Source organism: Saccopteryx leptura, chromosome 7 (assembly GCF_036850995.1).
Source record: "Saccopteryx leptura isolate mSacLep1 chromosome 7, mSacLep1_pri_phased_curated, whole genome shotgun sequence".
Classification (NCBI taxonomy): domain Eukaryota; kingdom Metazoa; phylum Chordata; class Mammalia; order Chiroptera; family Emballonuridae; genus Saccopteryx; species Saccopteryx leptura.
In genome coordinates this window covers 69498079-69642257 of record NC_089509.1, presented here as the reverse complement: position 1 = coordinate 69642257, position 144179 = coordinate 69498079, and the positions used below count along the sequence as shown (strand labels likewise).

Below are 144179 nucleotides of genomic sequence, written 5' to 3'. Positions count from 1 at the left end.
CCCTGCAACCTTGCTGAATTTATTTATCAGGTCCAGTAGTTTTTTGATTGAGACTTTAGGGTTTTCTATATACAGTATCATATCATCTAAAAATAATGATAGTTTTACTTCTTCTTTTCCAATTTGGATGCCTTTTATTTCTTCTTCTTGTCTGATTGCTGTGGCTTGGACTTCCAGAACTATGTTGAATAAGAGTGGTGAGAGGGGGCACCCTGGCCTTGTTCCTGATCTTAAGGAGATTGCTTTTAATTGTTGCCCATTGATTATGATATTGGCTGTGTGTTTGTCATAGATGGCCTTTATCATGTTGAGGTATGTTCCCTGTATTCCCATTTTCCTGAGAGTTTTGATCATAAATGGGTGCTGGATTTTATCAAATTTTTTCTGCATCTATTGAAAATATCATGTGGTTTTTCTCCTTCCTTTTGTTTATGTAATGAATCACATTGATTGATTTACAAATATTGTACCAGCCTTGTCTTCCCAGAATAAATCCCACTTGAACATGATGTATGATTTTTTTCATGTATTGCTGGATCCAGTTTGCTAATATTTTGTTGAATATTTTAGCATCTAAATTTATCAGGGATATTGGCCTATAATTTTCTTTCTTTGTGATGTCTTTGCCTGGTTTTGGAGTCAGAATTATGCTTGCCTCATGAAAGAAGCTTGGAAGTCTTCCTTGCTCTTGAATTTTTTGAAATAGCTTGAGAAGGATAGGAGTTAGTTCTTTGAATATTTGGTAGAATTCACCTGTGAAGCCATTTGGCCCAGGGCTTTTGTTTTTTGGGAGATTTTTGATAATTGTTTCAATCTCCTTTGTTGTAATCAGTCTGTTTATGTTTTTGATTCATCTAGATTGTTTTTTGAAATATTATATGTTTCAAGGAATTTGTTCGTTTCACCTAGGTTGTCTAATTTTTTGGCAAAGAGTTCATAGTATTTTCTTACAATATTTTGTATTTCTGTTGTCAGTTGTTATTTCTTCATTCTTATTTCTAATTTTATTTATTTGAGTTCTCTCTTTTTTTCTTGGTGAGTCTCATTAAACGTTCGTCGATCTTCTTTACCCTTTCAAAGAACCAGCTCTTGGTTTCAATAATCCTCTGTAATGTTTTTTTAGTCTCTATGTCATTTATTTCCACTCTGATCTTTATTATATCCTTCCTTCTACTACCTCTGGGCTTTACTTGCTATTCTTTTTCTAGTTCTCTTAGTTGCAGGGTTAAGTTGTTTATTTGAGCTTTCTCTAGCTTCTTAATGTATGCCTGTAGTGCTATGAACTTCTCTCTCAGAACTGCTTTTGCTGTGTCCCATCAATTTTGAGTTGTTGTATGCTCATTATCATTCATTTCTAGGAATTTTTTCATTTCTTCTTTTATCTCATTGTTAACTCATTTGTTATTTAATATCATGCTATTATTTAGTTTCCATGTGTTTGAGTATTTTTCAGTTTCTCTGTTGTGGTTGATTTCTAGTTTCATGCCATTGTGATCAGAGAAGATGCTTGATATGATTTCAATCCTCTTAAATTTGTTGAGACCCCATTTGTGCCCTAATATGTGGTCTATCCTAGAGAATGTACCATGAGCACTTGAAAAGAATGTATATTCTGCTGCTTTAGGGTGAGAGGTTCTGAAGATATCTATTAAATCCAGTTGATCTAATGTGTCCTTTAAGTCTCCTATTTCTTTGTTATTTTTTTTCTTTTTTTTTTTTTTTACGGAGACAGAAAGAGAGTCATAGAGAGGGATAGATAGAAACAGACAGACAGGAATGGAGAGAGATGAGAAGCATCAATCATCAGTTTTTCATTGCAATACCTTAGTTGTTCACTGATTGCTTTCTCATACGTGCCTTGACCGTGGACCTTCAGCAGACCGAATAACCCCTTGCTCAAGCCAGCGACCTTGAGTACAAGTTGGTGAGCTTTGCTCAAGTCAGATGAGCCCATGCTCAAGCTGGAGACCTCAAGGTATCGAACCTGGGTCTTCCCCATCCCAGTGCGATGCTCTATCCACTGCACTACCGCCTGGTCAGGCTATTAATTTTCTTTCTTGAGGATCTGTCTCAGGCATGGCCAACATACGGCCCGTGGGCCGGACCCTGACTGCATAATAAGTTTATGTGGCCCACAATTAAATTTTTAATATTATCTGCTACATTAAAATCTCAGCTACTCAGGACCTGTGGTGGTAGTGGATAAGGCATCAGCCTGGAACGCTGAGGTTGCCGGTTTGAAACCCTGGGCTTGCCTGGTCAAGGCACGTATGAGAGTTGATGCTTCCTGCTCCTCCCTTCTTCTCTCTAAAAAATGAATAAATAAAATCTCAGCTACTCAGAAGCAGGAAGCATCTTTGATCACTGGAAATGGAGATATTTAAGAAGATAGTGATACACAGAAAAGAATTTCGCATGTGACTAATCTAGGGTTAACTTCCAATAATTGGTTGAATGGATTCGTAATACTTCTTTATTTTTAAAAAAAAATTTCATTTTAAAAATTTACAACATTTGTACTTGTCTGTACTCGATATTAACTGTTTGACATTTAGCGGTGATGTGAAACCCACATTTTTTAAAATTAATTTTAATGGGGTGACAATAAATCAGGGTACATATGTTCAGAGAAAAGATCTTCAGATTATTTTGACATTTCATTATGTTACATACCCCTGAAACACACATTCTTTTAGGTGGAGTTTGCCAGTGCGCACCCAAGGTCAAACAATTTGTTATTTTTGTGGTCAAGTGTTCCAAATCAAGTGGCATGTTGCATAGATAATAGCTGCAGTTGATAACTGAAAACATGTCCAGGATGTTTGTAAAATAATTGTTTTCTTTGTGATATAACCCCTTCAAGCTCATTCTATTAATTAAATATTGTTTCAACTGAGTGCGATACAGTTTGGATAATTATATAGTATGTAATTATATTTTTATTTAAAAATATTTTTATTAAAATAATATTGTATGTTAAATTTTTTTCACTCACATTTATTCATAAAGAAATTACATAATAAAATTTTGTTTACTTAAATCATTTTTGTATTTAACATTTTTTTATTCTAATATTTCATCCAGCCCATGGAAAAGTTTCCTTCTAATCTGGCCCAGGGGCAAAAACTGTTAGCCATGCTTGGTCTATCTTGTGATGTTAGTAGGGTATTGAAATCCCCTACTATTATAGTATTGCTGTTGATCTAGCCCTTTATATCCATCAGAGTCTGCTTTATATATTTAGGTACTCTTATATTACGTACATAGATATTTATAATGGTTATATCTTCCTGTTAGATTGCTCCCTTTATCATTATGTAGTGACCTTCTTTATCTCTTAACATATCCTTTGTTTTCAAGTCTATTTTGTCTGATACAAGTATTACTACCCCAGCTTTTTTTTCATTTCCATTTGCATAAAATATTTTTTTCCAACCTTTTACTTTCAGTCTATGTGTATCTTTTGTTTTGAGGTGTCTCTCATAGACAGCATATGTATGGGTCCTGCTTTCTTATCCATGCAGCTACCCTATGTCTTTTGACTGAAGCACTTAAACCATTTATATTTAAGGTTATTATTGATATGTAGTTGTTTCTTGCCATTTTATTCTTTAAAGCTACATTCCTCTTTTACTATATTCTTTTCTCCTTTTGTTCTGTTTACAACAGGTCTCTTAACATTGCTTGTAGCATTGGTCTGGTTGTAATGAGTTTCTTGAGTTTTTCTTTTTTTGTCTGGGAAGCTTTTTATTTCTCCTTCAATTTTAAATGATAGCCTTGCTGAATAAAGTAGTCTTGGTTGTAGGCTCTTGTTCTGCATTACTTTGAATATTTCTTGCCATCCCTTTGTGGCCTCGGTGTTTCTATTGAGAAGTTGGATGCCATCCATATGGGGGCTCCTTTGTATGCGATTGACTTTCTTTCTCTAGCAGCTTTTAATATTTTCTCTTTATCACTTAGCTTTGGTATTTTAATTATGATGTGTCTTGGGTTTAATTATGATTTCTTTGGGTTTCTCTTTAATGGAGTTCTCTGTGCTTCTTAAACTTGTATTACTTTTTCCTGCTTCAATTTAGGGAAGGTTTCAGCTATGATTTCTTCAAACAAGGTCTCTATCCCTGTTCTTTTTCTTCTTCTAAAGGAACCCCTATGGTGCGGATGTTGTTTCTCTTTAGGTTGTCACAGAGCTCTCTTAGTTTCCTCAAACTTTTTCAGCCTCTTTTCATTTTGCTGCTCCACTTCCGTGTTTTCATTTATCTTGTCTTCTAAATCACTGATTTGATCCTCTGTTTTGTCCAGCCTGCTTTTAATCACTTCTTGTGTAGTCTTCATTTCTGATATTGTATTTGTCATTTCTGACTAGTTCTTCTTTATTATTTCAGTGTCTTTTTTGATGCTTGTTGACTCTTTATTTATGTGCTCATTGTATTCATCCATTGTTGTTGTAAGATCTTTCAGCATTCTTTTTTTTTTTCTTTTTTTTTTTCTGAAGCTGGAAATGGGGAGGCAGTCAGACAGACTCCCGCATGCGCCCGACCATGATCCACCCGGCATGCCCACCAGGGGGCAATGTTCTGCCCCTTGGGGCGTTGCTCTGCTGCATTCAGAGCCATTCTAGTGCCTGAGGCAGAGGCCACAGAGCCATCCCCAGCGCCCGGGCCAACTTTGCTCCAATGGAGCCTCGGCTGCAGGAGGGGAAGAGAGAGACAGAGAGGAAGGAGAGGTGGAGGGGTGGAGAAGCCAATGGGCGTTTCTCCTGTGTGTCCTGGCTGGGAATCAAACCCGGGACTCCTGCACGCCAGGCCGACGCTCTACTGCTGAGCCAACCGGCCAGGGCCTCTTTCAGCATTCTAATAATCATTATTTTAAACTCTGCATCCAGTGTTCACTTATTTTCATCTCACTCAGTTCATTTTCTGAGGGTTTCTCTTGTTGATTCATTTGAATTGCACTTCTCTGTTTTCCCATTGTCTGTGTATACCCTTCTCATTTAGGTGTGTTGTTTGTAAAGCTAGCTATGTCTAGGGTTAGTGTTGTCTGCCTCCAATTTTCAGTTATTTCTAGGTCTTCTTGGGTTGGCATCAGCTGTTGTTTGTAATCCGCTGTGGGCTACTTATCTGCTATTACTGTTCTTTTTGCTGTTTGTGTCAGAGTTTTCTATGTCTTAGCTGGGTCAAGTGTGAGGTGCCCTTCATTAAGCTTCCACTTTAACAAGGCTTGTTAGTTCCTGAACTGGTGCTTTCCATATCTGGCCACTGAATGTGCCTGCCCTAGACCTCCCTGGCCGGGGCCTGGTGCAGATCAGTGAGGGGTCACTGCCTATGACTGGCCCTTACCCACCTTTTGGGAGCTACCAGCTCTCCAGATCTTGTGGCTGCCTTTGCTGGGTCCAGGTGCCATTGTAAATATCAGCTATACTCCTAGACTTGCTTTTATCTACTCTTGGCCTGGGGAAAGTTCCTTTAAAAGTTCAAGTTTCCCTGAAATCCACTTTCTGTTGCCTCTTATTGCTGGCTACTTGTTGGGCTCAATACTGTAATTCAGTTATTAGGTATGGTATTGCATGTGTCCTACTCCTTAGCCTCAGGTGTCATTCTATCCAGACATTTTATTTTATTTTGTTTATTTCTTCTTTTTCAGCACTCAGTAGGGTATAGTCACAGGGATTCAGTGGGTGTGGCCCCTGTGCTCCTTTAGTGTGGTCTGTCTACAGGGCTACCACCACTGTTACTGCCTGGGGTGTTTGGGCTCAGGTGCTGCTGGTGCCAGCCTGCCTCCGCAGCCACCGCTGCCCAGGCAGGCTCACACGTGCCTGTGCATGCCCATTTGGACTGCTTCCATGGCTGCCCAGCTTCCCCTGACTCTGAGGGCCAGCCTGTGCCACAGGCACTCTTCCGCAGCATCTGTCCCAGCTTTCGCCCCCATGGGTAGGGCTGCGCCCACCAGCTTGTACCACTTCCCAGGCTGCCTCGACCTCTGGTGCTGCAGAGGGCTTGTCTGCATCGCTGGAGGTCTGCGCCTCAGATCAGACCTCAGCAGCCACCACACAGGGGCCACAAGTGCCACTCAGACCACTGCCAAGGTCACCTGGCTTCCGCTGCTGCTGAGGGCATACCCACACCACGGGTAGGTTTGCGCACTGGCCAGGACACCCCGCAGCGGCCACCACAACTTCTGCCCTCTCTGGCTGGCGGGTTCACATATGCCCATGCATACCCCCTCCCCTGATGCTCGGGCCTCCGCCCCTGCCATGCACGGGCCCACTCAGGGAGCAGAACTGTGTGTGTGCCTGGACCTCTGCAGTGGCGACAGCAATTCCCGCCTCCACGGGCTGGCTTGCACGTGCTCGCTCAATCTGCCCTGGCTTCTGCAGCCCACCCTGCTGCCTCCCATCTGTTTGCCCTGGGCGAGCACTCAGCAGTGAGGGGGGTGATGTAGCTTAGACCTCTACACTCCCTATTTGTGTCCCTAATGTGCTCCCTGAAGTTAGAGTTGAATGTCAGCTGGGGCTATAGTCATCACAAGGCCCTCCTGGAGCCAAAGAACTCATTTCCAAAATGGCTGAACCACACAGTTGCTGACAGGAGGTCTCAGTTCCCTGTTGGCAAGAGGCTTCAGTTCTTTGCCATGGGGTCTCTTCATAGGGTTGCTTGAGTATCACAAAGCATGGTAGCTGGATTCCCCCAGAACAAGAGGTCCAAGAGAAAGAGGCCAAAGCTGCAATGTCTTCTATGACTCTGTCCTCAGGTGATATACACTCTCACTTTTGCCTTATTCTGTTCATTAGAAGCAAATCTCTAAGTCCAACCCACACTCAAGGAAAAGAGAATTAGGCTCTATCTCTTCAAGAGTCAGAGTTTGAGAAGATATTTTAAACCACCATAGAGGGCAAGGGTAGAAGCAGGAGACTAGTTAGGAGGCTGCTGCCATGAAAGATGATAATAGGGTAGAATGGGGTGGTAGCAATGGAAATGTTAAGAACTGGATGACTTCTTGATATATTATGAAAACAGAGTTAGCAGGATTTACTGAGGGATGAACAAGATGAGGGTAATAAGAAAATGAGAGAAGTAAAGAATTAACTACAAATTGCTTGGCCTGAGTAACCAGAGGGGTCAAGTTATCATTAACTGAGATAGAATTACAAAGCAACTTTGGGGGTTAGTATCAGCAGTTCAATTTTGGACGTTTTAGGTATGATATATATACCTATTAGACACTAAAGGAGAGGTGTCTGTAAAGCAGTTGAATATATGAATATGAAGTTTAGGAATGAAGCTGGGGAGGAAATAGAAACTTGTCTAAAATCATGAGAATAGATGATATCACCCAGGGAATGAGTATAGGTCTGAGAGGAGATGGCTTTGGACTGAGCCCTGGGAAGCTCCAACATTGAGAAGACAGAGTATAAAGAAACTAGCAAAAGAGAGTTAGATGGAGCAACAATAAGATAAAATGAAAAATATGTCCTAGGAGAGTGTAAAAATATGTATCAAAGGGAGGGAGTGATTGATCAATCATGTAAAATGAGGACTGAAAATAGACCATGGAGTTAGGAAAATGCATTAGTAACTTGGTCTATGTAGTTTCAGTGGGGTTCTGGAGACCAAAGCCTGAAAAGTGTGAGCTTAGAGAAAATGGAAGGGGAAGAAAGATCCATCCTTAACCTTTGAGGAACCAGGGCACAAGACCAAATGGAGGCTAACAGACATTCTCATGTTTAACAAATAATCAAACCTTTATTCAGTATAGAAAATGAAGGGTTGGTTAGTTACAGTGTTATCCCGATATGCCAATGTTGTGGGTTTGACCCTGCTCAAGGCACATAAAAGAATCACCAATAAACACATAAATAAGTGGAACAACAAATTGATGTTTCTCTCTTTCCACCTCTTTTCCTTCCTCTCTCTCTACAAATTAGTACACTAAAAAATTTTTTTTTCGCTTATTTGGTTTTGTTTCTTTGACAGAGATAGAGAGTCAAAGAGAAGAACAGACAGGGACAGACAGACAGGAAGAGAGAGGGACAAGAAACATCGATTCTTTGTTGCAGGACCTTAGTTGTTTATTGACTGCTTTTTCATATATGCCTTGACCAGGGGCTACAGCAGAGAGAGTGACTCCTTACTCAAGCCAGCGACCTTGGGGTTTTGTCCAAGATCCCACACTCAAGCCAGTGACCCCGCACTCAGTCTGGTGAGCCCGTGCTCAAGTTGGATGATCCCACACTCAAGCTGGTGACCTCAGAGTTTCAAACCTAGCTCCTCTGCGTTCCAGTCCCATGCTCTGTCCACTGTGCCACCACCTGGTTAGGCACTTAGTTTTGATCAATAATTAAATCATCATTAAATAAAAACTTATAATGTCTTATTTATGGTCTTTATGTGGGTCACGCTCAAAAGAAACTTTTGCTTTCCTTTTAGCTTTTAAAAATTTCAGCAAAGTGCCTCATGTTAATTTTCTATTTCTTTTTTTCCCTCAATTTTTCACAAGCTTCCCTTTTGAGGGAAGTACTTAAAAAGACTTCATTTTTTTTCTATTTTTATTTTATCTAATTTTTATTAGTTTTGACATACTCATCCCAAATAATTTAAAGAATTAAGGATGTAATTGTTTTCAAAATGTTCAAATGTGTATATATTTTTATCAAAAATATGAGTTCATGTAAAAATTTGAAAAATTATTCCTCATATGCTGTCAAATAGTTTATATTTCTCTTAAAATATCCAAAATTATTTTTTAAAATTAAAAGGCACAATTATTCACAGAATTAATTTTAAATTGAAATTATTTAAGTCAATAATTTTAATTTTTGAAAATTTAATATTATTACTTGGCCTGTGGTGGTGCAGTGAATAAAGTGTCAATCTGGAATGCTGAGGTCACTGGTTTGAAACCCTGGGCTTGCCTCATCAAGCCACATATGGGAGTTGATGCATCCTGCTCCTCCCCACTTTTCTCTCTTTTTCTCTCTTCTAAAATGAATAAATTAAAAAACAATTAAAAATTAAAAATTAAGCCTGACCTGTGGTGGTGCAGTGGATAAAGCATCGACCCTGGAAATGCTGAGGTCGCCAGTTCGAAACCCTGGGCTTGCCTGGTCGGGACACATATGGGAGTTGATGCTTCCAGCTCCTCCCTCCCTTCTCTCTCTCTGTCTCTCCTCTCTGTCTCTCCCTCTCCTCTCTAAAAAATGAATAAATAAATAAATAATAAAATACCCCAGGAATTCTTTAAAAAAAAAAAAATTTAAAAATTAATATTATTAAATATTTTAGAAAAATAAAACCATTTTCAATTTTACCTTTAAGCCATCTGGTTGCTGATGTGATATCATACTTAATGCATATTATATTTAAATATAAATATGTACAAATATAATAATTAAATGAATGTTCACCACTGCAGACTATTTCTCTGCAGCCATGTGTAACATTGAGAAGACCTCCAAAATCACACATGGGAACACAAACTGAAACAAGAAAATAGCAGGAGGCACTGTGGGCATCCCCTGCATTCATTCTGATAGGAAAGATTTGATATGTTAATTTGTCCTCTCGTATGGCCAGTAATCACGGTCAACACAGCCAGGCACGTGCAGGTTCCCACTGAATTCGGACAGACGGTAAAGAAACTGCAGAGCCAAAAATGGCGGGCCATTCCTTTATTCTAACCTCACAACCAGCTGGTGAGTAAAAACAAACATACAGAGCGCTCCAAAACCCACTCACACATTCTCTGGTTCCACAACTAGGAGAATCTTTTCTGGTTTTCCCTAGAATCAAAGACCATACCAGTCTCAGCAGAGCTCACAAAGTCCCTTGCCCCTCTGCCAATATGGTTTCTTTCTCTCCAGCACTCTTCCTCCCTGCTCTCACTCTGCAAAGAATGGCCTCCTTCTTCTCCTCTTCTAAAAAACTTCCTGGGCCCACAAAGACCCCTCCTCCAGCAACATTAGCATAACAATGGCCTTTCCCAAGCAGGAAGGTAATTAGCAGTTTCACCTGGCAGCACCATTCATGTGGGCAGCAGTCATTTTTAATAAAAGTGAGCAAACGTAAAAATCACATTTTACAAACTTATTTGCCCAACACCTCTCAAGTGTTTCCTCTGCTCACATTCTTCCCATTCCGTGAAGCTGCTTCCTTTCCAATGTAAACAACACGACACACAGCCTTCACAGCACTTTGTTTCAAGCACTCTGGGCCTGAGAAGTAGGGAAGTTTTCCCTGTGGCCTGGACAGGGCCCTAAGCGTGACTTTTGTAAATAAATTCCACCGGACACTTTATTGCTCCCCTCTCCCACCAAAGGAAAGCAATAAAAAGAGTCAGAAATACCCTCCACTCTGTTTCAACAATAACTTCTGTTACCTGCACACAATAATCAATTAAGAGCATTGGGACCCAGAATTTTGGGGACAGTTAAAGACTCTCACCTCAGGTAGAGGGCTGAAAGCACGGTGATTAGTATCTGAATAATATTGGGAGCACTGCATTTGATAGAGAATAAAGGCCATACAAAAGTCTTTGCTTAGCTTCCTAAAATTCCATCTCATTGTTGTTTTACAAAATATATCAAAGAAAAGTCTAACCTAAGATGGAAAATCATCTCTAGTTTTCGCAGATAATTTTCTACTTAAATATCTTTTTTATTATTAAATCCTCTGTCATATTTTCTTCCATCTTAATTTCTTTTAGTTCCTATAAAAGGCTTAATTTATGTATTAGCAGCATATCTTCCATTAGTTTTTACAGAAGAAAGTTCTATAGTTTTGCATATATTCTGATTTGTGGATATAATGTAAATTTTTTAAACAGTTAATATCTAAAATTTAGCTTTGGGTGGGGGGAATCTCTCCCATGAAGTCAGTACACTTTCTTTTCTTAGTCACAGTATTCCATTCTTAATTCTATGAAAAGCTCAGTCCTCCATTGAGCACGTGGTAAAACTGATCGCAGATGCAGCTTTTATTTCACTACACGCAACCTGAAAATGAACATGCTCTTTCATTTGGGAACAAAATTCAATTATAAAGAAACAGAAAAGTGCAATCTGAGATCAATAGGCTATTACAGTGCCAGCATGAAGGATAATTTCAGCTCAGTTAATTCTACTGAAATATGTGGCTATATACTGTTTATTTGCTTGTGCATTCCGACATGAGAAGTGACATACATTTAGTTTAATTTTATTGGAATATGAAGGGTATATGTAGAATTGAGTAGTATTCAAAAGCATAATAGAAAATTCAAAATCAACAAGCTAACAAGCTGAGGCAAAAGGAAAAAATATTAGCTCAGTACAATATATAGATTCTGTTAAAAATACAGTTGGAATTTTAATATCCAATAGTCTCATTTTAATAAACATTATATTTTTTAAAAAGTTTATTGGCAATAAAACAAAAACACACTATATCTCTGAGCTGGAAATGAATTCTAAAGATGCATACTTCAGTTTCATGGATTTGTTTTTAAGGAAGGAGTCTTGTATAGATTATGTAATTACTTCTGATTTCATGGATGAACAGATACAGGTCCTGAGAGATCGAGAGACTTATTAAGGTTAATCAGCTAGTTAGTTGGGATAAGACGTGTCCTCTCCTTCCTGGTTAGATGGAATTAGAAGCTTCCAGATTTGAAATGTCTCTGACAGGGCTTTGGGCATGCTATCCCAAAATATGGCACATTGACATATTTCCATATTTTAAGCTGAAGAACTTGAGAAATTGCAAGTTGCAATAAATATCTAGAACCAAAGCCAAGCTTCTCCTGCCTGGGATGCAAACCAAACCTTAAATTACATTCACATCCCTGTAAAGGATTTGCTTGACCAGAAATGCAGCCTGTGCTCATTTTCTTAGTTATCAGTGCATTTGTTTAGATATTTCACTTATAGAATGTGTTGCATGCTTGTAAATAATTCAAACAAAGGAAAACCTTACTGTGTTATTTCAAAAATACTTTTCATTATGCAGCTTCATGTTCCCTTAAACTGCATAAAAATCCAGTTTTACAGCTTTCTCAGGAAATTTTTCTCTCCATCTCAAATATTGACTTGATCAGGTGCTAGTTTTTAGTCAAACACATTATTTTGGTGATTGTAAAATGAACGTAGTCCCTTGCTAGGACTCCATTATTCTGACTTGATAAGCAGTGATATCAAGTGAAACCCAGGTTTCTGGCATCACCAATATCTCCAGCTATTCAATTTCTTCATTTTTTTCTTGCAAAAAAAAATCATGTTTTAGGGATCCATATGGATCCCTAAACTTTTCACTATTCTGCAAAACATAAAATTCTCTAGAAATTTCTTTCAGATTTCTTCTATGCATTCAATCCTACAATAATAATCTCTGGGATTGTGTTTCTCAAAGGAAGGCAGATGGGCCACCTGCATCAGAATCACCACAGCAGGACGTTAAAACTGTAGATTACCAACCTGGCCCCCCAACCTTCCAGTTCAGAGTGCCTACTGCCAGAGCCAGGACATGTGCCTTTTTAACAAGCTTCTCCACCCCTCCCCTTCCCCCAGCCTGTGCCAGGTGATTCCTACCCACTGATTTTCAAGAACCATTGTGGTTTGTTACGTCTTAGCTGCAAGCTGCAGTCCTCACTATCTCCTATGGTCTGATCTAGACAGAGTATGGTATCACTAATAAAATAAGGCTTCTCTGGGACTCTCTCCTCTCGCTCTCAGAAAAGAACAAGAAATTTAAATGTGCAGTAAATATAAATTTAATTTAGCTAGGAAGAATGAGGCTAGCGCAGGTTTCTTCATTAGATCTCTCACTTTTTGTTTTACATCTGTATAAACCAGTTATATTTCATAGATTCCCTGTAAATTTCTCTCTGTAAATTGCCCAAGACACAAATTTTCTTCCCCTTTTCCCAGATAACAGAGTGCCCTTTAAATGTACTTAGCCCAGCCCTCATCTGAAAGTGAACTGAATTCACAAAACATTAAAGTAGAACTCTATTAAAGATAAAATAAGTTGCACAGTATATTAGAAAAGTTGTAAAAGCTATCTATGGAGAAAAACAAAATCAGAAAAACGATCAGAAATGCCAGACTAGGGGGTATTGATTGCAATTTTAAATATGGTACACAGGGAAGGCTCCACTGAGGATGTGACATTTGAAAAATAAAAATAAACATGGTGAGGGTTTGAGTCATACAGATATTAAGGTTAGAGCTTTCCAGACAAAAGAAAACAGCAAATGCAAAATCCCTGAGATCCAAATGTGCCTAGTGTGTTTGAAAAACAAGAGACCTGTGGGGAGGAGCAGGATAAACAAGGGAGAAAGCAGCAAAAGAGGTGGGAAGGGTGCAGGAAGACTGTGTGGGAGCTTATGGACTAGGGCAAGAATTTTAGCTTTTCCTCTCAGGGAAGTGGAGCTACTGAAGGGTTTTGAGCAGAGGAACAACATGAGCTCACACTCAAAAGTATCACTCTGGTTATGTAGGAAATGCTTGAAACAAAGGTAAAAGTAGTAAAAAGTGGTGGCGATGGTGGTGGTGAAAAAGAGCTGGATTCTGGATTTGCTGGTGAGTTTTGTATAGATTATAAGAGAAAAGGAAGAGTCAAGGAGAACTCTAAAGCTCTTTGGCCTGAACAATCATAGGATGAGTTATCATCAACTGAGAAGGTTTCATTTGGACGTGTTAAGTTTGAGATGTGTGTTAGATATCTCAGTGGAGTTGATGAATAGACAATTTACTGTTGAAGTTACATTCAAAAAAGTTTCATTCTAGATTTTAAAATTCAGAGATGACAGCATAGGAATGAGATTAAAAATCATGAAGTTGATATGATCCCAAACAAAATAAGTATAGACAGAAAAGAGAAGACATTCAAGGGCTTCTCTTAGACCTTCAATAGTGAGGTTTTGGAAGAATGAGGTGCCTGCCATCCCTTTGTTGGTCTCCACTGTGGGTTGGCTGGTGTGATCCTTAGTGTGCCAAATTGTAAGGCTAAACAATACAGTGGTCACTCTCTTTGCTCAGACGTGGTCTAGAGAGACTCAATCACCCACCCCACACAACCTTCAGTGACTGAACCATCAATCAGACCTTTCTTGTTCTGAAGATGTCCTCGTGGAATCTGCAGGCAACTCCCACTGGTGTTGGCTGGCCCACCACTACAGCAAAACCACTCTGAGCAAGTTTCCAGAAAGGTCCCTTTCAGACACAGCCATTCTAAGAGACCCAAGATTGCTCCCTCAAGCCCACCTTTCGATCACCTTCATCAACCACGCCTTCACAGCTGATAGAGCCACCCTAAGTGGCAGCCTCATGCCAATATTCTGAAAGAGAATGGAACAAAAGCTACTCTATATTTTGCTTTCTTACAAATTCATTAGCCTAGAGAAAGGAATCCAGACATCCATACTTGATTACCTCTTTCCCACATATTCCGGAACCAGAAGAAATAGGCTTTGCATTTTCCTCTGTCAGAGTCTTTCAGAGAATGATATCCTCTTTCTTTTAGGTACTAAATCTAACTGCTCAGTCTGAAGAGTCAAAAGGATATCTTTGCTATATTATAGAATAAAATATTATCTGAGTACTCTTGGCACAATTCTAAATAACAAAAGACTTGGATCAACTTGGATTTACGAATTACTAAAGTTGAAAAGATATTGATTTCATTGCCCTAAATTATTATTCTTTCCACACCAATGACTACCTTCTACTTGCTCTGTGCAATTTGGAGCTGAGCTTAAAAAAAAACAAAAAAACTTGGCTTTCTACTATAGCATAAAAGAGTGAATTTTTCACCCTGGCCAGTAGGCTCAGTGGTAGAACATCCACCTGGCCTGTGGATGTCCCAGTTTGATTCCTTGTCAGGGCACACAGGAGAAGTGACCATCTGCTTCTCCAGCCCTCTCCCTCCTTCTCTCTCTTTCTCTCTCTTCTCCTCCCACAGCCATGGCTCAATTGGTTTGAGTACATTGGTCCTGGGTGCTGAGGATGGCTTCGTGGAGCCTCTACCTGACGTGCTAAATATAGCTCGGTTGAGAGCATAGCCCCAGATGGGCAGAGCATTAGCCTCAGATAGGGATCGCCACGTGGATCCTGGTCCGGCACATGCGGAGTCTGTCTATCTCCCCTCCTCTCACTTGGAAAAGAAGAGGAAAAAAAGGGTAACTTTTTCAAATCAGTATTTCATTCTATCGTTGTTTGTTGTTCATGTTTTTTTTTGTCATCACTATCTTTTTGCTTTAATCACTGAGGTGATTTCCCAAAAGGCACAACTTTTTAAAATCAATCAATCAACATGCTTTACTTATACATAAACTGTAAACCCAAAATATTATACTATGTGATTGAGATTATTGATGCACTCCTTTACTCTCCTCTACACTGAAGGCCTTCTATCAAACTGACGTTGCCTGTGTTTTACTCATCATTGTTTAACTTCTAATGACCTATTTTACTCTTTGGAGAAGAAAACCTCATTTACTCACATCCATACACACAGGTTTGATAGCCAATGCTGTTAGGACTTCAATGCTTATTAATAGGTACGTACAACAACCTTTACCGAGACCTTTTCTTCTTGTGAAATAACACACTAAAAACATTTTATGAATATATAGCTTCACCAAAGAGGCTTTCTTTAAGTTAACATTGTACCTAATGAATCAAAAATGTCTGCTTCATTGATTGTTCCTCTTCAATTCAAGGTTTAATAGACTAATTCATTAATCACATAGAGTTGTTTTATGAAGGAGAAAGTCAATTCCTTTGAGCTAAATGTGTTTTTGTGATGTGAGAATACAGACTTTTGGGAGCCAAACTACAAATATATTGGAGGTTAAATAGTAATATTCATGTTTAATGATAAACAAGTTTTAAATTATAAGCAGAAGAAATGTAATGATATGGCATATACAACATCTAAAAATTTTATATTTCATAGTTATTTCTTATTAGTGGAATTTTTCTATTAATAACTTGTGCTTTACTGAAAGAACTTTTGCAGAAGAGACCGTCAGCCCCACCCAACCTGAACCCACTGTTCACCTCTCTGGGGAGAAATAGAATTGGAGTGTCCAGCAGTGGCTGAGGGATTAGGCTCTGGAATAGGAGCCACTTTCCCTGAACTGAGCTCCTGACCAAGAGCACCCCCAAATTGGAGGGCCCACTAACACTGTCTTCCTGACCTCAGTTGCACTACCGGCTAACCCACCAAGCTTGCAACTTGCGGAGGGCTTGGTGTGGTAAGGCCATTCTGAGCCCACTCTACAATCTTGCTACAGAAGACTGCGGGAAGACCAGGTAGCTGCAAGAGGTGGAACAGCTGAAAAGTGGAGGCAAATCCTAAGGAACTTGGGCCCTTATACAACGCTGCTGTCAGCTCTAAACAGGAAGAAGTCAATCCTTACACAGAGGTAGGCACCTCCCACACACACTCAGGCACATAAAACACAAACAGTGAACAGAATGGTAGCTCCACACAGGTAGCCCACAGCAGGTTACAAGAAACTTATGACATCGACCCATATCCAAACCCTGCCCAAGAGAATCCAGAACTAGTGCTGGGATTCAAATAATTAACAATCAGTTTTCCACCCTAATGACCATTTTAAATACAGTTTGTCCGTAAAGTCATGGTGCACTTTTGACTGGTCACAAAAAAGCAACAAAAGACAATAGAAATGTGAAATCTGCACCAAATAAAAGGAAAACTCTCCCAGTTTCATACCTATTCAGTGCAGTTCCATGTGGGCTCACGCACAAATTTTTTAGGGCTCCTTAGGTAGCTATCCCGTATAGCGTCTACAGACTCGTCACTGACTGATGGCCCACCAGAACGGGGTTTCTCCACCAAACTGCCGGTTTTCTTCAACTGCCTATCCCACCGAGTAATGTTATTCCTATGTGGTGGCACTTCATTATAAACGCGCCGATATTCACGTTATAAACATGCACTTTGGTCATGAATTCGAATTTAGCAAGCCACAGAACACACTGAACTTTCCTCTGTACCGTCCACATCTCAACTGGCATGGCCGTGGGCTGCTCTGCTGTATACACGGTGTCACATCATCATCTGCGCATGCGCACATGCTGCCACATCATCCTACAGAAACTGGGAGGGTTTTCCTTTTATTTGGTGCAGATTTCACATTTCTATCGTCTTTTGTTGCTTTCCTGTGACCGGTCAAAAGTGCACCATGACTTAAAAAAATAAATAAATAAATAATAAAAAAATTAAAATTAAAATTAAAAAAAAAGTGCACCATGACTTTATGGACACACTGTATTAAAAAAATGATACACCAAAAGGTAGTTTATTATTTCATACACTTAATATCATACTTAAAGAAATACAATAAAAGAGGTACACAAAAGTCGGTAAGAGTTTTAAAATATTAATAAAAAAATTAAATAATACCTGAAAAAATAAAAAACTTATTTAAAATATTTCCATATTGCTTCTTGATTGGTGTCCTCACTTGTAATTTTCTTTGCTTTTATCTGAGCATCATCAGCTGAGTGATTTAGCCTTAACCATCTTCTCACTGTAGTAATAGGATCCCATTCGGCCAATTAGACTAATAATCATTTTGTTTGATATATAAGAAACAGGCGACGTCTCTTTTCTGAACGTATTAAGTTCATCTTTGAAAAACGCTTTTCTGCTTCTGCTGAACTTACAGCAATTGTTCTGACAATATTTTTAGCTCTTTGAACACTTTCAGAAATTGCATAGTTCTGGGAATATTTAAAAATATTTTCCATGAAATCTCAATAATTATTATCAATTTGGTAATTAAAGAGTCATTAAATACAAGCAATTGTTCTTCAGCTGCTTTCCATGAAACTAGTACTTCTTCAATATTCCAGCAATTTGGCTCCAAAAATTTGAGAAATTGTCATTTATTTCTAACTTGAAATTGGCTATAACTTGCTTTTAAATGTTCATAATCCATCAGTCTTTTTTTCAAATTTGTTACAATGTTTTCTAAAACTCATTCCTGAAAAAGCCCAACAAATTGATGATTTTCTACAAATTTATATTTTTTAGGATTTCTGAATTAATTCAACTTGTTTTTCATATGTATCCTTTTCCTTTCCAAGCAATTGAAATGCTTTAATAGATCTTATCATGAGTTTTTCAGCCTTTATTATGTCCCTATTTCTTGCATGCAGTGCATTTGAAAGAAATTTCATTTAAAATATCAATCAGGCCCTGGCCAGTTGGCTCAGTGGTAGAGTGTCAGCCTGGCGTGCAGGAGTCCTGGGTTCGATTCCCGGCCAGGGCACACAGAAGCACCCATCTGCTTCTCCACCCCTCCCCCACTCCTTCCTCTCTGTCTCTCTCTCTTCCCCTCCCCCAGCCAAGGCTCCATTTGAGCAAAGTTGGCCCGGGTGCTGAGGATGGCTCTGTGGCCTCTGCCTCAGGCACTAGAATGGCTCTGGTTGCCACAGAGCAACACCCCAGATGGGCAGAGCATCGCCCCCTGGTGGGCATGCCGGGTGGATCCCAGTCGGGCACATGTGGGAGTCTGTCTGACTGCCTCCCCGTTTCCAGCTTCAGAAATACAAAAAAATAAAAATAAAATAAAATATCAATCATCAATGTCAAATCAGTTATAAAACATATAGTTTCAAGATGGGCCGTCATACCTGAGTATTTCTTATTTGAATAAAAATAGTGATTTAGCACTGGATAAGCACACCACACAGCTAGGGTTGACCGCAAACTATAGGCAGTCCATCTTGGTCCCAAAGCTCTACCAATCTTTATAATTTCAATTTCAAGTTGTTCAGATATTTTGATAAGTTCAATTTGATTCTTATTGGATTGATGAAAAATAGTATATATCATCAATAAATATTTTTAAATTACTTACTTGCTTTATTTCCTTTATCAAATCATCTAAAACAAGATGGAGGTGATGGTTTAAACAGTACCATATTATTATGTTTAGAAATTCTTGCCATCTTAGTGCTCACCCAGATTTTCTTCCAAGGATAATACTGGCACCATTGAAGCAAAATCCTATTAAATGTTTTTGTAGGTAGTTCTTACTAAGCCCAACAATATTTAAACTTTTCCCAACTGAAGAACATATTATCCCTGCATCTTGTTTTTTCAATTCAACTAGCTCAACAAAGATTATTGGCTATGAAACTGAATTCTCAACTTTTAAGAAAGCATAACTGGTTTGCAAGATATTGTTGATGCTTCATCAATTATCAAACATATTTTCAGATTATTTTCAATAATTTCGGTAAATATCTTTTTAAATCTTTATGCGATGAAATCAACTACTTTAACAGCAGCTTTACGTGAATGTAATCCTATTCCCATATTTAATACATTTTTACTTTGCACTTCTATCTCATCTTCTATGTCTAAAAACAGTTTACATCTTTTGCCAGGCTATAAACTGTAATAAATACTCTACAAGTGGTACTTAAATATGTCTCATTCATCATATCTATTACTTTTGTTATTGAATCCAGCTCACATTTTTTAAAGTTCTCTTTACAAATGTTATGAGCTTTTGATGAAAAGTATTCTTTCATTTTTTTTCTTAGAGAAGCTTGTTGTACCTCTTTTTCCCTGATGCCTCAATCGAAAAACATTTTCATTCTTTTGACACATGAACACTTTTCTTTTTTATGAAGTCATAATGTGCACAATACTTGCCACCTTCTTGTTGGAAATTTCCAGTTTGTAATATTTTCCTTTAAAATTGTTATATTGTTAAACTGTCCAGCATTCAGGAAGACTATATTCAATTTTGAAGTTATTTTTAATTACAGTGGTTGAGGTGCTGCTTTCTTCAAGTTGGAGTGGTTGTGTTTGTGACTGTTTTGTACCATCCTAGGCCAATTCTGATATAACAAATTCCAATTTTGACTTCTTATTGAAAAAAATCTGTCAAACTCTGTTGCCTTTTCATCCTTTTAAAGACTACTGCAAAAAAACTTTTTAATGTTTTGTTTTATATATAATAATATTTATTTACAGACATTAATACCCTTTATCAAAAATTACAACATATTGCACAAAAACTTACTGAAAAGTGTATGCATCAATAACCAAGGGAGGACATGTAATAAAGAATGTAAAGTTGTCCTGGCCGGATGGCTCGGTTGGTTGGAGCATCATCCCGAAGCACAGAGGTTGCCAGTTCAATTCCTGGTCAGGGCACAAGCAGGAACAGCTTGATGTTCCTGTCTCCATTACTCTCCCTTCCTTCCTCTCCCTCTCAAATTAATAATTAAAAAAAAGAATGTAAAGTTTTATAACATATTACTACAATCACCAGAGGAAATTATAGAATAAATAGTAGGCAATAATTAGAATTGAAAATAAAAGGAAAAATAGTCAAAGATAAGCCAACAGCTGAGCCAAGACAATAATACTGTATCACAAAAATAAGCTGGGATTGCTCAAACAGAAAAAAATATCATGATGTAAACACTATGTATAAACTACATCAGTATCAGTCTTTAGAAATAAGGTATTTCAAGAATAAAGGACACATATATAAGAGAACAAAAGAATATATCATCACAGAGCATGGAAAAAAAAGAAAATAATAGAAAGTACCAACAATGGAAGTTGCATGGCAACACATACATAGATTCACAATAAGAATTTAAATATAGGCAATAAAAGAGTACAAATTATTAAGGCATTACACAGATGATGGCAAAGAAATAAATTATAAAAGTTGCATAATGATAAATTATTTATATTGATATTAAGAGGCAATTTGTTAAATTCCCTCATCATTCTCTTTATGGCACTAAAATAAGCATAGTTTCTTCTACAGAAACTCACATTAAAAAACTTGCTTTCTCTTGTTATGACTTTAGGAACATTGAAACAGGGTCTCAAGGAGAGCAGGACACTCAACAAGATTATTACAGTTTGTACCTGAAATTTAAGTCAGTGACCCTCCTCCTACGCAGTAATGTTGTTAGGTTAAGTACTTTCATAACATCATAAGGTACATCATAAGTAACATGGCCACGTTTATAGGATATCAATTTTAAGAACTTGCTATACTCTTTCAATGCTATTTTGATGATTTTTGTAATATGGGTTCCTAACTGTTGCGTTACATTCCAACGTAGATTGAGTCAGGGTACAGTACAGTACTTTTAGCATATTAATGTTACAAAAATCCTTCATGAAGTAATAAACAAAACCTAACATTTTGATGTTTTTAAGAATGCCTTGAATGTGCAGTGTGTCGTTAGGGGCATTTCAGCTCAACCTTTATGGGATGCATTTTGTTTGCAACTGGTTTACTCAGTCTATGACCTATAATCTCAAAAATATCGATGGAATTAATCTGAGAAAGCAAAAATTTTACTTGTTCAGCATCCTTCATTTGATGTGATGGCCCCTGAAAATTCACAATTATTACGTTAGTTGCTCTAAGACTTCTGTCTTCAAACTCTCAGGAGAACTTTTTGTCTACTTGTGATCATATCATTAACTTTTATAAACAAAGCATTGTGCTTATGCTATTGATAAACATCAGTCAGAACATACATTTTCTTCATTTTATCAATACTAAATGAAAATTTCTAGGCTGTATTAATAAGTGGCATAGACTATGCAGATTAAATACGATCGAATAATGTGTACAACAAACCTGTTTGTCACGAGAAAGTTGTCAGCGTTCTTCCATGGCTTCCGAAATTGGCAATAAGATAACCTTTGAAATCTATATTTCTATTGGTTCATTGTGTCCTAGCTTCCTATTGGCTTCAGTGTTGGGGGAATACCAGCATACCCATAATATCTCGGGGGAATTGTGGGTGTAACAAAAACCTGAAACAAATGACAGCTTATCACCCACTGGTTGTTTGGCACTTTCTCTCTCTCTCTCTCTCTCTCTCTCTTTCTCTCTCTTTTAGTTGAGAATCAGGGAGGCAAGGAGGAAGAAAGGCAGACTCCCACATGCGCCTGGACTGGGATTCACCCAGCAAGCCCACTGGAGGGTGATGTTCTGCTCATCTCGGGCCACTCTGTTACTCCAAAGGAAGTTATTTCAGTGCTTGAGGTGAGGCCATGAAGCCATACTCTGTGCCTGGGGCAGAACTTCTTGAACCAGTTGAGCCATGGGTGTGGGAGGGGAAGAGAGATAGAGAAAAGAGAGAAGGTGGAGAAGCGGGTGGTCACTTCTCCTGTGTGCCCTGACCAGGAATTTAACCTGGAACTTTCACACACCAGGCCAACGCTCTACCACTGAGCCAACCGGCCAGGGCGGCACTTTTTCTCTTTATGTTGTATGTTTGTTTACCGAAGAAACAAACACAAGGGAATTAAAATGTAGTATTTCATCAAAAGTATGAGTTTTATGAAATGAATAAATATTATAAGCATTGTTCCATCAAATTTTTTTCACCTATGGATGAATGAACATTACTACAGGTGCTTTAGAACACACTGTTGGGCAGATGAACATATAGAGAAAGGGGCCCTGGCCAGTGGCTCAGTGGTAAAGTGTTGGCTCCATGTATAGAAGTTCTAGGTTTGATTCCTGGTCAGGGCACACAGGGGAGGCGCCCATCTGCTTCTCCACCCTTCCCCCTCTCCTTCCTCTCTATCTCTCTCTTCTCCTCCCACAGCCATGGTTCTACTGGAATATGGTTGGCCTGGGTGCTGAGGATGGCTCTGTGGCCTCTACCTCAGGCGCTGGAATGGCTCCGGTTGCAACAGAGCAATGCCCCATAGTAGGCTTTCCGGGTGGGTCCCAGTCAGGCGCATGCGGGAGTCTGTATCTCTGCCTCCTCGCTTCTCACTTCAGAAAAATACAAAAAATAAATAAATAAATAAAAAGAAATGTAAATTTGTGATTTCCACATTGGCCAGCTGCCCAGGCACCCACCTTACAGAGAACCCTGATTACAAGTGTCATTTTAACAACTAGTTCACAGAACTCAACAAAAAAATTAGGTGCTGAACTGGCTGAATTCCACCACTGCCCAGAACCAACACAAGCAGTAGTAGGGTATAGACCACACCATGGCTAGCCTCAGCTAGCCACACAAGTGGCACACCCAAAAGGGGAGTACAGCAGGTGCCAGAACCTGCTGGGAATAACTATGCTGCAGAGGGCAGACACTGCACAGTGTCTACTACATGTGATCAAGATTGACCCTAAGAGCCAGCCAGCCTGACGAGTTAATCCCACCCATGAAAGGGCCAATAGCATTCAATACTCACATACATCATGAGGGTAAATATAACCATCAAGAAACATTTCTAGAGCAAGGAGCTCAGGTGGCCTGGAGGTTAGTACCACTGAGCTCACCTTCCTCATAATGACATCACAACAAATTTGGGAACCAGAGAAGAGCTACCTAATACACAAAATAGGCTGACAAACAAATATTCCCCAAATAAAACAAGAGAAATCACCAGAAAAAAGAATTAAATAAAATGAAAGCAACCAAACTACCAGGCACAGAGCTTAAAATAATGGTCATTAAGGCCTGATCAGGTGGTGGGACAATGGATAGGCCATTGACCTGGCACGCTGAGGATGCAGCTATCCCACTTCTAGGAATATATCCTAAGAATCCCAAAAGACTAATTCAAAAGAAGATGTGCACCCCCAGGTTTATTGCAGCATTGTTCACAATAGCCAAGATTTGGAAACTGCCCAAGTGTCCATCAGTGGACAAGTGGATAAAAAAGCTGTAGTACATTTACACAAAGAAATACACAGCTGTAAAAAAAGAAGGAAATTTTACCTTTTGTGACAGCATGGAGAGATCTGGAAGTTATTATGCTAAGTGAAATAATCCAGGCTGAGAAAGACAAATGCCATATGATCTCACTTACATGTGGAATCTAATGAACACAATAAACTGAAGAACAAATTAGAAACAGAAGCATGGTCACAAGGAACAGATGGACAGCTGTCAGAGGGAAGGGAGAAGAAGAAACTGGATCAAAGATCCGGTGAAGAGATTAACCAAAACCATATATACATAACAGATATACAGACAACAGAGTAGCAACAGACAGAGAGAAAGAGAGGTATGTGGAGACCCTGAAGAGGAACAAAGAACAAGGACAGAGTTCCGTGCCCTGAGGCAAAAGCCACAGAGGCGGCACTTACAGAAAGTACTGAACTCAGTACTGTGCTGAATGCAGCACAATAGGGATAGAATGAGCAATTCTGGTTAATCAGTAGGCAGGGCAGCTAAAAAATGAGCTACTTTTCCAACCCTTTTGCCTGCTCTAAAGAATTCCCCCTTCTTGACTTCTTGATTCTCATTCTGTTTCTATTTGTGTGTATCAACAGATACCCATAGGAAGTGGGGGTCGGGGCCATCTTATGAAACCTGTATAGGGGGTTGTGAGGCCGTCTTCCCTAGGTCCCTCGGTGCACCCCATCTGGTCTCTGAGTAGTTATTGTCACTGCAACAGAGGTCGGGGGAGGGTTGCAAAGGGGAAGAAAAGATGGAAAGAGACTTTGCATGAAGCGTGGGGGCAGGTTTAGAGGTTGTTATATTGAGTGAGACACTTGAAAACACGCAACACAATAAATTAAAAATTAAAATTACATAAAAATAACTTGTGCTTTATTTCACACTGAACACAGATTTTGAAAAACATTTTCCAATATAGACAATTGATGATAAACATGTAATCATAATTAAAACTGTTTTACATATATTAAGTTCTCATCTTCTTCTAAATGTCCTAAGGAACATTAATAACTGATGGTCCTTGCCTTCAGATAATCCCAATTTCTAGTTTTCTGGGACCAATGGTACCTACTCAATAAAAGCACATCTTTCACTCTCCTGGATTCTATTTAATCAGAGCAAATATTTAGTGAATACTTGCTAAACTAGTTAATAAAAGAAATAGTTGGGTTTTTCTCCCAATTTGCTTTCAGTTCTCAAGGATTTTAAGACCTAGCATTTAACAGTTAAATAAAAATCAAGTGTATTTCAATTAGAGTATTTAAAAAACATATAGCTGTATTCAAAAGTGATCTTGTGTGAAAGTAGTACCATATAACACATAAAACCAGATAATGCTCTGCTTAAGCAGCTGCCTCAGAGGGTCCTGCAGAGCTGACTTGAAAACCACTACTGGGAGGAGCATAAACTTCACCATGGGAGGAGTCAGAGAGATCTTGCATTTGAATTAAACTTGACTCCTTACCACTTTTATGGGGTAGGGCAAGCTGCTTAACTGTACTATATTAAAGTCCTTGCTTGTAAAATGGGAACAATTATACCAAGGTTGCTGTATGAATAGTGACAGTTTTTTATGATGTGTCTGCTATGTGCTAGATGCTCAATAAAACATAACTCGAAAGATTCCATTAAAAAAGAAAGAATAGCCAGGCCTGTGGTAGTACAGTGGGTAGAGCATTGATCTGGAATGCTGAGGTTGCTGGTTCAAAGCCACAGACTTGCCCAGTCAAGGCACATACGACAAGCAATCAATAAACTAAACTGAAGCAACTATGAGTTGATACTTCTTACTACCCAACCCCCTACTCTTTCTATAAAATCAATAAGTAAAAATATCTTTTAAAAAAAGAAATAGACAAAGGAATAATCAATTTCCTATTTGTGTTATTCCACTGATGTTCCTATAAATACTTTTAACCTTTCATATTGTATGGATTTTTATTTATGTTTGTTTATCTTTTCTTTTTGTATTTTTCCAAAGTTAGAAGTGGGGAGGTAGTCAGACTCCTGCATGTGCCCAACTGGGATCCACCCGGCATGCCCACCAGGGGGCAATGCTCTGCCCATCTGGGCGTTGCTCTGTTGTGGCCAGAGCCAATCTAGCGCCTGAGGTGGAGGCCATGGAGCCAACCTTGGCACCCAGGCCAACTTTGCTCCAATGAAGCCTTGGCTGCGGGAGGGGAAGAGAGAGACAGAGGAAGCAGAGGGGGAGGGGTGGAGAAGCAGATGGGTGTTTCTCCTGTGTGCCCTGACTGGGAATCGAACCCGGGACTTCCACATGCCAGGCCGGTGCTCTACCGCTGAACCAACGGGCCAGGGCTATTTGTTTACCTTTAATTTTTATTTTTATTTTAAAAAGAGAGGAAGGGAGAGAGGAAAAGTGAGAAACATCGATCTGTTCCTGTATGTGCCCTGAGCACGGACTGAACCAGAAACCTCTGCACTTTAGGATGAAGCTCTAACCAACCATGCCTGTTATGTGTTTTTAAAAGTTACTTCAAATGCTTTTGGAAAGGACCACAGTACAAATACAGACATAATACTTGCTTAATAAAGGTATAAATAACTTAATATTACCTCTAGCAGGGTGCAAAAGGCCTTATAGCTGAATGGTATTAATAATTGGCATCTATGCCATAAAGAACCAAAGCTAAAACTTTTAAGATTTTATAGCTGTACAGTTTCATATTTTTTCATACTATCACAAAATGCTAACCTCAAATTTCTATCACTCTAAGATAGAAATATTTAGTGGGAAGGTTGCACCTGTCAGTCAGGTAGGCACCTCTGCTGATCCCACAAGGCTTGGGTTGATTCAAATTACTTGGGATGAGTCTCTCAGCCTCTATTAGGCTAACCCAGGCTTGCTCTTCTACTGATGACAGTTTCAAGAGAGAGAAAAGAGTGCATGGCTTCTTGAGCCTCAGATTTGGGACTGTTATACTATTTTTTCCCTTAATTCTATTGGCCAAAGCAAGATCATCCTAGATTCAAGGGATAGGGACATTGCAAGGGGAAATATACATGGTGAATAACTGGGCTTTTTCGTGATTTATCTATCATTTCATACACTATTTCATTTGTAAATTCCAAATTATTTCCAAGTATATATGAAACATGCAACAAGAGAGACTATATTCAAAGCCATAAAACAAATATTATCCAATTTAAAACAATAGAAATCACAAAAGTATATTCTCAGACCATAACAGAACTAGAAATATGTAAGAGTAAGGTATCTGGGAAATCTTCAAACACATGGAAAGTAAACAACACATTTCTAAATCACCCATAGGTCAAAGAGGTCTAAACGGAAATTTTAAAATATTTTGAACTAAATGAAAATTAAAATACAGTAGTAGTCTCCCTCTTATCCATGAAGGCTGTGTTCCAAGACCCAAACTGGGTGCCTGAAACAGGACAGTACTGAACCCAAAAGTACACTATGTTTTCTCCTAGCATAATACAGATGATACATTTCATTTAGAAATTAGGAGCCCTGGCCGTTGGTTCAGTGGTAGAGCATTGCCCTGACACGCAGATGTCCTGAGTTTGATTCCTGGTCAGGGCACATAGGAGAAGCGACATTTGCTTTTCCACCCCTTTCTCTCTCACTTCTCTTTCTCTCACCCCCCCCCCAACCCCACAGCCATGGCTCAATTGGTTCAAGCAGGTTGGCCTCGGTCATTGAGGATGGCTCCATGGCCTCCACCTCAGATGCTTAAAAAAAAAAAAAAGAAAAAAAAAAAAAGGCTTGGTTGCTAAGCAACAGAGCAAGGGTCCCAGGTGGGCAAAGTATTGCCCCCTGGTGAGCTTGCTGGGTGGATCTCAATCAGGGCGCATGTTGTAGTCTGTCTCTCTGCCTCTCCTCCTCTCACTGAAGAGAGAGGGAGGGAGGGAAGGAGGGAGGGAGGGAGGGAAACCTAAACCTGAAGCAAACAGAAGGAATAAAATATTAGAGCAGAGACCAGTGAAATTAAAAATATAAAAACAATTGAGAAAATCTATGAAATCAGAAGTACTCACACTAAATGAAGTTGAAATGACAGAATTTCCTTGAAATATTATAAAGCATTTTTTTCCTCACACTTTTTAGTCTCAGGACCCCTTTACAATCTAGAAATTGAAAAGACACCCCCCTGCCACCATTTTAAAGACAGATACATAAGCACATATTCATTAGCTATCAAAGATATCATCACGTCATGTCGCCTCTAAAAAACTCCACTGTGCACTCATGTAAGAATGGAAAAGGAAAGAATGTGTTTTTTTATTATTATTTTTAGCCAGAGACAGAGAGGTACAGATAGGGACAGACAGAAAAGGAGATGAGAAGCATCAATTCTTCATTGCAGCACCTTAGATGTTCATTGATTGCTTTCTCATATGTGCCTTGACAAGGGGGGTCCAGCCAAGCCAGTGACCCCTTGCTCAAGCCAGCAACCTTTCAAGCTCAAGACAGCGACCATGGGGCCATGTCTATGATCCCATGTTCAAGCCAGTGAGCCTGTGCTCAAGATGGCGAGCCCACACTCAAGCTGGCAACCTCAGGGTTTCAAACCTAGGTTGTCTGTGTCCCAGGCTGATGCTCTAGCCATTGCATCACTCCCAGGGCAGGCTAAATAATGTCTTTTGAAAAAAGGTTAATCACAAGGACACCCAGAAAGGTTCTCGGTAAACCCCTGGAGAACCCAAACAGTACTTTTGAGAATCTGAAGAAAAAGATATCCAGACTTAGGCACATTGAAATGCTAGAGTGAATTTGCTTATCTACCCTGTATCTCCTGCAGAGAACCAGAGAATACTACTTTCTTTAAGGCTGTGCAATACACATTATTGAGGCGAGTCCCAGCATTCTTAAAACTCTGTGGTGCCTGCTCTCTGAAGGCCAAGAATAACAGAGATAACTGCTACTATTGAACTTGTCTCCTTGAATTCGGTAGGGATAATGGCAAAGGGATAGGGACCAAGTTATAATACTTCATTGCCAAAAACAAGGTTGATATGGCTGTCAAGATTGACAGTAGAACCAATGTATTAATAGCATGACATACACACAGATACCTTTGTTATAAGTAATTGATCACGTGTCCCTAGAACTGAACTAGATTAGCAGCCTACTACAGTCTTGATTTGTAGAAGTGTAGAATGTTCTAGTTCTGACTTGAATCACCACGATAGTCTGGGTCCCCCAACAAATTTCCAAGTGAAGACTCTTAATTCATTTTTCTTAAGTTTACATTAAATTTTACAAGTCCTCCATCTCCTTTATTTTTAGTACTTCATGGTAGTAACTTTTCTAATCATAATATTAATCATAAATATTTCAAAAATTATACTAACTTTTCTTTCCTAAATTAATCATTATATTATTTCAAAAGTTTTAACTTAAATCTGACAATGTCATGTTTGGGTTGGGGCTGCAACGGGAATGAAACTTGCTGCTATGAGAACCAGCAATATGCTAAAGATTTAATATGAACAGGTTTTACTGACCCCTAGAGAACCAATTGCCTTAACATTTGGTACAATTTGCAGTACATAAGTGAATTTCATCTTAGGTAACATAATATCTTTTTTTTTTTTAATCAAGTGAGAGGCAGGGAGGCAGAGACACACTCCCTCCCGCATGCGCCCTGACCAGGATCCACTCGGCAAGCCCCATCTGGGGCTCATGTTCTGCCCATCTCAGGCTGCTGCTTCATTGCTTAGCAACTGAACTATTTTATCGCCTGAACCAGGCCATAAAGCCATCTTCGGTACCTGAGGCCAACTTGCTTATTTGAGCCATGGCTGTGGAAGAAGAGAGAATTGGGGGAGGGGTAGAGAAGCAGATGGTCACTTATCTTGTGCCCTGACTGGGAATTCCACAGGTCTGGGCCAATGCTCTACTGAGCCAACCGGCCAGGGACAACATCATCTTTTTAAATTTAGCAAGGAGTTTGGATGCAGTGAAGCTACTGTGCCCAGCATTTTACCACAAATAGGATTAAATTCTTTCCTCTCTAGCCTGACCAGGCAGTGGCGCAGCAGATAAAGCGTTGGACTGGGATGCCGAGGACCCAGGTTCGAGACACCGAGGTCGCCAGCTTGAGCGCGAGCTCATCTGGTTTGAGCAAGGCTCACCAGCTTGGACCCAAGGTCACTCGCTTGAGCAAGGGGTTACTCAGTCTGCTGAAGGCCCAGGGTCAAGGCACATATGAGAAAGCAATCAATGAACAACTAAGGTGTTGCAACGAAAAACTGATGATCGATGCTTCTCATCTCTCTCCATTCCTGTCTGTCTGTCCCTCTCTCTGTCTCTGTAAAAAAAAAAAAAAAAAAAAAATTAACTAATCTTGCAAACTACTTAATAATGTTAATATTTAATGGATGCTTAGTACATGCCAGGCACTACTTTAAATGGTTTACATGCACTCATTCATTCAAGCCTAGCAGTCCTATGAAGAAAATACTATCATTAGCACCATTTTATAGAAGGTAAAGCTGAGGCTCAAAAAGATTAAGGAACTTGCCCATGGTTGGAAAGCTAGTAAACAGAGATAGGACTTAAAAAGTCTCACTCCAAAATCCAGCTCTTAATCATTATAAAGAGCAAATTCTAAGAGTACAGCAACTTTGACCACTACTTTTAAATTAACCATAGTATTACAGTAATCTGAACTACACAAGTTATCAGAATGTTTACTGAAATTAATGAAAAAACATCAGATCAAAACAATTATTAGTCAGATAAATATATAACCACTTTGGAAAGTATCTAAAATTATGTCAAAGGAATAATTTTCACTTTAAACCATTACCTTTAATGACCTATTTTAAAAATTGTAAGTTAAAATAATTTTGACTCAACTTATTTTCTAACCTGTGGGTAATTTCCAAAACTGGATCAGACTTATGATATTCACACCTCTGCTTCAACATTCAAAAGTCTTACAAATTCATTAAGAACTATAACTTCAATCCATTTTCTACACTAAATAGAAATCCCAACCATTCTAAAGCCTGTGTAGACCTACAATGTCTGAAAAACATATATACTAGTCTACTTCTAGTCTATCCCTACTTGTTATAGGGATGAAAAAAATTCATTGGAAAGCACTTGAGGTTTAAGAAGATCCATATTTAAGGCTAATTTTGTAATTAGCAGGAGTTTTTCATGCCCTGAATCACAGAGCCATTGCTAATCAATTCACAGGAGGAAGTGAAACAGAGACTCACCACTCCCTACTCTCAGAACATGAAAGTATGTGATACTATGAATGGAAGAAACAAAGTACACAGAGTGCTTGCCATTTAAAAGTAACACTGGAAATCTGAGGTACAGATAAGTTAGAAAACACAAAGCTAAACACACACACACACATAATCAAAATACAATGTTATCTACCTCAAGATTTGTTTATGACCATAAACTTTCCTTTAGTTGCCAATTCAAAGTTAAATTTTGTTTTAAAAATCACAATGCAATAGAAGCTTGTCGGTTCTTTATTTTTTTCCCCTATTATTCTTTCTTCATAGTATGGGAAAAGATGGGAGTTTCATAATGTAAAATAGTGAGACTCAAGGAGAATACAGTGATCTTTGGGTAAACAAGGGTAAAAAGAGTGAAAGTGCAGGAGAGACTGAGTAAATTAATCATTTTGAGTGCCAGAAAAAAAAAAGATCAAGTCCCATGTCTTATTTCTGCTCAATGTCCAGTAGCTAGCATTATAAGACACAATAAATATCCCACAAACATCTGACAAATTAATAATCAAAAACTCTCAGTCAAGATCAGGTAGCAAGAGGAAGCACGGAGAGAAGGGGCTCTTTAGATTTACACACTTTATGAGGACCTGGTAATACATTTTGGAAAAAAGGCAAAACATTTCCAAAAGGAATGAGGAATTTCACTGGCTCGGCTGGGGGCTCCTGGGCAAGGCACATATGAGAAAGCAATCAATGAACAACTAAGGTGCTGCAACTATGAGTTGATGCCTCTCATCTCTCTCCTTTCCTGTCTGTCCCTGTCTTTCCCTCCCTATCCCTTTCTCACCAAAAAAATAAATAAATAAATACACTTGAGAATTGTCTTTATAAAACAGAATTTATTGCTTCACATATAATTTTGTAGTAACTATTGAATAATCTACAATGTGTATTTGGGAAAGTAAAAAATTTCTGTAGGAGCTTTGACGTTTTATGTATCAATTAACCATAAACTGTTTGCAAAGTTATCAAGAAAATAATTATGAAAGATGGAGATGCAAAAATAAAATCTCAGATAATATATCAACTCTATGCCTTAAAAACAGATATATGAGAAACAAAGAATGAACAGCAAGAAAATGCAGTAGTATTGTGGCCATAGCTTCCAGGCAACCCATTAAAATGACAACCAAAGACCCCTGGCTGGTTGGCTCCATAGTGGAGCATCAGCCCAGCCTGTGGATGTCCCAGGTTTGATTCCTGGTCAGGGCACACAGGAAAGGCGCCCATCTGCTTCTCCACCCCTCCCCTTCTCGCTTCTTTCTCTTTCTCTTCCCTTCCCGCAGCCATGGCTTGATTGGAGCAAGTTGGCCGTGGGTGCTGAGTATGGCTCCATGGCCTCCGCCTCCAGTGCTAAGAGCTTGGTTGCTGAGCAGCAGAGTGACACTTCAGATGGGCAAAGCATCGCCCCTTAGTGGACTTGCCTGGTGGGATCCTGGTCGGGGTGCATGCACGAATCTGTCTATCTCCTCTCCTCTCACTGAATAAAAAAGACAACCAAACATCGGTAGCAACAGATACATGTACAATAAAAAAAGAAAAAAAAGGTTAAATTAAATCAAGTGAAAAACTTCAAGTGAGATAACTTAAATGAAAAGGAAAAAGAATAAAAATCACAAACATTGCTTACACATTGATGAAAATAAATTCTGCTAAAAGTTTATGTTGAAAATATCCTTTCTTTTTTTTATTGATTTTTAGAGAAGAGAGAAAGAGGGGGGCGTGAAGCAGAAAGCATCAACTCATAGTAGTTGCTTCTTGTCTAGTGCTTTGTCCAGACAAGCCCAGGGTTTCAAACCCGATTCCAGGTCAACGCTTTACCCACTGCACTACCACAGGTCAGGCCTTATGTTGAAAATAAAGGTATAGGGCCTGACCAGGAAGTGGTAGAGTGAACAGAGCATTGGCCTGGGACGCAGAGGACCCAGGTTCGAAATCCCGAGATCGCTGGCTTGAGTGTGGGATCATGGACATGACCCCATGGTCACTGGCTTGAGCCCAAAGGTATTGACTGGAGCCCAAGGTGGCTGGCTTGAGCAAGGGGTCACTCGTTCTGCTGGTCAAGGCACATACGATAAAGCAACCAATGAACAACTGAGGTGCCACAAAGAACTGATGCTTCTTATCTCTCCCTTCCTGGCTGTCTGTCCCTATCTGTCCTTCTCTCCATCTGTCGCCAAAAAAAAAAAAAAAATCAAGGGTACATATGGAGAAAAATGATGTCAGCAGCCACAGAGCCGTTTCCAGATAGAATTCTTAGTCCCAGACTAAATGAAAGGCCAGTTCTAATTGAAAAATTTTCAAGGACACAGTAGGTATACACACTAGTGATTCTCCCAGGTCATCTCATTTTTCTAAGTAACTGTACACTGAAGAGGAGGAATACTCATATATTTTAAGGGCTGTTTTAGATTTAGGACTTTAGTTGACACTGATGAGCCATAATGTTCCTCAGACTTTTGTTAAAGCAGGGCCATAAGGAAGTCAGGTGATACATGAAATCTTGGCCCGTGTCCGTCTCACAGTGGGCAAATCACAATTTCGCCAGAGAACTGCTGGTCAGCTGAGCTCCTCTCACTACCGAAAAAAAAAATACAGTACTTGGTAGGCTTCTGAATTTTGGAGACAACAAAAAATATATTCGGAAAAATGCTTCAAATCATTTCTCAGATACTTGCAAGATTTTAGTGGCACCCAAAGTGACAGAAGGCACTAAAACAAGTAATTTTGCTTCCAACCATCAATATTAGTATCATAACTGTGTGACCAGAGCTGTCAGATCCATCAAACCGTAAGACTAAACTAGAATAGTAAGAACTCATGATCCATTTATGATCATGAGTCTCTTACTATTGGAGCCAAAGTAGGTCCAGAGGCTCCAAATTTAATGAAAAGTAGCCCAGAACATTACATCACTTACCTCCAAGAAACTAAACTCTCTCTCTCCACTCACAATCTATGACTTCGCTGGAGATCAAAGGAGAAAAATATTCAGTCTTGGATCACAAGTGCATCAGACTGATATGCTGCAATAAGCCAAAACTTGACTGCTGCCAAGACAGTGATGAGGGAAATCCACCCCATGGGCTGAGCTTTAAGCAATAAACCTGGTCAGCACTTTGGTCTAGTGATGTGATGTCAAATTTAATGATCACCATAGACTTTATGTTAACATATCTCTAGTTATTTATCTTGTCCGAGTATCTTTTTTCATCCACTCCTCAGGAAGTGCACAAGGGAAATATGCTTCCTGGATTCTTCCATGTTGAGAACGTCTAAGCAATGATTTTTATACTAATAAAAAAGGTTAGATATAAAATCTTTTGCTCACTTATTTTTCCCTCAAATATTGGATTGGGGAATAAGTTCGTAGCGTTTTTATATTTTCTTTTATTTTACAACGATTTGTTTGCTGTTTGGCAAAGGGTAAGTATTCATTCAATAACTCTTTCTGCTCTACAAAACTATGTTAATTGTATTTTTGAGTTATTTAATTTTTTATTAGTTTTGACCTTGCACCGACCGATTACCATCTTTTCCGCTCCCTGTCAAACCATATGAAGGGCGTTACCTTCGATAACAAAGAGGTCCTTAAAAACTGGCTCAACAACTTCTTTGACACCAGACCAGGCGATTTTTGGCGGAACGGCATCAACAAATTGGTCGAGAGGTGGGAAGAGGTTGTAAACAGCAAAGGTGAATATATAATTGATTAACTTATTGATATAATTATTGTTTTTTGTTTAAATAAAAGTCTTCGGTAAAAACACTACGAACTTATTCCCCAACCCAAGACTAAACGTGCTATTTTCCCTGGCACAGTGCTCTTTAGTCTTGCTCTTCCTAAGTCATTTGCTGCTTTTGTCTATAGCTGAACCCAAAGTTCTTATCTGGGATAATATTCTCAGGTTAAGTAGACTATTCTTTCATCATGCAGTTCCAATTAAATTTTTTTGGCAAAGTATTTTTCATATAATTTTGTTCTATATATATATTCAGATATTTTTATATCTCTAAAATGGACATTTTCCCCACTAATCCTTTATATATTGTTTGAGTTCTAAAGCTGTCCTCATTTTTAAGTTCTATTTCCCTAAGGCATTACCTGTTGTTTATCTGCCTTTATGTTTATTCTAGTTTAGTCTTCATTCGTGAATTATTTTTTCCTTTTATTTCTAGTATGTTCTCAAGTGTTTTTAATTCTGATTTTTGGTATTCACATTTTGTATCATTTTTTGAAACATCTTAGACCCGATTTGTAAATAACAGGTTAGTTTTGATTTTATGGGGATGCCATTCTGATATACTTGCATGTATAGAAGCTGTAAAACCTTGCAGGACTCTAGTTTTACGTTACCAATTTTTGTGTAAAATAAGCTATTCTGAACTTTTAGAAAAAGGCCTGTTTCAGGGTAACCTCTTTAGCTCCAGAGTTCCAGTGTTATTTTTATATAGCACTGGAAAACGTGGCAGCTTACTTTCTGAAATTTTCCTGGTTTTTTATTTTTGTTATTGCTAGTTTTTTAATTATAGTACTTTTTATTGAGACATAATTGAAATATATTGTGTAAGTTTGAGTTGTTCAACACGTTGGTTTGATGCATTTATATATTTCCTGGCTCTTTTTAAACAAATGCTGTGATGGATTACACAGATACCTAAGATACAATATTAGGTAAAAAATACAAACCCAAAATAGCAAATAATTTTTTTTTTTAAGGGAGAGGCAGGGAGGCAGACAGACGCCTGAACCAGGATCCATCCAGCAAGTCCCCTACCAAGCAATGCTCTGCCCACTTGGGGCTGCTGCTCCGTTGCTCAGCACTCAAGCTATTTTAGCACCTGAGGCAAGACCATGGAGCCATCCTCAGCACCCAGGAACACCTTGCTGGAACCATTCGAGCCATGGCTGCAGGTAGAAAAGAAAGAGAGAGAGAGAAGGGGGAGGGATGGAGAAGCAGATGGTCACTTCTCCTGTGTGCTCTGATCGGGAATAGAACCCAGGATTTCCACACATCAGGTCAATGCTCTACTGCTGAGCCAACCGACCAGGGCTGCAAACAAATATTTTTAGTCAGAAAGCAAACATCATGCTCCACAGAGGTCTATAGAAATAAAATGTCCCCTCAAAATAAAATAGTAAATAAATAATACAGTCTTTTTACAAAAATGTGTACAACTCAAATAACAAATGTAAGAGTTTAATGAGATTAAGTATCCAGTTCTATCTTAAATACTTAAAATATTAATTCTACTTTAAGTTGAGAAAAAATAGAAAAGTTTCAGATGAAAATATAAATGTAATGATCAATCAATTTTCACTTGTGCCAGTACATTCCTTAGTGTCACTTCATCTCAGAGAACTAAACAGGTCTGCAATGGTAGTTTGCTGTGATATGCTTTTCAAAGAATATCGGAACCTTCCATACAATGTGTTATTTTAGTTATTCTTTATAAAGATAAGGGAAGCAGATAACTTAGATATACCTGGGTACATGTACTATGGTGAAATGTCATTTCAATTAAAAATTTCCCTTACATGTAAGAGCAACGTTGATGAGGTTCCCACCAGCCAAGGGGGATAATTTGAACAAAAGAATAATGACTACACAGGAAACAGTAAATTAAGTGTGGGGGGAGTCCTAAGTTCATAGTGATAGTGAAGGGGAAATTTTTTTTTTTTTAATTCATAAGACATCAATGGAGGTTGCTAGGGCACCAAAAGTTACTCTGAAGACTAGTAAAGGAAAAGGATTAAATAGTTATCCTGCCATTCTGGCATATATGTATTCCGTGATAACCAAGTAGCACTCATGGATAGATCAAGGTTCTTCTACACAAAAGAATTCCAGCTAGTAAATGCAACCAGAATGATAAATTTGGAAAATCATCATTTTGCAAAACTCAATAAAATCACTGATTCAGGCAAGTGTCATTAATACATGCTTTAAAAAAAATTATAAATTTAAATCAATAAAAATATTATGTAAGAAAGGGTAACAGGGAATTTTCAGATGAAGGTGTAAGATTCTGCCCATGTGGCCAATGACCAGTCTGAGCATCATTAAAAGGGGGACAATCAGAATTAAGTACCTCTTGTTTTCATGATACCAAGTAAAACATTAATATAAAATATTCTTACTCAAAGAAAAAAAAATCAGAATCTAATTAATCCTCTCCAGATCTAACATCTAGGATATGGGTTAGACAATCAAGTTATACAAGAAAACAACCAACTTCAGTCCATGGGACATTACAGGAAACTCACATGGTTCCTTCAATAAGTCATAACGTGTTAGGATGAAGAGAGGGGAAACTTAATTTAGATTTCAAGACATGCCAAAGACTAAGCAACCAAATACATGTATATATTCGACCATAAATACATTTAAGGCAGTTGGGAAATTTTTAAACAGTCTGGATATTAAGAAATCATTATTAATTCTGTTAGGTGTGATAATGACACTAATTACATATGGAAATATCCTTTTTTGACAGAAAGAGGGAGAAAAGAAAAATGTATGACAGCATATTGACAGCTACTAAAGCTAGATTAGAGGTATATGGAGGTTCATGACACATTTTCTCTATTTCAGCAATCATTTAGAACATTTGGTAATAATAAAAGAAACCATTCTTTCAAAAATCATTCAATACATATAATTGGCAAAGTTTATTATCAAGAACTTTACTAGTTCTTAAAAGATGGTTTTTAAAAGACCGTTTTGGTTTAAGAATACTGAAAAGATGACAATCCACAATAAGACATATACAAACAAGGATAATCAAAGTATTAAATACTATCGAAATTAAAAGGTCATAATTCAAATTATTCAGGATAATCTTTCTGTCTTGTTACAAGTAGCTGTAGTTATCCTTCATGAAATTCACCCACCAACTCATGAAGACTATAAAACACATTCAATGACATAATTTAGTTATCAATGCTGTGTTTTTGTGCTTAAGCATGCATTACCACAGAAAGCACAAAATCCTATTTACAGGAATTTTTTGTTTCTTTAAAACATATCTCAAGCAGCTTTTAAAGTGCAAGCTACAAATATGTTGTCTCCTTCAAGAAAAAGGCTTCCAAAAGAAGTACGAGATAGCTACCCAGTACTGCCAAGAGTGGTTATACAACTAACCGAAGGAAACCCGGCAGCCTCTGCTGCTTCAGTGTAGCAGCATCCTCCTCTGTAGTTGGTTGAGTTCTTAGCACTTTATACTACCAGCCAAACATGTACTCCATTGCTTTGGATACAAGACTTTCATCTTTTTTTGGCGTCTGTCTGTCAGAAACGACCTATTAAAAAAACACAATTGTTAGGTTATGGTTTCTTCAGTTTCATAGTCAATTCTGGAGTTAGTGGCTAATTTAAAAGAGCCAAACACTAAAATGCATTTATAGATGTGAACTGTATATTTAAAGATTAAAATATGGGGCCCTGGCCAGCTGGCTCAATGGTAGAGCGTCGGCCTGGTGTGTGGAAATCCCGGGTTTAATTCCCGGCCAGGCCACACGGGAGAAGTGACCATCTGCTTCTCAATCCTTCCCCCTCTCCATTCTATCTCTCTCTTCCCCTCCCGCAGCCAAGGATCCACTGGAGCAAAGTTGGCCTGGGCACTGAGGATGGCTCCATGGCCTCTACTTCAGGCGCTGGAATGGCTCCAATGCAACGGAGCAACGCCCCAGATGGGCAGAACATCCCCCCCTCGTGGGCATGTCAGGTGGATCCTGGTTGGGCACATACATGGCTTTGGTTAGAATGTCCTTATGTTTTAAAAATAGTAAAGTCTTATTCCTTTGACAACACAAATTACATCTAGTCCTTAAACTAGAAAACTGAACAAACACAAAAGCTATGAAAGATGAGGGCTTTAAAATATTGGTTTAAAAAAAGAAGAAACTAAAAGAAAAACCCCCACAATTCAAGAATGATCTCTAAATTTTAGGAGGAAATCAAAAGACTAAATTGACAACTCTTTTATTTGCTATTTTAGAACCCATGTCTGTTGCTAGGCAAGATCAGAACTCCTGCCTGATTAATTAGGGGACAATAACATACTGAATGAGAGTCATAATACTCCTACCATTCTCTAATGAATATAATGAACTTGTCCATCAAACTTCCTTAAAATTTGAAATGGGAACTGGTCAACAACCAAAGGCTACTTTAAAGAAACTTAGGCTCTTCATTTGTGATTACCATAGATTTAGTTATCAATTTAATAGTTTTTAATATACCTTCATGCCAGAGATGTTTACAAAAAAAATTTTACATATGCAAATATAACTCAGAAAAAACTAAATTAAACTCTCAAAATGTTTTTAAGTGGTACAATTCAACTAAGTTTCCAATTGGCCAGAATTTTAATTTTGAAAATAGTAAACTTAGAATAGAAAGTTTATAGGTTTCATCAAGGCAATCACTTCAGGAGAAAATATTTAATGCCTTACAAACCAATCCAACGAAAAAGTTAAACATACGATGCACTATATAGCCTTTACAGTACATCCTTTTTACCCAGTCTTTAAAATACCTGATAGTCACTAGTAGAAGCTTTGTATGCTGTAGCAAGAGGTCTCATGGTAGAAATCCTAGGAGTACTTCCAGGCTGGGTTGGTGTACCTAAAGTTTTGATTGGTGGAGTAAAGGCCAGAGATGAAGATGATAAAGCACTCCTGTCACTGTTTTCCATAACACTCTAGAGAAATAAAGATAAACATAATACATTAGTACAGCCTATTTACAAAGAAAACTTTATTAAAAGATGCATAGCTCATTTGACCTAATTAATGTTTTAAATAAATTTGGGCTTGATAAAACAACATATGCTTCTTGGATAGCTCAACTGATATCTAATGTTCAGCCAGAATTCTATGAACGACCTCAAATATCCACAAGACAACTACAGACTCACAAGAGTAAGTATATACATTCTAACACACACTATGGAAAATCAGCAAGAAAGAAAAAGACAGTCCTTAAAGAAATCTGTGGGAGGAAAAAATTAAAGTCCAGTGTTATTTAGTACCCAGGAACCCCAAATTCTCATCTAGTCTCTGCAAACATCTGGTACAACACAGTATAATAATGACAGTAATCCTAGACTCTGAGCAGCAGGAGCCATGTCTGCTTTGTGCACTAATGTGTATACACAATCTCCAAACACAGTCCCTAGTAGGTAGTATATTTCACATATATTTATTTAAAGAATGATCATAACTTTAAAGCCATAAAGAAAAGTTTAACTTGTGTTCAGTAGTTTTAGAACTATATATATAGTCATTTTAAATTATCTTAAAATAGAAATAATAAAAAGCTCCCACCATTTAAGTTAATCCTCATATAAATTTTTATTTTATTTTATTGATTTTAGAGAGAGAGGAAGGGGGGGGAGAGAGAGAGAGAGAGAGAGACAGAGAGAGAGAGGACCATCGATCTGCTCCTGTATGTGCCCTGACCGGGAATCGAACCAGCAACCTCTGTGCTTCGGGAGGACACTCCCATGTGAAATATTTCATTCTGAAATAGCACCATTCTTTTATAGTACTAAAAGAATGTGATGTTGCTTTGCATAAGAGAACGGGTTAGAAGTTAAGAAACCTAGAATTGAATCTAGGCCTCATCTTTAACAACTCTGGATAAATTACTTAAGTTCTCTTGGACTCTTGTCTTTACCTGTAAGATGAAAGAGTTGGGATGGATTACCTATAAATTTTAAAGTCTGTGACAACGTATCTTTGGCTTACCAAGAGAAGCCTACTATAACATAGTCACAGTTTACAAAGAGAAAGTGAAGCAAAGTGACATAATCACTAATGTCAATATTTAGACTTGTGATCTTCCTATGAGGACGTTTCCCTTACATAAGCAATAACTTACTTTATCTATACATGGTTTAACACCAATCATGATGGACTCTCCAAAAATCCTCCCATCTTTGCTTAAGGCTTTCCGGGCCTGCAGTTTAGATTGATAACGAATATGCATCCAATTTCCTGTGTTAGACATCTGCAAAAAATGAAGTCTCTTAAAATATATAAAATCTAAACAATGAATTACATTAGAAAATAGAAATAGATGAAGACATATCATCTTCTACTTTTTATTTGATGCTATATAAAAAGTTATATAGAAGGATTCAATATAAATCCCATTAAACAATTCAATAATCTCTATCTGGCTCTCAATTCTCTAATATAAAGATAACTGTTTCTAATAAAAAAAAGTCTTACCAATACTTGATATAAAAATTTTTAAACTATTCAACATCTAATTTTGTATAAAGTTAAATAAGTAAACCTCTGGTAATAGGAAAGATAATGTTACTTATAACTTGTGCAAAGTTAAGATAATATTTTTTAAAAGCTCTCTATAAGCCCAAAACCCCTAAGAACTCTGAGCAACTTCTCCTTTTTCATCCCCAAACAACCTCAAATTAGAAAATGGTAATATAATACTTGACATAATTTATCTTTTTAAGAGGCTGTAGACTAATTAAGAAATCAGGTGGGAGGAAACCTGAAATTATAGTTCTCCTGCTTATTCTTTGTCCTTTTACGACAAATACTATGCAACTTCCAGCCTTCCAGACTGTAACAGACATACTCTATAAAAACATTTTTAAGTGCAAGGAGGGGAGATAAGACTTCTGCATGCACCCCAACCAGGATCCAGGCAGCAAGCCCCTACACTCGGACCAACCAAGCTATCCTCAGTGCCCAGGACAATGCTCAAACCAACCCAGCCACTGGCTGCAGGAAGAAAAGAGGAAGAGAAGGGGGAGAGGGAGGGAAGAGAAACAGATGGTCACTTCTCATATGTGCCTTGACCAGAAATTGAGCCGGGCCAATGCTCTATCTATTGAGCTAACCAGTTGGGGCCTGAAAACTTTTTAAAAAGAGAAAAAGCAGACAGATTCAGCAGCAAAGTTTCCTTCTGTTCATAGCTTATCTGTCCTCAGCCTAAATCTTAAACTAAAAAGAATTAAGCCTTACCACATGTTTTAAGATATTCCCATACTGTGCAAACTGTAATAATATATAAGATGCAGATGCTTGAGGAAACCTGAAAAAAAAAGTTGTCCAAACAGTCATCTTGCACAATAAATATGAAGACAAATTACCATACTTACAAATACTTCAAAATAAATTCCTCCCAGCTGTCTAGAACAACAATTTTCAACCTTTTTCACCTTATAGCATATTTAAACTAATTATTAAAATTCTGCAGCACACCAAATAATATATTTTTCTGCCAATCTGACAATGGAAAAAAAGGTATAAAATTGATTCACACCAGATAGTTACTGTATTGACTGTCATCATTTTCTTTATCCGACAATCTCAGGAAAAAGAGGTCAATGCCTCTGACTGTTGAACAGTCAGGTACTGAAAGTTTCTGAAGTTCTTGTGGCACACCAGTGTGCGTGCCATGGCACACCATGTGAAAACTGCTGACCTAGAACCACAAGAAATCCTTGATCCTCCTATTTTCCCCTATCACTAAATCTATCACTGCCCAAACGCAAATACATTAAAATTAGTTTTGACTCAACTTCTCTACTCTATCCGATTCATTCCCTGAAATCTCTAACATTCCACACTCACTGCCATTATCACAGCCCTTAGAAAAAAATTATAAAGCTGCAGTTCTTTATTTTATATATAATTTATTTTACAAGTGTATGATGTGTGTGAATGTGTGTGTTTGTGTGTGTGTGAGAGAGAAAGAGAGAGGAGAGAAATAATTGAAAATTGTACAGTCATATCATTATACAACAAGCACCACCTGAAAACTCATAAATTTAGTCCTGCTACAAAAATAGAAGTCAGTAATGGGCCTGACCAGGCGGTGGCGCAGTGGATAGAGCATCCACCTGAGACACTGAGGATCCAGGTTTGAAACCGCAAGGGATCTGGCTTGAGGGTGAGCTCACCAGCTTGAGTGTGGGGTCACTGGCTTGAGCATGGCATAACAGACAGGACCCTATGGTTATTGGCTTGAAATCAAAGGTTGCTGGCTTGAAGCCCAAAGTCGCTGGCTCAGCTGGAGTCCCCTAGTCAAGGCACATATGAGAAAGCAATCAATAACCAACTAAGGTACTGCAACTATAAGTTGAGGCTTCTCATCTCTTCTTCCTGTCTTTTCCTCTCTCTCACTCTCTCACTCTCTCTCTTAAAAAAAAATGTCAGTAATGGTATAGAAATACTTAAAAAGGATGGTTACCAAGCTTAACAGCCATATACTCTGGGAAATTCTAAGTGACTTTTACTTTCTTCTTTATAAAATTCTCTATGGTTTGAATATTTTATGACATTAATACGTGTACAGTACAAATAATAAAACTATTTCAATTTGAAAATCTGGAGTTTCCTTAGCCAGTAACTACAGTTATGTGGAACTTGGACTAGGAAATAAAAATCTGAGTCACTCACTGGATTCAGGTCTAGAATTCTACTTTATGTTACGTAAGCTTGAGCATCATTTCTAATCCCAAGAAAAATAACAAATGAGGCAAGGTGCCTAACAAAGCAGAGTTAAAGAAAATATAAATGAAGGGGAAAAATAATGGTTGCAAGTGAGGATGATACTGGAGAAATAAAACAAAATTCTAAGAGTCTAAGAGCACTTGAGTAGAATCATTCCAGTATTCTGTAAAAGATCAGGATTCTGCTGACTCAGGGAGTCAGTTAAATTATCAAAGAAAAGACATATACTATGTATTTTAGATGTATTTCTCTACAAATGATCAAAATATGTTACCCCTTAGAAGAAAATATTTCAGTTCCTACAACTAAAGTCATATAGAGGGTTACTGAAAAATAAAACCAACAGAAAATAAATAGCTGAAAAAGTATATGTCTTTTTTTTTAAGGGTAGGTCTTAAAAATGAAGACAAGAACTAGCAGACGCAGTTCAAGTAATTTACTCAATTACTGAGGAGTCTTACAACTGACATTACTATTGAGCCTAAAAAGCAGAATTAGGAGTAAACATCTGAATTCAAAAACAGAAAGCCATTTCAAAAGAGAATATAAAAATTAAACAAACACACAAAAAAATCAAGTAGCCAACTGCTATGGATAAAGGTCTGAGTGTGAGCTTTCTGCAGAACACAAAGCAATGGTCCGGCTTCTTACCTAAACGAAATCAGTAAGTAACACATAGGATCTCTCTGGAAGATTACATAAAATATACGTGGCAATTATTGCTTTATTTAAAGGGGGAAAATATTATAGCTGGGGACCAAAGTGGAAAGGGAAACTTTTCACTATATATTCTTTTGAATTTTTATCTTTTAGATAAACTGAATATATAAAGTCAACTAGCATTTACTGTGCATTGTTCCTTCTTAAAAAAGCTCATGTGTTATTTTTATACATTTTACCCCAAAATTAAATATAATTAGGTTCAGCATGAGAGAGAACACTTTCAGAAACAAACCTATGTGATGCAGTATAAACAAAAACAGTTTAAAAAACCAGACCACTTGGATTTTTGCTGAAGCTTTATTAATAACTAGATGTAAACCTCTGAATAAATCAATCCATCCATACTTTACTTTTCTCACCTATAAATGATGCAATTTCTCTAAGTTGTTTACAGTACTTTTTTGATCTAAAAATCTAATCAAAATACTTCTAGATCTGTCAGGAACAACTTCTATTAATATTCAAAATTCTGCGACTAGAAAGTATATACCGGTATATACTTGTGACACAGTACACACAAATGAAATACAATTTGTTAGTTCCAAACTGGTTAAGTCCATTATAACAGAGAAACAGTCACTAACTAGAGGGAGAAAAAGGAGCTTCCTAAGCATAATGGGGTAAGCCTGTTCCAATATCCAGCCCACATGCTGAAGAGAAAATAATCTGAGGAAAGAGAAAGATGATGAAAAAACTATGAATATCAAACACTAGTTAATAATATGCATGCTGAAGGGTCAGGATGATCTATACTGATGTCTGCAACTTACTCTGCAATGTACCAACAACAACAAAAAGGTGAATTAATAAAAGATAAAATAAACGTAGCAACCTGCTGTAGGAAGATGGCCGGGTATTAGAATGCTGCCCTGAAACAAGTCTTACGTGCAGACTTGGAAACGCCAAGACCTGCGGGGTAGATGCTACCCCAGCAAGCACTGATAAGATTGTTTACTGGGAGCTTCTGAACCTTATAGCCATTTCCTGCATACCTGCAATGTTTTAGTAGTTAATCATCCTTCTCTGAGTTGCTTGCTGATTAAGGGTTAAAGAAACAAATAAATATGATGAGGCTGAAGAGACCTGGGCTCTCAGTCCTAGAGGCTGGGGGTCCCCTGTACCTATCTTTTCTTTATGTTGTGTCTTGTGTGTTTTTTCCTAAGTCCTGCAGCACCTTCCTCTTGTGCACACCCATTGCCAAGCTGCTCTCTGCATCTGTTAAGTGTAGAATCTAGGTGGTGGGTATATGGATGTTGGCTGTGCAATTCTTTATTTCTATGTCTGGTAAAATTCAGTACAAAATGTTGAGGATAGGGTATTGTTTAATGGTAAACAATCCAGAAACCTTACCCAAACACAGTTACCCATGTGTCATCGAGGTGATCTTCAGAAGTCAGAGAATCTCCTTGAGTATAAAATGGATCCAACTGGGCAGGAGATAACGTTGTCTTCCGTGGCTGACCAATGTTTGCTGGACTAAACATACTTTGCCCTGTATTAGTATATTTAGTAAGTTAGTTATCAATATAAACATTTTGGTTAATGTTAAATTAAAGATTTTAGTTTTAAATGAAAAAGTGTATTAAAAGTCGGTGATAGCATAAATAGTTTAAAATACACAACTGTACTCCAATGATGATTTTGTACCTGAAGATGGGGGGGCAAATCATGCCAATATCTGAAGACTTAAGTATTAGATGGGGAAAAAATGTGAGTACAAAGGCCCTGATAAAAGACGAGACTCGTGTTTGATGAAGAGCAAGAACAACTCTTGTATGCTTCTTGTAACAAGGTAACAGATGGTGTAGAAAAACTTTGTAAGCTACTGTAAAGACTTAGGCTTTGACCTGAAATGAGCTGGGAAGTCAATGGTACACTGAGAGCAAGGCTCAACTTTTGAAATGATGATGAATGGGAGCATTTTATTGAGTACTTATAACACCATTCTACATACATAATTTAATTCTAAAAACTTATATGATAGATTTTATTGGTAGTTCTATTTAACAAATTAGAAAACAGGGTGATGTGAATTAATATCCAGAAAGGAAACCAAAATTCCAATCTAGGTAATTCAAATTCAAAGCATGAGCTTTCAGTAATCTAGTTAACAGTCATAATTACTACAGTGGCAGTTGTTCAAGTGTGGTCCTTGGGTCCTGGGCTCCCAAAGACCCTCTCATGGGATCAGCCAAGTCAAAATTATTTTCATAATTTAAGGTTTTATTAGCCTTTGTTACTCTCACTCACTCATGAGAGTACAATGGGCTTTTCCCAGAGCCTACTTAATGTGGATCAATCAATTCAGATTGAATACTGAAGCAGATATGAGAATTTGGCTGTATTTTAAGCAAGATATGATTTGATAAACAAGTATCACTACTCTCATGAAATCTTTTCTTGTAGAAAAGTTATTTTTTACTTTAAAAATGTTCTTTATGTTTACACGACACAGATTACTTTTAAATGAATTAATACTTTAAAATGTTCTCAGTTTTAATTTAATGCTAAGTATAAATAGCTTAAATCTAAAAGCATTTTGGTCTTCAATTTTTAATAAAACAACTATTCTACAGGACCTTGCACATGATTCCATGATTCCAACTCCATGTTCGCTTTCTGAAGGTTCTCTGCTTGGCAAATTCTAACTACTATATTCCTGCTGCCTTGTCATTTTTTCTGAATTCCCAACTGAGTTGAAAATCACCCTGTCGCCTGAACAGCAGGTGGCACAGTGGATAGAACATCGGACTGGGATGCAGAGGACCCAGATTTGAAAACCCGAAGTCAATGGCACTCCAGGCTCATCTGGTTTGAGTGTGAGGTCGCTGGTTTGAGCAAGGGGTCACTCACTCTGCTGTAGCCTCCCCTCCCTGCTGTCAAGGCACATATAAGAAAGCAATCAATAAACAACTAAGGAAACTAAGGAGCCACAACAACAAACTGATGCTTCTCATCTCTCTCTCTTCCTGTCTGTCTGTCCCTATCTGTCCCTCTCTGTCACACAAAAAATTTTTTTTATTTTATTTACTGATTTTTTAGAGGAATGGAGAGACAGAAACATTGCTCTGTTTCTTTTATGTGCCCTCACCAGGAATCACACTGGCAACCTTTGCACATTAGAACGATGTTAACCAACTGAGCTACCTGGCCAGGGCTAAATTTTTCAAAAAGAGAATAGCCTGACCAGGCGGTGGCGCAGTGGATAGAGCGTCAGACTGGGATGCAGAGGACCCAGGTTCGAGACCCCGAGGTTGCCAGCTTGAGCGTGGGCTCATCTGGTTTGAGCTAAAGCCCACCAGCTTGAACCCAAGGTCGCTGGCTCCAGCAAGGGGTTACTCGGTCTGCTGAAGGCCCGCAGTCAAGGCACATATGAGAAAGCAATCAATGAACAACTAAGGTGACACAACGCGCAATGAAGAACTGATGATTGATGCTTCTCATCTCTCCGTTCCTGTCTGTCTGTCCCTGTCTATCCCTCTCTCTGACTCACTGTCTCTGTAAACAAAAAGAGAATACAAAGTAAATCTTTGAAGCGAACCTCAAACTGCATCCATGCTATAATACATTTAACAATTATTGTTTTCTGATCATCACAGATGCATTTAATAGGTATAACACATTTCTAAAATGAGGTTGATTTAAAATGAAACACCCCCTTTTGACAAATGTATGCATATCAACAAATTTACATATTACTTACATAATGCGTAAATTATCCCAAAAGGGATAATTACAAATTATCCCTTTCGAAATAAGAAGTTCTCAAAAAAATCTTTTCTTTTTTAATTAAATTTATTGGGGTAACACTGATTAACAAAATATATAGGTTTCAAGCATACAATTCTAGAACACATCATCTGTACACTGTATTGTGTTCACTACCTCAGGTCTCCATCCATCACCACTTAGCCCCGCCTTAACTCTCTTTTACCTCTGCCCACCCCTTTCCCTCTTGAAATCACCTGTTGTTTATCTGGGTCTATGGGGTTTTTTAGTCAAAGTTACTCAAAAAAATTCAGTTATTACAAAGACATGCCTTTTAACACAAAGAAGATGATAAAAGGTATTTTGGTATAAAATCTGAATTCAATGCAATTTTCTATGTTCTGTATTAACATTAAGAAGGTACAATTTAGTTAAGCTACATCATTTAATAACCTTTAAGCAAGAAATTAAATGAAGGCTCAAACGAGACAACCATTATGACCTTTAAAAATAAAACAAATCAAAATTAAATCTCAAATGAATAAGCAATCTAATCTTTCCCTGTCAACTACTCTGAAAAACGTTAAGTACTTATATATAATCTAAAACTATTTACATAAATTTAGCATAATTGCCCCACCACCACCTTGTTAATGTTTAATTGCTACATTTATTTTACTTCCTTTCAATCAGAGTTCTGGTATCCACATGCTATGCTTTAAAAAATAAAAATAAAGTGTACCTATCAAACCACATCAATGTCTCCCAATTCAAACATTCTTCTAAGATCAGATTAAAATGAAGGGAGAAAGACCTTATTACTTATTACCCTTTATAAAAATGTCTTAAAAAGCACATTCAATTGTTTCAAAACAGACCACTAGTCTAAATAAAAACAAAAAAAACATAAAAAGAGTCCTAAATTTTAAACAAATAAGTGGCATATGAAACTTCAGGAAAACAGGTTCCTGTTGTTACCTTCTTACCATGAAACAAAGCAGCAAAATCTATAATACAGAATTTGGGCTCAGCCCAAAGAGAGGTCAGGCCTTTGTCAGGTTCCTAAGAGGTTACCTCTAAACAGGAGGAATTTCCCTAGCAACAGAAATGTTTTTGTTATCATGAAGGAGGTCCATGTGGTTCATGGTGGGGAGGACTTTGTGATAAAGAATGGAGCTTTGAACTACATGATATGATCTCACCTCTAGGCAGGGGAGGGGACTAGAGAGGAGTTTAGCTACTTGATCAATGATTCAATCATCAAGTTTACCTAGTAAAACCCTAATAAAAACTCAACACAGAAGCTCCAGTAAGCTTCCCTAGTTGCTATGCCCTGTGTATAGCACCATATATCAGTGCTGGAAGGGTGACATAGAATGGAAGCTTTGGGTTTGGAATTCTCCCATATTTTGCCCTATGCATCTCTTTCTTTGGCTCTAATTTATAACCTTTTGTTTAACTGTAACCATACATACTGCACTTTCAGTGGGCTCTAAATCTTTCTAGCAGATTATCAAATCTTAGCATGTGTCTGGGAGTCCATGAATTTGTAGCCAATGGGTCTGATGTAAAGGTAGTCTGGGGTACTCCCAAACTTGTAGCTGGCACCTGAGGTAAGTAAGTAAGGGCAATCTTGTGGAGGCTGTTTCTAGTCTGACAAACTCATTGTACCCCAAAGCATATTACTGAACAATGGATACAACAACATCTAATCAAATATGGTGAGCTAAACACTTGTATTCATCTCTAATCCTTTTTTTTTTCAGATTTATTCATTTTTAGTGAGAGGAGAGAGAAAGAGAGAAGGGGGGAGGAGCAGGAAGCATCAACTCCCTTATATGCCTTGACCAGGCAATCCCAGGGTTTCGAACTGGCGCCCTCAGCATTCCAGATCGACACTTTATCCACTGCGCCACCACAGGCCAGGCTTCTCGAATCCTTTCAAACACCCAATGACAGTCATTTTAGAAAGTTTCAGGTTTTGAAGATGTTGGGCAGATAAAATATATTATGCTCACTTTGTTAAAGATGGTGCTGCCCACATGGAGGCCGTTGCCCAGGTGATATTAATGTGTGTCTCTGTGGACTGTGGGCAGGCAGGATCATTGTAGCCTGGGGTTTGGTTTTAGGACTAAGCCTTTCCCACCCTTTTTGATGTGGGGTGGTACAATCCAATCATGCCTCAGAGAAGTGACTTTGTATTAAAGACTTCCCTATTTTATATATTGGATTAAAAGTTTGGATTTCTACACTATAAAATAGGGGCAGAACGGGAGCTCTCTCTTGGTTCCTGAGATTAGCATTAGAGAGCAGAGAAAGGCCACGTGGAAGAGGCCAGGAGAAGCAGCCAAGATGGCGGAGTGCTGAGTGAGAAGAGAGTTTGTGCAGAATTTGTGCAGGGAGAAGGAAGGAGATGGGGAACATAGGTGAATAAGTCTGGTGAGCTAGAAACCTTTGATTCTAGGAAACTCGGATAAGTCAGTAGCTTTGTGAGCACTGAATGTGAGTGGGTTTTGGAGCCCAGTGTGTGTTTTTTGCTTGCCCGCCGGGTACAAGCTAGGATTAAAGACTATGGCCCACCAGTTTTTGGCTCCGTTGTTTCTTTACCGACTGTCCGAATCCAGTGCGAACCTGCATGGGCCAGGCTGCTGTGATAGGAGCCCTGGATACTGGCCATACAGAAGACCACAGGAACCATGAAAAGTGTAAAAGAGGGGATGCTGGCTAAAATCAAGGCTAGTTTAAAGTATGCATAATAAAAAATCAGATGACAGTCCCCTCCTCATCTTTTTTTTTAATAATTTTATTTTAATAATTTTTTTTTTACAGAGACAGAGTCAGAGAGAGGGATAGACAGGGACAGACAGACAGGAACAGAGATCAGAAGCATCAATCATTAGTTTTTCATTGCGCATTGCGACACCTTAGTTGTTCATTGATTGCTTTCTCATATGTGCCTTGACCGCAGGTCTTCAGCAGACCGAGTAACCCCTTGCTCGAGCCAGCAACCTTGGGTCCAAGCTGGGGAGCTTTTGCTCAAACCAGATGAGCCCGCACTGAAGCTGGCGACCTCGTGGTCTCGAACCTGGGTCCTCCGCATCCCAGTCCGATGCTCTATCCACTGCGCCACCGCCTGGTCAGGCCCCCCCTCATCTTAAACAGCCAGATGACTCTTACTAGCCACTCCACCCCAAGAGACCAAGAACTCAGCCTCTCAGAAAAAGGAATCTAAATGGCTCAAAACTCAAGAAGTCCAGTCACAGTGAAGAACAACTGTAAGGAAACTAAGTTTTTTGGGAAAATTTAAAAGAGAAAAGACCTACATATGCTGAAATCAGATTTTTCCCTACAAAATCTAGTTAACTGTCTAATCCCCTTACAATGAAGCCCAATAAGGAACAAAACAGCCTCTCTCCACGAATTTCCCCCTTCCTGTCAATGTAGATGCAAACATATGCACTAATTCCAAGTAGCTCTTTAGTGACTCATTCAATGAATATGCCTTCACCAGGAAAGTCAGAAGAGGAGGATTAAAGGGAAAGAAATAAGAACTAGAAGAAAACAGACATTATGAGCAGGAATAAAAAAATCCAACATTAATCTCACTGGTAAGATATTATCTACAAAACAAGAGTAGGATGTACATTTTTAAATATATTCAAATATCAACAAAAAAGTTCTTGAGAATTAAATGACAAAAAATTATTACAAGAACTGGAAGCCAAGACTGAGGATAACTCAGAAAGTAAAATGAATACATATATAAAAGTGAAAGGAAGAAAAAGTAAAAAAATTAGAAAATCTACAATGCTCATATGTAAAGCCAGTAGCCATGGCCAACATCACAGCCACCTGGCCAATTCAGGTTCACATTTGATTCAGACAGACAGTAATGAAACAACGGAGCCAAGAACTGGTGCGCCATTAGCTTTATCCTAGCTTGCACCTGGCAGGCAAGAAATACACACAGTGGGAAAACACTTCCCTTTCCATTCAGGGCTCCCAAAGCCACTGACTTATCCGAGTTTCCTAGAATCAAAATTTTCTACCTCACCAGCCTTATTCAACTCTGTTCCCCATCTCCCTCTCCTTGCACAAACTGGCTTCTCCATCATTCTGCCATCTTGGCTGCTTCTCCTCTCCTCCACATGGCCTTTCTCTGCTCTCCTCCAGCATGGGCTCCTCTGCCCCATTTTATAGTATAGAAATCAAAACCTTTAATCCAATATACAAACAAGGAAGTCTCTGATACAAAGTCACTTATCTGAGGCATAATAGGATTCCTTATGAGAGTGCACCACCCCACATCATGTAACAGTCAAGGGTGTGGGGAAAAGCTTAGTTTTAAAACTAAGCCTTAAACTATAATGACCTTGCCTGCTTACAGCCTGTCCCCCACACCCAATGCAAACTGTAAGCGAGCAAACATATATCATATTTAAAAACTTATTTGACCATCATCATAATTAGAAGGAATTCCCGGAAGAACAAACAGAAAACAGAGAGCAATTATCAAACAAATACAGGGAAGTTTCCCCAGAAATAAAGATAGGTCCATCAATTAAAGGATCCATCAAATAAAGGATCCATCAATTAATTTTCCAGCAAAACAAATGAAAATGAAAAAGTCTCACACTATGGTACATTTGGAGAATTGAGAACACTAATCAAAGAAAGACCTCAAATTTTTTAAAAACCAGGCCACACTTGGCCTTGTTCGGTTGGCTCAGTGGTAGAGCATTGGCTTGGTGTGTGGATGTCCCGGGTCCAATTCCCAGTCAGGGCACACAGGAGAAGCAACCATCTGCTTCTCCACCCCTTCCTTCCTCTTCTCTCTCTCTCTCACTCTTTCTCTCTCTCTCTCTCTCTCTCTTCCCCTTCCACAGCCATGGCTCAATGGATTCGAGGGCATCAGCCCTGGGCACTGAGGATGGCTCCATGGATCCTCCACCTCAGTTGCTAAAAATAGCTCAGTTGTGAGCATGGCCCCAGATGGGCATAGCACTGGCCCCAGACAGAGGTTGCTGAGTGGATTCAGTCAGGGCATATGTAGGAGTCTCTATCACCCCTCCTGTCACCTGGAAAAAGAAGAAGGAAAAAGAAAAAAACAGGCCATATTCAGGAATCAACACCACAAATAACCCACAAAACACTGGAAGCTAGAAGACAATGAAATGAAACCTCCAAAAGTGAAAGCATACTACACCTCACCAAGCTAGCAGTCCATTGTAAAGATAGGAAAGAAAGCATTTCAGAAATGAGGTCTTCAATTTCACTTCCCATTGCAAGTTTCCTAGAAAGCTACTCAAATATATTCTTTAGCAAAATGAGGAAATAAGCTAAGAAGAGAACATGTTATCTAGGAAAAATAGTTCAATTCTAGAAACTGCTAAGGAAAGTCCTAGGATGATAACTGTCTACCATGCTGAAACAGAAAACTGCCAAAAGACCTGGCCCAGTAGCTCAGCTGGTTAGAGCGTTGTCCCGATACGCCAAGGGTGCAGTTTCCATCCCCAGTCAGGACACATACAAGAATCAACCAACAAATGCATAAATGAGTGAAACACAAAACGATGTCTCTCTCTAACATCAAAAAAGAAACAAATAAAAACAGCCAAGAGGACCCGGGTTCGATTCCCGGCCAGGGCACACAGGAGAAGCGCCCATTTGCTTCTCCACCCCTCCGTCGCGCTTTCCTCTCTGTCTCTCTCTTCCACTCCCGCAGCCAAGGCTCCATTGGAGCAAAGATGGCCCGGGCGCTGGGGATGGCTCGGGCGCTGGGGATGGCTCTGTGGCCTCTGCCTCAGGCGCTAGAGTGGCTCTGGTCGCAACATGGCGACGCCCAGGATGGGCAGAGCATCGCCCCCTGGTGGGCAGAGCATCGCCCCTGGTGGGCGTGCCGGGTGGATCCCGGTCGGGCGCATGCGGGAGTCTGTCTGACTGTCTCTCCCTGTTTCCAAGCTTCAGAAAAATGAAAAAAGAAAAAAAAAAAAAAGAAAAAAAAAAAACAGCCAAGAAAGACATTCTCAGTTTAAAACAAACAAAAAACTGTGTTTGACACTATCTGAACATTTTTTAAAAGATAAAAATGTATCATAGCAACACAACATTTGCTTAAAATAAAGGGAGCAAATGGCACATAAAAAATTAGAAAAATGGGGAAAATGACAAAAAGACAATTTTTATTTTTTCTTAAGTAAGCAGCAGAGAGGCAGAGAGCCAGACTCCCTCATGTGCCCCAACCAGGATCCACCCGGCAAGCTCCCTATGGGATGGTGCTCTGCCCATCTAGGGCCACCGCTCTACTGCTCAGCAACTGAGCTACACTGCTCACAAAAATCAGGGGATCAGGGAACGTGCAGATACTGTAGCACTTTCAGACTTTTGTACAGTGCACTTTCACCAATAAAATAAAAGTTGGTTTTACATCTCATTCGCAAAATCAAATGCTTTTTTAATCACTTCATATTCATTTTGAAATATCCTCTAATTTTTGTGAGCAGTATATTTTAGCATCTGAGGAGAGGCCATGGAGCCATCCTCAGTGCCAAGGGCCAGGGGCCAACTTGCTCCAACCGAGCCATGGCTGTTGGAGGGGAAGAGAGAGGCAGAGAGAATGGCGAGGGGGTTGGGCAAAAAGCAAATGGTCACCTCTCCTGTGTGCTCTGAACAGGAACTAAACCCAGGACATTCAAACACCAAGCCAATGCTCTACAACTGAGCCATTCATCCAGGGCCGAAAAAGACAATTAACTAAAGAAAAATTAAACTTACAAAAAGGATAAATTATAATATAATGCTTGATTCAACAGACTATGTTTTAGATAGTCATAATAATATAAACACTAACAAAGGAATAAAGCTTGATATAACTATACTGTTAATGCAGGGGGAATAAGACGTAGTATCTTCAATACCCTTAAATATAGCAACATTGAAAACTGAAATCAAGAATTACCAATATAATCACATAAGGCTGACTGAATAATGGCCCTCCAAGATGACTACATCCTAACCCCCGGAATCTTACCTTATATGGCAACAGGGATTTAGCAGATGTGATTAACCCTTTGAGTAGTAAGAACATTCATGTACATCCTTATGCCTCCTGACCACCCAGAGTACAATTGTAACATGTATAAGGCAACATTAAAAAAAAGCAAATGTATGTTCTTCTTGTTTTCATAAATTGGTTATCAAACAAACATGATTTTAAGTTAATAAAACTGTAACTGGGACTAATTTCATTTTTTGAAAAAATACTCCTAGGGATCAGCGAGCATGAAAAGAACTCACTACTCACAAAGGGTTCAGGATCTTGAGATGAGAAGATTACCCAGGACTATTCAGGTGGGATCACACAATATATCCACTAGTATCCTCACAGAGGGAAAGAGAGGGAGATTTTGCTCCAGAGAGGTGATGTGATGATGGAAACAGAGACTGGACTGATACACTTGGAAGATCAAAGAAGGGGCCCCAAACCAAAGAATACAGGTAGTTGCTAGAAGCTGAAGGGAAATAATAATTCTTCCTAGAGCCTCCAGAAGGAGCCAGTCCCACCAACACCTTGATTAGTGTACAGCCAGAAGCCAAGGCCAGGGCCACTATCACAGCCGCCCGGCCCATGCAGGTTCGCATTGGATTCGGACAGTCGGTAAAGAAACCATGGAGCCAAAAACTGGTGGGCCATAGTCTTTAATCTAGCTTGCACCCAGCGGGCAAGTAAAAATACACACTGGGCTCCAAAACCCAGTCACATTCAGTGCTCACAAAGCTACTGACTTATCCGAGTTTCCTAGAATCAAAGGTTTCTAGCTCACCAACCTTATTCTCCTCAGTTCCCCATCTCCTTTCCTTATCCCAGATACAAACTCTACACAGACTGGCATCTCACTCAGCACTCCACCATCTTGGCTGCTTTTCCTGGCCTCCTCCACGTGGCCTCCTTTAGCTGCTGGCTCTACTCTCTCCGCTCTCTCATGCTAATCTCAGGAACCCAGAGCCAAGTCCCGTTCTGCCCCCATTTTATAGTGTAGCTTCACAACCTTTAATCCAATATACAAAATAGGGTAGTCTCTAATACAAAGTCACTTCTCTGAGGCATGATTGGATTGTACCGCCCTACAGCAAAAAGGGTAGGAAAGGCTTAATCCCAAAACCAAGCCCCAGGCTACAAGAATTCTGCCTGCCTTTAGCCCACCCCAACACACATTAATACCACCTGGGCAACGGCCTCTTTAACAAAGTGAGCATAATACATTTTATCTGCCCAACAATTAGCCCAATGAAATTGACTCTGAACTTCTGATTCCTGGAACTGTAAGAATAAATCTGAGTTGTTTTAAGCCACTACATTTGTGAAAATTTGTTACAGTGGCATTAAGAAGCTCATCTCATGTAGGTAAATGGAAGTAAATTGCAAAAGAAAACAGTTTTAAGGTCTGACCTGGCCAGTTCTGGAGAAATAAAGCTCAAGACTGCTGCATTTCACTGTAAGTATTTAAGTACTATTTGGTTTTTAAAACTACCTTCGTTTATTATTTTGACTAAAATGTAAAATACCCCCACTGAAACTATAGACCACTCAACAGTACCATGGCTAACATGGCATGACACTAAAGTAAATTTTGGTGACAAATTTATATGACCCTGTAGAGCCAGCGGCCAAGGCCAGGGCCGCTATCACAGCAGCCTTCTGGCCTATGCAGGTTCCCATTGGATTCGGACAGTCGGTAAAGAAACAGCGGAGCCAAAAGCTGATGGGCCATAGTCTTTAATTCTAGCTTGCACCCGGCGGGCAAGTAAAAATACACACTGGGCTCCAAAACCCAATCACATTCAGTGCTCACAAAGCTACTGATTTATCCGAGTTTCCTAGAATCAAAGGTTTCTAGCTCACCAGCCTTATTCTCCTCAGTTCCCCATCTCCTTCCTTCTCCAGCGTCAAACTGCACAAACTGGCATCTCACTCAGCACTCCGCCATCTTGGCTGCTTCTCCTGGCCACATGGCCTCTTTCTGCTGCTCTCTGCTCTGCTCCCTCCGCTCTCTCATGCTAATCATCCCAGGAACCAAGAGAGCAAGCTCCCACTCCGACCCCATTTTATAGTGTAGAAATCCAAACCCTTAATCCAATATACAAAATAGGGAAGTCTAATACAAAGTCACTTCTCTGAGGCATGATTGGATTGTACCACCCCACATCAAAAAGGGTGGGAAAGGCTTAATCCCAAAACCAAGCCTCAGGCTACAATGATCCTGCCTGCCCCCAACACACATTAATATCACCTGGGCGACGGCCTCACGTGGGCAGCGTCATCTTTAACAAAGTGAGCATAATATATTTTATCTGCCCAACAGACCCCATGGTTGCTGGCTTGAAGGGGTCACTGGCCCAGTGGGAGCCCACAGAGTCAAGGCACATATGAGAAGCAATCAATGAACAACCACAGTGACACAACTACAAGTTGATGCTTCTCATCTCTCTTCCTTCCTCTCTGCCTGTCCCTGTCTGTGTGTGTGTGTGTGTGTGTGTGTGTCTCTCTCTCACTAAAAAAAAAGAAAGAAAAAAAAGTTACCTTACATGGCAAACAGGAATTAAGGATGCAGATGGATTTAAGATTTCTAATCATCTCATCTTAAATAAGATTTTTCTGGACTAACCCAGTAAATCTGACATAATCACAGGGGTCCTTAAACAGGGAGGAAAAAGAGTGATATAAGGAAGACAACTGGCCACTTTAAGCTTTTAAAGATGGTAGAGTAGCATGAGCCAAGGAATCTGGGCAGCTTCTAGAATCTGGAAAAGAAAAGATTCTCCCCTAGAGCCTCCAGAAAAGAATGCAGCCTTACCAATGTCATGATCTTAGTCTATTAAAGACCCACTAACTTCAGCCCTCCAGAAGTTTAAGATAATAAATTCAAGCCACTAATCTGTGGTAATTTGTTTCAGCAGGTATAGGAAACTAATATAATCTAGAATAAGGTTGTTTTGACTCTACTTATTATTAAAGAAAAGCTATGGCAGGCCAAGCTGGACACAAATACTCCAGTCCTCTTGTTTGGCAGTGGATTATCACTGCCTCAGGACACTATGTACATGTATTAGTTTCCTATGTCTGCTGTAATAAATTACCATAAACTATGTGGTTTAAAACAACAGAAATTCCTTCTCTCCCAGTTCTGGAGGCCAAAAGTCCAAACAAGTTTTCACCAGGCCCAAACACCTGCTGGAGGCACTAAGGGAGAATCCACTGCTTGCCTTTTAGCTTCTGGTGACTGCTGACTCGTTTTGGTGCCCATTAGCTTGTGGCAACAATACTCCAACCTCTGCCTTAGTCTTCACACACCTCCTCCTCCTCTGCATGTCTCTCTGTTCTATGTCAGCTTTCTCTCTGCCTCTCTTATAAAGAAACTTATAACTGAATTTAGGGACAACTAAGGTAATTACCAGGGTTAACTTCTCCTCTATCTCCTCAAATGTCAACTCTCTTTGAGAGCTCCTCCTCTCAAGATCCTTAATTTAATCTTCTGTTTTGTCCACACAGTAATATTCACAGATTCCAAGTATTAGGATGTGGATGTACAATTTTGGGGCAGCCATTCAACTCACTAACAACTTAGACATAACAGTCTATTTAGTCAACAAATATTAATATTTACTAAGGTCCATTTATACCCAGCTCTGTAATGGTTAAATGATAAAGGTACAAAAGCAATCTATCCTGAAAAATTTCATAATCCAGTAATAGAGAAAGATAAGAGCTGAGCAGTGAGAGCTTTTCAGGAGCACATACAAGGAGCAGAAAAGAAAGTGTCAGGGAAAACTGCCAAGATAAATTAGTCTTTCCCCTTCCTCTGACACTATAGGAACTTAGAGCTACTAGTATCAACAAAAACTGCTACAACCTAGTTATCACACTTTATCTGTTAACAATATGCTAACACAAATAAGGATTCTAATTCAATAAAAGTGGGGTACCTTTTGATAAGATAGCTAATAGATAAGCAAAGAACTTCTCAAGAAAAAAATTAAGCAAGTTTAAAAGAAGATTAAAAGCAGAGAAGTATTTAAGTAGTAGTAGAAGAAAATTGAGGGAGGAGGATGGGGAAATATAGAATCAACATATTCAACATATTCTACCAGGGCAATAATATACCATGGTTACAAAGAGTTTCTAAAATTCTTTAGTCTAGATTTCCCACTTTGTCCTATGATCAAGGTTTCCCTGCACTGGAAATATGACTGTAAAAGAGATGTTACTAACAGTTACAGAATTTAAAAAGAATAATAATAAAACCTCCTTATTGGACACAGAGACCTAAGCATAAAATATCAAGTGTCATTAAATCCCACTACATCTGCTTATAAAATTGCCAATCTCAGAAAGTTTAAATTTACAAATCATACAAGAAATTTTCATTTAACACTAAATATAGGAGTTAAAAGAATAGCTCTAAGTGAAATGTCTATATTTCCCCCTTAATTTTCTCAAGTCAACTCCTTTTCCCCATTTCTTGCTTAATATTGGCCATGCATGGTAGAGCCTCATGACCCTCACATCGTTTCAAAAATACATTTTTTCACTTATGCTCCATTAGGACTTCCTACACATAAATTCCTTACACTCAAAGTAGATGCAGCAGTGGCTCCCAGTGGCCAATTTATAATTAGTATATTTTCCCACCATAGACCTTAGATTTCCATATATGGTTTCAAAACTTGTAAGAACTTCATAAAAGTTACAGTATTACACAAAAATTAATGAATGATAGCTAATTAACTTTAAACCTGTGCTCTTTTACTTGACACCAGTAAGAATATTTTAATACATGCTTTTCAGAGAACTAAGAGATTCTTTAAAGAATGAAATACATTAAGATTATGTGTTTTTGCATTTTTCAATGTCCCTGGGATCACTTACTGACTTAAAAACTAGTTACTATTGTAATAAATAGTCACATACAAAGCACTCTCATCTACCTTTTTGTTTGATCAGATCAAGACTGTTAAAACCTGAACTAGCCCGACCAGGCAGTGGTGCAGTAGTAGACAGAGCATCAGATTGGGACGCGGAGGACCCAGGTTCAAAACCCTAAGGTAGCCGGATTGAGTGTGGGCTCATCTAGTTTGAGCAAGGCTCAGCAGCTTGAGCCCTAGGCTGCTGGCTTGAGCAAGGGGTCACTGGGTCTGCTATAGCCCCCTGGTCAAGGCACATATGAGAAAGCAATCAATGAACAACTAAGGTGCCACAACAAAGAATTGATGCTTCTCATCTCTCTCCCTTCCTATCTTTCTGTCCCTATCTGTCCCTCTCTATGTCGCTGTCTCTGTCACAAACAAACAAAAAAAACCCTGAACTTATTTCCCTAGGACATTTCACCTCAGATTTGTTGGTATGAGACTGAGGTAACACCCTAGATTTTTCACCACAATATACAGGGTGGGGCAAAAGTATATTTATAGCTGTGACAATGCAAAACACACAAAAGTTCATTCTTGTACTATTATTATTGTATTATTTTCCACACAAACAACTGTAAACCTACTTTTGTCTCATCCTGTATGTGATAACAGAAATCTAAAGATATCAGCCCAAAGTTTCTGTCCCCTGGTTGGATTAATTGATCATTCAAGCACTAATCTAGGTATTGTTCTGAGGTAGTGGCAGGTAGTCAACCTGGTCCCTACCACCTACTAGTGGGCGTTCCAGCTTTCATGGTGGGCAGTAGCGGAGCAACCAAAGTATAAATAAAAAGATAGATTTAACTATACTAAGTTGTTTTATAAAGACTTATTCTGCCAAACTTAGTGAAAATCCGACATAAAGTACTTGGTAAGTAATTATTATTATATGCTTTAACTTGCTGTAACTCTGCTTTATAAATTTTATAAAGTAAAGTTACTTCCCTATTTTATAAATCACCATTACTGTGGAACCGGTGGGCGGTTAGAAAATTTTACTACTAACAGAGATACAAAAGTGGGTGGTAGGTATAAAAATGTTGACCACCCCAGTTCTGAGGGGACTTTGTAGATAGTATTAAGTGACTAATCAGCTGACCTTATCTGCCAATCCTATAATTTTTGCAAGTTTGCTTTACACTACTTTGTTTTTACAAAAGCCCCTCTGAAAACAGAGTTCAGCATTAGTTTTGCAGCATGAGCCACGAGCAGCAGTGAGAGTCCCACCACAAAGCTCCTTCCTTGGGAACTACACGCAGCATCTCAGCATCAAGCTGTGATAGCTTTGAGCTGTGCCTGTGAGCATCTGCACTTTACCTCGATTTATTTTGTGCATCTATTAGCAAGAAGTGTTCGGAGATGCTTAAATGCTTCTTTGCTATAGGCCGTTTCCACGTTCCAAAGGTTTCATAGTAATATTATACTTTCAGATAGTAGAGGAAACTGGTAATCCATTGGGCCCAATGTAATCAATGAACCTTTAGCAGTAGCTGGCAGTAAAGTCAAATCACAGATCCAACAATAGAGGTCGGACGTCACGGAAATGGCGCCGTGAGCAGCGCGTCCGACAGATCTCCCCAAAATCTCAACAAATTTATCAACTAGAAACAGAAAAATTTATCCTCGGAGCATCCCGGAGTTCCACACACACACTGAAAGCGAAAGGACTGTTGCCGAGGAGGGAATACGCCTGGGGTGAGTCAACCCACACGTGCAGCTGCCCGCGCAGCGTCCCGGGGAGTGCCAGCAACCACCGGCGTGCTCTGAGAAGCCGCGCGCCCGCGCCCCGAGCCGCGTCCCGGGGAGTGCCGGCAACCACCACCGGCGTGCTCTGAGAAGCCGCGCGCCCGCGCCCCAAGCCGCGTCCCGGGGAGTGCCGGCCACCACTGGCGTGCTCTGAGAAGCTGCACGCCCGCGCCCCGAGCCGCGTCCCGGGGAGTGCCGGCCACCTGAGAAGCCGCGCACAAGCACCTCCCGTGCCGCGTCCCGGGGAGTGCCAGCAACCACCGGCTTGCTCTGAGAAGCCGCGCGCCCGCGCCCCGAGCCGCGTCCCGGGGAATGCCAGCCACCACTAGCGTGCTCTAAGAAGCCACGCGCACGCGCCCCAAGCCGCGTCCCGGGGAGTGCCGGCCACCACTGGCGTGCTCTGAGAAGCCGTGCGCGTGCGCCCCGTGACGCAGTCCGGGAGAGGCGCCAAACCTGTCTTGACTAGTCAGGAGATTCTCTCCGTGGACGGGGCACCTCACCCAGCCATTCGAGCTAACAATCAAGCGTTGGGGGAGGGGCGCGCAGGCAGCCTGAAATACTCTCTGGAGCACAGCTGCGGATCCAATCACTGAAATTAGCTTAACCCACAAAATCTACGCACCCATGGGGCTCTAATTGATAAGATCTCTCCCAGTTCAGCGATCCAAGACAAGAGGCATAATATTTTCCAGTGCCTTTCGCTAAAGGGGCGGGGGCAACTTCTGATTGACAGAGCCTCCATATTCAGGGATATACCTAACAAGAGGGACTTGGCAGATATTAAGATCTATATAGCAAGCAGCGAATAGTGCATCTTCTTTCCAGCCAAAACAGGCTACAAAGTGTGGAAAGCCTGGGTTGAGTGGTCCAACTGAATGGTAGGTGCTGAACAGTCACCTTGACAACAATTGACTCCCAGCCCCACCTGATTACGCTGGAGGCTCTGACTGCCAGAGCCTTACCCAGAGCCTTGCGCTGAGTGAGGATAGAGTGGGGATTTCCCAGCTCCTTGAGCCTCTTACTCCCCAGACAGAAGCAGTGGCAGCCTCATAGCTGGATCACCAGGCTGCTAATTCAGGAAGGGGAGACTAGGGGAGAGACTCCAGGAAAGCAAACTCTCTCTCATTGTTGGACTCTACAAACGCCAACAAGCCTTGACTACCAGTGAGACTAAAGCCAATTATATGACATTGCCATAGAATCCCATCAACTGCAAATCCCTACCTAATCGTGACACAGGGGCAGAACCTGGGGTACAGAGTCACCGACCAGGAAGAGGGAGAGAAAAGAAAAAGGAAGAAGTTAACCTCTCAAAATCAAGAAAAATCCACAGACTTTATAACTTGTTCCACTAATTCTTTGTTGTTGTTGTTTCTCTCTTCTTTCTTATTGCCTTTATTTGTATTTCCTCCACCTCGGTCCTTTTATTCTCTGCCCATCTTATGCTACCCTTTTCTTGAACTACACTACCCATGAGTGTTACATTTTATTTCTTTTCTTCATCCTTACTCTCCCTTAGGGTTACACTTCAAAACCCTTAACTCTCACTCTCTCCCCTTTTGTTTTCTTTTTGTTTTTTTTCCCTTTCCTATTTTTCTTCCTTTGTTTCTCTCTTTTTCTTATTTTTTCCTTTCTATTCGTTCCTTCTTTTCTCCTTTTACTTTTCCTCTCATTTAATCCTCAACTACGAACAAATTATTTAATTTGGGAATCAAGTTTTTTTTTGTTTTTGTTGTTTGTTCTTTTTTTTTTTTTTTTTTTTTTCTTTTCTTTTCTGCTTTTGTTCTTGGTTTTCCTTTATTTCCTTTTGTGGCATTTTGGGTACTTTTTACATTGCTTTTTAACTCACTAGCATTCCTCCCAACCCAAAGTCTCCATTGTATTTAGTCTTCACTCCACTTAATACAACAGATTTTTACTTATTATTTTTATTTTTTTCTTCTTTAAATATTATTTTTTCTCTCCTTTTTTCTGTTTCCCTCTTATCCCTCTCATTATATCTCTTAGTCGACCATCACTTACAAGCAAATCATTTTATGCTTGTCTAAGATATCCTCCTTTTTTTTTTTTTTTTTTTTTTGCATTTAGTAGGTCCCTACTCCCTTTTTTGCCCCTTGAACTCTTCACCCCAAATCAGGCCCTCCGTTATAGGCAGTTTTTGTTCCATTTAGCATAATATAATTCACAGGTCATCACGATATTTACCTAAAGAGGTGAGAGGAGGGAAGGAGAAGAAAGAAAAAAGGGGGAAATAATAAATCATTACTTTTTTTGTGTGTGGAGTGTTTTTTTTTGTTTGTTTTTTCTTTTTCTTTTCTTTTTTTTTCCCCCTTTTTATTCTTTATTAATTTTAATTAAGAATATCAACAAGACCACCTTCAGATGCCAATAAGAAAAAGGAAATCGAATATTATGGATACAAAAGATAGAGAGGTAACACAAATAGATGTGGAAAAATCTATGGAGAAAAGATTTAGCATACTGGAAGCCTTGGAGCCAAATGACAGAGAATTTAAAATAGAAATCTTAAAAATACTCAGAGATATACAAGAAAACACAGAAAGGCAATTTAGGGAAATCAGAAAACAACTCAACGATCACAAAGAATATATTACCAAGGAAACTGAAACTATAAAAACAAATCAAACAGAAATGAAAAACTCAATTCACGAACTGAAAAACAAGATAACAAGCTTAGCTAATAGAACAGCCCAGATAGAAGATAGGATTAGTGAAATAGAAGACAAGCAACTTGAGGCACAACAGAGAGAAGAAGAAAGAGACTCAAAAATAATAAAAAACGAGAAAACCCTACAGGAATTGTCTGACTCCATCAGAAAGAATAACATAAGAATAATAGGTATATCAGAGGGAGAAGAGAAAATGGAATGGAGAATATACTCAAACAAATAATAGATGAGAACTTCCCAAGCCTGTGGAAAGAACTAAAGCCTCAAATTCAAGAATCAAACAGAACACCGAGTTTTCTTAACCCCAACAAACCCACTCCAAGGCACATCATAATGAAGATGACACTAACCAATGACAAAGAAAAAATTCTCAAGGCAGCCAGGGAAAAGAATAATACAACATATAAAGGAAGACCTATTAGATTATCATCAGACTTCTCAGCAGAAACTCTACAAGCTAGAAGAGAGTGGACCCCAATATTCAAAGCCCTGAAAGAGAGAAACTTTCAGCCAAGAATACTATACCCATCAAAGCTATCCTTCAAGTACGAAGGAGATATAAAAATATTCACAAATACAGAAAAGATAAGAGAATTTATCATCAGAAAGCCCCCACTCCAGGAAATACTAAAGGGGGTTTTCCAACCAGATTCAAAGAACAAAAGAAAACATAACCCCAAGTAACAGCTCCACCAAGAAAACAATAAAACCAAACTTAGACTGTGACAACAAAAGAAAAAAAAGGGGAGAAAGGATGAAGATTAACAGTAGCAAAGGATGATGAAGCACAGAAATACTCATAAGAAAGGGTACTACAATGAATATGGTAGGTACCCTTTTCATTACTTAATGGTAACCACCCTTGAAAAAAACACCACAAAAACACTTGACTTAAAAAAGGTAGCAACAGAGGAAAGAAGTATGGAATACAAACAAACAAAAACAAACGATAGAAAAACAAAAGAGAAGAATCAAACAAGATACAAAACTAACAGAAAGCAATTTATAAAATGGCAATAGGGAACCCACAAGTGTCAATAATTACACTAAATGTAAATGGATTAAACTACCAATAAAAAGACACAGAGTAGCAGAATGGATTAAAAAAGAAAATCCAACTGTATGCTGCCTACAAGAAACTCATCTAAGCAACAAGGATAAAAACAAATTCAAAGTGAAAGGCTGGAAAACAATACTCCAAGCAAACAACACCCAAAAAAAAGCAGGTGTAGCAATACTCATATCTGATAATGCTGACTACAAGACAGAAAAAGTACTCAGAGACAAAAATGGTCACTTCATAATGATTAAGGGGACACTGAATCAAGAAGACATAACAATCCTTAATATATATGCACCAAACCAAGGAGCACCAAAATATATAAGACAGCTACTTATTGACCTTAAAACAAAAACTGACAAAAATACAATCATACTTGGAGACCTCAATACACCGCTGACGGCTCTAGATCGGTCATCCAAACAGAGAATCAATAAAGATATAGTGGCCTTAAACGAAATGCTACAACACCTGGATATGATAGACATCTACAGGACACTTCATCCCAAAGCGACAGAGTATACATTTTTCTCTAGTGTACATGGAACATTCTCAAGAATTGACCATATGTTGGGCCACAAAGACAATATCAGCAAATTTAGAAAAATTGAAATTGTACCAAGCATATTTTCTGATCATAAAGCCTTGAAACTAGAATTCAACTGCAAAAAAGAGGGGGAAAAACCCACAAAAATGTGGAAACTAAACAACATACTTCTAAAAAATGAATGGGTCAAAGAAGAAATAAGCGCAGAGATCAAAAGATATATACAGACTAATGAAAATGAAAATACGACATATCAGAATCTCTGGGATGCAGCAAAAGCAGTAATAAGAGGAAAGTTCATATCACTTCAGGCCTATATGAACAAACAAGAGAGAGCCGAAGTAAACCACTTAACTTCACACCTTAAGGAGCTAGAAAAAGAAGAACAAAGACAACCCAAAACCAGCCGAAGAAAGGAGATAATAAAAATCAGAGCAGAAATAAACGAAATAGAGAACAGAAAAACTATAGAAAAAATCAATAAAACAAGGAGCTGGTTCTTTGAAAAGATCAACAAAATTGACAAACCCTTGGCAAGACTCACCAAGGAAAAAAGACACAGGACTCAAATAAATAAAATCCAAAATGAAAGAGGAGAAATCACCACAGACATCATAGATATACAAAGAATTATTGTAGAATACTATGAAAAACTATATGCCACCAAATACAACAATCTAGAAGAAATGGATAAATTCCTAGAACAATACAACCTTCCTAAACTGAGTCATGAAGAAGCAGAAAACCTAAACAGACCAATCAGCAGGGAGGAAATAGAAAAAACTATTAAAAACCTCCCCAAAAATAAAAGTCCAGGCCCAGACGGTTATACTAGTGAATTCTATCAAACATTCAAAGAAGACTTGGTTCCTATTCTACTCAAAGTCTTCCAAAAAATTGAAGAAGAAGCAATACTTCCAAACACATTTTATGAGGCCAACATAACCCTCATACCAAAACCAGGCAAGGATGGCACAAAGAAAGAAAACTACAGACCAATATCTCTAATGAATACAGATGCTAAAATAACTAAACAAAATACTGGCAAATCGAATACAACAACATATTAAAAAAATAATACATCATGATCAAGTGAGATTCATCCCAGAATCTCAAGGATGGTTCAACATACGTAAAACGGTTAACGTAATACACCATATCAACAAAACAAAGAACAAAAACCACATGATCTTATCAATAGACGCAGAAAAGGCTTTCGATAAAATACAACACAATTTTATGTTTAAGACTCTCAACAAAATGGGTATAGAAGGAAAATATCTCAACATGATAAAGGCCATATATGATAAACCATCAGCCAACATCATATTAAATGGCGTAAAACTGAGGACTTTCCACCTTAAATCAGGAACAAGACAGGGTTGTCCACTCTCTCCACTGTTATTTAACGTGGTGCTAGAAGTTCTGGCCAGAGCAATCAGACAAGACAAAGAAATAAAAGGCATCCACATCGGAAAAGAAGAAGTAAAGGTATCACTTTTTGCTGATGATATGATCCTATACATCGAAAACCCAAAGGACTCCACAAAAAGATTACTCGAAACAATAAACCAATACAGTAAGGTCGCAGGATACAAAATCAACATACAAAAGTCCATAGCCTTTCTATATGCCAACAATGAAATATTAGAAAACGAACTCAAAAAAATAATCCCCTTCACGATTGCAACAAAAAAAATAAAATACCTAGGAATAAACATAACAAAGAATGTAAAGGACCTATATAACGAAAACTACAAGGCATTGCTAAGAGAAATAGAAAAAGACACAATGAGATGGAAAAATATTCCTTGTTCTTGGATAGGAAGAATAAATATAATTAAAATGGCCATATTACCCAAAGTAATATATAAATTTAATGCAATTCCCATCAAAATTCCTATGACATTTTTTAAAGAAATGGAACAAAAAATCATAAGATTTATATGGAACTATAAAAAACCCCGAATAGCTAAAGCAATCCTAAGGAAAAAGAATGAAGCTGGGGGCATTACAATACCTGACTTTAAACTATATTATAGGGCCACAATAATCAAAACTGTATGGTATTGGCAGAAAAATAGACACTCAGACCAATGGAACAGAATAGAAAGCCCAGAAATAAAACCACATGTATATGGTCAAATAATCTTTGATAAGGGGGCCAACAACACACAATGGAGAAAAGAAAGCCTCTTCAACAAATGGTGTTGGGAAAACTGGAAAGCCACATGCAAAAGAATGAAACTCGACTACAGCCTGTCCCCGTGTACTAAAATTAATTCAAAATGGATTAAAGACCTAAATATAAGATCTGAAACAATAAAGTACATAGAAGAAGACATAGGTACTAAACTCATGGACCTGGGTTTTAAAGAACATTTTATGAACTTGACTCCAATGGCAAGAGAAGTGAAGGCAAAGATAAATGAATGGGACTACAACAGAATAAAAAGTTTTTGCTCAGCAAGAGAAACTGATATAAAAATAAACAGACAGCCAACTAAATGGGAACTGATATTTTCAAACAATAGCTCAGATAAGGGCCTAATATCCAAAATTTACAAAGAACTCATAAAACTCAACAACAAACAAACAAACAATCCAATAAAAAAATGGGAAGAGGACATGAACAGACACTTCTCCCAGGAAGAGATACAAATGGCCAACAGATATATGAAAAGATGCTCAGCTTCATTAGTTATTAGAGAAATGCAAATCAAAACTACGAGATACCACCTCACCCCTGTTAGATTAGCTATTATCAACAAGACAGGCAATAGCAAATGTTGGAGAGGCTGTGGAGAAAAAGGAACCCTCATACACTGTTGGTGGGAATGTAAAGTAGTACAACCATTATGGAGGAAAGTATGGTGGTTCCTCAAAAAACTGCAAATAGAACTACCTTATGACCCAGCAATCCCTCTACTGGGTATATACCCCAAAACCTCAGAATCATTGATACGTAAAGACACATGTAGCCCCATGTTCATTGCAGCACTGTTCACAGTGGCCAAGACATGGAAACCAAAAAGCCCTTCAATAGAAGACTGGATAAAGAAGATGTGGCACATATACACTATGGAATACTACTCAGCCATAAGAAATGATGACATCAGATCATTTACAGCAAAATGGTGGGATCTTGATAACATTATAAGGAGTGAAATAAGTAAATCAGAAAAAAACAAGAACTACATGATTCCATACATTGGTGGAACATAAAAACGAGACTAAGAGACATGGACAAGAGAGTGGTGGTTACCAGGGATGGGGGGAGGGAGGACGCAGGAGGGAGGGAGGGAGAGAGTTAGGGGGAGGGGGAGGGGCACAGAGAAAACTAGACAGAGGATGACGGAGGACAATCTGACTCTGGGTGAGGGGTATGCAACATAATTTAATGACAAAATAACCTAGACATGTTTTCTTTGAATATATGTACCCTGAATTATTAATGTCATCCCATTAACATCAATAAAAATTAAAAAAAAAAAAACAATAGAGGTCAGAGATTCAAAGCATACAAAAGGACTTATCTGCCACTCGCTGTCTTTAAAATTAGAAGGGAAACCACAAGCCAAGGAACGAGGACAGTCTCTAGAAGCTGAGTACAACCTCCAGGCAACAGTCAGCAAAAAAACCCCAAACAAACAGGGACCTCAGTCCAACAACCACATGGAACTGCATTCAGCAAACACCCTGAATGAGTTTGGAAGCAGTTCATCTCCAGACCTCCCAGAAAGGAATATAGCCCTGCTGACACCTGAGCTCTAAAGAAAGAACCCAGCTATACCCAGACACCTGTCCTACTGAAACACAATTAAAACTGCGTGTTGTTTTAAACCACTAAAGTCTGTGGTAATTTGTTATGGCAGCAATGTAAACGTAATAGAGATTTTGGTACAGTGGGGTGCTATTGTAACAAACAACTAAAAATGTGGAAGTGGCTTTGGAATGAGACAGTGAGTGGAGGCTGGAAGAAATTAGATTAGCCTGACAGAAAAGGCCTGACCAGCCTTGAATGAACTGGAAGCAGAAATCTAGACTGTAAGCACACTGCCAGTGAGGACTCAGACTGCTCTACGAAACCTGGATCTGGAGGAAAAAATGATCTATCTTATCACTGGACACTGCTTTTGTCCCACAGTCTGAAAATCTCTTCCTTTTAAGTGCAATGTTTAAAATATTTTGTTTTATAGAATTATTGACTTGGTTTATATTAAATCTACTACAGTATCTTGTTATTGTTTCCTCTTCCCATTTTTATTGTTGCTAATTGTTCCTTTTTCCTCCTTTCCTGCCCTCCTTTATATCTAAGCCTCCACCACCCACCGCCTGGATCAATGCAGCCTCCTATCTAGTCGCCTTGCGTCCACCACTTACCCTCACCCCAGTCTATCCTCACCACAGCAAGAGTCTCACTTTTTTGTTTTCCACCTTTTCTGGGTAAAAGCCAGTTGTTACAATGACCCATAAGGCCCTATAACATCAGCCCCATTTCTCTGACCATATTTCCTACTACAAACCCCTCACTCATTCCATCTTACACTAGCCCCTTACTCTTTTTTGTTTGTTTGTGTTTTTTTTTGTATTTTTCTGAAGCTGGAAATGGGGAGAGACAGTCAGACAGACTCCCGCATGCGCCCAACTGGGATCCACCCGGCACGCCCACCAGGGGCAATGCTCTGCCCACCAGGGGGTGATGCTCTGCCCCTCCGGGGCATCGCTCTGCCGCGACCAGAGCCACTCTAGCGCCTGGGGCAAAGGCCAAGGAGCCATTCCCAGTGCCTGGGCCATCTTTGCTCCAATGGAGCCTTGGCTGCGGGAGGGGAAGAGAGAGACAGAGAGGAAGGAGGGGGGGGGGTGGAGAAGCAAATGGGCGCTTCTCCTATGTGTCCTGGCCGGGAATCGAACCCGGGTCCCCCGCACGCCAGGCCGATGCTCTACCGCTGAGCCAACCGGCCAGGGCCGCCCCTTACTCTTTTTTGAATACCTTAGACACACTACCACACCAGGGCCTTTGTACTTGCCATTTCCGCTGTCTATAACCTTTGCACTGCCTCCCTTACTTCAGGTTTTCGATCATACGTTATATTCCACCTAACTATCTGTATTAAGCAGAATAATGCCCCTCCAAAAAAGTGTCCACATCCTTATCCCTGGAACCTGGTATACTAACTACATTACATGGCAAGAAAGATTTTGGTTACAGATGGAATTAAGGCTGCTAACTAGTGTCCTTAAAATAGGGAGATTATCCTGGAAGGGCCCATGTATTCTATCTTGTGAATAGAAGACTGGCTCCTTAAAAGAAAGAGGAAGACATGACTACAGAATGATCAGAGAGATGCAAAATTGCTGGCTTTGAAGATGGAGGAAGGGGACCGCAAGTATAGAAATGTAGGCAGCCTCTAGACCAGGCATGGCCAGCATCCGGCCCGTGGGCCGGAATGAGTTTATGTGGCCCACAATTAAATTTTTAATATTCTCTGCTACTTTATAAATCTCAGCTACTCAGAAGCAGAAGCGTCTTGATTATTGAAAATCGAGATATTTAAGAAGATAGTGATAGGCGGAAAAGAATTCCGCGTGTGACTAATCTAGGGTTAACTTCCAATAATTGGTCAAATGGATTCGCGATACTTATTTTTTTTAAAAATTCCATTATAAAGATTTACAACTTTTTTTTTATATGAACTGTTTGACATTTAGCAGCGATGTGAAACCCATTCCTTTAGGAGGAGTTTGCCAGTGCGCACCAAGGTCAAACAATTCGTTATTTTTGTGGTCAAGTGTGCTGAATCAAGTAGCATTGTAGCATAGACAATAGCTGCAGTTGATAACTGAAAACTGTTTGTAAAACAAAATAATTATTTTATTTGTGATATAACCCCTTCAAGCTCATTCTATTAAATAATGTTTCGATCGACCGTGATACAGTTTAGATATTTATATATCATGTAATTATTTATTAAAATATAATTTTATTAAAAATTTTTTCATTCACATTTATTCATAAACAAATTACATAATAAAATTTTGTTTACTTAAACGAATCGTTTTTGTATTTAACATTCTTTAATTTTAATATTTTGTCTGGCCCGTGAAAAAAGTTTTCTTTCTAATGTGGCCCAGGGAAAAAACTGTTGGCCATGCCTGCTCTAGAAGATGGAAAAGTCATGAAAACATTCTCCCCTAGAGCCTCCATTAAATAACACAGTCTTCTGAATGCCTTAACTATAAGCCCACTGAGACTCATTTCAGACACCTCACATCCGAAACTTGATAAGACAATACATCTGCATTATATAAACCACTTTTAAGTTTATGGCAATAATAGAAAACTAAGAGACTACCCTATTAAAAACTGCAAGCCCCGTACCCTCTAGTCTTTACTAATTTTCCTCCATAAAAGTTATTACCTTCTAACAAACTTCATAATTTACTTATTCTATTTATAAATGTAAATATGTAAATAAATGTAAACTCCAAAAAGGCAAGATTATCTACTTTTTTCAGTTTCTCAGGGCTTCATACACGATCATGTACTTAATTATTGGCTGAATGAACATTTGATAGATTATAATAATATATTTATAAATATGTAAGAAGAGTTGTGTTAATGATGCTGGTGATGTGATAAAAATGCTATTAATCTTAAATATAATTGTTAGAGTTAAATTGGCTCCTTTAAAAATTCCCCTCACTCAACTCCCATTAGGGCAACTTCTTCAGTAAACATTTCCCTCGCTCCCCCTCCCCCTGTCTCCCCTCTACCCTGGGAAGGTTCTGAAAAATATCTTTGAGACAAAGCCATCCTTGAGGCACCTGAAGGTTGGGAAAAGGAGACAGTTTGTAACCAAGGCAACCAACCCCAATATGCTAATCTGAGTATGTCCAGGTAGAAACCCCAATGCCAACAACTCCTGTATCTAATGCTCATTCCCACAGCTATTTTTGGGCTGACACCCTTTGTTGGTCACAGCCAGCTGACACCCTTTTCGCCGAGACCCTTGTGCTGATACCCTTTGCTAGCTCCCTTTTCTTGGTCTCAGCCCACTTGTATCTAGTATTCAGGCGCTTTTAAAATAAACTTTCCTTTTGGAACACACACCAGCCTTGTGCTTTTCGTTCGTCTCCCGCAGTTTCTGCCTTTCAATAATCAATGGCTGTTTATAGCCAATGACAGATGTATAGCTATGCATTAATATTTCTCAAAACACCTTCTATTATTCACTCTATTCCTTTTATTGACAAATGCAATACTCCTGATTAGTTTTTAATAACTCCAAATACACTATTAAGTATATATTTCTAAATTATTAATATTTTGAATAGAATTCACATCCTAGCATTAAATTCAGAGAAGAATCAATATACAAAGTACTTTAATTCTGAAAAAAAATTATTTAGATTTGAAAAAGTCTCCAAGTTTGATATATATATAAAAGAAAACTGTTTGGCAATGATCAACTGCTTACCTGTTCCAGGAGTAGTTGTCGTAACTCCAACAAGAGGACTCTGCATTACTGACATGTTTAACTACATAAAAACAGAAGAAAGTAATAAGGTAAAAATGCAAAATTCTAACCATAACATATACACAATAAGTGTGTATACTTCCTTCATTCGATAAGGAAATATCTACCAGGTACTGGAAATGCCTACAATTCGCTCACAATCAAAGGAAACTCTCTTTTTTTTTCTTGTAGGAGAGACAGAGAGAGAGACAGATAGGGACAGACAGACAGACAGACAGGAAGGGAGAAGATGAGAAACATCAATTCTTCGTTGCAGTTACTTAGTTGTTCATTGATTGATTTCTCATACAGCAGACTGAGTGACCCCTTGCTCGAGCCAACAAACTTGGGCTCAAGCTGGTGAGCCTTGCTCAAGCCAGATGAGCTCGCGCTCAAGCTGGTGACCTCGGGGTCTCAAACCTGGGCCCTCCACATCCCAGTGCGACACTCTATCCACTGCGCCACTGCCTGGTCAGGCTAACTTTTTTTTAAGTGAGCAGTATTAGTCGAAAATATGCTGAATCTTTATTATATTATTTGTTTAAAATGAGTAAAGTCACATTGGTAAAAAGACATTTTTAGTAGAAAGTAACATTGCTATTTGGTTTTAGTCCCTAAGGCAGGGGTCCCCAAACTTTTTACACAGGGGGTCAGTCCACTGTCCCTCAGACCATTGGAGGGCCGCCACGTACAGTGCTCCTCTCACTGACCAACAATGAAAGAGGTGCCCCTTCCGAAGTGTGGCGGGGGCCAGCTAAATGGCTTCAGGGGGCCGGCTAAATGGCTTCAGGGGGCCGCATGAGGCTCGTGGGCCGTAGTTTGGGGACACCTGGCCTAAGGTATAATTATGTGGAATAACACAGATAATGGCGATTCTTCAAATCACCAAGCTCATATAGAAAAACAGAAAGATGGTAGCATTTTATTTTTAAACAAGCATTTATAAACTATGAAATACAGTAGACACCAGTCTACACCACTGTTTTTCAACCACCAGTCTGCCAGTAATTTCATGCTGTACCATTATCAGGGTGGTTAACTCTTTTGCAGACCAGAACAAAATTTCTGGCAGACTGGAGGTTGAAACACACCGGTCTACACAATAAAAGACAGCATACCTCTGTCTCTGCTCGTAGAAAGTTACAAAGCAAAAAAATTACCAATACTATAGTTCCTTTAAATGTGAAAAAATTAAAAATTAAATTTGCCAAAAGTCCTTCTAAAACCAAGAAAGGATCAAATCAGGAATGGTAAAACTCTCTAGAAGTAAATATATGCAGATTTTTAAAAACATATTCTGATTAAGGAAATCCAAAATCTGGCTATTACCTAGCAACCAGAACCAAATGCTAAAAGAATTTTAGGAGAGGTACAAAATGTACTGTTCAATTCTTAATGCCAACTTCTTTTATAATTAGAGAGATGCTGAGCAAAATCTCAGGAGGCAAAACTAATTTGGGTTTTAATCTAATAATAGTATTCTTACCAACTTTCAAGTAAGAAACATTCTCTACCAATTATGACCCATACAACTTTTAAACATTTTGAACATAGGGCCCTGGCTGTTTAGCTCAGCTGTAGAGCGTCAGCCTGGCATGTGGAGGTCCTGGGTTCAATTCCTAGTCAGGGCACACAGGAAAAGCACCCATCTGCTTCTCCACCCTTCCCCCTCTTTCCTCTCTATCTCTCTCGTCCCCTCCCACAGCCAAGTCTCTACTGGAGCAAAGTTGGCCCAAGCGCTGAGGACGGCTCCATGGCCTCTGCCTCAGGCGCTAGAATGGCTCGGGCCACAAGGGAGCAATGCCCCAGATGGGCAGAGCATCACCCCCTGGTGGGCATGCTGGGTGGATCCCGGTTGCATGCATGCGGGAGTCTGTCTGCCTCCCCACTTCTAACTTTGGAAAAATACAAAAAAAAAATTTTTTTTAACATAGCAATTACTGTAAGCTACTTTTCTTTTCGTATATTATCAGAGTAATGAAAACAAATTTATAAGCAAGTGGTTCTTATACCAAACTAAATATCAGATTTACTTAACCAACCTTTAGGAAAATATCCCAAAAGAGAACATTCTAGATTTGTCAAGTCTTGACAAGTAGGCCTAATATGTCAGGTATATCAAGCCTGTAAGTCAAAATTTACTGAAAGATGCTTTCTATTAAACTTTCCAACAACTATGCTATGCTTCATTAAGGGAAAGGCATAATACTGTACATTTCGCCAAACTAAACAGCAGAAATGTCTTTATACAAAGAATGTATAAGTTTAATTTTGACACACTGTGTTTATATGTCATACTAAGCACAATAATGACAGGACAGAACACATGATTATAAAAGCTATTAAACTTCCTACTTAAAAGAAAATTTCATACTACCTTTCAAGTGACAAGAGTAATAATGGGATCAGCACAGGACACTGTTACAAACATTGGCTCTAGATTTAAGAATGCCTAACTTGAAAGCCTGCCTCTGCTAGACTATCTGCCTTACCCTTAACAAATTATTTAAGCTGTAAGATCAGGGCCAGTACACCAAAAGTTCTTCTTAAGCATTAGGACACTTTCTTGCAGCAATCAGTCCCATCAAAATAGAGGCCTCTAACTTGAATAATATCTATGACTGAATGTAACACCAGGAGAACACCTATACTGTACCTACACCAACCCGAGCTCAACAACCCCATCAGAATGCCTACATCAGGGATATACTAAGCCAACGATTTTCAAGCTTATGGCACACATAACCTACTACTAAAATTTTGCAGCACAACAAAAAATATGTATTTTTGCCAATCTGACAAAAAGGTATAATTTTGATGGATTTACATAATAATAATAATAATAATAATTACCTACCCATTTGCTCCAAAGTAACTTTTAAATAAATCAAGTGCCTATTTCTGTATATTAGGATTTCTGGTACCAAGAATCAATCAATCAGATGCAACATTATTATGCAATGTGACCAATAAAATGCAACTCCATTATATGACTTATATATTTATGGTTCAAAACAGGGCATTTACACCAGATGGCAACTGTTGTGTTGGCTGCTGTCATTTTTTTGACAATCTAAAGAGGTCTGTACCCCTGACTAAAAATAGGTGCTGCATATTTTAAAAATTCTTGAGGCACGTGGGTTGAAAAATCAATGTTCTAAACCATCAGCTCATAAATATGCAAGAGGCAGTGTTTATATATAGTAAAATAAGTAACAGTGAACACAGCTCTAAAAGGATAGTGGTCTTATGTTAATAAAATAATTCCCAAAACAAATATCTCAAATCATTACAAAGTGCCTTAGATCTAGATAAAACCCTAAATCTTCCTTTGTTCTTTTACAGAATTATGTATAAATATTGAACTTTTAAAAGAACTAGAATGACTTAAACCATAATCATTTATTTTTTTATTTTTTATTTAGAAATTAAATTTAATGAGGTGACATTGATCAATAAGAGTACACAGGTTTCTGCCTGACCTGTGGTGGTGCAGTGGATAAAGCGTCAACCTGGAAATGCTGAGGTTGCCAGTTCGAAACCCTGGGCTTGCCTGGTCAAGGCACATATGGGAGTTGATGCTTCCAGCTCCTCCCCCCTGTCTCTCTCTCTCTCTCTCCTCTCTAAAATGAATAAATAAAATAAAAAAAGAGTACACAGGTTTCAGGTGAACATCTCTACAGCATTTGAACTGTTGATAGCATTGTGTGCCCATCACTCCAAAGTCAAATCATTTTGTCACCATATATTTGTTCCTCTTTACTCCCTTCCCAAACCATAACCATTTCTACATGTTTATTAAGTATGTTGGGGGTGTGAACAGATGAATAAGGCATATACATAAAAACCACAAAATTAGCCTAATCAGTGATGGTGCAGTGGGTAGAATGTTGATCTAGGACAGTGGTCGGCAAACTCATTAGTCAACAGAGCCAAATATCAACAGTACAACGATTGAAATTTCTTTAAGACCCAAATTTTTAAACTTAAACTATATACATAGGTACATTCCTTATTGAGGTAGCGCCCACACGTGGTATTTTGTGGAAGAGCCCCACTCAAGGGGCCAAAGAGCCGCATGTGGCTCAGGAGCCACAGTTTGCCAACCAGGGACCTAGGACACTGAAGACCCAGGTTCTAAACCCCAAAGTCACCAGCTTGAGCACGGGCTCATCAGCTTGAGTGTGGGGTCGCCAGCTTGAGAATGGGTTCATTGACATGATCCCATGGTCGCTGGCTTGAGCCCAAAGGTCACTGTCTTGAGCCCAAGGTCACTGGCTTGAACAAGGGGTCATTGCCCTGGCTGGAGTCTCCTAGTCAAGACACATCTAAGAAGCAATCAGTGAACAACTAAAGTGCCGCAACCACGAGCTGATGTTTCTCATTTCTCTCCCTTCCTGTCTATCTTTTTTTTTTTTTCCCCTGTATTTTTCTGAAGCCGGAAATGGGGAGACACAGTCAGACTCCCGCATGCGCCCGACCAGGATCCACCCGGCACGCCCACCAGGGGGTGACGCTCTGCCCACCAGGGGGCGATGCTCTGCCCCTCCCGGGCGTTGCTCTGTCGCGACCAGAGCCACTCTAGCACCTGAGGCAGAGGCCCGAGGAGCCATCCCCAGCGCCCGGGCCATCTTTGCTCCAGTGGAGCCTCCCTGCGGGAGGGGAAGAGAGAGACAGAGAGGAAGGAGAGGGGGAGGAGTGGAGAAGCAGATGGGCGCTTCTCCTGTGTGCCCTGGCCGGGAATCGAACCCGGGACTTCTGCACACCAGGCCGACGCTCTACCACTGAGCCAACCGGCCAGGGCCTTCTTCCTGTCTATCTTCAACTCTCACAAAAACAAGAACAACAACAAAACCACAGAATTATCTACATAAGGAAATAATCTGGAGCTCTATTACATTTTTAAGTAATTTTCATGATAAACACAATTTAAGTAGATTTTTTCATAGATATCCTTACTGCTTATTCCGTGCAACAAAGTTAGAACAGACCTCAGGGAAACATTTCAAATTATTGATAGCCACATAAAAACATAAAATTATTAATTGTGGATCATGAGTGAAGGTATGAATTACCTGTCTTCTTGAAGTTAAAGGTGATGACCCAAGTCCTGGACTAGAAATCTCATCATATATACTTCTAACTGGTGGAGCTCCACTTTTATCTTTATGAGCTGGTACAACTGGTTGTGGTGGTGAACCACCTACAATGTACAAAATAATACAGTCATGTGAGAAAACACAGAAATCTTCAATCTTTCTGGTAAGATTTTTTAAAATAATCACATTGACATTATTATTTAATTTAATTCTCCCAACCACAATCCCATCACTTAAGCATGACTGCCATTTAATAATCGAGGAAAAAGCCTGACCAGTGGTAGCACAGTGGACAGAGCACCAACCTGGGTTGCTGAGGTCCCAGATTCACACACCGAAATTGTCAGCTTGAGTGCAGGGTCATCGGCCTTATCCCACAGTCGCTGGCTTGAGCCCAAGGTCACTAGCTCAGCCGGAGCCCCGGATCAAAGCATGTATGAGAACCAATCAATGAACAACTGAAGTGACAGAGCTATGAGCTGATGCTTCTCATTTCTCTCCCTTCCTCTCTCTCTCTTTCACTCTCAAAAAGTAAAAATAAAAATAAACAATTGAGGAAACAGATGCAGGGAATTGTTTCACAGAAATTTCTCCGGGGTACCTTGCTAGGAATTAAAATGGTTTTTTTAATTTATATTTTTAAAATATTGACTTAAGCTCTTTAGGCCTAGTTTTCTCAAATTTTAATGCACATGAAAGTGACCAAGGGATCTTGTTAAAATTCAGATTGTGAATCAGAACATGTAGGGTAGAGCCTCGGATTACAAATTTTTTTTTTTTTAAGTGAGAGGAGATAGACAGACTCCCACATGAGCCCCAACCAGGATACACCTGGCAACCCTTATCTGGTGCCAATGCTCTAATCAACCAAGCTATCTGCAGCACCTGGGGCGAATGCTCAAACCAATCAAGCACTGGCTGCGAGAGAGGAAAGAGAAAGAGAAGGGAGAGAGGGAGGGGAAGAGGAGCAGATGGTAGCTAGCTTCTCATGTGTGCCCTGAACATGGATCACCCCGGATGTCTGTAGATGGGGTCCATGCTCTATCCACTGTGCAAACTGGCCACGGCTATGAATTTCTAACAAGCTCCTAGTGATGCCCATTCTGGTGATCCATAGACTACACTTTGAATAAAAGGTTCCAGAATAAGTAAATAGAAATTTTAGTGTTTAGTAAACACATGTAACCCTTGCTTTCTCTACAAAATGCTTAGCATTTCAACCCAAAATATGATCCCATTTCTTACTTGAAAGTATGTATTAAATGACTCCAGTCTGTATACACTTGAATAAATACATTCCCATAATGTAGAATTAGTCGAAATTAAACAGATCCCATTATTCATAAAAATAGATTTAAGTATATAATACAAATATAAAGTTAGAACCAATTTTTAGAGACATAAAGATGTCTTTATGATCAGAGAATCAGCAATGCCCTCTGTAAGACTAATGTCTAAGATCCCTGATCAAGTAGTTCAGCTGGTTGGAGCATCCTCCCAATATGCCACGGTTGTGGGTTTGATCCCCCGTCAGGGAACACACAAGAGACACGCAATGATCACATTATAAGTGGAACAACAAACCGGTTTCTCTCTCTCTTTTTCCTCCTCTCTCTAAAAATCAATAAATAAGAATTTTTTTAAAAAAAAAGGAAATTTAAAAGATAACTAAATAAAAACTAATGTCTGAGCCTAGACAGTATAGCATAAGCTATTAGAATACAGACTATAGGACGTCACGGAAATGGCGCCGTGAGCAGCGCATCCGACAGATCTCCCCAAAATCACAACAAATTTATCAACTAGAAACAGGAAAATTTATCTTCGGAGCAAACTGAAAGCAAAAGGACTGTTATCACTCGAATCTGAGAGACGAGGGTGTGGAGGAAGCTACCGCAGGGACGTTCATTCAAGCCGCGAGAAAGTGCGCCTGTGGTAAGTCATCCCGCACTCGGAAGCTGCCGCCGGCCGCCGCGAGCAGCGCCCGGGTCGGTTGCAGAGCGAGCACCGCCCACACTCCGGAGCGGCCAGCAGCCGCTGGCGCGCCCCGGTCTGGTTGCAGACCGAGCATTGCAGACCGAGCACCGCTAACATTCCCAGCGGCCCGCGCACGGGGAGCGGGAGAGGCCCCAGGGCGGTATTCCCTACTTGGGAGATTCTCTCCGCGGGCGGAGCACCTCACCCAGCCATTCAAGCTAACAATCAAGCGTTGGGGGAGGGGCGCGCGCAGGCAGCCTGAAATACCTTCGGGAGCACAGCTGCGACCCAATTACTAAAATTAACTTAACCCGTGAAATCTGCGCACCCTCGGTTCTAATTGATAAGATCTCTCTCAGTTCACCGACCCAAGACAAGAGGCGTGATATTTTTTGGTGCCTCTCGCTAAAGGGGCGGGGGCAACTTCTGATTGATAGAGCCTCCATATTCAGGGATAAACGCTAACAAGAAGGACTTGGCAGATAATAAGATCTATACCACACTAGTCGCAAGCAGAGACTAGTGCCTCTTCTTACCGGCCAAAACAGGCTACAAAGTGTGGAAAGCCTGGGTTGAGAGGTCCAACTGAATGCTAGGCGCTGAACAGTCACCTTGACAACAATTGACTCCCACCCCCGCCTGATTACACTGGAGGCCCTGACTGTCAGAGCCCTTCCCAGAGCCTTGCACTGAGTGGGGATAGAGTGGGGATTTCCCAGCTCTTTGAGCCTCTTACTCCCCAGGCAGAAGCAGTGGCAGCCTTGTGGCTGGATCGCCAGGCTGCTGGTTCGGGAGGGGGGGACTGGGAGAGAGAATCCACGAAGGCGAACTCTCTCGTCGTTAGACCCTGCAGACGCCGGCAGGCCTTGACTACCAACAAGACTAAAGCCAATTGTGTGACATTGCCGTAGAACCCCATCAACTGAAAGTCCCTGCCTGGGTGTGGCGCAGGGGCAGGGCCTGGGGTGCAGAGTCGCCGACCGGGAAGAGGGAGAGAGGAGAAGGAGGAAGAGGTTGACATCTCAAAATCAGGAAAAATCCACAGACTTTGCAGCTTGTTCCACTGTTTGTTTGTTTTTTTTTGTTTGTTTGTTTTTTTGTTGTTGTTTGTTCCTTCTATCTTATTGCCTTTATTTCCTCCACCTCAGTCCTTCTATTCTCTGCCCATCTTATGCTTCCCTTTTCTTGAACTACACTACCCATAAGTGTTACATTTTATTTCTCTTCTTCATCCTCACCCTCCTTTGGGGTTATACTCCAGGACACTTAATTCTCACTCTCTCCTCTTTTGTTTTTTTTTGCCTTATTTTGTTTTTTTCTCTTCCTTTTTTATTTCTTCCTTCGTTTTTCTTTTTCTTATTTTTTCCTTTCTATTCGTTTTTTCTTTTCTCGTTTTACTTTCCTCCCATTTAATCCTCAATCACGAACAAATTAGTTAATTTGGGACTCAAGGTTTTTTTTTGGCTTTGTTTTTCTTTTTCGGTTTTGTTTTTGTTTTTTTCTGGTTGGTTTGTTTTTGTGGCATTTTGGGTCCTCCCAACCCAAGGTCTCCATTGTATTTGGTCTTTGCTCCACTTAATACAACGTATTTTTACTTATTTTTATTTTTTCTTCTTGATTATTCCTTTTTTTGTCCTTTTTTCTGGTTCCCTCTTGTCCCTCTCATTATATCTCTTGGTTGACCGTCACCCGCAGGCAGATCAACTTATGCTTGTCTAAGATTTTCTTCCTTTTTTTTTTTTTTATTTTTTTTTATTTTTTATTTATTATTTTTTTTTTTTGCCCCCTTGAACTCTTCACCGCAAACCAGGCCCTCCATTATAGGCACGATATTTCCCTGAGGAGGGGAGAGGAGGGAAGGAGAACAAAGAAAAAAAATGGGGGAAATAATAAATTATTACTGCTTTTTTTTGTGGGGTGTTTTACCCTTTGTTTTTTTGTTGTTGTTTTGGTTTGGTTTTTTTTGTTTTTTTTGTTTTTTTGGTGTTTTTTTTTGTTTTTGTTTTTTACTTTTTACTCTTTATTAATTCTAATTAGTGCTATCAACAAGACCACCCTCAGATGCCAATAAGAAAGAGGAAATCGAATATTATGGATACAAAAGAAAGAGAGGTAACACAAATAGATGTGGAAAAATCTATGGAGAAAAGACTTAACATATTGGAAGCCTTGGAGCTAAATGACAGAGAATTTAAAATAGAAATCTTAAAAATACTCAGAGATATACAAGAAAACACGGAAAGGCAATATAGGGAGATCAGAAAACAACTCAATGAACACAAAGAATATATTACCAAGGAAATTGAAACTATAAAAACAAATCAAACAGAAATGAAAAACTCAATTCACGAGCTGAAAAACGAGGTAACAAGCTTAGCTAGCAGAACAACCCAGATTGAAGATAGGATTAGTGAAATAGAAGACAAACAACTTGAGGCACAACAGAGAGAAGAAGAAAGAGACTCAAAAATAATAAAAAACGAGAAAGCCCTACAGGAATTATCTGACTCCATCAGAAAGAATAACATAAGAATAATAGGTATATCAGAGGGAGAAGAGAAAGAAAATGGAATGGAGAATATACTCAAACAAATAATAGACGAGAACTTCCCAAGCCTGTGGAAAGAACTAAAGCCTCAAATTCAAGAAGCAAACAGAACACCGAGTTTTCTTAACCCCAACAAACCCACTCCAAGGCACATCATAATAAAGATGACACAAACCAATGACAAAGAAAAAATTCTCAAGGCAGCCAGGGAAAAGAAGAGTACAACATATAAAGGAAGGCCTATTAGATTATCATCAGATTTCTCAGCAGAAACTCTACAAGCTAGAAGAGAGTGGACCCCAATATTTAAAGCCCTGAAAGAGAGGAACTTTCAGCCAAGAATACTATACCCATCAAAGCTATCCTTCAAGTATGAAGGAGATATAAAAACATTCACAAATACAGAAAAGATGAGAGAATTTATCACCAGAAAGCCCCCACTCCAGGAAATACTAAAGGGGGTTTTCCAACCAGATTCAAAGAACAAAAGAAAACAACACCACAAGTAACAGCTCCACCAAGAACACAATAAAACCAAACTTAAACTGTGACAACAAAGGAAAAAAAAAGGGGGGGAGAGAATGGAGATTAACAGTAGCAAAGGACGATGAAGTGCAGAAATACTTATAAGATAGGGTACTACAATGAATATGGTAGGTACCCTTTTCATTACTTAATGGTAACCACCCTAGAAAAAACCACCACAAAAACACATGACTTAAAAAAGGTAGCAACAGACGAAAGAAGTATGGAACACAAACAAACAGAAACAAATGATAGAAAAACAAAAGAGAAGAATCAAACTAGATACAAAACTAACAGAAAGCAATTTATAAAATGGCAGTAGGGAACCCACAAGTGTCAATAATTACACTAAATGTAAATGGATTAAACTTACCAATAAAAAGACACAGAGTAGCAGAATGGATTAAAAAAGAAAATCCAACTATATGCTGCCTACAAGAAACTCATCTAAGCAACAAGGATAAAAACAAATTCAAAGTGAAAGGCTGGAAAACAATACTCCAAGCAAACAACACCCAAAAAAAAGCAGGTGTAGCAATACTCATATCTGATAATGCTGACTACAAGACAGAAAAAGTACTCAGAGACAAAAATGGTCACTTCATAATGATTAAGGGGACACTGAATCAAGAAGACATAACAATCCTTAATATATATGCACCAAACCAAGGAGCACCAAAATATATAAAACAGCTACTTATTGACCTTAAAACAAAAACTAACAAAAATACAATTATACTTGGAGACCTCAATACTCCGCTGACGGCTCTAGATCGGTCATCCAAAAAGAGAATCAATAAAGATATAGTGGCCTTGAACGAAATACTAGAACACCTGGATATGATAGACATCTACAGGACACTTCATCCCAAAGCGACAGAGTATACATTTTTCTCTAGTGTACATGGAACATTCTCAAGAATTGACCATATGTTGGGCCACAAAGACAATATCAGCAAATTTAGAAAAATTGAAATTGTACCAAGCATATTTTCTGATCATAAAGCCTTGAAACTAGAATTCAACTGCAAAAAAGAGGGGGAAAAACCCACAAAAATGTGGAAACTAAACAACATACTTCTAAAAAATGAATGGGTCAAAGAAGAAATAAGCGCAGAGATCAAAAGATACATACAGACAAATGAAAATGAAAATACGACATATCAGAATCTCTGGGATGCAGCAAAAGCAGTAATAAGAGGAAAGTTCATATCACTTCAGGCCTATATGAACAAACAAGAGAGAGCCGAAGTAAACCACTTAACTTCACACCTTAAGGAGCTAGAAAAATAAGAACAAAGACAACCCAAAACCAGCCGAAGAAAGGAGATAATAAAAATCAGAGCAGAAATAAATGAAATAGAGAACAGAAAAACTATAGAAAAAATCAATAAAACAAGGAGCTGGTTCTTTGAAAAGGTCAACAAAATTGACAAACCCTTGGCAAGACTCACCAAGGAAAAAAGGCACAGGACTCAAATAAATAAAATCCAAAATGAAAGAGGAGAGATCACCACAGACATCATAGATATACAAAGAATTATTGTAGAATACTATGAAAAATTATATGCCACCAAATACAACAATCTAGAAGAAATGGATAAATTCCTAGAACAATACAACCTTCCTAGACTGAGTCATGAAGAAGCAGAAAGCCTAAACAGACCAATCAGCAGGGAGGAAATAGAAAAAACTATTAAAAACCTCCCCAAAAATAAAAGTCCAGGCCCAGACGGTTATACTAGTGAATTCTATCAAACATTCAAAGAAGACTTGGTTCCTATTCTACTCAAAGTCTTCCAAAAAATTGAAGAAGAAGCAATACTTCCGAACACATTTTATGAGGCCAACATAACCCTCATACCAAAACCTGGCAAGGATGGCACAAAGAAAGAAAACTACAGACCAATATCTCTAATGAATACAGATGCTAAAATTCTAAACAAAATACTGGCAAACCGAATACAACAACATATTAAAAAAATAATACATCATGATCAAGTGGGATTCATCCCAGAATCTCAAGGATGGTTCAACATACGCAAAACGGTTAACGTAATACACCATATCAACAAAACAAAGAACAAAAACCACATGATCTTATCAATAGATGCAGAAAAGGCTTTTGATAAAATACAACACAATTTTATGTTTAAGACTCTCAACAAAATGGGTATAGAAGGAAAATATCTCAACATGATAAAGGCCATATATGATAAACCATCAGCTAACATCATATTAAATGGCACTAAACTGAAGGCTTTCCCCCTTAAATCAGGAACAAGACAGGGTTGTCCACTCTCTCCACTCTTATTTAACGTGGTGCTAGAAGTTCTGGCCAGAGCAATCAGACAAGACAAAGAAATAAAAGGCATCCATATTGGAAAAGAAGAAGTAAAGGTATCACTTTTTGCTGATGATATGATCCTATACATCGAAAACTCGAAGGACTCCACAAAAAGATTATTAGAAACAATAAACCAATACAGTAAGGTCGCAGGATACAAAATTAACATACAGAAGTCCATAGCCTTTCTCTATGCCAACAATGAAATATTAGAAAACGAACTCAAAAAAATAATCCCCTTCACGATTGCAACAAAAAAAATAAAATACCTAGGAATAAACATAACAAAGAATGTAAAGGACCTATATAATGAAAATTACAAAGCATTGTTAAGGGAAATCGAAAAAGATACAATGAGATGGAAAAATATTCCTTGTTCTTGGATAGGAAGAATAAATATAATCAAAATGGCCATATTACCCAAAGCAATATACAAATTTAATGCAATTCCCATCAAAATTCCTATGAGATTTTTTAAAGAAATGGAACAAAAAATCATAAGATTTATATGGAACTATAAAAAACTCCGAATAGCCAAAACAATCCTAAGGAAAAAGAATGAAGCTGGGGGCATTACAATACCTGACTTTAAACTATATTATAGGGCCACAATAATCAAAACAGCATGGTATTGGCAGAAAAATAGACACTCAGACCAATGGAACAGAATAGAAAGCCCAGAAATAAAACCACATATATATGGTCAAATAATCTTTGATAAAGGGGCCAACAACACACAATGGAGAAAAGAAAGCCTCTTCAACAAATGGTGTTGGGAAAACTGGAAAGCCACATGCAAAAGAATGAAACTCGACTACAGCCTGTCCCCGTGTACTAAAATTAATTCAAAATGGATCAAAGACCTAAATATAAGACCTGAAACAATAAAGTACATAGAAGAAGACATAGGTACTAAACTCATGGACCTGGGTTTTAAAGAACATTTTATGAACTTGACTCCAATGGCAAGAGAAGTGAAGGCAAAGATAAATGAATGGGACTACATCAGAATAAAAAGTTTTTGCTCAGCAAGAGGAACTGATATAAAAATAAACAGACAGCCAACTAAATGGCAAATGATATTTTCAAACAACAGCTCAGATAAGGGCCTAATTTCCAAAATTTACAAAGAACTCATAAAACTCAACAACAAACAAACAAACAATCCAATAAAAAAATGGGAAGAAGACATGAATAGACACTTCTCCCAGGAAGAGATACAAATGGCCAACAGATATATGAAAAAATGCTCAGCTTCATTAGTTATCAGGGAAATGCAAATCAAAACTACAATGAGATACCACCTCACCCCTGTTAGATTAGCTATTATCAACAAGACGGGTAATAGCAAATGTTGGAGAGGCTGTGGAGAAAAAGGAACCCTCATTCACTGTTGGTGGGACTGTAAAGTAGTACAACCATTATGGAGGAAAGTATGGTGGTTCCTCAAAAAACTGCAAATAGAACTACCTTATGACCCAGCAATCCCTCTACTGGGTATATACCCCAAAACCTCAGAAACATTGATACGTGAAGACACATGTAGCCCCATGTTCATTGCAGCACTGTTCACAGTGGCCAAGACATGGAAACAACCAAAAAGCCCTTCAATAGAAGACTGGATAAAGAAGATGTGGCACATATACACTATGGAATACTACTCAGCCATAAGAAACGATGACATCAGATCATTTACAGCAAAATGGTGGGATCTTGATAACATTATAAGGAGTGAAATAAGTAAATCAGAAAAAAACAAGAACTACATGATTCCATACATTGGTGGAACATAAAAATGAGACTAAGAGACATGGACAAGAGTGTGGTGGTTACCAGGGGTGGGGGGAGGGAGGACAGGGGGAGAGTTAGGGGGAGGGGGAGGAGCACAGAGAACTAGATAGAGGGTGGCGAAGGACAATCTGACTTTGGGCGAGGGGTATGCAACATAATTTAATGACAAAATAACCTAGACATGTTTTCTTTGAATATATGTACCCTGATTTATTAATGTCATCCCATTACCATTAATAAAAATTTATTTAAAAAAAAAAAAAAAAAGAAAGAAAAATACAGACTATAAACCAGGACTACCTGGGCTTTAACCTCCTGCTCTGTCACTTAGTAACGGGTGAGTTACAGCAACTTCTTTGTTGCATTTAGCCTCAGTTTCGTCTTTTGAAAAATTGGGATACTACTACCTACCCCTCAAGACTAATAAAAGAATAAAAGTAACAAAATACTTAGCATCCTTTCTGGCTCATAAGTATTCAATATATGGTAGCTACAATAACATATTTGAAATATATCAATATACAAAACAAAAATCTGTCCAAAATAACGTTTTTAAGTGAATTACTTCAAATATAATTTATAATCCTCCATTCAATTACATATATATAATACATAATACCTATATACCATATATGTGTGTCTATATATGATATATATGTGTTATATATAAAACCACTTTATTTTTATGACAGAGGCAGAGAGAGACAGAGGGACAGACAGACAGGAAGGGAGAGAGATGAGAAGATGAGAAGCCATCAGTTCTTTGTTGCAGCAGCTTAGTAGTTCATTGATTGCTTTCTCATATGTGCCTTGATGGGGGGGAGGGCTACAGCAGAGGGAGTGACCCCTTGCTCAAGCCAGCAACCTTGGGCTTCAAGCCAGCGACCTTTGGGCTCAAGCCAACAACCATGGGGTCATGTCTATCATCCCATGCTCAAGCCAGCAACCCCGTGCTCAAGCCTGATGAGCTCAAGCCGGTGACCTTGAGGTTTCTAACCTGGGTTCTCTGCATCCCTGTCCGATGCTCCATCCACTGCACCACTGCCTGGTCAGGTTATAAAACCACTTTGAACCAAATAATAGCTTAAAGACAATTAAAGCAAGAAGAATTTACCTTTAAACATCTACTAAAAAAATATTAGCTCACACTTGGAATGCAACCATTTTTGCAGTTAATTTTCACTCCTCATGGTCAAAACGTCAGTTATCTTTTAAAATATTTCTTTGCTAAAGATATCCTGTAAAACGTACAGGTTGTATTTCAGTAGCAAAATTTTGTGCTCATGATTCAATAGCTTGTGTAAAAAACTTTTCAATACTCTGAGAAGTCCTTTCACTAAACATACTACAAGTGAGAACCTTATTAACTGACTAGAAATAGAATCCATATTTACAAATTTTCAAATTATACATCTTTTGACTAAATACTTGCTATTATTATATTTAAGATGAATTAAATTGAAGGTAAATGACCATATACTCTCCCCTTGACATACACACACTTTAACATATCTAAAATGGATAACTGATCAAAAAAAGGATCTTGGCATTGTATGAAATTTAGTGTTTTGCTTTTTCAGTGGTACTTAAAATAACAGTTTTATCATCAATAGCATCTTAGATAGATTGAAATGTAGTATGCATATTTTTTAATGTTTTAAATTTTTTAATTTAACTATATAATACAGTCATCCCCCCACCTTATCAAAGGTTTTGATACCTGTGACTTCAGTTACCTGCAGTCTAAAAATACTAAATGAGAAATTCTAAAAATAAGCAATTCTTAAGTTTTAAATTGCATTCTGAATAGCATGAGCTAGCACTTGAATCATTTCTTTGTCCAGTGTGCATCCAAGCTGTACATACAGTACAATAAGATATTTTGAGAGAAACCACATTCACGTAACTGTATTACAGTATATGTTGTAATTGTTCTAGTTTATTATGTTATTGTTATGTTATTAGTAATGTCTTGTTATGTTATGTTTATTATGTTATTAGTAATGTCTTACTAATCTGCCTAACTTATAAACTTTATCCTAGGTATATGTCCACAAAAAAAAACATAGTATATAGGGGGTTTGATACTATCAGTGATTTCAGGCACAATGGGGTCTTGGGACTTATCCTCTGAGGATATGGTGAGCCCGTGCTCAAGCTTATACTACTGCAGCTTATACCTCGATTCAAAGAGTCTTATATAAAAAACATAAATTAATAAATAGGATGACAAGAGTGAACGCTTCACCATTATTCTTTTTGGAATCCTAGTATATATACTGACATTACTATAAAACTATTTTAGGCACTTTACGTACCTGCAAGTAAAGGTGATCTCATTTCCATTACTCCTACTGAAGGGCCACTAATTGACCGAGGTTGTGGAGTCACTGGAGCTGGCAAATCCCCCATTAAAAATCCAGGCAAAAACTGAGCATTAACACCTGCTTTTGGAGACGTAGGTGAACCCAGCATCATTGGTTCAGATCCTAAATGAATCAGAAATAAAATAAAATAAAATAAGGATTTTAATGTTATAATATCTAACAAAAAGATACAAATATCTAGCATAATTTTGAAAATTTAATCAATACTGTTAAATAGTATACAACCTTAGTTAAACTTAATATTTAAAAACCAGTAAAACATTTCTAAAAATGAGTATTTTGTACTAATAATACTAATCATTGTCAACTATTTTTGTTAACATTTCACAGTTTTAAGAACCAACACTTATTTTTAAATTTAAGAATTTTAGTTTATAATATAAAAAAAATCCCTAATACACACAGAAAAGCTTTCCATTTCTGGGTTAGCTGTTATGCAACAAGCAAAGACAAGGACAGGATAACAAATTATTAACACAAAGTCTTAACAAATCAAACATAATGAGTTTAGCTTGCTATATGTTGCATTTTTTTTCTTCCTCACACACAAAAACTGCAAATCTTTCTTTTATTATTGACAGGCAAAAAGGCAGAAAGCAGAGACAGACTCCCACATGTGCCACACAACCCAACTGGAATCCACCCGGCAACCCCTCTACCAGGAGATGCTCTTCCCACCTGGGCCGCTGCTCCATTGCTCTGCAACTGAACTATTTTAGCACCTGAGGCAAGGCCACGGAGCCACCCTCGGCGCCCAGGGCCAACTTTGCTAGAACCATTCAACCCATGGCTGTGGGAGAGGAGGAGAGAGAGAGACAGAAAAAGAGAGATGGGGGCCGGGGATTGAGAAGCAGATGGTCGCTTCTCCTGTGTGCGCTGACCGGGAATGGAACCTGGGACTTCCACATGCTGGGCCAACACTGTACCACTGAGCAAACCGGCCAGGGCTGTAAATCATTTTTGTAATAAAAGTGTAATCATGCACAGGAGAACACATATGAAATTTACAGTAATGATTAGCATCCCAACCAAGAAACATATTTAAAATATTAGGTAAGTTTATTATTTCCATTATGGAAATAAGGAAGCTATAATTTTATCTAACTTCAAAGCAAAATAGCACAGTAAGAAAAACATGGGCTCTGAAGTCAGACACCTCGGTTCAAGTCTCTCAACTAAATGGGCATCATAACACCCACTCACAGAACTTTGATTAGAATTATAGCAACTAGAGCACTTGACCCAGTGCCCAATATAGTAAATGTTCAGTAAAGACTAGTTATTAGTACAGTATCTTATAATAGACAAAACTGAGTGACAAATGTATAAATGAAGAATTTGCAATTTCTGCTCATGAAAATTTTAATTTTCAACTATGTGACAAGCCTAAACGTGATTCATTAAATGTTCTGTAATTTATATGACCTTTATTAACTATTACTTAACTTTTAAACAGCCTTATAAATTTGTTTCATGCTATCCGAATGCTGTCAGTCATTTATGCTTCCTCTTAGATCTTGTTATAGTAGACCTAGATATTAATAATGCAAGTGTATAAAAGAGGAAAAAGGTAAAGTAATTCAGGGAAAAGATAAAGCAAATAATGAAATATGGCAGGAAGAACTACAATTACGTTGTAATTATTTTAAAGTGCTAGTTACTATCTTACTACGATAGTATTACATATTTCCAAAGAACACTAAAGACAAACCAAAAGCATTTTCTGAACAGATATTAAAAACCACAGTAATAAATACAAAGTCACCTGAGCTGTGGTGGCTCAGTGGATAAAGCATCGACCTGGAACCCTGAGGTCGCCGGTTCGAAACCCCGGACTTGCCTGGTCAAGGCACATATGGGAGTTGATGCTTCCTGCTCCTCCTCTGTTCTCTCTCCCTCCCCCCTCTCTTCTCTCTCTAATAATAAAAATGAATAAAATTCTTTTTTAAGAAAAGTAAGATAAATACAAAGTCTTAGGTTCTGCCCACCACTTTTCACTCTCCCATCCCCCAAGAGAAAGAAAACACGGCAATAATAAGCATTAAGTTTTTAAAAGAATTAAGATACATCTGGATACTGTAATATAGCAGAAAGCACTGGAGTGAGGGCACAAAAGAATTCTATCAGACTGTCACTAATCTAATTTAGAATTCTATCAGACTGTCACTAATTTAGGTCAGGCTAAATTTCACTTAAAGCGAGAGCTAACGCTACCAATGCAAGTCTTCATTCCATTTCAGTCTGTATTTCTAAAATTAGTGTCTTCTTATTCAGCTAGTGCTTGTTTGTTGAAGTAATGCTTACTTTTAATATACCATTTAGGTGCTGGGAAAATGTTTACTCCTCAACTAGGATATTTGCAATATGTGGATTTGAACATTTAATATCAGCTAATGTCAGATTTCTGATTGGCAATAAACAAGGAAGAGTTTATTCACATCTGTAACCCCAAGAAATACGAACTCCAAAATTTTGGGGTGTAGAAAACTGTGGAACTGCAAATGAATAGTTTTCTGATCTCTAAAATAATACAAAACATAAATACCAACATAAATTTAAATGTAGCAGAGTATGGCACTGACATTATGCATTTAGTTTTTAACAACATACTAAAACAGCTAACATTACTCTATTTTCATACAAAAAAATTTTATTTTGTACAAAACATGTAAAGCATGCCCTTCAATCTATATATTTTTTTAAAAATTTTAAAAAACCTTCATCTTACAGATACATATCAAGTTTACTCTATTTTCCAAACGCAGAAAGTTATAACCTGATGTTCAAATATATCCCTCTAGTACACGGTTTACTTTTAAATTTTTCGAGTTCTCACAGGTCCCAAAACTCAGCAGACAAAAAGCAAATCGACACGGTGTTAACTTTTTAGACTTTTTTTCAACAACACATTTCAGCAGCGAGAATGCATTTTTAAAAATTCATTACGTGACTGACTTAAGGAAAAGACCTACAATAATACTTGGTCAGTTTCCCAAGATTAAGGCGAGGAATGTCGTGCGAACTCCTGAATCCCCATTAAGCCCAATATCTCGATGGCTGCCATCATCTGATTAATTAAATGTCGCACGATTCACGCTTCCATCCATTAAGGACAGACCCCTCTGGCAAAGGCCTGGGCGGGAAGGAATCAAACAGGAACCAGAAGCGCAGGTGACAGAAGCGCGCCGGTCGGTGACCACACCCCGGGACCACACGTGCGCGCCGGTGGAGCCCTGCCCACAGCGGTCCCTTTCCGGATCCCGCCCGAGGCGCCGGGGTCTCAGGTGTGGGCAGGCCTGGCGGGCTGGCGTTCGGGGCACAGAACCACGCACTCAGCGTTCCACGGCCGTTTCCTGACCGCTCCGCACAGGACCCGCGGCTTCCCGGAGCCGCTCTGGCAGCGTCGGTAGCGATGCCTCGAGCGTGGGGCTGAGTAGGACCTGGGGGGCGATCCGAGGGCTACCCCTTCGCGACGGGACCTAGCAGACGAGAGCCTGATGGCTACTGCCTTTCAGTTTTGCCCGCGTACAGGCCTATGGCGTGTACCGCAGTGCCAGCGAGGAAAAGCCGTTTTTCACTCACCCAACGTGGGCGCCTGGGGTTCCACCGCAAACGCTGCCATTGCGGCGGCAACTACACTCAGCTCCCGAGAACTCCGATTTTCAAAAATGGCGGAAACTCGCCCCACGGGTAGGGACGCGCCGCCGTAGGGGAGAGCGTAACTTCCGGATATGCGCCGCACTGAAGCTCTCGGCGCCCGAGCCGCCATTTTGGGATGGGGCAATCGTCTTGGCGCCGGTTCGGCGTCTCCCTGAGAGATGGTAATGGGAAGGTGAGCAACGGGAGTCGGGGTTAGGTCCTCAGAATCCGTTTGCTTCACGCTGTGTGCCTCCTGCTTTTTTGGTGCTTGAATTTCATAGTACAGGTTTTATTATCCACGGTGTCACGGATACTGTGAGTTCACCCAGTGCTCTATCATCTCTTGTCAGCTTTTCCAAGTAACACCTAGAAAAGTTGGCTTGCAAACAGTTCGTGCTGCTTCCCAAAGTCGTTTTCTGGGCTAAGTGCGTGAAGCTCCATTCCCAACCATCTTTTCTATCATCTCTGTGCCTGTCTCTCTCTTTGTCTCTGTCTCAAAAACAATAATTCCAGCATTAAATGGAAAGCTTCTGGCCCTGGCCTGTTGGCTCATCAGTAGCATTATCCAGTGTGTGGAAGTCTGGGTTCAATTCCCAGTCAGGGTACACAGGAGAAGTGAGTAACCATCTGCTTCTCCACTGCTCCCCTTCCAGCTTCTCACTCTCCCTCCCCGCCCCTGCTTCCCACAGCCATGGCTCGAAATGGTTTGAGCAAGTTGGCCTTGGGGCACTGCACTGAGGATGGCTTCATGGCCTCCCCAGGTGCTGAAATAGCTTGATTGCTGAGCAACGGAACAGTGGTCCTAGTGGGCAGAGCATTGCCCTATAGAGGCCAATTGGATCCCATTCAGGACACATTCAAGAGTCTGTCTCTCTGCCTCCCTGCCTTCCTGCCTCTCACTTAATATGAATGAATGAATGAATGAATGAATGAATGAAATGGTCAAAATTTAAAACCACTTGGATAAATTGACTCTTTTTTATTTACAAGTGTAGGGGTTGAACTGTATCCCCCAAAAAGGTAGTTGCAAATTCTAACCTTCAGTACATACAAATGTAACCTTATTTGGAAATAGTCTTGGCAGATGTAAACAAGTTCAGATGAAGTCATATTGAATTACCTCAAAGTTCACAGCTTAAACCAACATAAATTTAACTTTTACAATTCTGGATGCCAGAAATCTGAAATGAGTTTTATGGGGCTAACATCAAGGTGTTAACAGACTGGTTTCTTCTGGAGATTCCAGGAGAGAATCTGTTTCCTTGCCTTTTCTAATTTCTGGAGGCTGTCCTCCTCCTAAGCCAGCTGCATAATAACATCTTCTATTTCTGACTCTGCTTCTCTTTGTTTCTGCCATCACATGGTCTCTTCTTTAGTAAAATCTTCCTTCCTCTTACAAGGACATTAGAAATAACCCAAGATACCATAACCTTACCATTTTATTATCTAGTGGTGGTGACTAAATTCATAATCACATCTGTAAATTAGCTTTTGCTATGTAAGGAAACATTCATATAGGTTCCAAAGATTAGAGTGGATATCTTTGGGGGCTAATATTCAGCCCACCACACCCAGCAAGTCCTTTTGTAGAATTAAGGTAGCAAGAGGGTTCACAAGTAAAGGAATTTCTATGTAAATTAAGATCTAACCAAAGAACATTATGCTCCTGTTGAAAAGAATAAGAGGTATTTGATGTGCATGTGAGTGTATTGACCTAGAAAAATCTCCAGGATTGATATACTGAAAGAAGCAACTTGAAAACATTTATATGACATTATTTTAATTTATTTGAAAGAGAGAGCAAGAGAGAGGCAGGAACTAGGAGAGATGAGACATATCAACTTGTAGTTGTGTCACTTTAGTTGTTCATTGATTGCTTCTCATATGGTGACTTGACGCAGTGATCCCTTGCTCAAGCCAGCAATCTTGTACTCAAGCCAGTGACCTTTGGGCTCAAGCTAGAAACAATGGGATCATGTGAATGATCTCACACTCAAACCAGTGACACCGTGCACAAGCCGGCGACCTCAGGAATTTGAACCTGGGAACCTCAACATTCCAGGTCAATACTATCTCCACTGCACCACCACCAATCAGGCAATTGCTTGACCAAGTATTGGCACAGTGGATAGAGCATCCGACTGGGATGCAGACAACCCAGGCTTGAAACCCCGAGGTTGCTAGCTTGAGCGCGGGCTCATCTGGTTTGAGCAAAAGCTCACCAGTTTGTACCCAATTTCACTGGCTCAAGCAAGGGGTTACTCGGTCTGCTGAAGGCCCATGGTCAAGGCACATATGAGAAAGCAATCAATGTACAACTAAGGTGTCGCAATGCGCAACAAAAAACTAATGGTTGATGCTTCTCATCTTTCCGTTCCTGTCTGTCTGTCCCTGTCTATCCTTCTCTCTGACTCTCTGTCTCTGTAAAAATAATAATAATAATAATTTCTATTATTGTGTGCCTCTCTTCTCTCTAAAGCCAAATGATATTTTTCCAAATGCTTGCTGAATACCCTACCAGTACATCAAACTTCAAAAACAAATTCAGGCTGACCAAGCGGTGGCGCAGTGGATAGAGCGTCGGACTGGGATGCGGAGGACCCAGGTTCGAGACCTCGAGGTCACCAGCTTGAGCACGGGCTCATCTGGTTTGAGCAAATCTCACCAGCTTGGACCCAAGGTCTTGGCTTAAGCAAGGGGTTACTTAGTCTGCTGTAGCCCCATGGTCAAGGCACATATGAGAAAGCAATCAATGAACAACTAAAGTGTCGCAACAAAAAACTGATAATTGATGCTTCTCATCTCTCTCCATTCCTGTCTGTCTGTCCCTATCCCTCTCTCTGACTCTCTCTCTGTCTCTGTAAAAAAACCAAATTCATCTAACCCCTAAATCTGCCCCTTTCCTATTAGTCTCTTAGAAACCAAAAATTTAAATCACAGTATGTTAGAGCAGAATTTAAGGTCAAACAGACCTGAATTGAGATTGGTATTAACTCTCTGTAGATTTTGCGTAAAATAGAAACAATGCCTACTTTGAAAGGTAGTTATGTTTAGTATAGTAACTGGTCCAGGAAGTGCTTTTTAAGCCTTTCACCTTCCCTGCCATAAAACATACAGATACCAAGTCCTCTTCTTTCTGTCTACTTAATTCCTAGTAGACAATTGCGGTTAATTCTTAACATCTCCCTGTGTTCAGTCAGTCTCTCCCACCAAATCTAAAACACCACTAGCCAATATTCCCTTCTCTGTACACATTATCCAGCTGTCCAAAAACCCTCTCGGACTTCCTGTTCCCTATAGCAGCCTCCTTTTCTTCAGCTCCACAAGATTAACACGTGCAGCAAATTCCAACCAATAACACTCATTATACTATATACATTTTTTTCTTTTATTAACTTAGTTTTAATTGCAGTTGATATACAATGTTGTATTAGTTTCAGTTGTATAACATTTATATAACTTGTGAATAAACTATGTACCTTTTTTCTTGGATAACAAAAAAAGGGAAAAATTAGAATCTTGTCAGGGTGGAAGGTGCTACTGATTGAATATTGAATTTTGAGGTTAAGTCATGAGGGTAGGACCCTCATGAATGTGATTAGTACCCTTATAAAAGAGAGCCCTAAAAAAAAAAGGCCCCTGAGAGTCCTCCGCTACCTGACACCCACCCACTCCTCAGCCATGTAAGGACACAGTAACAAGACTGCCATCTATGAACCAGGAAGCGGGTTCTCAACAGACACCAAATCTGCTGGTGCCTTGATCTTGGACTTCCCAGCCTCCAGAACTCTGAGACAGAAATTTCTGTTGCTTGTCAGTCACCCAGTCTGTGGTATTCTATTTAACAGCTCAAACGGATGAAGGCAGGAAGGCAGAAGGATCTCTTCTGGAGATATCAACAGGCACTCCTGAAGAGACTGCACATTGTCACCTACCTTCTCCTAAGATAGTTGAAAATCTTGGCTTCAAAAATGAAGCCACTTCACCCTCTCACCCTAACCTTCTGTTCCAATCAATTCTCCCATTATTGATCTTTGCAAACCTTCTACCTGTTGAGAAAGATCTTCCACATTGTATCCCTTACTCACTGCAATCCCCTTGCCTAGCATCTTTGTTTCTCATCCATTTGTGAAGTCCTGTACTTCCTCTAAGTAGCAGCTCTCCTCCGATGTGGAACTTGCCCCAGCCCTGCCAGCCCTCAGTCATCATCCATTTCAGAATGTATGACACATTAGTTCTGCAGTTTTTTTGCTATAAGGTACTTGTTTTGTAAGTCTTCTTTATAGTCCCACCTGGGTTTTCTTGAGGACAGGGACCATAACTTTTCTGTATTTCTATCACTTTTCAATAAATATGTGTTGAAAAAGCAAATAAATGAGTGAATTAATGACAGTCTAAATCAGTAGTAGTCAACCTGGTCCCTACCGCCCACTAGTGGGCGTTCCAGCTTTCATAGTGGGTGGTAGCGGAGCAACCAAAGTATAAATAAAAAGATAGATTTAACTATAGGAAGTTGTTTTATAAAGATTTATTCTGCCAAGCTTAGCAAAAATCTGACATAAAGTACTTGGTAAGTAATTATTATTATATGCTTTAACTTGCTGAAACTCTGCTTTATAAATTTTATAAAGTAAAGTTACTTCCCTACTTTATAAATCACCATTACTGTGGAACCGGTGGGCGGTTAGAAAATTTTACTACTAACAGAGATACAAAATTGGGCGGTAGGTATAAAAACGTTGACTACCCCTGGTCTAAATAAATAAACATTAAGTAAAAAGTAATTATCTAACTCATTGCAATTTTACATGTTTTCAGATATTTTTAATTATAATTTTGACATTAATTCTATTAGAAGAGCTTATTAATTAAATCATTTAATGAATGCCTGTTTGTAGTTCTAATTATTTATCCTATTTTTATAAAAGAAATTTTTCCTAACAGATTATCTTGAATGAGAAACATTTGTATGGCATGATTTTACTTTTTTACATTTCTTGTTAAACTGCAACCTCTAGAAATACTGCATGTTCATCATATTCTTCTGCACATGAATATTATCTGAATTACAATACTTGCTTTCCTACTTTCTCTCCTGAGTGTATTAAGTAAAATGTCACATTAAGTAGAACACCTGTTCCCCGTTTCTCTTCTGACATAGATTTCATCAAAGTGCTATTTTTGTAGAGCATTGATTTTAAAACATAGATTGGGAACCCTTTCTTTAAACAAAGTATTATGCTGGTACTTAATACATAAAACAGAACTTCTCTGGTTGGAAAATAAAGAAAAAGGAAGAAGCAAGGCCCACTAACTCAGGGTTCTTGGTTTCTGAATTGTCTACTGACTATTATATCATACTTCAAAGTGAGCCTGAAATACTTGGATGGAGTACCCAGGGCTACAGAGTCCAACCAGAAATGAGCTCTGGGCCATATATATATATATTACAACTTTCTCTTAAACTCAAAACAAATTTTTAAAAAGTCAGATTTTTGTGAAATCTCAAAATAATTTTTAAAATATTTGATAAGTTCACAACCAAACTGCTTGTTCATCTACCATACATAGTGAGTACTCATCACCCTACTTATGTTTGTTTATATGCAGTATTTGTATATTAATATAACTCTACTTGTTTATCTTAAAATCTCAATTTTGATCTATTTTAAAAACAAAGAATTTTTTAAAAATTAAAGTGAAGAAACAAGATATCCACTTTTAGTAAGACTTTAGGGAAAAGGATGGAGTTTGTCACCTTCAGAAATAGTAAGGAGCCTGACCTGTGGTGATGCAGTGGGTAAAGCATTCAACCTGGAATGCTGAGGTCACTGGTTCGAAACCCTGGGCTTCTGGCCGGTTGGCTCAGCGGTAGAGCGGCGGCCTAGCGTGCGGAGGACCCGGGTTCGATTCCCGGCCAGGGCACATAGGAGAAGCGCCCATTTGCTTCTCCACCCCTCCGCCGCGCTTTCCTCTCTGTCTCTCTCTTCCCCTCCCGCAGCCAAGGCTCCATTGGAGCAAAGATGGCCCGGGCGCTGGGCATGGCTCTGTGGCCTCTGCCTCAGGCGCTAGAGTGGCTCTGGTCGCAATATGGCAACGCCCAGGATGGGCAGAGCATCGCCCCCTGGGGGGCAGAGCACCGCCCCTGGTGGGCGTGCCGGGTGGATCCCGGTCGGGCGCATGCGGGAGTCTGTCTGACTGTCTCTCCCTGTTTCCAGCTTCAGAAAAATGAAAAAAAAAAAAAAAAAAAAAGAAACCCTGGGCTTGCCTGGTTAAGGCACATATATGAAGCAACTATTATGAGTTGATGCTTCCTGCTCTTCTCCACCCCCTTTCTCTCACTCTCCTCTTTCTCTAAAAATCAATAAGTAAAATCTTTTAAAAAGGAAAAGAGCAAGGAGAGAGGGAACATCTTATCACTCACATTCTCATCATCTCAGCCTTTGGCAGCTGGTGTATCAGGGCTGTCAGTCACTTAGACTGTGCTATCACATAAAGCACACCATGACTTCAAGGATAAGTGATCTCCAAAGAAGCTTCGTGGTGTTTAAGATATACGGATGGTGCCCAAAAGTACAAATCCATTAGTTGTTATTTGCATTGTCTGACCTTTATAAATAATAATGACAAAGCTGTCTTTCTAAATTAAATATATATATTACATTTGGAACCTTAGGAGTTTTGTTTTGTTTTCCTAGTCATTTCATTACAGTAAACAACTGGCAGACAGAGGGCAGCCAAACATCAAAGAAAACATCAGTTTATCTAATTCACCTGTTATCATTTTTCTTTTTTTAGCGAGACAGAGAATGGAAAATACATGAAGGGAGAGAGCGAGAGAGGAGAGAGATGAGAAGCATCAAATAGTAATTGCAGCACTTTAGTTGTTCATTGATTGCTTCTCATATGTGTCTTGATCGGGCTTAAACCAAGCCAGTGACCCCTTACTCAAGCCAACAACCTTGGGCTTCAAGCCAATGACCTTTGGGCTCAAGCCAGTGACCATGGGATCATGTCAGTGATCACTCACTCAAGCCACTGACCCCATGCTCAAGCCAGCAACCTCGGGGTTTCGAACCTGAACCTCAGTGTCCCGGGTTGACATTCTGTTTACTGCACCACCATCAGTCAGGCCACCTATTATCTTTTAATCAATTAAAATGGTTCTTATCATTTGTTCAAAGTGAAAAAGGAACATCAAAATATATATAATTTGGATAGGCATGCAACAATTATTTTTCCTTCCATCCTCCCTTCTAATAAGCAACTTTTGAATGTTTTTATGGGCTACATCTGATATTAACAGACTAAAAATCTGCCTTCATGGAAGCCCAAGTTTTGATGAGGAAAATAACAAAGTAAGTAAAATACATAGAGTTTTGGTGAAAATTGTGGCTATGCCATATATAAAAACAAGAATGATAGGCCCTGGCAGGTTGGCTCAGTGGTAGAGTGTCAGCCCCACATGTGGATGTCCCAAGTTCCATTTCCGGCCAGGACACACAGGAGAAGCACCCATCTGCTTCTCCACCCTTCCCCCCTCCTTTCTATTTCTCTCTTCCCCTCCTGCTGCCAAGGCTCCACTGGAGCAAAGTTGACCTAAACGCTAAGGATGGCTCCATGGCCTCTGCCTCAGACGCTAGAATGGCTCCAGTTGCAACAGAGCAACAGCCCCAGATGGGCAGAGCACCGCCACCTAGTGGGCATACCTGGTGGATCCCAGTTGGGAGCATGCAGGAACCTGTGTCTCTACCTCCCGGCTTTTCACTTCAGTAAAATACAAAAAATAATGATAATAATAAAACAAGAAAGGTAGATAAAAGTATTAGGGATGGGAACAATTTTAAATAAGGTGGTCAAGGAAGGCTTTACTAAGAAGGTAATATTTGAACAAAGATCTGATATTTCTGAAAGAAACTATCACAGGTAAAGGGAACAGCAGGCAATGAAGTGTGTTGATGATGTGTTTCCAAGGAATGCACAGCCAAGAGGCCACTTTGGTTAAAACAGGAGGCCCTGGCCGGTTGGCTCAGTGGTAGAGCATCGGACTGGCGTGCAGGAGTCCCGGGGTCGATTCCCGGCCAGGACACACAGGAGAGGCACCTATCTGCTTCTCCACCCCTCCCCCTCTCCTTCCTCTCTGTCTCTCTCTTCCCCTCCCACAGCCAAGGCTCCATTGCAGCAAAGTTGGCCCGGGCACTGAGGATGGCTCCATGGCCTCTGCCTCAGGTGCTAGAATGGCTCTGGTTGTAACAGCACCCCAGATGGGCAGAGCATCGCTCCTGGTGGGCATGCCAGGTGGATCCAGGTCGGGCACATGCAAGAGTCTGTCTGACTGCCTCCCGTTTCCAACTTCAGAAAAATACAAAAAAAAAAAAAAAACAGGGAGGGCGAAGGAGGAAGCTGCCAGCGTGAGCAGGTCAGAGAAGTAAAGATGTATGTGGGAGCTAGGTGCTGAAGAATGTCCGCATAATCTCAATGCTGTCATGGTTAGAATATTCAGAAATGTAATCTGAAAGGAATTCAGCATCTTCTCTAGACTTAAGATACTAAGATGTTCTATTGAATTTTCAGGTCAATTTATCCATGTTAATGCCAATTATAAAATCTTTAGTACTTTTCATCTCTTAAAATGGCTGTAGCAAACAAATCTTCATAGAATGTATAATCTTCAAAAATGTATAATTTTGTGTCCTATGAACAGATTTTGAACCCAGAATTTGACAGCAAATAAGTGTTAAATCCTTTAAAACACATAACCCCTCAAAATAAAAATATTAACAGGGGAAATAGTAAATGTATTATTTTATTAAAGTATACCAATATCTAGAAACAATAAAGGATACATTATAAATATGGATACAAAACTAGTCAAGCTTCACATGAAATAGAAACGTTATGAGTTATTTTAAAAATATATCACTGGAAACAACCATAAATTTGTTAACTATAAATGCCACTGTATGTATTTTAAACATATAAAACTTTAAAATCTGGTTTGAATTCTTAAATAACTACAGGGTGACTAAATATGTTCATGATCCTTTGACCAAATGAATTCATTGTGCTACATTTCTGTTATTTTAAAATTCATTGTGGCTAAGTAGTATTCCATGTGTAACTATTAACGCATGCTTTGCTACAATATGGATGGACCTGGAAATCATCATGCTAAGTGAGATAAGCCAGTTAGAGAAAGACAAGTACTATATGACTTCACTCATTTGTGGACTCTAATGAACAAAATGAACTAAAAAGCAAAACACAGACAGACTCATAGATACAGAGCAGGCTGACCAGCTGTCAGGGGTTGGGGGGTTTGGGGGTTAGGGGGTTGAGGGATTGATCAAAATAAAAAAAGAAAACTCATGAACATAAGAAAAATAAAATGTATTGTGGCTTTGATTGTAAAGATAACGATCCATTAACTCACTGGGTAAGGTAAGACAATCATTTGATTTTTATTTGCTACATTCAAGAATCTTTGGAGAAATTACCTTTGAGGGGGACTTGCTATATACAATTGAACCACTTGAGTTAATAGTAATCATGTGACAAGTTCAGGACATTTCCCCTTCACCACTGACATTATCAATCAGAATGAAAGTATGTTCCCTAGGTTACACAGTACATGTTCATACTATATGAATGTGCTATATTCATACATTTCTGTCAAAGTTCAGTAGGGAAGAAGTGATGCAAAATTAAAACTGCAATAACAATTTTAAGTACTATACTCTATTTCCTCTGCAATCTTTGAGTTAATATAATGGGCTAAATTTTGTCCAAAAAAATCTAAGAAAAAAGATTTCTTCAGTTCCCCCAAAATTGAAATATTTCTTGGTTTTCAATTCAAACTATATGTCACCACAAACCTATATTAAAGATTAAAGCATAAAGTTAGCAAAACATTTTAAAAACATTAACCTCAAATAAATAGAATTTTAGCATATATTCCAGTACCCGTTTTCTGCTTATCTTTCTCATGCTGCTTGGAAAGCTCTATATTTCTTTTCAGTGTTTAAAAACAAATGATACTTTTATTTCCTCTTTCCTTTAAAAACTGGTAGGGCCCTGGCCAGCTGGCTCAGTTGGTTGGAGCCTCATCCTCAAGCTCAGAGGTTGCTGGTTGGATCCCTGATGAAGGGCACAGGCGGGAACAGATTGATGTCCCTGTCTCTGTCTGTCTCTCCCTCTTTCCCTTCCTCTCTCACTAAAATTCAATACATAAATTTTAAAAACTGGTGGGAATATTTTAAATTAGAGGTAGAAACTTGAAATACTTTCTCCTCTCCCTCAAGACAGACTTATTTTTGGTATAGATTTCTTATTTATAATATGTGAGATAAAGAATCATAATGATAAAATTCCTTTTTATAAATAACCAAGTATGACAGTGATTTATATGCATGGGAAACATAAACATAATATATATATATATATATATATATATATATAATATATATATATTGCCCATCATTGCCTTACATAGTGCTCCTAATTTAAAAGACTGAATTACATTTATTGATCTATTTAAGATACAGCAAACTGCTCTCATTTAAGCTAAAATGAAATAGATACTCAAAGCACTTCTGTAGATGATACAGAAGATAGAAGTTTGCACCATAACCAGATCACTATGGGCAACAACTAGGCATACAAAATGCAGACAATAAGTAATATACTAGTCATTATGAACAAGTTCTCTTCAAGGCTTCATGTCACAATATTTTTTGTTTGTTTGTTTGTTTGTTTTCTGAAGCTGGAAACGGGGAGGCAGTCAGACTCCCGCATGCGCCCGACCGGGATCCACCTGGCACGCCCACCAGGGGGCGATGCTATGCCCATCCGGGGTGTCGCTCTGTTGTGACCAGAGCCATTCTAGCGCCTGAGGCAGAGGCCACGGAGCCATCCTCAGTGCCCAGGCCATCTTTGCTCCAATGGAGCCTCGGCTGCGGGAGGGGAAGAGAGAGACAGAGGAAAGAGAGGGGGAAGGGTGGAGAAGCAGATGGGCACTTCTCCTGTGTGCCCTGGCCGGTAATTGAACCCGGGACTTCCGCACACCAGGCCAACGCTCTACCACTGAGCCAACCGGCCAGGGCCTCATGTCACAATATTTAATGGCTAAGAACTAAACAACACTTAGCAAAAGAAAATGTATTTAAATAAATGTTTTCATGTGAATGGAAATGGTTCACCCAGCAAACCCTTAGCAAGACTACAGAGACATTATACATCACACTGATATTTAAGAGAATCCGTCTGCCTTGGTGGCTTCAGACAACTCACTGTAGGTTGACTACATTTATATTGCTGCCCAACAGAAGCAAAGCTCATAATTCTGCTTGTGATGACATTTTGTCAAGCTATAAGCAGTCTCAAGACATAATTTGCATTTATCACTTCTATTTTTTGCTCCTGACAGTATAAGAAAACCTGCTTTCTCAAATGCACAGATGTGCTCAATGTGCACTTTTCAACTTCCATATAGGAATATACTAGCTCTATGTAATATGAATTTAAGAAGATCTGACTTTCTTTTTTTAATTTTTATTTATTTATTTTTTTGTGGCAGAGACAGAGTCAGAGGGACAGGTAGGGACAGACAGACAGGAAGGGAGAGAGATGAGAAGCATTAATTCTTCGTATGGCGTTGATTGCTTTCTCATATGTGCCTTGACCAGGGGCTACAGCAGAGCGAGTGACCCCTTACTTGAGCCAGTGACCTTGGGCTCAAGCTGGCAACCTCGGGGTCTTGAACTTGGGTCCACCACATCCCAGTCTATGTTCTATTCACTGTGCCACCACCTGGTCAGGCAAGATCTGACTTTCTTAATAAAATCTAAATGGCAACATTATTTTCTAAGTCATGAAAGGTTACTTGAAAGCTATTAAATTAATCCTAATATATTAATTTTTATTTTGAATAAGTCAAAGAATATCTTTAAGCAAATTTATAATGTAGAGTTCAACCTTGTGAGTATGGAGACTTAATTTTTTTAAAAAGAAACTACTCAAAGCCTGTGGCCAGAAATAAAATTGTAAATAATGTTAGGGTTTCTAACAATGTTTTTTTTCATTTCTTACAAAACCATAACCCTTATTCCTTAAAAATATGTCCTCTAGTAGAATACTGAACTAAAAAACAGATCATTGAACAAATTGCACCTAAATAAAGAAACTTTCAGTATAAAATATTTTTCTACAGATCCAAGATCAAAATGTATGCCAAGGGACCCCAAAACAGAATGCTAGGGACCCAATATAAAAAGCCCATAATGTAAGAGACTAGATCACCTAATTAAAGAACCATAAGCTCACAGTATATAAGAGAGAAAATCTACACAAAACCGTAAAAAATAAATGCAGGAAATATAGTTAAATTTAAAAATCAAAATGAAAAGTGGGTACATTTCCATAAAAGGACATATAAAGTTTATGACTATTGTAACCATTGTAACCACTATATAAATATTGTGTATACCTCTTTTGGAAGGTTTAAGGTATTGGTTTTTAATCTTAAATTATTTACAAAGAAATTTATCTCCCTCTAAAATGGTACGTCAAGTAGCATTTCAATATTTTTTTCTTTCATGGACACAGTTGCTGGGATAGAAAAGTACCAAAAGTCTTATTCAACTTATTTAATGTTTCTATGCTCTAACATAGATTTTAAGTTTAAACATCTTTTCCTCTACAGCAGGTGTCCCCAAACTACGGCTGGCGGGCCGCATGTGGCCCTGAGGCCATTTATCCGCCCCCACCCCCGCTGCACTTCCGGAAGGGGCTCCTCTTTCATTGGTGGTCAGTGAGAGGAGCACTGTATGTGGCGGCCCTCCAACGGTCTGAGGAACAGTGAACTGGCCCCCTGTGTAAAAAGTTTGGGGACCCGTGCTCTACAGAAATCAATTATTGGTAATACATTGTTATTTTCCCTTAGCAATTAATCACACATTTAATCACACATTATAATACCAAAGAAAACATAATTTAAAAAATTATTTATACATTAGCTCAGGACAATCAATTAACCTCCATTTTCATCCAAAAAAAGCAAAAGAAAAGGAAGTCTTTATTAGTCTACTCTCCAAAAAAGGGGAAAGATGGTTATAGAGGCCAGCTCAGGAATTAGTTGTCCATCATCTGCTAGAATGTAACTCATGAACTGCTGTCCTCTTCTAATTCCTGTATTTTGTCACACTTATTGCCTTCTTTGCCCTCTTGATATGTACGAAGCTGCTCCATGAAGCCAGCATTTGGACATATGGAAGGCCTTGCACTTTTCACCAAAGAAAAAGCACTGGTAAATGAGATTTCTTCAGACTTCATCAGGAAGCCTATTACAATTGCAGCTGCCCTGGAAACCCCTGCGTTACAATGAATAAGAACCACTCCATCCTGCAATAAAATCAAACAAACTTCATTATTCATTTAAGGAAGGTTTACTAAATTGATCGTCTATTCTTATACTATTTAAATTATAAAATGAAAGTATTCATTCTATCAATTTATTCAATTACCAAAATACAATTCATGTAAGGAAAGAATGAAAAAAGAACTATCAACCAAGTCCTCTTTCCACTGCCCAGGGTTGAAATGCTTTGATGATGTACTGTATTCCCCCATGTATAAGACGCACTTTTTTCTGAAAAATTTGGGGACTAAAAACTGGGTGCATCTCATACAGTGGTTGTAGATTTTTTTTACTTGCATTTCCCACTTTTTCGCACTTGTTTTTGTGCTCATTGTTGAAAACTGATTCGTCATCAGACACAGATGAGGACAAGCTAATGTATGGGAGTTTTGACAGTGATGAGGAATTGTATGAATTTTATGATGAATAAAACTTGAGTTCAATAACTTTATGTGATACATTTTTTTCCAAATTTCGGGAGCCCAAATTAAGATGTGTCTTATACATGGGAGCGCCTTATACATGGGGAAATACAATAGAATTCTGAAACAGTACCCTTTGTTAAACTGAAGTAAACTAGAGAAGTACACATGGCCTAATGACTTAACCACGTGTCTATAAATAAGAGAAAATTTACAGGAAATATATGTGGAAACATTCTAGGTACACATACTGCTCCCATAAGCCTAGTGTCATTAGTTTGGAAATCTATGTGTAAAATGATCAGCAAGGAAAAAATTTTCTACCCTTGGATATATTCTGGAGGAAAATAACTTAAAAAAATAGTTTAACTTATGAGGTAGTAAAATGACACAAATAGCTCACGACAACATAAAGTGGAAAAGGTAATTAGATACCAGCATGAGGTCAATAAATGAATTACGTTTCAGGTAACTTGAAAATGATACTTTACAAGTGAAAAGGGACACAGTGTAAGACCAATGCTGATGGGCGTAATATTGCATTAATAATGAATGTGATAGATCTGATGGAGCACCATTGATACAGGTTGGCTTATTTCAGGCTTTTAAAAAGTTAATGATCTAAATGAAATGTAGTGAATGGTGAGCAGACACTATAGAACTAGGCATTTTAGTTACTTCATTTCCTGATTCTTCTCTCAGTACAATACAAAAAAAAAAGGTGGAAACGGGAAGAAGAAAATAATTATCTAATAATTCTCTACCCAAAGTATATGTTAGCAAGACTATATTTATAACTCATTGTATGATTTTACTTTTGCAAGATAGTTTCTCAGATTCATAAATCTACTACGAATTCCTTTCCTTGATTGGTTTTAACAAATTTGCAACTGCACCTCATTTCAAGAAAGCCAAATGATCCACAAAAAATTAATATTTTTAAAATCTTCATATCAAAAAGACTATTTCAATTGATTTTTATATCTATATTTGAGCCATTTCTAAATATGAACTTTCTGTGCAAGGAAAACAAAACACATATTCACTATACATATACAAAACTTTTCACTAGGTACAATAGTTCATTTTTATGAGACTGAAGACATTTTAAAATCATAGGACAATAACTGATGAAAAGCATTAGTGAACTTTTAAAACTCAAAACAAATTAGATATTTCAAAGAAACTTAGAGTTATAAAGCTTAAGGAAAGAGGTTGTTTAATATTTCTGACTATACATTAGTCATCTTTATTTATGATCCATACCTATGCCTTTGACAATGAAACTAGCTTTACTTTTAGTCATATACACTGTACATCTAGTTTTAGCTAAGGTTTAATAATGTTAGTATTTCCTTCTCTTGAATTCTTTATGCAACAGCTACCTCTCTTTTGGTTCACATAGCTGTTGAATTTACCTATTTACCTTTTATTATTCCTTAAGTATCATATAGTCTTTAAAGGTATTTCCAGAAAAATAATTGGCTTTATAGCCCCTTTACAAAATTCAAAATAGTGACTCATAATTTATAAAGCATTTTTTTCTTTTGCACTTGCTGTTATCCTCTTCCTGGAAACTTTTGTTCCTCTTCTTGGTCCAGCTAACCCTGGCATCTGCTCTAAGAAGTCTGTTTTTCTCCAAGTGAGATGAGGGCAGGGAACTTCTTAGCCATCACTGTACATCTAGAACTTAAGTGTTATATTTTGGTACATAGTAGATATTCCATAAATGTTTACAAAGTAAATAAATTAATTTTGTTCTGAATTTCTGAGAAGAAAGCAATCTCTTAAAAATTCAATCACCATTTTGCTATAGGTAGTATACTGCTCACAGAAATTAGGGGATATTTTCAAAATGATTATGAAGCTATAAAATATCCCCTAACTTTTATGAACAGTGTAAAATATTTCCATTTTATCATGCTTTCTTTGTTCCTGTGTTGTTATTGTTGTTTTTGCATTTTTCTGAAGTGAGAAGCAGGGAGGCAGAGAGACAGACTTCTGCATGTGCCTGACCGGAATCCACCTGGCATGCACACCAGGGGGCAATCCTCTGCCCATCTGGGCTATTGCTCCATTGCAACAGGGGCCAATCTAGTGCCTGAGGCAGAGGCCATGGCGCCATCTTCAGCACCGAGGCCAACTTTGCTCCAATGGAGCCTTGGCTGAGGGAGGGGAAGAGAGAGATAGAGAGGAAGGAGTGGGGGAAGGGTGGAGAAGCAGATAGGCACTTCTACTGTGTGCCCTGGCCGAGAATCGAACCCAGGACTTCCACGTGCAGGGCTGATGCTCTACCGCTGAGCCAACTGGCCAGGGCCTCAGTATTGTTATTAATAGCTTGTCAACTAAATTGGAAACTCCTTGAAGACAGCAATACTTATCCCTCATATCTTCTCAGAATAAGTAATATTTTTTGACAGATTAACTGAGCCAAGTTCAGGTCTTTTGTAAATGAGTCTTTTGATCTACAGAAAAACATATCAAAATGCTAACAGTGCTTATGTTTAAATTTTGGGAGTAGAGTGATCTTAATTTTTAGTTATCTGTATTTTCCAATGTTTCTACAATGATATGGATTATTTATATCGTAAATATTTATAATAAAGGTAATATGGAATATCAAATACATATTTTCACACTAAAAAACAAAACCTTTCACACAAAAGGACGAGAGGGCAAGGAAATTTTCCAAAGAGAATTCTTGAGGCTATAGGAATTATCTTACTAGATACTTCACTTTCATGTGTATTTCTGTCCTTTTAGGCACAAACCTGACAATAACACATGAGGCGGAGATAAAAGAAGGACAGAGGAACCAACAGGGTTTTATAAGTACAGAGAGAAATGAGGAGAGACCTGGGAAAATGGAAGATACTCCTTGTCGGGCCTTAAAAGATTGATTGAAGCATACAATTCACTAGGTAATCAGGTATCAAATAATACTTGTATATACAATGACAAAGTCATAAAGAGGTCTCATATAGAAAAAAATGACAATTCAAGAATTCTACTGCTAAAAACAAATATTAAAACATTGCTTATTATTAATATAAGCAACGAAGACTTTTCAGGGTAAGGAATTATTGGCCGAGGTAAGGATCCCAGTATAAAATATAAGGCTTGAGAAATAAGAACATATTGTAGAATTCTTTTTTTTTTTTTGGGGGGGGGGTTAAAGATATTTTATTTATTCATTAGAGAGAGAGAGAGAGAGAGAGAAGGGGGGAGGAGCAGGAAGCCTCAACTCCCCATATGTGCCTTGACCAGGCAAGCCCAGGGTTTTGAACTGGCAACCTCAGCGTTTCCAGGTTGACGCTTTATCCACTGCGCCACCACAGGTCAGGCATATTGTAGAATTCTAATACAACTTGTAGCAGAAATGTTTTATGCACCTCCTCAGATTCTCTTGGGGCCATCATCTCACGGACCCCAAACTTGCTCCACCTCAGTTGTTACCTCTGTGGCTGACTGCTCCTTTTAGGCCGATTGAGTTTTGCTTGCCTAAAAAGGCCTGACCCTTTCCCAGTGTCACTCTCTGCATAGACAGCTACACCCTGAGTTCTGGATTCTCTTACTGCTTCTGCACTTGGATGGAAAGTCACACCACAGAGCATTAGGTTTGGCTTCAAGGTGGCTGCTGAAGGAGTCAAGTGCTGTACCCTGGAACTGTGGGCTTGATTATTTCCCCAGGGGTAAACTTGACTTTACGAATGGGAAACCGGAGCCAACAGAGTCAGGCAGATAAAATCTCTCTCTTCCCTCCCTCCCCAGTTCTGAATTGAGGTTTCTTTGTACTCCCTGCCCAGAGGTGTTCTGGGTGGCAGAATCGGTGTACCGGCCAAGCACCCCACTCCGTCACTGTCAGTGCATTGTGAAGTTGTGCTCGGCAGGGTAAACACATCATCTGCTGCTGCTTCTCACCTGTCCCTGAATCACTTCCCTTCCTTCTCTCTCTCACTGCCTAGGGATTGCACCTCTCAAATGAAGCATCAGCTCTTAATCCTGGTCTCAGGTTCTGTTTTTCAGCAAACCCAAGCAAAGGACCATTTTAATTAACTATCACTCCTTCCACTTTTGACTTGCTATATATATATATGCATATGAATATGCATATCTATATATATGCATATCTAATATGAATATGAATGATGTCTACACTTTACTATCTTAAAGCATATTCTGCATCTCCTTAGAGAAACAGTTAATACAGAGATATTATCATTTTTATTTTTAACACTAATTACTGTCACCCTGGAATATTCACAGGAGCCTTGTATGGGTGGCTCAGTGAATAAAGCATCATCCTGATGCACTAAGGTCATGGGTTCAATCCCCCACCAGGGTATGTATAAATACTAAAAGCAATCAATGAGTACACAACTGGATGATACAGCTAGGTGGAAAATGAGTTAATGCCTCTGTGTGTGTGTGTGTGTGTGTGTGTGTGTGTCTGTCTGTCTGTCTCAAGTCAATGGGAAAAAATGTTTTTAAATTATTTTCACAGGAAAAGAGACTGGCCAATATTAGGCTTTGAATTAGAAAACCTCTTCCTTTTCTTTCATCCAAATATCTGCTATTAAATAAAGTTGAAAAGTAAGGTTGAATAGTTTTCTATTTTCAGGATAATCTAGAGCAGGCACCTAGAATAGTGCTAGGCACATACAGCACTCAATAGATATAACTAAATGAAAAGAAAGGAGAAAAAGGAAGAAAGAGAGGGAGAAAAAGCAGAAGGGAGATCATTAGAATTCAATTAAACTGGATTCTAATGTTAACTGTCATTGTTAGGTGTTCCTGGTGAGTTAACTTTTCTCTGTAAGTGCTTCTACATTCCTATCTATTCATCTCACATAAATTTTATAAGATTATATGCTGATTAAAAATGACACCATTTCGCCTGACCAGGCGGTGGTGCAGTGGATAGAGCGTCGGACTGGGATGCGGAAGACCCAGGTTCGAGACCCTGAGGTCGCCAGATTGAGCGCGGGCTCATCTGGTTTGAGAAAAGCTCACCAGCTTGGACCCAAGGTCGCTGGCTCGAGCAAGGGGTTACTCGGTTTGCTGTAGCCCCACGGTCAAGGCACATATGAGAAAGCAATCAATGAACAACTAAGGTGTCGCAATGAAAAACTAATGATTGATGCTTCTCTTTTCTCTTCGTTCCTGTCTGTCTATCCCTCTCTCTGACTCTCTCTCTCTGAAAAAAAAAAATAACACCATTTCAAGGTACAATTATGGTGATAGACAAACTAGAAGCCCAGCCTGTCAGCGTGTTGACTTGGATCTAGTACCAAGATCTAGATATTATACTGTCAGTTGGTCTTTTTTAGTTAGGGGGGTAGTGAGAGTAGAGGAGATAGTGAGGCAGACTCCTGCATGCTTCCCAAATAGGATCCTCCCAGCAACCCCATCTGGGGCCAATGATCAAGTACTGTGCTATTTTTAGTGCCTGAGGCCAATGTGCTCCAACAGAGCTATCCTTTGCACCCAGGGCCACGCTAGAACCAATTGAGCCACTGGCTGTGGGGTGGGAAAATGGAGAGAAGGGGGAGAAGATTGGGGAGAGAAGCATATGGTCACTTCTCTTGTGTGCTCTGACTGGGAATCGAACCCGGATGTCCATACACCTGGCCAACGCCCAATCCACTGAGCCACCAGCCAAGGCTGGTCTTTTAAAGTCACAGAACCAATGGACAGCTCATCATCATTTTTATACAATCTTGGTAAAGCAATAATCACTAAGTCCTTAAAGCACCCTAAAATTCTATTGTTAAAAAACACAGATTCACAGGCCCTACCTTGGCTACAAAAATAAGTGCATATTAATCTTCATAAATACATTAATTGAATTAGAGCAACCTCTGTCCTATAGTCCACTTCATAAATTGGTCAGTGGGCAGGTAGTTAGAAACTGTCAAAGAAAATCTAAATACAGGCATAGGAAGAGGAGAAATTAATTTTAAAAATAAATAACTCATTGAGAAAATGGCAACTGGAGAACTAAATAGTTGTAGAAATTAATAAAATATCATTGGAGGGGAAATTTCATAATGGTTCTCTACATATTCATTACAAAAGAATAAAGACTGGATAATGAAACTATATTTTAAAACTTCTGCTTTTAAACAACTATGGGTCAAAATAAAACTTACCTTCATTTTTGCTTGTTCAATAAATTCAAAACATTCTGGAAAATAAGACAGGATATTGGTTTCAGGCAGATCCAGTATAGAAATGCTCTTATATGTAAAGTCACTGAGGAAAGCATTTTCAACTCCATATGCAACATTAAGAATATGAGTCACCTTAAGGAGAAAAGAAAAAGGATTTTTAAAAATTCTCCTGAATTAGGTTAATTAAAAAGAGGCTCGCCTGACCAGGCGGTGGCGCAGTAGATGGAGCATCGGACTGGGATGCAGAGGACCCGGGTTCGAGACCCCGAGGTCGCTAGCTTGAGCGCAGCTCATCTGGTTTGAGCAAAATCCCACCAGCTTGAACCCAAGGTCACTGGCTCCAGCAAGGGGTTACTCGGTCTGCTGAAGGCCCACGGTCAAGGCACATATGAGAAAGCAATCAATGAACAACTAAGGTGTTACAACGCGCAGTGAAAAACTGATGATTGATCTTCTCATCTCTCCCCGTTCCTGTCTGTCTGTCCCTGTCTATCCCTCTCTGACTCACTCTCTGTCTCTGTAAAAAAATAAATAAATAAATAAATAAATAAATAAAAAGATCACATATTTTTTTTAAAAAACAGGCTGGGATATTGAGATCTGTAACAAGAATAAACAATTTAAAGCATGACATACTTAGACAATACTTCCTCAAGAAAGCTTTATCTGACTGCCTCATCTATACATTGCTATGTATTTTATATTTCCTTAGCACCTTCTACTTGTCCTATTATCTATAGCCTTACCACTTAGAGATTGATTGTCTCCTTAACTATGTTAGAAACTCCATGAGAATAGGGACCATGTTCAGCTAACTCACTATTATAAGCCTTGTGAATGAGCAGTGACCTTGGCACAGAAAGTGCTTAAAATATCAATATTTGTTGAATAAATCAACAAATGTCCATATGAAAGACTTAAGTAAGGGAAGTGTATCAGCAGCACAAACTTCCCTTTCAATAATTATTTCCTCTTAGTAAGTCCATGATTCTCTTTCTCCATATGGCTGCATATTAGAATAACCTGGTGAGCTTTTAAAAAATATCAATGCCGCTGGGCCTCAAACCCAGAGGTCCTGATGAATTAATGTGGGTAAATGATGGCGTGGCCATGACAATGGTACACATAAGCAACCTACTACTCCTCGTATGCAGTTGAGCCCCTTTCCCAGAGCCCACCAAGCACATGGAAGGAGCCATGGAAAGCCCATTAAGAGAATCCAAAGGCTAAATAGACGAGACAAATGAGTCACTGTTGCATGCATACTTCTCACTGCATCTATTTTTTCTTAGCAGGATCTTAGTTTTTTGGGGTTTGTTTGTTCTTACATCTTAGGTTTTTGCCTGATCTTGGTATTTTCATGTATTTTACATATATTGTATAGTACCTGTCCAGCCTTCACTCTCTCGCCACTATTATCCTCACCAGTATGGCCCTGGTCATGCCCCACACCTCCCTCCAGCACAGCTGACTAGATTTGGTGGACACCTGACTTAAGCTAGGCTGATCAGAATATCTTCAGAAACTTAAAATATAGATGTAAAATACAGCTTGAATGATTCACAGGTTTGAGAGCTTTAAGACAGCCATTTTTTCTTAAATGCTAAGAGAAGCAGAAAAATTCCTGCTCCCAAAGGAGAAGAGAGTGGATGTCATCCCCAGAGTGGGGCCACGGTGCCAGTGGAAAGCAGGACTATCTAGAATGGTCTTCTATTCTCTGGCGTGGCCATGCTCTGTCCTGGGGTTCCAGAGAGCTCCCTAAATCATCAAATGCATTCTCTTTCCTTGCTTAGGTTTCTGTGGTTCACAGCCAAAAGAATATTAAGACAATTAAGGAGCAAGGCCTCATAAAGAGAGAACCATAGACTAGACCATTTACTAACCTAAACAGCCTTGTGGAAAAAAGACAGCAGAGAGGACCTCAACTGTCTACTCCAGAGACTCTCAAATAGAGTGGAGATGGGAGAAGCTGGAAAGAAGGAAGGACCTTTTTAGAAGATAAAGTCTGAAATGTCCTTCCCAGTGAAGTCCTCTCAGTGTCAAGTCACTCTCTCACTCCCAGCGTCCTACTGGCCAGGGTTGTACGACTCTGCCCTTAATTACCTAATACCTTCCAATGTTTTACAATACTGATGTGTTTGCTTTGTGGTTACAACTATATCCTATATTCCCAAAAGACCAGGAATGAGGTCTGACCACTCCTAGAATATATGTATAAAATATATATGTAACATTTGTTACATATGTATTACTACCTATACATCCTCCCTATACATCACAGGATTATGGAGAAGACCAAATGGGGAATCTTAGAAAATTCTGTTGAAAGGTAAAAGTGCATTAAAGATATTGTGGATTATTAAACTAACCAAAGCCTGGGTAGTTTAGCTCTTTGGAAATGCAATTTATATGTACAAGACTGAATAATTTTGATTGAAAAGAACAATAGTGAGGCCTGACCAGGTGGTGGCGCAGTGGATAGAGCATCAGACTGGGATGTGGATGACCCAGGTTCAGACCCCAAGGTTACCAGCTTGAGCGCAGGCTCATCTGGTTTGAGCAAAGCTCACCAGCTTGGACCCAAGGTCGCTGGCTCAAGCAAGGGATTCTGGGTCTCCTGTAGCCCCACGGTCAAGGCACATATGAGAAAGCAATCAATGAACAACTAAGGTGTCTCAATGAAAAGCTGATGATTGATGCTTCTTATCTCTCTCCATTCCTGTCTGTCTGTCCCTATCTATCCCTCTCTCTGACTCTCAGTCTCTGTAAAAAAAATAAAAATAAATAAATAAAATTAAAAAAAAGAAAAGAACGATAGTGAGTCACAGGTGGTGGTGGTGATAGGGACCCATCCTGAAGCCCTTCTAGTAATCAAGCATATGTCTAAAATGTAATTACAGAGGTACTAACAATAGACGCCTATGGGATGCCCTTTATAGTAAGGATAATAAGAATAGCCCCTTTATTGAGTACTATGCACTAGGCATACAGTTTAATCTCACTTAATCCTCATACTTAGGTATTATTATTTCCAACTTTAATAAAATGTTATTTTTAAAATTGGTTCAAAAATAAATATATTTTTAAAAATCATTAAGAATTCTTGCTTTTACCCTGTCCCTATCCACTCCATTATCTCCCACGCTGATGACAACCACCTTTGTTGGTTTCTTGTACATTCTTTTAGAATATCTTTATGGAAATATTTTATTTACTCCCTTTCTTTTTTTTTAAACAGAGACAGAGAGTCAGAGAGAGGGATAGAGAGGGACAGACAGGAATGGAGAGATGAGAAGCATCAATCATTAGTTTTTTGTTGCGCACTGCGACACCTTAGTTGTTCATTGATTGCTTTCTCATATGTGCCTTGACTGCGGGCCTTCATCAGACTGAGTGACCCCTTGCTCGAGCCAGCGACCTTGGGTCCCAAGCTGGTGAGCTTTGCTCAAACCAGATGAGCCTGCGCTCAAACTGGTGACCTCGGGGTCTCGAACCTGAGTCCTTCCGCATCCCAGTCCGACGATCTATCCACTGGTCAGGCTATTTACTCCCTTTCTTACACAAAGGCAACACCTTGGGGTTTCCCCCCCATTTAAATATGTCCTGGAGATATTTTCATATCAGCCTTTAGAGACCCTTTCTTTGCATTTCTTTTACAGCTACATAGTATTCTATGATGTGGGTGTACTACTGTTCATGTGACCAATTCCCTATTGATGGACGCACAGTTTGTTTTCAATAATATTTTGCTATTATAAACAATTCTACAATAAATACCTTGGAACATTTTATGTCACACTCAGTTTTCTATCCTCCATAGGGCTTTATCCAGCACACACCAGGCACTCAAGGAGTACCTTATTAATAAAAAGTAACTATTATTACCATATCTAAACATTAAAATAAAATCCTTATTGAAATTTCTGAAGTGATCCTCTACAAAGAATTTCTCCTCATTACAGCATTTTACTTAAACGCTAAGAAACCCCTTTGAAGAATCCTTACATTTTTTTCAGCTGCTCACTTTACCTCTGCTTCTTCCAGGAACTGAATGGGTCATGTGCACAGAGACAGAAGGATGTATGTGTATGTGTGAGTGTGAGTGTGTGAGTGTGTGTGTGTGTGTGTGTGTGTGTGTGTGTGTGTATTTTTCTGAAGTGAGAAGCAGGAAGGCAGAGAGACAGACTCCCACATGCCCCCGACCGGGATCCACCCAGCATGTCCACTAGGGGGCAATGCTCTGCCCATCTCGGGCTGTTGCTCCACTGCAACCAGAGCCATTCAAGTGCCTGAGGTGGAGGCCATGGAGCCATCCTCAGCACCCAGGCCAACTTTGCTCCATTGGAGCCTTGGCTGCAGGAGGGGAAGACAGAGAGAAAGAAGAGGGGGAAGGGTGGAGAAGCAGATGGGCGCTCCTCCAGTGTGCCTTGGCCAGGAGTTGAACCCAGGATTTTCACACGCCGGGCCAACGCTGTACCGCTGAGCCAACTGGCCAGGGCCCAGAAGGATCTTTAAACAGCTACTTCGTTAACATCACCAGGATGAAACGTAATTTGAACTAGTATATCATAAGAAGGGATAAATAATAACAATACTCCAATGGACAAATTTATCAGTTTTTTCCTATTTTTCATTTTTAACCTGAGAAATGTCTTTTTGTCAGGCAGGAATTATTATAACAAGGTGAGTCTAGTTTAAACACAAGTAAGTTTACAGCTAAACATATCAAATTAGTGAATTGGTTAGTGGTTATTTCCTTGGAGAAATTAAATTGCAAGTGTTCATCACAAAATTTTTAGCTTCAATCCAATTTTTTTCTCAGAGCTTTGGGCAACAAAGATAAGTAGGACAAGGTCTCTATCTTCGAGAAGTTTGATGATAATACAGGAGGGAAAAATACGTTTACTGAGGATAATAATACAAAGCAGAGGTATGCAGAGCTACAGGAAAACAGTGTTATGAGACTAGAGGAGAGGAGGGATTACTGAATTTGTTCCCCGTTAGCCTTCACATTTGCTATTTTCTAGGCCTGACGTCCTCTTGCTCTAAGCATGGCCACCTGTCATAAGGTCTCAGCTGCAATGCAATGCCCTCAGAGATGCCTACCTGACACAGGTTGCTGCTCCCCACTCCTCGCATTGCCTCATCTGAATTCTTCCAGAGAATATATTCTCATCTCAAAGTATCATATTTTAAGAGCAAGGATCTTACTCCCTGTTCATTTCTGTATCTCCTGAACCTAGAAAGAAACTAGCACTCATTTACCTCACATGAGAAAGGCAGGGTTTCATTCTTTTGGCTACTCCTTGCCTCTTCCAAATCACTTCTGTTCCACCCTCCCATAAAAATTCTTGCTCTTTGAGGTTCATACAAATTGTATTTTTTGGGCACCTCTCAGTTGGCTGAATCCTATCTCAAGTCCTGCCATTATACTGGGTGATGTTAATTTCCACTTGGGTTTCACAGTTTCCTGCCTTATCTCCAATGACTTTCCTCATTATTTCACTTCAGTCATACTCCTTCAAGGCCAACAGCCAAAAGCTCCAGATCTGATATAATAAATTCAAACATCCAGCTCTTTCATTCACTTACTTCCACTAGGCCGTACAAAAAACATCAACTCCTTTCCTTTCTATTTCTTTGTATCCATCAGCCCACTCTTGCCTTTATTTCCTTTTCTATTTAGCTTATAGTCTGTGGTCCCCCTCCCCTGCACTTGGTAAAAGGTCCCCTGTCTGGTAAAAGTTGACTATATACACAGACTGCTAACCATTGCTGGAGAAAAGCCACACAATATTGCTGATCAAGTTTATGAGAGCTGAACTTCCTTGACCTTCAGCAACGCTTAGCAACTGGATTTCCCGAGTAGGCTGTCTCCCTCATTCTTCACATCAGCTCTTTCAAACCTTCCCCACGCCCCTAATAAATTTCAACCTTATTATCTCTTCCTTACTCCAGGATATCAACTCTCTTACTACTTTACAGTAAAATGAGAAGTCATGCCTTGGCCGGTAGGCTCAGTGGTAGAGCGTCAGCCCAACGTGTGGAAGTCCCGGGTTTGATTCCTGGTCAGGGCACACAGGAGAAGCGACCATCTGCTTCTCCACACACACCCCCTCACCTTTCTTTCTTTTTCTCTCTCTCTTCCCCTCCCATGTCCATGGTTTAATTATGCAATAGTTTGAGTGCATGGGTCCTGGATGCTGAGTATGGCTCCCTGAAGCCTCTGCCTCAGGTGCTGAAAATAGCTCAGTTGCAAGCACGGCCACAGAAGGGAGTTACCAGGTGGATCCTGCTTGGGGCACATGCAGGAGTCTGCCTCTCTATCTTCTTTCCTCTCATTTGAAAAAAGAATTAAAGAAAAAAAGAGAGAGAGAAGCCATCACATAGGAACCCTTACATTTACCATCAAATTTAATAACCTTGCCTCAGTGGTGGGATTTAAATAATTTAATAACCAGTTCTCTGCCCTAATGACCATTTTAAGTATAAAAAAATTATATATGAAAAGGTAGTTTATTATTGCATGCATTTAATACTTAAGAACAATAAAGAACATAAAAATAGATTATAAGAGTTTTAAAATATTAATGAAAAGTATTAAATAATACCTGACAAAAAACAATAAAACTGTTAAGATATTTCCATATTGCTTCTTGATTGGTGTCCTTACTTGCAATGTTTTTCACCTATGGATGGAGTGAACATTACTACAGGTGCTTAGAATACACTGTTGCACAGGTGAACTTTAAAAAAGCATAAGGAATGTCAACTTGTGATTTCCACATTGGGCAGCTGCCCAGACGCCCACTTTAGAGAGAACCCTGATTACAAGTGCCATTTTAACAACCGGTTTGCCAAACTCAACAAGAAACCAGGTATCAGTTCTGCCGAACCGGTGCAAACCAGCTGAATCCCACCACTGCCTTGCCTACACCTGCACCCACCTTTTTCTTCTGCTTTCTTACTGCAATGGATGATGCGCTCCCATATTCTTTATAAGGCTCTGTCTGGCACCTGTGTTGGGGGTCAAACTGCCTACTTCTTTCTTGGCACATCCCACTAGCCACAATTCTTGCTCTATTTTTAATTCTTTTCTCTACCAACAGTTTTAAAGCATGCTCAAAACTCTCCCGTCTCCCTCCTTTGGCTGTCCCCATTCTCCTTTCCTTCTTTTTCTCCTGCCATCATTTCTTCCATTTCTCAATCATCTGAAATGTACCTTCAGTGTCCAATTCAAGCGAAACTGTCTCCACCAAAATCACTAATAACTTCTTTGTTGCAAAATTCAAGGGATGTAATTTAGTGCTAACCCTACATAAACTTCTGGCAGCATCTGACTGCTGACTCTCCTCCCTAAAACACTGCCATCTTTGGCTCCTATGACATCACACTTTTTAAACTTTCTTACGACCTGTTAACTCCACCTTTCTGGCTACAAATTCTTTTTCCTTTGACCATTCCTTATGGTTTGGTATTACCCAGGGTTCTGTCATAGGCCTTCTACTGCATTCACTTTATACCTTTCCCCAGGTGATTTTAGCTATTCCAATGATTCCAATCACTGCTTATATGCTGAAGGTTCCTAAATCAATATTTTTACCTTTCACCTAAACTTCAGACCCCATATATTAACACCGTCTACTACTTAACCTATTATCCATAGCATCTTCAATTAAAAATGTTCAAAACTAAGCTCATTGTTTTTCCTCCAAAACCTCCTCCTCTCTCATGGAATGGCAACCACCCTATTCAGCTACCCAAAGAAAGCTGGATTTCAGCTTTGATTCCTCCTCTCTCAACCTTGCCCTTCGCCCACCCTCACCTGTTGGTAATTAAACATTAAATTTTGAGGATTCCACCCAGTGGTGGGATTCAGCCAGTTTGCACCAGTTCATCAAAACCGATACCTAATTTATTGTTGAGTTCAGTGAACCAGTTGTTAAAATAGCACTTGTATTCAGTGTCTCTCCAGGGTGGGCGCCCGGGCAGCCGCCCAATGTGGAAATCACAAATTTACATCCTAAAGGAATGGGATCCTACCCCTACAGTGAAAAGATGGTTAAGGATAAACACACACAGCCAATGATGTTTGGATAAAAGCGAAGAAAATTGCAAGTTAGGATGCCAATCAAGAAGCAATATGGAAATAACTTAAATAACAGTTTTATTTTTGCCAAGTATTATTTTTTTTCATTACTATTTTAAAACTCTTATAACATAATTGAGGTTTGTATACCTCTTTTACTGTTCTTATTTAAGTACTAAATGCATGAAATAAAAAACTACCTTTTGGTATATCGTTTTTTTATACTTAAAAATGGTCATTAGGGCAGAGAACCAGTTATTAAATTATTTGAATTCCACCGATTCCACCCTCTGTAAAAAAAAAAAACAAAAAAAAACACACCTCAAATCCATCCACTTCTATCCTGACTGATTTCTAATCTAAACCACCATCGTCCTTTCAGGTTAACCTTTTAGATTACAGTACAGCAATAGCCTTACAACTAGTCTCCAATCTCTCTAGCACAAAGAACCCTCTGACCTATTTTCCACATGGCCTCTAATGAACAGTCTTTCTAAAATGAAAATTTGATCCCTGGGTAAAGCCTTTCAGTGGCTTTCCACTGTCTTTTGGACCAAGTCCAAACAATCTACTCTGGTTTTCATGGGCTTTTGTGATCTGGCTCATGCTTACCTCTGACCTTGTCTCTTGGTCCCTTCTTTCTCACGTTCTCTATTTCAGGATTACTGCACTTCTTTTCTATTCCTGAAAGCACCAAACCTTTTTCTTGCCCATGGGTCCTCACACAAACCATTTCTTCAATTTGCTCCCTCTTCATTTCCTTCCAGAGCAGAATTTCAATATCACTTCCACCAGAAAGAATTCCCTCCTTCCTAGACCCAACCAGACCTGACCCAACCCAAAACAAATATAAGTTAAAGGCATCATCTTCTCTGCACCTCAGTGGCAACCCACAGTTCCCCGCCAAAGCACACAGTGCACTGTACCATAGCTACTTAATTCGTCTTTCGCCTTTTCTTGCCCCTCAATTCATAAGCATCGTGTTTACAGGAACCTCTTGCATTCCTCAAACCAAAGCAATTCCAGGACCCTGAAACAGTGCTTTAAAAAATAGTAGATGACTATAAAAACTTTTTTAAATGTTTATTGATTTTAGAGAGAGAGGAAGGAAGAGAGAGAGAGAGAGACAGAAACATCAATCCGTTCCTGTATGTGCCCGGACCACAGATCGAACTGGCAACCTCTGTGCTTCGGCACAATGTTCCAACCAACTGAGCTATCTGGCCAGGGCTATAAGAACATTTTTGAGTAAATATTGGAGTGAGTAATAAATCCCATCAGTGGCATGGGGGAGGGTGGGAGGAAATGGTACTGGGAAAGAAGTGGTAGATGAGCTGGGACACGGGGCCTCAGACAAGGAGAGGGAAACCTATCCCACACAGAGGAACCACATAAGCAGAGGCAAGAAGACGTGTCTCCAAAGTCAGTTCATGAGGATACATGATGAAGACTAAGATAACATAAAACTGGAAAGATGGATTACAAACGCACATATTTGAATTAGGTGCAACAATTTTTGCAACTTTATTAAAAGGTTAGCCAAAAATGTCACCAATTAAACTCTGACATGGACCGGTACAGTTTTTTCTAAATAAATGTAACATTTAAATATTTTTTATACATGGTGCCAGACCTGAAACTCTCTTTTACCTTGTGCTTTTTCAGTGTATCCAGATCATGAGCAGCATCTTGTGACCCTATAAAAAATAAATCATATCACCTTGAATATAAAAATAATCATTCTGACTTTTTATTCAATTTTCTCAACAATTCTGTCACTCATTTATTTAAAAGAAATAAAACTTGGAAGAACCTCATTCTAATGATAATATGGCAGTATTATAAAAATATTCACCTTGTATGCACTCTTGAACTGTTATATCCCACTTCTAGGAATTTGTACTAAAAGTCTGGATATTACAACAATCAACTATCAGGATGTTCATCATGGTATTGTTTGTAATACCACAAAAATAAAACAACCCAACAATAGATTTTTAATCTTATTGGGGGGAAAAAGGCCCATAATAAGGGTTATGTTAAAAATAAAAGATGGTCCAATTGTGTAGTGAGATATATACAAATTTTAGAAGTGATAAGTGTAGAAGAATGTTTAGGGCATGGAAATATATTCCTAATATATAGATGATAAAAGCAGGTTACAAAATACCTTCATATATTTTTGTAATAGCAAAAAATGTATATGCTTAAAATGGACAGGAAGTATATAGAACAAAATGTTATCAGTGGAATTATGGGTGATTTTTTTCTTCTTTATACTCATTTGTATTTTTTTACAATAAATGACTATTTGTTTTGAAACTTAAAAACAAATATTTCAAAAAGACTTAGTACCTGCTGGTTTGGGAATACCTAATACATTAAAGCAAACATTGTTAGTCTATAGCAGTGTTTTTCAACTGCTGGTTCATGGACCTGTCCGCCAGAAGTTTTGTGCTCGTCCATGAAAGAGCTAACCACCCTGATGTTGTATGAAGATTACAGACCTAATGAAATTAGTCTAATTCGCTTATTATGCTCTGGGCAATTTCTGCCTTGGCGATCCTTGAAACAATTCTCCTATCTTCACCAGTTCCCAAGTGTAAAATGGTTGAAACTCTGTGTCTATAGAATCCAATCCACATCTGTGCACCACTAGGGCTGTACCCTTTTACAGTTTCTTTTATAGTTTCTTCCTGTCAGAGTTGGTTTTCCACATTTCTCCCACTTAGAAACTGAGTCGTTAAGCCTGCCCTGTGGTGGCACAGGGCACAGAGCCTCGACCTGGATCACTGAGGTTGCCAGTTTGAATCCCTCGGTTTGCCCGGTCAAGGCACATACAACAAACAAGCAATGAACAACTAAAGTGAAGGAGCTATGAGTTGGTACTTCCTGTCCCCCAACCCCATAAAATCAATAAAAATCTTTAAAAAAAAAAAAAAAGGGAAAGAAAGAAAATTGCTCTAGTTGATAAGCAAGTTTTTACAACTGAATAATTAAAGTGAATTAAACAATTGAAAAAATAAGATATTTATTATTCAAGCATTTTACTTTCCAGAATTAGGTTCTACTTCCATACACAATGTTTCTCTTACCTCACCAGTTTGGACTATTTAGGAAATATGCCAGCTTCTATGACATGATTTTAGGTAGCTGAAAGGCCAGTAAGTGTGACAGTTTGTCAATATTCTCTTGGTAATACAAAACTCACAGGCTCCTCACTGAACTTACATTCAACTTTATTCTGCTTAAAAGTTAGCCTATCAAAATATTAACATCTGTTAAAGCTGAATGGTGAATACAAAATTGTCTATTATACAATAGTCTAGAATTTTCTATGCATTTAAAATACTCCATAATTTTTAAAAATTTCCCAGTTTTCTACCAGAAGTCATTATCTTCTCTGGGGGAAGGTGGGCGCAAGGGAATGGGATAAAAAAATTAACTGAAATGGTGATTTAACATGCATTCATCTTTTAAATAATAATTCCATCCTTAAAAAAATGCATGAGTGAAATCCTTTCCTTTTTTTTTTTTACCCTAAACTGTCATTGTTATATTTACCAAAGCTGGGCACTTTGATCATTTTCATTAAACACACACACACGCCAAAAGGAATAGGAGTATTATATTTCAGAGGTGGCTGCCATATTTTGAAAGTAAATTTTAGATTATGAGTATGTGGATATAAATGTAGCATTCCCTTTTTTAAAACTCTTTTTTCTTCTTAGGTGAGAGGCGGGAAGATAGTGAGGCAGACTCCAGCAAGTGCCCAACCGGAATCCACTCAGCAATCCCCATCTTGGGCTGACAATGCTCAAGAACCGAGCCATTTTTAGTGCCTGAGGCTGATGTGCTTTAACAAAACTATCCTCAGCACCGGGGGCCACCCTCGAACCAATCGAACCAATGGAGCCACTGGCTGCAGGAAGTGAAGAGGGAGAGAAAGGGGAAAGGGAGGGAGGGAGGGAGGGAAGAAGCAGATGGTCCTTCTCCTGTGTGCCCTGACCGGGAATCCAACCCAGGACGTCCATACACTGGGCCAACACTCTATACACTGAGCCATTGGCCAGGGCCCAAATTAGCATTCTTGAGACCAAAAATTGCAACTTGTATGCTTTGTCTTTTCAAATAATAAGAACATAACATGAATGTTAATAGTGCCGCGGAACAATTTTAGTCAACACAAGAGGACTTCAGGTAATCGGCTTGTGTATCATCTTATGTATTAGTATTCAGTTCAAGTTTATTCTAAATTCTAGATATACACATCAGTTTTTTTCCAATTTTAAGTTGCTGCTTTGTGTTGCAGTCTTATATTAAACTTTTATTGTTAAAACACTTATTAAAAGAAATAAACACTAAATCATATATTATGACATCTTATTAAAACCTTTGTTTTGAAAAAGTAGTATCCTATCCTTTCATAAACTATCTTAATCAAGATTTAAAAACCAATACCAATTTTAAGAATTTGATGATTTTAATGGTGGCTACATGAATCTATACTTGTATTAGTATTCATAGAACTAAATACCAAGTCAATTTAACTAGATGACAATATTTTTAAATAAAAAAGTTAATGAGTAGAAATAGCACTAAACAAAGAGTTCTAATAATGATAATTTATAGTTATATTGTACATTGACACAAATTACTGATAGTCATTATTTGGCCAAGTATTATTATGAAACTATTACAGATGAGATAACTGATTCAGGAACAATATGGGGATAAACAAAAATAGGTTTACAGTTGTAATACAAATAATAAACAATATAAGAATACAAATAAATAATAAATAATAATACAAGAATAAGCTATTTCACATACTCACAACTGTAAACTTACTTTTGCCCACCCCTGTATATATTACATGCTATTATTTGAACTGAAACTTCCAACAAGTTCAATATTTTGCAGTCATAATATATGTATCATAAAAACAGGCTACACAAAATCTCCAGAATCCTGTTTCTATTTTTAAGAGATCTTTTTTTATTTATTTTATTTTTATTTTTTACAGAGACAGAGAGAGAGTCAGCGAGAGGTATAGACAGGGACAGAAAGACAGGAATGGAGAGATGAGAAGCAGTCAATCATCATTTTCTCATTGCGCATTGCGACACCTTAGTTGTTCATTGATTGCTCTCTCATATGTGCCTCGACCGTGAGCCTTCAGCAGACTGAGTAATCCCTTGCTGGAGCCAGCGACCTTGGGTCCAAGCTGGTGAGCTTTTTGCTCAAACCAGATGAGCCCGCGCTCAAGCTGGGGACCTCGAGGTCTCGAACCTGGGTCCTCGGCATCCCAGTCCAACTCTCTATCCATTGCGCCACTGCCTGGTCAGGCTAAGAGATCTTTTTTTTTAAATAAAAATAGCAAATATTGTATAAACTCTGATGTAGCACATCTTAATTTACAAAGCACTTTTCACCATCCCAAACAAACCAAAAAGACATTACATTACATTACATTACATTACATTACATTACATTACATTACATTACATTACATATAAGAAAAACAAATGATACTTCAAGAAAAATTGGGGGTTTTTTGAGAAAAATATTAGGAGTGAACATTCAAAAATGGGTAGAAATAGAACTATAAATAATAAAGTAACAATTTTTGTGAAAGAATTTTACAAAATAAAGAGCTATACAAATTTGATATGTTACCTGTCCTCTAGAATATTGGGCTTCCTAGAATCTTAGGCATCCTCTATAATTTTATAAAGGATCCAGAGCTTTTCACCTAGAATTTAAGAGATGATCTCAAAATGTCATCCACTGGGACTTCCTGACAGCATGGATATAACAAATAATAAGGGAACCTTTTAACTATGCAAGACAAATGGAATTTTCTACCTTTATAAATTAAGTTGGATTGAAGAAAAGTCCTAGTGATTTTTGTTGTAAAATATAATTTGTGACGCCTAAGACAAAAAATGCTCTCCGAGATCTTTTACCGACCTGTTAGATAGCTCAAGGGCCTATGTAAGATTTTTGAAAGGCAGAAGAAGCTTGTTTAAATTTATGAATACTGAAAAAGACTATATTTTTAAAAGACAAAACATATTTTAAAATTATATTTTAAAAGGACAGGTTATATTTTGTAGAAATATAAATTATTTATTACATTTAGTTCTCCATTTTCTTTATCCCTTACCAAAAACCAAAGTTAACTGGCAGGTCATGCTGGGTTGGAGTTGTGTTGCTTTGCAGAGGTAAGGAAGCTCTTGGAAGCAACCCAGAAACAATCTCCATCTCCAGAAAGAAACCTTGTCTGGTCAGAAACAGCCCCTGCATCATTCATGTGGAAGAACTTTAGTATATGTGCTGCCGAAGCAAGCTCATGTGGAAGAACTTTAGATGTCACCATCCAAGGGTCCCTCAGGAATTAGGCATTTGCAGCTAGGCAAAAAAAAAAAAAAAAAAAAAAAAAGCCCATCTAGCTCTCAAAAGAAAGGAGGTTGTGCCTGATAAAATATTCCATTTCCTGGTCCAGAGAGGGGACCAAATAAGGACTAGTTTCACAATCCCCTCCCAGAACTCTCCTTGGATCCTGGGAAAGGTTCCAATGCCAATCTGAGAATATTACCTTGATCAGCTCACTTTTGATAGTCTAGATTAAAAAAAAGTAAAGTTTAAAATTCTACAATAATTTTAAACGGTTATTACTACTATGAAAGCCAAACAACTGAAAAATATCCTGGATATATTTCCTTTTCTAGAAACAGTGTGCAAGTCCTGGATGAACCTTCCAAACTAGCTAGATAACTCACTTAATTTTTCAATGGACTGCAGAAATTCTTTGGATATATTTATTTGGTGAGTTTAAAGATAGCTGATGTAACAATTCATATAATACACAATACAAGAACAACTCGTGTATACTGCAGTTGATTTGTTTCAAAAAAATTTACATACACACACACACACACACACACACACACACACACACACACACCCTTTTACAACAATTTCCGAACAACCCTATGAGACAAGCTGATACTGTTACTTCAGCTTTACAGATGGCTTTTAGGAGGACCCCACAGGATAAATGACTTGCACTAGCTCATCTAGTAAGTTAGAGGCACAAGAGGGCTGAAAACTTGGACTCCCAGAGGCAGTCTATATATCCACAGAGAGCAGGAGTCAACCCGAGTTGAGCCTGATGTCCAGTGTTATTTACCAGGTGTGTTAACTTTGTGCAAGTTACTTAACCAATCTTAAATCCAGTTGCCAATTGTTACTTGGCAGAATTTTTAGGAGTGAGATGCTGTGTGTACTTCACACAGTACCTTGCTATTTCTGACTCCCAGTCCAGTGTTTTTACTCAAGAATGGTTTGGCTGCATCAACATGGACAAATTATTAATCTTTCCAAGTCTTAATTTATTAATAAATTTAAAAATAATTCAAACCAACCTGAAAACATTGTTGACTTTTTTTTTAAAGAATACTGTACCATATTTTTGCCAAGCTAACAAGTTTTTACTTTTATTGTTGTTCTTTATTATTTGTGAACTAATCTTTGGATAGAAAATCAGTATTTTCCATAACACAAAAAGTCTTAAGACCTTCAGACTCATAGGTATAAAATAAAAGTCCACCTTTTCCTTAACACTCTATAAACAGCCACCATGGACAGATGTGGTCCAACGAAGCATGACTTCCATGTGGGTTTAACAGTAGAGAAAGCAAACAAGCATTTGACTATTTCAAGTACTAACTTTTCTATAACTTTAAGCTGAAACTTGAAGTTTTGTGTAATAAAAGCATTCCTTTTTAAGTTCAAAAAGCTATATCCTTTTATAATAAAAGGAAACACTACATTAATGTGTTATCTTACAGAGAAGTTAGAAAACCAGGAAGAAAGCTTTTCTAAAATTCAAACACCAGGTGTTATGTGCTATTAGAATCTAGGCTTCCTATGGAAATGTTGTGGGGGCATATACATCTCTAGCTAGCTAATGAGAAGTCCCATGTCCAAAAAAAGGAAACATTTTAACTTTTCAACAGGGTAGCCGACAGCACAAAAGGTTACATATTAAGGGAAATAATGATTAAGTAATATGATCGAAGGACTCAATGACAAATCGATATACTCACCCAGGAGCAACCATGGCTTTATAACGCCAACTTGCAGGTCCAAGCTAAGATCCTGCACATAACCACAACCACCCCCACCGCTCGGCTCTACTTCTTCCACAACATGAATTCTGGCATCTTTCCATGTTTCTATAATTTTCTTTCCCGTTAGCGTTGTCACCCTGGTGCATTGCTTCCTGAGATTATTCCGGGAGAATGCTTTAATTTCCTGGTTAAGGGAGTGCATTACATGAGCAGTGACTAGGAACAGACTCAAGCAAATCCAGCCAGCACAGAAACGGGCAGAACCGCTTGTCCCTTAACGCTCAGGTAACAAATGCAACCTCAGCCATGGACGGCCCTCCAGCTGACGGACAATAGCAGCAACACCCGGGAGACGGAGACTTCCGGCTGCCTTTCCCCACCGCCTCGATGTAAGGCCGAGTGTGACTGGCCAATGCGAAACGGGCGCCGATTGGATGCCCTCTCTGCTGTCGATCAAAGGAAAACCTGTTCTTCCTGTAGCTGCAAGGAATATACTGGACCGTTTTCTAACTGAAGCTGTTTAAATCTAACATTATTATTCATGGAGAATGGTAAAAATATAAGGCTTAATTGGAGAGAGAGATGGTATTTCTGAGTTCTTTAAAAGCAGTGATTTTCGCCCTGGCGTGGTAGGTCGGTCGGTTGGAGCACTGTCCCTAAGCGCAAAGGTTGCCGGCTGGACACCCGTTTGAGGGCACGTACAGGAACCGGTCGATGTTCCTGTCTCTCTCTCTCCCTTTCTCTTTCACTAAAATAGATAAATAAAAATTTTAATAGTAAATAAAAGCAGTGATTTTCTGTCTGTGTTGGACCGTTGTCCCTTGTGATAGTAAAGGATAAGGGTTGACCTGCGTACTGCGTCTGCTGGATTCTTTTTTTTTTTTTTTTTATATTCATTTTTTTTTTTTTATAATTTTATTTTTTTTAATGGGGTGACATCAATAAATCAGGATACATATATTCAAAGATAACAAGTCCAGGTTATCTTGTCGTTCAATTATGTTGCATACCCACCACCCAAAGTCAGATTGTCCTCTGTCACCTTCTATCTTGTTTTCTTTGTGCCCCTCCCCACCCCCTATCCCTCTCCCATTCCCCCCTCCCCCCCCCTAACCACCACACTCTTGTAAATGTCTCTTAGTTTCACTATTATGTCCCACCTACGTATGGAATAATACAGTTCCTGTTTTTTTCTGATTTACTTATTTCGCTTCGTATCATGTTATCAAGATCCCACCATTTTGCTGTAAATGTTCCGATGTCATCATTTCTTATGGCTGAGTAGTATTCCATAGTGTATATGTGCCACATCTTCTTTATCCAGTCATCTATTGATGGGCTTTTTGGTTGTTTCCATGTCCTGGCCACTGTGAACAATGCTGCAATAAACATGGGGCTGCATGTGTCTTTATGTATCAATGTTTCTGAGTTTTTGGGATATATACCCAGTAGAGGGATTGCTGGGTCATAAGGTAGTTCTATTTTCAGTTTTTTGAGGAACCACCATACTTTCTTCCATAATGGTTGTACTACTTTACATTCCCACCAACAGTGTATGAGGGTTCCTTTTTCTCCACAGCCTCTCCAACATTTGCTGTTACCTGACTTGCTAATAACAGCTAATCGAACAGGTGTGAGGTGGTATCTCATTGCCGTTTTGATTTGCATTTCTCTAATAGCTAAAGAAGATGAGCATCTTTTCATATATCTGTTGGCCATTTGTATTTCTTCCTGGGAGAAGTGTCTATTCATATCCTCTTCCCATTTTTTTATTGGATTGTTTGTTTGTTTGTTGTTGAGTTTTATGAGTTCTTTGTATATTTTGGATATTAGGCCCTTATCTGAGCTGTCGTTTGAAAAAATCATTTCCCATTTAGTTGGCTTTCTGTTTATTTTGTTATCAGTTTCTCTTGCTGAGCAAAAACTTCTTAGTCTGATGTAGTCCCATTCATTAATTTTTGCCTTCACTTCTCTTGCCATTGGGGTCAAATTCATAAAATGCTCTTTAAAACCCAGGTCCCTGAGTTGAGTACCTATGTCTTCTTCTATGTACTTAATTGTTTCAGGTCTTATGTTTAGATCTTTGATCCATTTTGAGTTAATTTTTGTACAGGGGGAGAGACTGTAGTCCAGTTTCATTCTTTTGCATGTGGCTTTCCAGTTTTCCCAGCACCATTTATTGAAGAGGCTTTCTTTTCTCCATTGTGTGTTGTTGGCCCCTTTATCAAAAATTATTTGACTATATATATGTGGTTTTATTTCTGGACTTTCTATTCTGTTCCATTGGTCTGAGTGTCTATTTTTCTGCCAATACCATGCTGTTTTGATTGTCGTGGCCCTATAATAGAGTTTGAAGTCAGGTATTGAAATGCCCCCAGCTTCATTCTTTTTCTTTAGGATTGCTTTGGCTATTCGGGGTTTTTTATAGTTCCATATAAATCTGATGTTTTTTGCTCTATTTCTTTAAAAAATGTCATTGGAAGTTTGATGGGAATTGCATTAAATTTGTATATTGCTTTGGGTAATATAGCCATCTTGATTATATTTATTCTTCCTAGCCAAGAACAAGGTATATTCTTCCATCTCATTATATCTTTTTCGATTTCCCTTAACAATGGTTTATAGTTTTCATTATATAAGTCCTTTACATTCTTTGTTATGTTTATTCCTAAGTATTTTATTTTTTTTGTTGCAATCGTGAAGGGGATTGTTCTTTTGAGTTCCTTCTCAGTTGTTTCATTGTTGGCATATAGAAAGGCTATTGACTTCTGTATGTTAATTTTGTATCCTGCGACCTTACTGTATTGGCTTATTGTTTCTAGTAGTCTTTTTGTGGATTCTTTGGGGTTTTCGATGTATAGTATTATATCATCTGCAAAAAGTGATACCTTTACTTCTTCTTTTCCGATATGGATGCCTTTTATTTCTTTGTCTTGTCTGATTGCTCTGGCTAGAACCTCTAGTACCACATTAAATAAGAGTGGAGAGAGTGGACAACCCTGTCTTGTTCCTGATTTAAGGGGGAAAGCCTTCAGTTTAGTGCCATTTAATATGATGTTAGCTGATGGTTTATCATATATGGCCTTTATCATGTTGAGATATTTTCCTTCTATACCCATTTTGTTGAGAGTCTTAAACATAAAATTGTGTTGTATTTTATCGAAAGCCTTTTCTGCGTCTATTGATAAGATCATGTGGTTTTTGTTCTTTGTTTTGTTGATATGGTGTATTACATTAACCGTTTTACGTATGTTGAACCATCCTTGAGATTCTGGGATGAATCCCACTTGATCATGATGTATTATTTTTTTAATATGTTGTTGTATTCGATTTGGTAGTATTTTGTTTAGTATTTTAGCATCTGTATTCATTAGAGATATTGGTCTGTAGTTTTCTTTTTTTGTGCCATCCTTGCCTGGTTTTGGTATGAGGGTTATGTTGGCCTCATAAAATGTGTTTGGAAGTATTGCTTCTTCTTCAATTTTTTGGAAGACTTTGAGTAGAATAGGAACCAAGTCTTCTTTGAATGTTTGATAAAATTCGCTGGTATAGCCGTCAGGGCCTGGACTTTTATTTTTGGGGAGGTTTTTAATGGTTTTTTCTATTTCTTCTCTACTGATAGGTCTGTTTAGGCTTTCTGCTTCTTCTTGACTCAGTCTAGGAAGGTTGTATTTTTCTAGGAATTTATCCATTTCTTCTAGGTTGTTGAATTTAGTGGCATAAAGTTTTTCATAGTATTCTACAATAATTCTTTGTATATCTACTGTGTCCGTGGTGATTTCTCCTCTTTCATTTTGGATTTTGTTTATATGAGTTCTTTCTCTTTTTTCCTTGGTAAGTCTTGCCAAGGGTTTGTCAATTTTGTTGATCTTTTCAAAGAACCAGCTCCTTGTTCTATTAATTTTTTCTATAGTTTTTCTGTTCTCTAATTCATTTATTTCTGCTCTGATTTTTATTATCTCCTTTCTTCGGCTGGTTTTGGGTTGTCTTTGTTCTTCTTTTTCTAGTTCCTTAAGGTGGGAAGTTAAGTGGTTCACTTGGGCTCTCTCTTGTTTGTTCATATATACCTGAAGTGATATGAACTTCCCTCTTATCACTGCTTTTGCTGCATCCCATAGATTCTGATATGTCGTATTGTCATTTTCATTAGTCTGTATATATCTTTTGATCTCTGCACTTATTTCTTCTTTGACCCATTCATTTTTTAAAAGTATGTTGTTTAGTTTCCACATTTTTGTGGGATTTTTTTCCTCTTTTTTGCAGTTGAATTCTAGTTTCAAGGCTTTATGATCAGAAAATATGCTTGGTACAACTTCAATTTTTCTGAATTTGCTGATGTTGTTTTTGTGGCCCAACATATGGTCAGTTCTTGAGAATGATCCATGTACACTGGAGAAAAATGTATACTCAGTCACTTTGGGATGAAATGTCCTGTAGATGTCTATCATATCCAGGTGCTCTAGTGTTTTGTTTAAGGCCACTATGTCTTTGTTGATTCTCTGTTTGGATGACCGATCTAGAGCCGTCAGCGGTGTATTGAGGTCTCCAAGTATGATTGTGTTTTTGTCAGTTTTTGTTTTAAGATCAATAAGTAGCTGTCTTATATATTTTGGTGCTCCTTGGTTTGGTGCATATATATTAAGAATTGTTATGTCTTCTTGATTCAGTGTCCCCTTAGCCATTATGAAATGGCCATTTTTGTCTCTGAGTACTTTTCCTGTCTTGTAGTCAGCATTATCCGATATGAGTATTGCTACACCTGCTTTTTTTTGGATGTTATTTGCTTGGAGTATTGTTTTCCAGCCTTTCACTTTGAATTTGTTTTTATCCTTGTTACTTAGATGAGTTTCCTGTAGGCAGCATACAGTTGGATTTTCTTTTTTAATCCATTCTGCTACTCTGTGCCTTTTTATTGGTGAGTTTAATCCGTTTACATTTAGTGTAATTATTGATACTTGTGGGTTCCCTATTGCCATTTTATATCTTGCTTTCTGTTAGTTTTGTGTCTTGTTTGATCCTTCTCTTTTGTTTTTCTATCTTTTGTTTTTATTTGGTTGTATTCCATACATCTTTCCACTGTTGCTATCTTTTTTATCTCATGTGCTTCTGTGGTGGTTTTTTCAATGGTGGTTACCTTTGAATAATGAAAAGGGTCCCTACCCTGTTCATTGTAGCAAACTATTTTGTGAGTACTTTTGCACTCCATCGTCCTTTGCTACTGTTAATCTCCATCTTCTCCCCCTCTTTCTTTTTGTTGTTGTCACAGTTTAAATTTGCTTTTATTGTGTTCTTCTTGGAGCTTTTACTTGTGGCTCTGTTTTTTTTTTGTTCTTTGTATCTGATTGGAGAACCCCCTTTAGTAATTCCTGGAGTGGGGGTTTTCTGATGATAAATTCCCTCATCTTTTCTGTATCTGTGAATGTTTTTATTTCTCCTTCATATTTGAAGGATAGTCTGCTGGATTCTTAAGCCCAGTCACAGTGTAAACTAAACCTTCCTACTGTCCGAATCTTTCCCGCCCGCCTGGTTTTAGGCTACTCCTGGGGCCAGGGGTTGGATGGGTGAGAGGATACACTACAGCAGGCACTTAAAGTTATTTTTCTTTCTGCCCTTCACATTTTCTGCTGTTAGCGCCTAGAGGAAAGTTTACGAGATAAAAACTTTTGTATATTTGTGAAATGCTTCAAATAAAATATGCAAAGATAGTTTCTTTTAAAAATTTAAGTTGTTTCTGTATGCAGACGACAAGAGCTTAAAATAGGTATTTTTTACTTCCCTCCTACATTTTCACCGTCAGTAAAACTGCTGAAGAAGACTTTTTTTTATTTTTATTTTTTTGCAGTAAATATATTCATAGACTGTAAAAACCATTGCAGCAAGTCCTTACACAGTGTCGGAAAATCATGTATGCATACATCCAAATTTACAAAATACCAATTATAGAATGATGGTTCTGATTACAGACAGATTTTTTTTTCTGCAAAAGAAATCACAAGACTCCTTTGGAATTTTTCTTTTCTCCCTTAAAATAAAATTCAATTTTGAATGAACTTAGACATAATGTATAAACATATGTATAAAGTGAAGAAGTTGCACTTAATGAAAACATTCTCCAACACCACATTTTAAAATTTTTGTTGGGTGGAAACTCTCTAATATAAAATTAAAATAAACCAAATTTTTCTTTATTGAAAAGAGTGATAGTCTAACCTGTGGTGGTGCAGTGAATAAAGCATCAACCTGGAGCACTGAGGTCACCAGTTCGAAACGCTGGGTTTGTCTGGTCAAGGCACATATGGGAGTTGATGCTTACTGCTCCTCCCCCCTTCTCTCTCTCTTTCTCTCTCTCTTTCTCCTCTCTCTCCTCTCTCTCCCTAAAAGTGAGTTTTTAAAAAAATTAGAAAAGAGTGATATATCAGCCCAAGCTATCTACAAGGCACTCTAAAATTATGAATTGAAATTTTTACTTGTATCATTTAAACAATCAGAAGTTCATCAAAAACAACTCTAACCAAAAATCATTCCATATATTTATCATAAATGAAAAAGTACCCATCATTTAGCACTTATATGATAGGCACTGTGCTTATAAGAAATTTTTAGATTGTCAGAGTTATTCGTCTGGTACTTAATGATGCTTTTGCACACTTTATCCCATTAGATATCACCCCAGCTCTTATGTGTATAGTATTATAATAATCTACATTTTTCAACTAAGAAAAGTTGGATGCAGAGAGAACAAATAGTCTCCATTTCTCAGCTCATACGTTTATAACTACAAACAATACCTAGCTTTGTTTCAGTCTAACGCCTTAGCTCTTATTTACTATGGAATGGTGTTCTGCTCCCAAAATAATGTGGTTAACAAATATGTATTGATCATCCACAATGTGCCAGGCACTGTTCTAGTAATGTGGATATACATCTATATTAGGTTATGATTTAAGTGCTAAAAATAAAAATTAAGTGAAATAAGGTAAGAGTGAAAGGGCATTGTGCTATTTGCTATAGGTTAATGAGAGAAAGCCCCTCCGATGAAACAGAATCTGAGCATAGAGTTAAATAAAATGAAGGAGCTAGCCCTGCAGAAACCAGGGAAAAGAACTTTGCAGACAAAAGATACAGCGTATGCTGAGACAGGAGTGTACTGGTGGGACATAGGTGAAAGGGAGGTTCAAAAAACATCCAGGTGCCTAATGTGGCTTTTGGAGTAAGTAAAGGGAAGAGTGGTAGGAAGAGGTCAGAGAGAAATGATAAAGACTTTGAATTTTATTCTGAGTGAGATGGGAAGCCACTGGGGGGAAATGTGTAGAAGACTGACAGATTCTTTGTTGTACTTCCCAGATACTCCCTGTTGTCTGAGAGTGCTTTGGGCTGACTGGTTACAATTCCTTCATGGTCTGTCTCAGCTGCAGAGGGATACCTTGCTTGAGGTTATGATCTTCACAGGACAGACCACATTCCTGATTGATTGATAAGGGAGCGTAAAGGCCTGGTTATCTTAGCCCATTTTGAAACAACTGAGAAGGGTCATTTCAAACATTCTATCAATAGTTTGAAAGTCTAACATGTCGTTGACCAAGCCTGTCACTGGGCCTGCATAACCTCCTGACATCTATCTGTCCAATACAGACCCTCTCCTCCTTTCCACATATGTTAATCTCAAGGCCATGCCTTTAAAAAGTTCTGCATGCTAAGTTCTACCTCAGTCAGCTTCCAGGGAAACCCCATCTGTGACAAATGACATGGTATTATGTTTAGGCTGCAGAAGGATCTCTCTGGCTGCTGTGTGAAGAAGGGCTAAAATGGAAACAGAAAGATTTGTTAAAAGGCACTACAGGCCTGACCTGTGGTGGTGCAGTGGATAAAGCGTCGACCTGGAAATGCTGAGGTCGCTGGTTCGAAACCCTGGGCTTGCCTGGTCAAGGCACATATGGGAGTTGATGCTTCCAGCTCCTTCCCCCTTCTCTCTCTCTGTCCTCTGTCTCTTTCCTCTCTAAAAATGAATAAATAAAATTTAAAAAAAAAAAAAAAAAGGCACTACAGTGGTCCAGATGGAAGATGAGACAGTTGCTTGAGCTAGAAAGGCCGCACAGGAGGAGATAACCTAGAATCAGATTCCAGATATATGTAAGAGCCAAGCCAACAGGATTTATTAATAAATTGACCTAAGGGAGATTAGGATAACTCCAAAGTTTTTTGGCCTAAGCAATTTCAGATTACATTTGCCATTTACCAAGGAAGGGATGATGTGGAGGTGAAAAGTTCAATTTGGAACATGTTAAGTTTAATATGCCTATTATTCAACCAAATGGAGATGTCAAATGGGCAGTTACACACATGAATCTGGACTTCATAGATGAGATATTTTCTGTAGATATAAATTTTGCCATAATCAGCTTAAAGCTGCCATTTAAAACCACAAGACTGAATGAGATGATCTAGTAATGAAGGTTTATAGAGAAGCTTGTTGTGTGCCTTTAGTTAGGGGTGAGAAAGATGAGGAGGATCCAACAAAGGAGACTAAGAAGGACAGGTCCAGAAGATAGGAAAGAGAGATCTGAGAGTACAAATAAAGAGTTTAAGGACAGAGTGATCAGTTATGGCATACGCTGCTGATAGTGTTGAGTTTGATGAAAACTGAGCACTGCCTGACCAGGCTGTGGCGCAGTGGATAGAGCATCGGACTGGGACGTGGAGGACCCAGGTTCGAGACCCTGAGGTTGCCAGTTTAAGCACGGGCTCATCTGGTTTGAGCAAAAGCTCACCAACTTGGACCCAAGATCTCTGGCTTAAGCAAGGGGTTACTCGGTCTGCTGAAGGCCCACAATCAAGACACATATGAGAAAGCAATCAATGAACAACAAAGGTGTCCCAACGAGAAACTGATGATTCATGCTTCTCATCTAAAACAACAACAAAAAAAGCCCTGAACACTAATACTGGATTTAAAGGCCACTTTAGCAAGAACTGATTCTATGACTTAATGTCAATCCTCATAAAAAACCAGTGAGGAAGGTAATATCTTCTACATTTTAAAAGAGAAGGACATTTTATTTGGAATATAAGGACAAAGCATTTGGTCACAAGTTTGCATTTGTTTGTAAGATTCTAGAAACAAGGATGATTGAACAGAGTTCTTCTTACTCAAAAGCCCATCCTCTTTGCACCACATCACTCTAGAGAGGATGGGTGGACTTGTTGGTTGCAGATTGATAACTGCAGTCTTTGCTAATAATACTGTAATACTAACATGTCTGCAGTAGCATTGGGTACTAATGTACTGATTCTTTTCTCTTACTCTATCCAGCTCAACCCAACATTTCGAAGAAGAGGAACCAAGGTCCACAGAAGTAAATTGATTTTGCCTCCCAGTGTCACATCGCTCATAACATATAGTAAAATAGAACAAGTGCTAAATATTGTGTTAAGTCAGTATTTAGTGCTTATTCTACTTCACTATATGGTTTTCCAAAAAGTTCTTTAAAGACAAAATTTCTTTATACGTAGCTAGCCTAGATGCAGAAGGATTGAGAGAGGCACCGCTCTGTCAGGCTTAGAGTCCTAAAAGAGGAGAAAGAAGAGGCAAAGGTCAGGCCAGAGGGAGAATGCAGCGTTCCATACATGGAGGAGGCATTGCTTATGCTGGGACATGATTGATAAAGAGAGAGCACATCCTTACAGGGCTAAGGGGCCCTTTAAAAGACTCAGGAGTAATAGATACTGTTAATTATGTTACTAAAATTCTAGGATATTAAAATACTAGAGAGTGTATTGTTAAATTTAAAAGAGTAATTTTAGCCTGACCAGGTGGTGGCGCAGTGGATAGAGTGTAGACCTGGGATGCTGAACACCCAGGCTCAAACCATGAGGCCGCCAGCTTGAGCGTGGGTTCATTGGCTTGAGCGCAGGCTCACCAGCATAAGCACAAGGTCACCCCATGGTCGCTTCCTCCCTTCCAAGTACTAACCAGGCCCGACCCTGCTTAGCTTCCGAGATCAGACGAGATCAGGCGCGTTCAGGGTGGTATGGCCATAGACCCATGGTCGCTTCCTTGAGCCCAAGATTGCTTGCTTGAACAAGGGTCACTGGCTTAGCTGGAGCCGCCCCCCAGTCAAGGCACATATATGTCTATGAGAAAGCAGTCAATGAACAACTAAGTTGCCACAACTATGAATTAATGTTTCTCATCTCTCTCTCTTCCTGTCTGTCTGTCCCTGTTGGTCCCCCTCTCTCTCTATCTCTCTGTCTCTCTCCCCCCCAAAACAAAATAATAAATAAATAAAGACCCTAAATATTTAAAGATTTGGACTTAATACAAATATATTGATAAATAAATGTTTAACAATAAAGAGAGTAAGGCATATTAGATTGGTAAACTTGGGGGAAAGTGCAAATATCACAAATCTTTCAGTGATGAAATCTTAGAAAGTGGAGTACAAGAGTAGTGAACTAAAGTCAGAGAAAAAAGGTTCTATTACTAGCTTTTTTGTATTTTGTTAATTTTCAATTAAAAAATTTACCCCAGCTCTAAAACTATAATGCTTTAGTTTGACAATAACAACAAATAAGGAGAAACTGTACATGACTATTTTTATGAAGAGACTGGGAAAGGTGATGTGCTGTTTTATAGTTGTACTTTTCCCGTACCCTTTTGCAATTATAAAGCATTTGTTTACTAATCAATTACTGTATGTTAAGGTAGCGGTCTTGGAAAAAAAGCAAAAGCACATGTTGGTTTTATTTGATGTAAATGTTTTAGGTTTCTAAAAACAAGTCAAGGTACCTGGCTTCCTTTCAATATACTTTTACATGGATACACACTAATTAGTCTGAAAGAAAACTCTGGTGCATAAGAAAAAACAAGTGACATTTAACTTCAAAGCAAAATATGCAGAAATCATTGATGTGTTAAATTGCTTGAATGTTAAAGGAAGCATTATTATTATTCTAGCTCTAGTCATTATCACTTACACTACTGAATTTAGTGCCTCATATTGCACCTTATATACAATGAAACCTTGAAGTTTCCAAAAAAGTTGTAAAATATCAAATTGTGGAGGAAATAAATTTTCTTATTGGTTATGTAATTCTTTTAAAAATTCTTTATTATGGTCTGACCAGGCGGTGGCACAGTGGATAGAACATCAAACTGGGACTCAGAGGACCCAGGTTTGAAACCCAGAGGTAGCCAGCTTGAGTGCGGGCCCACCAGCTTGAGTGCAGGGTCACAGACATGACCTCATGGTCAATGGCTTGAAACCCGAAGTTGCAGGTTTGAGCCCAAGGTCACTGGCTTCAGCAAGGGGTCACTTGCTCTGCTGGATCCCCCTGTTAAGGCATATGTGAGAAAGCAATCAATGAACAACTAAGGTGCTGCAACGATGAATTGATGCTTCCCATCTCTTTCCTTCTTGTCTGTCTGTCCCTATCTGTATCTCTCTCTGTCTGTCTCTGTCATTAAAAAAAAATTCATCATGATGTTTTAGATTTGATTTCAAATTATGAGAGGAGTGTATAAATTGAACAGAAATACCTTTATATTGATAAATATTGATGCTGGGAGGGGGGGTACATGTTTGAAAATTTGAAAATGTCCACTATTGAAAAGTGAACAGAAAAATAAAATAAATAAAAACAAATTAAATTTTATCAGAATATACCTTTGTGATCTCCTGAAAGTGGCCAATCTGTTGAGAATTTAAACATTTTAAAATGTTTGTTTATTGAAGGTAAGAAAAAAGTAAAGAAAGGAAAGGAAGCAAACAAAAAAAGAAATTACCTAGCTAGACATCCTGAAAGAGGGAGGGAGAGAGAAAGACTAGCCAAATAACTATGCCCAATATTATTCAATACTTTGGGAAAAATAACTCAAGAACTTTTTGTAATATACTATGGATCTTTCTCTCTTTCTTTCTTTTTCTTTCTCTCTCTTTCTTTCTTTCTTTCTCATGAGAGAGACAGAGAAAGGGGCAAATAGGGACAGGCAGACAGGAAGGGAGAGATATGAGAAGCATCAATTCTTCATTGTGGCACCTTCGTTGTTCATTGATTGCGTTTTCTTATGTGCCTTGATGGGGGAGGGGCTACAGCAGAGGGAGTGACCCCTTGCTCAAGCCAGAGACCTTGAAGTTTCGAACCTGGGTCCTCTGTATCCCAGGCCGATGCTCTATCCACTGTGCCACTGCCAGGTCAGGCTTTTTAAAATTACTTTCTTACTTTTATATTTCTACTTTAAAGAGTAGGGATGCCTAAGAAGTATGTTCTCATCATTTATTTTATGTGTTAAATATGTTACTAGTCTTTAAACTTGAGCCAGACTACTTACATTGTTTTTTTAAAAGTTTTTTTATATCACTGTACAGTATTACATTAAAAATGTCTAGAGTTTGCAAGTTTTTCTACCATCAAAGATCAGCACTGCATGGAATTTTATGGTTATTATTTTACAAAAAGAGAGAAACAATGTAATTTCATTGTGCATGTGTGCACAAACTCACGTTCATCTATGTGTGTATATGGCTATTAATGACTCTAGCTTGAAAGCTGTAGAGTCACACAACATGTGCTCATCTCCATGGTAACCATTTCTAAGATAAATGCATTTCTGAACAATGGTCCCAAAATAGTCTGTTACCCATTTTTGTAGATTTCCATTTTAGCAGCAAAAAATAAATTTGAAAAACCTTAATCTATTTCTTAACCAATAAAATGAGAGATGACCAACATCTATCCAGACCTGCCTGCAGAGAAACTATGGTAAAGTTCAGTGAAAATTTCTATAATAAACTCAAGATTTCCTTCCATCTGATTTTTCTCTTCTGGATTATCTATATTTATTGCTTCTGCAACTTTTTGGCTTCCTACATTTTATCATCTATCCCTTCTGAGATTTCATGGTTATAAAGTGAAGAGAAAGAAATTATCTCACAGGTTTCTTCTAGCTCTAAAGTTTTATAATTTTATGATTTTTCTACTCAACTTGAACCATTATGAGAACACGAGGTTGGGAGATAAAATAATTGAAACTTAAGCCAGGCAATCTTTCCCCTTACTAGGTTAGATAAAATAAAGTTTTAAAACTATTTGTCATAATGACTGGATTGCCATTCCTATAAATTCCAAATACATTAGTCTTTTTTTTTTCCTCATTAAAGTTGGCTACTTAAGCCTCTAGAATATCCCCAATTTTGTAAAATGAGGACAAATTGAAAGGGGTTCTTACACTGGGGAAATCCTTTCTGTACTTTTGAAGATGCTCATTTTGTACATCGTTTCTGTTGGAGTTTCAATGTCAGAATCCTCCAAGGGATCAATTGGGAAAGCATGACCCTCCTGTGGGCTGGGCCAGAACATCTTTCAATGGAGAGCATGGTAAAAAGCAGGGCTGATTCTAAAAAACTCAGCTCTTTTTAGTTCTTGTAAAGTGGAAAACTGGTTCTTCGGATGTTAGTATCTTTACTGCTCTCCTGATCAAAATAACCTCCAGCGCCATTAAATTCTTCATACTCTAAGATTTACAAGGATACAGAAGAGGCTCTTTCCTTAAATGTATTCAGAGACAGCTGAGGCTGATTTGTGATACTCGGAGCAATCCTTACTTTAGACCCAAATCCTTTAAAATTCCTTTAAAATTGTTTCCTGTTTTAAGAGTGTCTCATATTCTCTCACCGCATACCTGACTGCTGACAAGTCTTTCTGCTCTGCTCTCTTTACTGAGGGGAAACTTCCTTTTTCTCTTATCTAGGCATTGGTTCTCCTAACACTCACCCTGCCCAGACCAAGACTATTCACTATTATTCTTGTCCCAATCCCAGGCTCACTCCCAAATAAATTGAACCCTTTTTTAGTCTTCCCCCTCAGTACAAGGCTGCCTATCAAATTAATCCATATCTGTAAAAGACAAGGGAAGACTGGAGAATCTGCATCTACATTTTGGATATAAGTACATTTTGAAAGTAGCTCTTTGCAGTCAGAGACTTGAAAAGCATAGAGCAGCACCACAGAATGCTTGCAAAAGGGATGGTTTTGGCAATGGTCTCTTTCCATAAAGGAGAAGGTATAACTTTGCGGGTGTCACAGAGAACACAATCCCATGGAAACCTCATTTTGGTTCCCACAGGTTAGTGAATTTTGTGCTTTAAAAGTCCAGCTCTATAAGTCATTGTCCACAGGCCAGGTGGGGCTTGAAACTACTGTGCCAGCCTTGTCCTGA

The 144179-nt window shown here is 38.7% G+C and overlaps 2 protein-coding genes across 2 annotated transcripts; both read right to left on the bottom strand.

The window, feature by feature from the left end:
* Positions 1-36864: 36864 nt before the first annotated feature.
* On the bottom strand, positions 36865-93865 carry NUP35 (nucleoporin 35). The gene is made up of 9 exons (XM_066346689.1): positions 93672-93865; positions 90021-90191; positions 78491-78618; positions 73377-73437; positions 45528-45669; positions 41961-42030; positions 40846-40974; positions 39500-39664; positions 36865-38261 (listed from the first exon to the last, which is right to left on the bottom strand). The coding sequence occupies exons 1-9, from the start codon at positions 93856-93858 to the stop codon at positions 38184-38186; spliced, it is 1131 nt and encodes a 376-aa protein (XP_066202786.1). The 5' UTR covers positions 93859-93865; the 3' UTR covers positions 36865-38183.
* A 9234-nt stretch (positions 93866-103099) lies between these two features.
* On the bottom strand, positions 103100-130314 carry DUSP19 (dual specificity phosphatase 19). Its single transcript, XM_066346690.1, has 4 exons — positions 129941-130314; positions 123477-123523; positions 113717-113869; positions 103100-107126 (listed from the first exon to the last, which is right to left on the bottom strand). The coding sequence occupies exons 1-4, from the start codon at positions 130164-130166 to the stop codon at positions 106887-106889; spliced, it is 666 nt and encodes a 221-aa protein (XP_066202787.1). The 5' UTR covers positions 130167-130314; the 3' UTR covers positions 103100-106886.
* Positions 130315-144179: the final 13865 nt, after the last annotated feature.

Bases quoted from the DNA above. Each gene is read 5' to 3' on its own strand.
- DUSP19 (XM_066346690.1), bottom strand. From the start codon at position 130,166: ATGCACTCCCTTAACCAGGAAATTAAAGCATTCTCCCGGAATAATCTC. The intron at 113,870-123,476 runs GTAAAAGAGAGT...TTTCTCCTTAAG, and splicing joins ATACACTGAAAAAGCACAAG to GTGACTCATATTCTTAATGT. The intron at 107,127-113,716 runs GTAAGTTTTATT...ATTTTATTGCAG, and splicing joins TTGAACAAGCAAAAATGAAG to GATGGAGTGGTTCTTATTCA.
- NUP35 (XM_066346689.1), bottom strand. From the start codon at position 93,858: ATGGCGGCTCGGGCGCCGAGAGCTTCAGTGCGGCGCATATCCGGAAGT. The intron at 45,670-73,376 runs GTAAGCAGTTGA...ATACTAATACAG, and splicing joins GACAACTACTCCTGGAACAG to GGCAAAGTATGTTTAGTCCA. The intron at 39,665-40,845 runs GTAAGTTATTGC...TTATTTCTCTAG, and splicing joins TTAAACCATGTATAGATAAA to AGTGTTATGGAAAACAGTGA.